The 112651-nt window shown below is 41.3% G+C and overlaps 1 protein-coding gene across 4 annotated transcripts; it reads right to left on the bottom strand.

The window, feature by feature from the left end:
* Window positions 1–40451: 40451 nt before the first annotated feature.
* On the bottom strand, window positions 40452–106532 carry Mtdh (metadherin). Of its 4 annotated transcripts, XM_045143140.1 has the most exons (13): window positions 106112–106532; window positions 87510–87611; window positions 75591–75675; window positions 74716–74892; window positions 72919–72984; window positions 71333–71569; window positions 68298–68387; window positions 65590–65688; window positions 57140–57264; window positions 51788–51895; window positions 47865–48005; window positions 44157–44313; window positions 40452–43475 (listed from the first exon to the last, which is right to left on the bottom strand). In XM_045143140.1, the coding sequence occupies exons 1-13, from the start codon at window positions 106487–106489 to the stop codon at window positions 43405–43407; spliced, it is 1836 nt and encodes a 611-aa protein (XP_044999075.1). In that variant the 5' UTR covers window positions 106490–106532; the 3' UTR covers window positions 40452–43404. The 4 variants fall into 4 exon arrangements, with proteins under 4 accessions (XP_044999075.1, XP_044999076.1, XP_004663115.1 ...); XM_045143141.1 differs by lacking the exon at window positions 65590–65688; XM_004663058.3 differs by lacking the exon at window positions 68298–68387 and having other exon boundaries at window positions 106112–106531.
* Between the last annotated feature and the right edge of the window lie 6119 nt (window positions 106533–112651).

Here is a 112651-nt window from a genome sequence, read left to right as displayed (position 1 = left end):
GTGACGTAGAACATTTTTTTAGATGCTTATATGCCATTCGTATTTCTTCCTTTGAGAACTCTCTATTTAGCTCCATAGCCCATTTTTTGATTGGCTTGTTTGATTCCTTATTATTTAACTTTTTGAGTTCTTTGTATATCCTAGATATTAATCCTCTATCAGATATATAGCTGGCGAAGATTTTTTCCCATTCTGTAGGTTGCCTCTTTGCTTTTTTCACTGTGTCCTTTGCGGTGCAAAATCTTTGTAATTTCATTAGGTCCCAGTGGTTAATCTGTGGTTTTATTGCCTGAGCAATTGGGGTTGTATTCAGAAAGTCTTTGCCAAGACCAATATGTTGAAGGGTTTCCCCTACTTTTTCCTCTAGCAGTTTCAAAGTTTCCAGTCTGATGTTAAGGTCTTTAATCCATTTGGACTTAATTCTTGTGCATGGCGAGAGAGAAGAATCTATTTTCATCCTTCTGCAGATATTTATCCAGTTTTCAAAACACCATTTGCTGAAGAGGCTGTCTCTTCTCCAATGAGTATTTTTAGCATTTTTATCGAATATCAGGTGGCTATAGCTACTTGGGCTTACATCTGGGTCCTCTATTCTGTTCCACTGATCTACATGTCTGTTTTTGTGCCAGTACCATGCTGTTTTTGTTACTATGGCTCTGTAGTATAGGTTAAAATCAGGTATGGTGATACCACCAGCCTCTTTTTTGTTGCTCAGTATTATTTTAGATATTCGAGGTTTTTTATGATTCCAAATGAATTTTTGGATTGTTTTTTCTATTTCCATGAAGAAAGCCTTTGGAATTTTGATAGGGATTGCATTAAATGTGTAGATTGCTTTTGGTAAGATTGCCATTTTCACAATATTGATTCTTCCAATCCAGGAACAAGGGATGTTTCTCCACTTTCTAGTGTCTTCTGCAATTTCTCGCTTGAGTGTTTTAAAGTTCTCATTGTATAGATTCTTTACTTCCTTGGTTAGGTTTATTCCAAGGTATTTTATTTTTTTTGATGCAATTGTGAATGGGAGTGATTCTCTCATTTTATCCTCTGTGTGTTTGTTGTTAGCATATATGAAGGCTACAGATTTCTGGGTATTTATTTTGTATCCTGCTACATTGCTGTAGGTTTTGATCAGCTCTAACAGCTTGCTAGTAGAGTCTTTAGGGTCCTTTATGTATAGAATCATGTCATCTGCAAATAGTGATAACTTGATTTCTTCCTTTCCAATTTGTATCCCTTTTATGTGTGTCTCTTGCCTTATTGCTATGGCTAAGACTTCCAAAACTATATTAAATAGAAGTGGAGACAGTGGACACCCTTGTCTTGTTCCTGATTTTAGTGGAAAAGCTTCCAGTTTTTCCCCATTTAGTAATATGTTGGCTGTAGGCTTGTCATAAATAGCCTTTATTATATTGAGATATGTTCCTTCTATTCCCAGCCTCTGTAGGACTTTTATCATGAAGGGATGTTGGATTTTGTCAAATGCTTTCTCTGCGTCTAATGAGATGATCATGTGATTTTTGTCCTTCAACCCGTTTATGTAATGTATTACAGTTATAGATTTGCGTATGTTGAACCATCCCTGCATCTCTGGGATAAAGCCTACTTGGTCAGGGTGAATGATCTTTTTGATATACTCTTGTATTCTGTTTGCCAATATTTTGTTGAGAATTTTTGCATCTATGTTCATGAGGGAGATTGGTCTGTAATTTTCTTTTTTTGTTCTATCTTTGCCTGGTTTTAGTATCAGGGTGATGCTGGCCTCATAGAAGGAGTTTGGTAGAATTCCTTCATTGTCTATTTCCTGGAAAAGCTTAAGAAGCAATGGTGTTAGCTCTTCCTTAAAAGTCTGGTAAAATTCAGCAGTGAATCCATCCGGGCCTGGGCTTTTTTTAGTTGGGAGATTATTGATAACTGTTCGGATCTCCATGTTTGTTATAGGTCTATTTAAGTGATTAATCTCATTTTGGTTTAATTTAGGTATGTCATGTAGATCAAGGAAATCATCCATTTCTTTCAGATTTTCATACTTTGTGGAGTATATGCTTTTATAGTATGTCCCTATGATTTTTTGAATTTCTCTGGCATCTGTTGTGATGTTACCTTGTTCATCTCTGATTTTATTAATTTGTGTCTCTTCTCTCTTTCTTTTGGTCAGATTTGCTAAGGGTTTATCAATCTTGTTTATCCTTTCAAAGAACCAACTCTTTGTTTCATTAATTCTTTGGATTGTTCTTTTTGTTTCTATTTCATTAATTTCTGCCCTAATCTTTATTATTTCTTCCTGTCTACTAATTTTTGGTTTGCCTTGTTCTTCTTTTTCCAAGGCTTTAAGGCGAAGCATCAGGTCGTTTACTTGCGACCTTTCTAATTTCTTAATATAGGCACTTAAGGCTATAAATTTACCTCTTAGAACTGCCTTCATTGTGTCCCAGAGATTTTGGTATGTTGTGTTCTCATTATCATTTGACTCTATCAATTTTTTGATTTCCTTTTTGATTTCTTCATTGACCCACTCATCATTTAGTAGTGTATTGTTTAGTTTCCATGATTTTGTGTATGCTCTATAGCCTTTCTTGCTACTGATTTGTAGTTTAATTCCATTGTGGTCAGATAGAATGCAAGGAATTATTTCAATTTTCCTGAATTTGTTAAGATTTGCTTTGTGTCCTAATATATGGTCTATTTTGGAGAATGTTCCATGTGCTGCTGAAAAGAATGTATATTCTGCAGCCTTTGGATGAAATGTCCTGTATATATCTGTTAGGTCCATTCCTTCTATGACCTCATTTAGTCCAGATGCCTCTCTGTTTATTCTTTCCCTGGATGACCTGTCAATTGATGAAGTGGGGTGTTAAAGTCACCTACCACCACTGTGTTTGGTGTTATCTGTGACCTTAGTTCTAATAGTGTTTGTTTGACGAATTTGGGAGTCCCCATGTTAGGTGCATATATGTTTAGGATTGTAATGTCCTCCTGTTGGAGTGTGCCCTTAATCAATATAAAGTGACCTTCCTTATCTTTCTTGACGTTGGACTAAAGTCTACCCTGTCTGATATTAGGATAGCAACCCCTACTTGTTTTCTAGGCCCATTTGCTTGAAACACCGTCTTCCAACCTTTCACCCTAAGATAATGTCTATCCTTTGTAGAAAGGTGAGTTTCTTGGAGACAACAAATTGTAGGATCCTGCTTTTTAACCCAGTCTGCAAATCTATGTCTTTTCGTTGGGGCATTGAGACCATTGATATTAAGAGATATTATTGAAAGGTGTGTATTTATGTTTGCCATTTTTTTGTGTGTGTGTGTTTCTGGTTCTACCTGTGCTCTCTTCTGTTAACTGGTATTTGAGTATAGCTTGTTTTTTTCTAGGTTCCTTATATGTGTGCTTTTCCTTTTGTTCAGCATGGAGGATTCTATCAAGTATTTTCTGTAGAGCTGGTTTTGTCTTCAAATACTCCTTTAACCTGCTTTTGTCATGGAATGTCTTTATTTCTCCATCTATTTGAATGGATAACTTTGCAGGATAAAGTAACCTTGGTTGACAGTTGTTATCTTTCAGAACTTGGAATATATCACTCCAAGCCCTTCTGGCTTTAAAAGTTTGTGTTGAATAATCTGCTGTAATCCTGATGGGCTTGCTTTTGTAGGTAACTTAATTTTTCTCTCTAACTGCTTTCAATATTTTTTCTTTGGTGTGTGTGTTTGGAAGTTTGATTATAATATGGCGAGGAGAGGTTCTTTCTGGGTTTTGTCTGGCTGGGGTTCTAAAGGCTTCCTGTATCTGTATTGGCACCTCTTTCCCAATTTGGGGGAAATTTTCCTCTATGATTTTGTTGAAGATGCCTACTATGCCTCTGGAGTGGAGTTCTTCTCCTTCTCCTATGCCCTGAATTCTTATATTGGATCTTTTCATAGTGTCCCGAATATCTTGAAATTCCCACTCATATTTTTCTATAAGTTTGTCTTTCTCTTTGTTGGACTGCATTAGGTCTGCCACCTGGTCTTCTAGCTTAGATATTCTGTCCTCTCCCTCATCCATCCTACTGGTGAGATTTTCTACAGAGTTTTTATTTCATTAACTGTGTTCTTCATTGCTAGTAATTCTGACTGGTTTTTCTTTATTATTTCTATTTCCCTATTTATGTCTTGTATTGCCTTCTTTATTTCATTAAATTGGTGTCCTGCCTTTTCTTTGATTCCTTTGATTTCCTCTTTGATTTCCTCTTTGATTTCTTCTTTGATTGTTTTCATGTGTTCTTTGACCTCTTTGAACATATTTATAATTATTCTTTTGAACTCTTTCTCAGGCATTTCCTCTAACTCTTTCTCACTGGAGGACATTTCTGATGCATTAATACTTTTAGGTGGATTTATATCGTCTTGCTTTTTAGTGTTTCTTGTGTTACAATGTATATATTTTTGCATCTTGGATTAAATTAATGCTTGGATTTTCTAGCTAGCTGTGTATTCTTAGCTGTATCAATTGATTTGATGTAATATATTTTCAGGGTAGGATCTTAAGGTATTAGGTGTGGCTCTTAAGACTCTCAGAGTATCTACAAAGATGTTCTTAGGGGTTGAGTTTCCCTGCTATAGGAGTATTCAAGCAGGCTGAGTGGAATAAAATACAGGTAGATTCTAAAATTTAACTAAACACTGTACACATTCAATCAAAAACAGCCCCGAGTATGTATGCAAGAGTAGTTATTATAATGACCAGATCCTCTATCAACAAAGAGGTCTAGATTTCTGGTCTGTTGAGGGATCCAAGTCAGCTTGTGACCAAGTGAGACCCTTCCCTGGTATAATCCCAGTTACCTTGGGTGATTTTGGTCTCAGTAAAGTTGCTGCCTGGGTCGTTGGGCTGCTGTTCTGATTTCTGGAGCTGGGCACTTGCTTTTCCTATGGGGCAAACCGAGCCGCTGCTGCTGCCTCTGCTGCTGCTGTAGCTGCCACCACCGGAGCCACCACCGCTGCTGAAGCTGCCGCTGCCGTGTCCATCGCCGCTGCTCCCCCCGAAGCCACTGCTGCGGGATCTGCCGCCGCTGCCGCTCCTGGGTCCGCTGCTGCTGGGGCCACTGGTACCGGTGCTGGAGCCGCTGATGTTGCTCCCGAACTCTGCTCCTGCTTGGGTCCCGCTGTCAGCCCAAGTTGGTGTGGCCGGGTCCCGGGCCGCTGCTGTGTTTGCTGGAGCTGGGCTCAGGCGGTGGGGGAGGGGAGGGAGCTGCGGCTGCTCTGGTTGTCTCGCTGCTCCATGTGTCCTTCTACCTCACGGTCTGCTCCTCCGTTGCTCGCTGCCGCTCTCCCCTCACGTTTCCCGAGTTGCGGAGAGCGCGGTGTGAGGGGAAAATCCTGCACCTGGCTTTTCCTGCGGCTCGAGCTGAGTCTGGCGGTTTTCTGCTGCACCGCGGCCATGGCGGTTGGCCGAGCTGCCAGAGCCAATTTTCCCGCCTGTGCGGGCTCTGGATGCTCTATAACTCTTCTTCTCCACTGCCGCTTCAATTTCCTATACTCCTCAGTTTTTAGTAAAAGTGTGTATTTTGCTGAGTTTTTTTGGGTCTTTTTCTCCCCTAGGCTGCTTTGGCGTGGTACCTACGCCGCCATCTTAACCGGAAGTTCCCCAGTTCTTTTTTTAAACAAAGTTCTCCTCAAACTGTACTTCTCTCGTCCTCTAAGTTGCTCCTGTTTGTTGTCTTTGTCTCCTTTCTACCATCTGTCCTCTATGCACAACTCTTCAGGGAGTTCAGATTGCTCCCAAGTCTGACTTCTGTATCTTGGCTTTTTTTTTTTTAATTTTTATTAACATTTTCCATGATTATAAAATATATCCCATGGTAATTCCCTCCCTCCCCACCCCCACACTTTCCCATTTGAAATTCCATTCTCCATCATATTACCTCCCCATTACAATCATTGTAATTACATATATACAATATCAACCTATTAAGCATCCTCCTCCCTTCCTTTCTCTTCCCTTTATGTCTCCTTTTTACCTTACTGGCCTCTGCTACTAAGTATTTTCATTCTCACGCAGAAGCCCAATCATCTGTAGCTAGGATCCACTTATGAGAGAGAACATGTGGCGCTTGGCTTTCTGGGCCTGGGTTACCTCACTTACTATAATACTTTCCAGGTCCATCCATTTTTCTGCAAATTTCGTAACTTCATTTTTCTTTACCGCTGAGTAGAACTCCATTGTATAAATGTGCCACATCTTCATTATCCACTCATCTGTTGAGGGACATCTAGGCTGGTTCCATTTCCCAGCTATTATAAATTGAGCAGCAATAAACATGGTTGAGCACGTACTTCTAAGGAAATGAGATGAGTCCTTTGGATATATGCCTAGGAGTGCTATAGCTGGGTCATATGGTAGATCAATCTCTAGCTGTTTTAGGAACCTCCACACTGTTTTCCACAATGGCTGGACCAGATTGCATTCCCACCAGCAGTGTAGAAGGGTTCCTTTTTTTCCACATCCCCGCCAACATTTATGATCATTTGTTTTCATGATGGTGGCCAATCTGACAGGAGTGAGATGGAATCTCAATGTAGTTTTAATCTGCATTTCCCTGATGACTAGTGACGTAGAACATTTTTTTAGATGCTTATATGCCATTCGTATTTCTTCCTTTGACAACTCTCTATTTAGCTCCATAGTCCATTTATTTATTTATTTATTTATTTATTTATTTATTTATTTATTTATTTATTTATTTATTTGAGAGTGACAGACACAGGGAGAAAGACAGATAGAGGGAGAGAGAGAGGATGGGCGCGCCAGGGCTTTCAGCCACTGCAAACAAACTCCAGACGCGTGCGCCCCCTTGGGCATCTGGCTAACGTGGGACCTGGGGAACCGAGCCTCGAACCGGGGTCCTTAGGCTTCACATAGGCAAGCGCTTAACCGCTAAGCGATTTCTCCAGCCCCATAGTCCATTTTTTGATTGGCTTGTTTGATTCCTTATTATTTAACTTTTTGAGTTCTTTGTATATCCTAGATATTAATCCTCTATCAGATATATAGCTGGCGAAGATTTTTTCCCATTCTGTAGGTTGCCTCTTTGCCTTTTTCACTGTGTCCTTTGCGGTGCAAAATCTTTGTAATTTCATTAGGTCCCAGTGGTTAATCTGTGGTTTTATTGCCTGAGCAATTGGGGTTGTATTCAGAAAGTTTTTGCCAAGACCAATATGTTGAAGGGTTTCCCCTACTTTTTCCTCTAGCAGTTTCAGAGTTTCCGGTCTGATGTTAAGGTCTTTAATCCATTTGGACTTAATTCTTGTGCATGGTGATAGAGAAGAATCTATTTTCATCCTTCTGCAGATATTTATCCAGTTTTCCCAACACCATTTGCTGCAGAGGCTGTCTCTTCTCCAATGAGTATTTTTTGGCATTTTTATCGAATATCAGGTGGCTATAGCTACTTGGGCTTACATCTGGGTCCTCTATTCTGTTCCACTGATCTACATGTCTGTTTTTGTGCCAGTACCATGCTGTTTTTGTTACTATGGCTCTGTAGTATAGGTTAAAATCAGGTATGGTGATACCACCAGCCTCTTTTTTGTTGCTCAGTATTATTTTAGATATTCGAGGTTTTTTGTGATTCCAAATGAATTTTTGGATTGTTTTTTCTATTTCCATGAAGAAAGCCTTTGGAATTTTGATAGGGATTGCATTAAATGTGTAGATTGCTTTTGGTAAGATTGCCATTTTCACAATATTGATTCTTCCAATCCAGGAACAAGGGATGTTTCTCCACTTTCTAGTGTCTTCTGCAATTTCTCGCTTGAGAGTTTTAAAGTTCTCATTGTAGAGATTCTTTACTTCCTTCGTTAGGTTTATTCCAAGGTACTTTATTTTTTTTTGATGCAATTGTGAATGGGAGTGATTCTCTCATTTCATCCTGTGTGTTTGTTGTTAGCATATATGAAGGCTACAGATTTCTGGGTATTTATTTTGTATCCTGCTACATTGCTGTAGGTTTTGATCAGCTCTAACAGCTTGCTAGTAGAGTCTTTAGGGTCCTTTATGTATAGAATCATGTCATCTGCAAATAATGATAACTTGAGCTCTTCCTTTCCAATTTGTATCCCTTTTATGTGTGTCTCTTGCCTTATTGCTATGGCTAAGACTTCCAAAACTATATTAAATAAAAATGGGGACAGTGGACACCCTTGTCTTGTTCCTGATTTTAGTGGAAAAGCTTCCAGTTTTTCCCCATTTAGTAATATGTTGGCTGTAGGCTTGTCATAAATAGCCTTTATTATATTGAGATATGTTCCTTCTATTCCCAGTCTCTGTAGGACTTTTATCATGAAGGGATGTTGGATTTTGTCAAATGCTTTCTCTGCGTCTAATGAGTTGATAATGTGATTTTTGTCCTTCAACCCGTTTATGTAATGTATTACAGTTATAGATTTGCGTATGTTGAACCATCCCTGCATCTCTGGGATAAAGCCTACTTGGTCAGGGTGAATGATCTTTTTGATATACTCTTGTATTCTGTTTGCCAATATTTTGTTGAGAATTTTTGCATCTATGTTCATGAGGGAGATTGGTCTGTAATTTTCTTTTTTTGTTCTATCTTTGCCTGGTTTTAGTATCAGGGTGATGCTGGCCTCATAGAAGGAGTTTGGTAGAATTCCTTCATTGTCTATTTCCTGGAAAAGCTTAAGAAGCAATGGTGTTAGCTCTTCCTTAAAAGTCTGGTAAAATTCAGCAGTGAATCCATCCGGGCCTGGGCTTTTTTTAGTTGGGAGATTATTGATAACTGTTCGGATCTCCATGTTTGTTATAGGTCTATTTAAGTGATTAATCTCATTTTGATTTAATTTAGGTAGGTCATATAGATCAAGGAAATCATCCATTTCTTTCAGATTTTCATACTTTGTGGAGTATATGCTTTTATAGTATGTCCCTATGATTTTTTGAATTTCTCTGGCATCTGTTGTGATGTTACCTTGTTCATCTCTGATTTTATTAATTTGTGTCTCTTCTCTCTTTCTTTTGGTCAGATTTGCTAAGGGTTTATCAATCTTGTTTATCCTTTCAAAGAACTAACTCTTTGTTTCATTAATTCTTTGGATTGTTCTTTTTGTTTCTTTCTCATTAATTTCTGCCCTAATCTGACTTCTGTATCTTGGCTTTTTTTTAAAATTTTTTTTGATTGTTTATTTTTATTTATTTGAGAGCAACAGAGAGAGACAGAGAGAAAGAGGCAGAGAGTGAGACAGTGAGAGAGAGAATGGGTGCGCCAGGGCCTCCAGCCACTGCAAATGCACTCCAGACGCGTGCGCCCCCTTGTGCATCTGGCTAACGTGGGTCCTGGGGAATCAAGCCTCGAATCGGGGTCCTTAGGCTTCACAGGCAAGCGCTTAACCGCTAAGCCATCTCTCCAGCCCTGTATCTTGGCTTTCTTATACATTTGCCCCAACTACATAGCCTGTCATATTCTCTAATTGATTTTGCAATTCCTCACACTGCTCATACATGAGTGTTAGCTGCTGTCTCAGTTACATTCACACACACACACACACATACACATGCAATTTATTTGAGAGAGAGATTGAGAGAGAGAGAGAAACAGGCAGAGAGATAGAGAGGAGAATGGGCACGCCAGGGCCACCAGCTACCGCAAAGGAACTCCAGAAGCATGTGCCCCTTGTGCATCTGGCTTACGCGGGTCCTGGAGAGTCGAACCAGGATCCTTTGGCTTTGCAGGCAAAAGACTTAACTGCTAAGCCATCTCTCCAGCCCTCAGTTACATTTGTTTTTTTTTTTTTTTTCAGCTTAAATTTTTTGTAATATTTTTATTTATTTGAGAAAGAGACAGACAAAAAGAGAGTGAGAGGCTAGAGACATGACTTAGCAGTTAAGGTATTTGCCTACAATGCCAGAGGATCCCAGTTCAACTCTCCAGAACCCACGTAAGCCAGATGCACAAGGGGGTACATGCATTTGAAGTTCATTTACAGTGACTGGAGGCCCTGGTGTGCCCATTCTCTCTCTCTCTCTACTTCTTTCTCCCTCTCGAATGAATGAATGAATGAATAAATAAAATGTATTTTAAAAAAGAGAATGAGGGCTGCAGAGGTGGCTTAGTGGTTAAGGCGCATGCTTGCGAAGCCTAAGGACCTAGGTTTGGTTCTCCAGGTCCCATGTAAACCAGATGCACATGGTGACCCATATGTCTGGAGTGCATTTGCAGTGGCTAGAGGCTCTGCTGCACCCATTTTCATTCTTTCCCTCTCTAATAAATAAATAACAAAATATTTTTTAAAAGAGAATGAATATGCCACTGCAAACAAACTACAGATGTGTATGCTACTTTGTGCATCTGGCTTTATGTGTGTGCTGGGGAATCAAACCCCTGTCATCAGGCTTTGCAAGCAAGTGCCTTTATCAGTTACATTCTTATTGCTAGGGCAAAATACCCAACGAGAAGCAGCTTATGGAAGGAAAGGATTTTTTTTTAATTTTGGTTTTTTTTTTTTTTTTTTTTTTAAAGGGGAGAGCACTAACAGTTTTGATGGGAGATCTGTCATGGTGGGGAAAACAAGGCAAGACCAGACAATTGGCATCAGATCATCATATCAGCAGGGAGAAAAGTAGAGAGGCTAAAGAGTACCACCCCCTGCCGGGCGTGGTGGTGTATGCTTTTAATCCCAGCTCTGGGGAGGCAGAGGTAGGAGGATCGCCATGAGTTCAAGGCCACCCTGAGACTCCAAAGTGAATTCCAGGTCAGCCTGGGCTAGAGTGAGACCCTACCTCGAAAAACAAAACAAAATAAATAAATAAATAAATAAAAGAGTACCACCCCAGGTTGGACTATATCACCCCACGGTACAAACCCAGTGACACACTTCCTCCAGCAAGGCTTTACCTCCTAAAGTCTCCACAAACTTTCCAAAAAGCACTGCCAACTAGAGAGCAAGTATTCAAACACATGAGTCTATAGGGGACATATTATATCCAACCCACCACAGCTACCTGTGCATGTTAGTGGAGGAACAGACAATATGAGATGTGGGAAGATGATCGATCCCCAGTTGGTTCTAGGACCACAGACTAGCCAAGCATCCATCCAACATTTGTGGGCTATTTCACACATGCCCAGTGCTTTGCTGGATGTAGACCAAAAAGAAATTTAGCTAGGTGTTGTGGCCCATACCTTTAGTCCTAGCACAGGAGGCAGGGGCAGGAGGATCACTATGAGTTAGAAGCCAGCCTGGATGTACAGAGTGAGTTCTGGATCAGCCTGGGCTATAGAGTGAGACTCTGCCTTGGAAATAAAAAACAAAACAAAAAAAAAGGGGGGGGGGAATTTACCCTTTCCTCTGAAGATCCATGTCAACCATAATTCTCGGGTTTCCTTGTAGAGGAAAACCTGCAAGGCCATGTGTCACTTGGGCAGTGAAATGTGAGTGAAGATGATGTAGACTTCTTCCAGGTCCAGCCCATAAGCATCTCCTTTTCCTCCCTTTAGAAACTCTGTCTATTGGAGCATAACAAGTACTAGATAATAGAGTTCCTGGTCCATTGGATTCTCTGATTTAAAATGCTATATTTAGGGTCTCTGGAGAAGGTTCATGTTTAAAAGCACTTGCATGCACAGCCTGCTGCCTGGATTCAATTAATTCTGCAGATGAAAAGTGGTCTATGTGGGGCTGGAGAGATTGCTCAGTGGTTTAGGTGCTTGCCTGCAAAACCTAATGACCCCAGGTTCAATTCCCCAGAACCACATAAAGCCAGATACACAGAATGCACCTGGACTTTATTTGCAGCTGCTGGAGGCCCTGGGACACTCTTGCTCTCTTTTTTTTCTCTCTCTCTCTGCCTGCAAATGAACAATTGAAAAGAAAAAGATGTGTGTGTGTGTGTGTGTGTGTGTGTGTGTGTGTGTGTGTGTGTGGTCCATGCATCTATAATCCCAACACACCCAGGAGGCCTTGAAGTTATCCTTTGATTTCATACTTATGCACAAAACCACACAAATTAATTAATTAACCAATACTTTTTGTTGTTTTTTAGTTAGGATCTCACTCTAGCCCAGGCTGATTGGGAATGCACTATGTAGTCTCAGAGTGGCCTTGGATTCTCAGAGATCCACCTGCCTCTGCATCCTGAGTGCTGAGATTAAAGGCATGTGCCACCATGACTGGCTTCATTTTTTAAATTTTATTTTTATTTATGTATTTATTAGAGAGAAATAAAGATGTACAAAGTGGTACATACATTTGGAGTTTGTTTGCAGTGGCAAGAGGTCTTGGCATGCCCTCTCTCTCTGCTTGAAAATAAGCAAATATGGCTGGAGAGATGGCTTAGCAGTTAAGGTGCTTGCCTGCAAAGCCTAAGGACCCATGTTTGACTCTCCAGATTCCATATAAGGCAGACACACAAAGGTGAGGCAAGTGCAAGGTCACACATGCCCACTGGGTGGGTGGCGCAAGCATCTTGAGTTCAATTTCAGTGGGTTAGGCCCTGGTCGCCAATTTTCTCTCTCTGTCTTTCTCTCTTACTCATTCTCTCTAAATTAAAATAAAAATAAAAAGAAGTATGTTTCAAAAACTAAGTAAATAAAAATATTTTTAAGAAATGCTATATCTGAACAAAAATGAGGCTGGTGGTATCACCATACCTGATTTTAACCTATACTACAGAGCCATAGTAACAAAAACAGCATGGTACTGGCACAAAAACAGACATGTAGATCAGTGGAACAGAATAGAGGACCCAGATGTAAGCCCAAGTAGCTATAGCCACCTGATATTCGATAAAAATTCCAAAAATACTCATTGGAGAAGAGAAAGCCTGTTCAGCAAATGGTGTTTTGAAAACTGGATATATATCTGCAGAAGGATGAAAGTAGATTCTTCTCTCTCGCCATGCACAAGAATTAAGTCCAAATGGATTAAAGACCTTAACATCAGACCGGAAACTCTGAAACTGCTAGAGGAAAAAGTAGGGGAAACCCTTCAACATATTGGTTTTGGCAAAGACTTTCTGAATACAACCCCAATTGCTCAGGCAATAAAACCACAGATTAATCACTGGGACCTAATGAAATTACAAAGATTTTGCACTGCAAAGGACACAGTGAAAAAAGCAAAGAGGCGACCTACAGAATGGGAAAAAATCTTCGCCAGCTATATATCTGATAGAGGATTAATATCTAGGATATGCAAAGAACTCAAAAAGTTAAATAATAAGGAATCAAATAAGCCAATCAAAAAATGGGCTATGGAGCTAAATAGAGAGTTGTCAAAGGAAGAAATACGAATGGCATATAAGCATCTAAAAAAATGTTCTACGTCACTAGTCATCAGGGAAATGCAGATTGAAACTACATTGAGATTCCATCTCACTCCTGTCAGATTGGCCACCATCATGAAAACAAATGATCATAAATGTTGGCCGGGATGTGGAAAAAAAGGAACCCTTCTACACTGCTGGTGGGAATGCAATCTGGTCCAGCCATTGTGGAAAACAGTGTGGAGGTTCCTAAAACAGCTAAACATTGATCTACCATATGACCCAGCTATAGCACTCCTAGGCATATATCCAAAGGACTCATCTCATTTCCTTAGAAGTACGTGCTCAACCATGTTTATTGCTGCTCAATTTACAATAGCTGGGAAATGGAACCAGCCTAGATGTCCCTCAACAGATGAGTGGATAATGAAGATGTGGTACATTTATACAATGGAGTTCTACTCAGCAGTAAAGAAAAATGAAGTTATGAAATTTGCAGAAAAATGGATGGACCTGGAAAGTATTATACTAAGTCAGGTAACCCAGGCCCAGAAAGCCAAGCGCCACATGTTCTCTCTCATAAGTGGATCCTAGCTACAGATGATTGGGCTTCTGCGTGAGAATGAAAATACTTAGTAGCAGAGGCCAGTAAGGTAAAAAGGAGACATAAAGGGTAGATAAAGGAAGGGAGGAGGATACTTAATAGGTTGATATTGTATATATGTAATTACAATGATTGTGATGGGGAGGTAATATGATGGAGAATGGAATTTCAAATGGGAATGTGTGGGGGTGGGGAGGGAGGGAATTACCATGGGATATATTTTATAATCATGGAAAATGTTAATAAAAATTAAAAAAAAAAAAAAGAAATGCTATATCTGGAAGAGATCCACTGGGCACCTGTTGCTGAGATGACCAAAACTGACTTAGCACCTTTTATACCAAGTCCTTCCAAAATACACACAGAGTTTAACCAACTGAGTGTGACTGAATAAAAAGCCCTCATCCTCCTCTCTATTACATCAGCACTCACTCACTGCATGATGTCTTCCTTTTCTAGTAACACAATTCCAAGGCAGTTTATCTCAGCTGTAGTTAATGTATTTAGTTACTTGATGGTAAACCGCCATTATTCTCATAAAACGTTTTGCTGACTAGCAACACCTCTGAAATGCCGAGACTGTAAGTCACTTTTTGTTCCTAGACTATTATTTTTCAATCATTACTCTAGTTACTTTGGATTCCAGAGAATATATAAAATTTGCAATAAAAATTATTAACTGGGCAGTTTGGCAGTTTTCCTCAAGAAGTCCAGGCAACACCAAGGGAGGGCTGGATGGAATGAGCTGAAGCTGGGACATGCCTGTGAGGCCAGCATTTAGGAAGCTATAGCAAGAGGGACAAGCAGCCAGTCTGGGGCTGGAGAGATGGCTCAGCGGCTAAGGCGCATACCTGCAAAGCCTAACAACCCTGGTTCAGTTCCCCAGTATCCTCATAGAGCCAGATGCACAAGGTGGCACATGCATCTGGAGTCATTTGCAGCTGCTAGAGGCCCTGACGTGCCCATTCTGTCTGCTTCTCTTCCTCTGCTTGCAAATAAATTTAAAAAAAAAAATTTTTTTAAAGAAGCCAGTCTAGAGGTTGAAGAGATGGGTCAGTGTTTAAAGGCACTTGATTGCAAGGCCTGAGGGATTTGACTCTCTAGTACTTACATAAAGCCAGATGCACAAAGTGGCACATGTGTCTGGAGTTCATTTGTAGTGGCAGGAGGTCCTGGTGTGCCCATACTCATTCTCCCTTTATCTGTCTCTTTATCTCTCTCAAATAAATAAAAATATAAAAAAAGGAAGCAAGTCTGGGCTAATGATATTCAGGATAGGGAGATCTGAGAGAAAGAGAAAAGAAAGGGAGAGAAGAGAGAGATCTGCTGAAGCCAAACAGAACTTCCAAGTGTTTGAAAGCTTATGTATGAAAAACTACCTTAATTAAGAGGTGTCCATTGCTGTAATGGGCCTAAAATCAGTATCAAGGCCATAGACAGGTCAAATGACATCAACCATTAAACAAAGATAATTGTAACAAGAATAATGGGTAGATACTTTTGATAAAATTGGTTTTTCTTTTTTTCGCTTTTCTGAGGTAGGGTCTCACTCTATTTCAGGCTGACTTGGAATTCACTATGTAGTCTCAGGGTGGCCTCAAATTTATGTGACCCTCCTATCTTTGCCTCCTAAGTGCTGGGGTTAGAGGCATGTGCCACCATGCCCAGCTCTTTTTAAATTTTTTTTTGTTTATTTTATTTATTTACTTAAGAGCGACAGAGAGAGAGAGAAAGAGGCAGACAGAAAGAGAATGGGTGCTCCAGGGCCTCCAGCCACTGCAAACGAACTCCAGACATGTGCACCCCCTTGTGCATCTGGCTAACGTGGGTCCTGGGGAATCAAGCCTCGAACCAGGGTCCTAAGGCTTCACAGGCAAGCATTTAACCGCTAAGCCATCTCTAACAGTCCTTTTTTTTGAGGTAGGGTCTCACTCTAGACTCTAGACTCATTCACTATGCAGTCTCAGGGTAGTCTTGAATTCATGGCAATCCTTCTACCTCTACCTCCTGAGAACTGGGATTAAAGGTGATTCCTTTCATTTAAAAAAAAATTTTATTAGCCGGGCGTGGTGGCACACACCTTTAATCCCAGCCCTTGGGAGGCAGAGATACAGGATTGCTGTGAGTTCAAGGGCACCCCGAGACTACATAGTAAATTCCAGTTCAGCCTGGGCTAAAATGAGACCTTACCTTGAAAAAACAACAACAAAATAATTTTACTTAGCCAGATGTGGCTCAGTGAGCCACATCAATTCTCCAGTCTGTGCCCCACACAGAACTGGGAGACAGGCAGGCATGGTCATGTCCTTCTTTTTACATGGGTGCTGGGAATCAAACTCAGATCTCAGGCCCTCTCAGTTCTTCATGCTTGCATGTTTATTGAGCCATTTCCCAAGCTCTTTCTTTTCTTTCTTTCTCTTTCCTTTAAGAATTTCTTAGGTTTGGGGCTGGAGGGATGGCTTAGCAGTTAAGGCAATTGCCTGCAAAGCCAAAGGACCCAGGTTCAATTCTCCAGGACCCATGTTAGCTAGATGCACAAGGGGGCGCACGCGTCTGGAGTTCATTTGCAGTGTCAGGAAGCCCTGGCGCACCCATTCTCACTCTCCCTCTGACTCTAGTAAATAAATGAAAATAAATTTAAAAAAATAAAAAAAGAATTTCTTAGGCTTTGACCATCATAACCTGTCCTCTTCCTGGAATTTGGTGGCCCTGTAGCTGCTCTGCCCTATCCTGGCATCTGCTCAGAGTTCCATAGTATGATTTTTTTTTCTTTCTTTTCTCTTGTTTTTTTTTTTTTTTTAATATGTTTATTTTCATTTATTTATTTGAGAGTGACAGAGAGAAACAGACAGAGAGGGAAAGGCAGATAGAGAGAGAGAATGGGCGCACCAAGGCTTCCAGCCACTGCAAACGAACTCCAGACGCGTGCGCCCCCTTGTGCATCTGGCTAACGTGGGACCTGGGGAACCGAGCCTTGAACCGGGGTCCTTAGGCTTCATAGGCAAGCGCTCAACTGCTAAGCTATCTCTCCAGCCCTCTTGTTTGGTTTTTCAAGGAAGGTTCTCACTCTAACCCAGGCTGGCCTGGAATTCACTATGTAGTTTTAGGGTGGCTTTGAATTCACAACGATCCTCCTACCTCTGCCTCCCAAGTGCTGGGACTAAAGGTATCTGTCACTATGCCCGGCCTGTGGTGTGATTTCTGAGGGAGGATGCTCTGTCTGAGTCAGGGAGTCATAAAAGACAGGTAGCGTTTGACTCTTATCTGGAGTACTATAGCAACCTGTCCGTGTTAGCTGGTCAGGGATTGGTGGAGGTCCTGGAATACCAGATTACCAATGCTAAAACCAAAATGGTCCCACTGCGTGCCTGCACGAACCTCTGGCCAATAAAATATCGTCGGGCTTTCTTCATTCACCACGGTCCTAATCGGAACACTTTTGTCTACCTATTAAGTTTGTCTACTGAGGGCTCCCCTTCGATGTGGCATCCTCTGGTCCGTTTTCTCTGACTCACATGGTTTGAGTTGTCAGGGATTGTATCTGCTAGGATTTGGCTATTGTAACGGAGATCTGAGGGGGGAGACTTAGTAAAATTTCTCTCCCATGCGAGATGACTGTGGAGACCTATTGGTAACTTTGCAGTCATCCGGGCTCCATTCTTTCTATGTCCTCATCTGAACATGGGCCTTCCAGCCTCTGTGTCGTCACCTTGTGGTTCCAGGCTGAGTGCTTCAGAGGTCAAGTGCACATGGCAGAGAAAGGCTGTCGGACCCCTCAAGCTGCTTGCCCCTATATTGTGGAGCAGGGTCAGGAAATGTGGCTACCAGGGCGCAGTATCTGTCCCATTGACCCTTCCTTCTCCATCCTAACTAAGCTTCATCCTTCCACCCCAGAACCACCCCTGACCCCCTCAGGCCTGTTCAGTAAGATGAGGAACTTGTTTGCTTTCTTGTGACTGACTTTAGAGGAAATGTGCTTAGTTTTCCCCCATTTTGGGGCACTTTTGCGTATAGTTCTGTCATATATAGCCTTAATTATGTTGAGGTATGTTTCTTCTATTTCTAGTTTCTTCAAGCCTTTTTTTGTGTGTGGGTTTTTGTTTTTTTTTTTTTCCGTTTTTCGAGGTAGGGTCTCACTCTAGCCCAGGCTGACCTGGAATTGACTATGGAGTCTCAGGGTGGCCTTGAACTCAGTGATCCTCCTACCTCTGCCTCCCAGTGCTGGGATTAAAGGTGTGTGCTACCATGCTCAGCTCTTCAAGCCTTTTATCTATGAAAGGATGTTGAACTTTGTCAAAGGCTTTTGTTCACGTGATTTCCATCCTTGGATGTACTTATGCTACCATATTACACTTACTGATTTGCATATCTTGAACTATTCTTGCATCCCTGGAATCAAACCAATTTGATCATAGTTTTTTTGAGGTAGTGTTTCACTCTAGCTCAGGCAGCCCTTGGAATTCACTATGTTTCAAGGTGGCCTGGAACTCATGGCAATCATCCTACCTCTACCTCCCAAATGCTGGGATTAAAGGCATGTGCCACCTTACCCAACATTTATATATACATGGAAATAACTTTTATTAATTTAGACATGTTATATATTTTATTTATTTATTTGCAAGGAGAGAGGGAGAGAGAATGGGTACACCAGGGCTTGCAGCTGTTGCAAATGAACTCCAGATTCATGAGACACTTTGTGCATCTGGCTTTATGTGTGTACTGGGCAATCAAATCCAGGCCGTTAGGCTTTGCGGAGTGCCTTAACCACTGACCCATTTCTCCAGATACATATTTTTTTTGTTTCTCAAGGTCGGGTCTTACTCTAGCTCAGGCTGACCTGGAATCCACTATGTAGTCTCAGGGTGGCCTCAAACTCAGGCAATCCTCCTACCTCTGCCTCCCGTGTGCTGAGATCAAAGGCTTGTGCCACCATGCTCTGCTTTACAAATGCTTTTTATTAAGTAGAAACTTTTTTATGGGTACATTATATATATTTATATCTATATCTATATCTATTATCTATATCTATATCTATCTATATCTATATCTATATATCTCTCTCTATATATAATTTGGCTTACAAGTATTTTGTTGAGAAATTTTGCTCCCATGTTCATACTTTTCTCTATTTATTGGGTCCTTATCCAGTTTGGGTATCAACATATTTACTTCATGAATGAGTTTGGTAGTGTTCCTTATTTTCTCTATTTTATGAACTGTTTGGTGAGCATTGGTTTAGCTCCTCTACAAAGAATTGGCAAAGCTAAGAGACTCAACAGTGGACACTACAAGCCTTATAATTGGCCAGCCAACTCAAATGAGCCAATGGGTGCAATAGCCGTAGGTCTGTCATGGTGAAAACCAACTGCCCTCCAATTGGACTAGAGGCCTGCTCCATGGAGGGAACACATCCCTGATCTGAAAACTTAAAACAGGGGTAGTCATGAGCCCTAGCGGTGTATCATCTGCTGATGTATGGATAAGTGTATATACTATGCTTATCAAACTGCCCAGTAAGCACTTCTCTTAATATTTATACCCTTAAATTAATGCTACTCTCACTTTGGGTAGAGAATCTTCTTTTTTCAGATGGCAATGACCTTGGGATGACTCAGGAGGTATCATGGTACTGGAAAGTAGTGACTGGAGTACTGAGTAACATCTCGATCACACCTTCCAAGGCTCAGGGTCTAATGTGGAAGAGGTGGCGGAAAGAATGTAAGAGCCAAAGGAAGGGTAGGACTCCTTACATGCTCCCTCCAGACATAAAATGGCCTGGATATCCATGACCTCACAGTGCCTGACACTACCTACACAAGACCATCATAATAGGAGGAAAAGATCATGACATCAAAATAAAAGAGAGACTGATTGTGATGGGGAGGGGATATGACGGAGAATCGAATTTCAAAGGGGAAAGTGTGGGAGGGGGGAAGGAGGGTATTATCATAGGTATTTTTTATAATCATGGAAAATGTTAATAAAAATTGAGAAAAAAAAAAAGAATTGGCAAAATTCAGCAGTGAAGCCAGGTATGGTAGCTCACCCCTGTAATTCCAGCACTCAGGAGGCTGAGGTAGGAGACCTGCTGTGAATACAAGGCCATCTTGCAGTATGAATTCCAGGTCAGCCTGGGCTAGAGTGAGAGCTTGTCTCAAACAAACAACCAGCAGTCAATCTATCCAGTATTGGACTTTTCTTTGCTTGAAGACCTTTTTTATTTAGTACTTCTTTAGTCTTGTTGTTTGCTTGCTATAATTCAGTTGAAATTATTTGTATTTTGTTGATTTAATTTTTTTTGTTTGTTTTTTGAGGTTTGGGCCTTGCTCTAACCTGGATTGACCTGGAATTCACTATGAAGTCTCAGGCTGTCCTCAAACTTATGATCCTCCCACCTGTCTCCTGAATGCTGGGATTAAAGGTGTGTGCCATTACGTGCTGCTGGAATATGTCTTCAAAGATTCTCTAATGATAGTTTGTAACATCCCCCTCTTTATCTCTAATTTTATTTTATTTTTTGTGCTATGTAGCCAATGATGACCCTGAACTTCTGTTCTGTTAGGAGCTATGAACCAAACCTCGGCCATGTTAATAGAGACTGCCATATAGCAAGTTAAGTTTTTACTTCCTCACCTAATACTCAACTACCAGAAACAAATACTGCCATATAACAAATTAAGTTTCTACTTCCTCACCTAATATTCAACTACCAGAAACAATGGGATCATACACCTGGCTAAACACTCCCCCATCCTGCTGGTAGCTGATGAAGAAATGAAGGCATTGTGGTTTAACCAGTAACTCTGTGATCTTTGCCCTGACCACGTCCCCTTCCCCCTACAACTCCTTGCCCTGACCACGTCCCCTTCCCCCTACAACTCTATATAAACCTACATGTAAGAATAAACTCTCGAGGCCATGACAAACACCTAGCATGGTCTCCTTCTTGTGTCTGTTTGCCTTCTTTCACCCAGGTTAGCTTCTCCTCGAGTCCTTGTTCAACTTCCTGCTAGCCGGGGCACTGTTCCTCCTTCTGAATGTAAGATTCTAGGTGTGTACTCTCACACCCACTGTACTGGTATTTTTTTTTTTTTTTTATATCTCCTGCTTTTGGGTTTGGTTTGTTCTAGTTTTTCTGAGACTTGAGGACATTATTTATTTGCTTGAGAGCTTTCTGATTTTATTTTCTCTATAAGCACTTGTGGCTTTCCTTACAATTGCCTTGCCTTAGTCTATACCAAAGATTTTGGTAAGTTATGCTTTCATTTTCATTTTTTATTTATTCATTTATTTGGTTTTGTTGAGGTAGGGTCTCACTCTAGCCCAGGCTGACTTGGAATTCACTATGTAGTCTCAAACTCACAACAGTCCTCCTAGCTGTGCCTCCCGAGTGCTGGGACTAAAGGTGTGTACTACCATGCCTGGCTTCTTTTCATTTGAACCTAGGAACTTTTTGTTTTCCTCTCTCATTTTTTTCAGTGAATCACTATTCAGGCTCCTGGTCTTTCCCAACAGTGGACCCTTCAAGCTACTCAACCAACCAGCTAGCCAAGATGGTTTCATTGGTGCAATAGTGGCAAGACTGTTATGGGGATAACCAATTACTCTCTGATCAAACTTGAGGCCATTTCTATGGGAGATAGTTCATGCCTGATACTGAAAACCTAGTCAAAAGCATATGGTTGGGGAGGTCAAAGGCCCTATGAGGGAAGCAACTAATGTCATTTGGCAAAATGGGCATGTTGATGTTGTACTCATCAAAATTTCCTTTGATTCATGTTTATGCCCATAGATTAGTCCTTCTTTCAGCTTTAATCAGAGAAACTTCTTTTTTAATATTTATTTATTTAGTTGAGACACAGAAAGAGAAAGAGAGAATGAGCATGCCAGGACCTCCAGCCACTGCAAATGAACTCTAGATGCATGAACCACCACCTTGTGCATCTGACTTACATGGGTCCTGGGGAATTGAACCTGGGTCCTTTGGCTTTGTAGGCAAGCACCTTAACTGCGAAGCCATCTCTCAAGCCCAAAACCTCTTTTTCTAGTTGGCAATCACTACTGGGGAGACTCAAGTCTCATCAAAGTCCTGAGGATAAGGAACTGTTGAGTGCTCACACTAAATGACACCTCTTTACCATGGCCTCCAAAGGCTCAAGGAACTTTGCAAAAAGGGGGTAGAAATGCTGTAAGAACCAAAGGATGGGGAGGAGTGCTGTGGAGCACTGCCTTTTGTACATGAAGTGACTATTACAGTCATAAACTCACAATTACTGTTGTTACCTGCATAATATTTAGCTCATCGACATTCTGTTATGGATGGTGATGGAGGGCAAAAAACTAGGACATCAGGGCTGGAGAGATGGCTTAGCAGTTAAGCGCTTGCCTGTGAAGCCTAAGGACCCCGGTTCGAGGCTCAGTTCCCCAGGTCCCACGTTAGCTAGATGCACAAGGGGGTGCATGCGTCTGGAGTTTGTTTGCAGAGGCTGGAAGCCCTGGCGTGCCCATTCTCTCTCCCTCTATCTGTCTTTCTCTCTGTATCTGTTGCTCTCAAATAAATAAATAAATAATTTAAAAAAAATTAGGACATCAAAGTAGAAGAAAGAGGGCTGGAGAAATGGCTCAGTGGTTAAAGGTGCTTGCTTGCTGTGGTGGTTCGAACTTATGTGTTCAAACTTATGTGTTGTGAATGCTAGGTCCCCAGCTGGAGGCAATTTGAGAATTGGAGCCTCCTGGAGGCAGTGTATTGTTGGGGGCAGGGGCAGACTTATAGGTGCTTGGCATATCCTCTTGCTGCTATTGTCTACTTGGTGTTGGCCAGGTGGTGATGTCCACCCTCTGCTCATGCCATCATTTTTCCCTGCCATCACGGAGCTTCCCCTTGGGTCTATAAAGCAAAATAAATCCTTCCCTCCCAAAAACTTCTCTTGGTCAGGTGTTTTCTGCCAGGAACGCAAAGCTAATTGCAACACTTGCAAAGTAGAAGAAGGGGTTCAGTGAAAGGGGTTTTGGGGGGACTATGTATGTGTATGAAAACTGTCAATTAAAAAGGTTTTTTTAGCTGGGCGTGGTGGCTCATGCCTTTAATCCCAGCACTTGGGAGGCAGAGGTAGGAGGATCACCGTGAGTTGGAGGCCACCTTGCCCTGAGATTACATAGAGGGAATTCCAGGTCAGCCTGGGTTAGAGGGGGACCTTACCTTGGGGAAAAAAAAAAAAAAAAGAGTTCAAGCTGTCAAACTGGCTATGGTGTCATGTGCCTTTAATCCCAGCACTCTGAAGGCAGAGGCAGGAGGATCATCATGAGTTTGAGGTCAGCCTGGAACCACAGACTGAGTTCCAGGTCAGCCTGAGGTAGAGTGAGACCCAAGTTTACACAAGTCAATTTTTAGCCTGCCATCTTACCTAGAAGTCTCTGAGCCTTTTTTTTGGGGGGGGGAGGGCTGAGGGGAGCATAGGGGTCTTTCTGTGTAGTCCAGGCTGTCCTTGAACTCTCATCTTCTTACCTCAGCCTCTACAGTGTTAGCATTACAGGTGCGCACCACCATGTTCATCCAGACACAATCTTTTTAAAAATATTATTATTTATTTATTTGAGATTAAAAGAGAGAGAGAGAAAGAGAGAGAGAGAGGGAGAATGGCCACCCCAGGGCCTCCAGCCCCTGCAAATGAACTCGACGCATACTCCACCTTGTACATCTGGTTTATGTGGTGCCAAGGTCCTTTGGCTTTTCAGGCAAACACCTTAACCACTAAGCCATCTCTCCAGCCCCCCCAGACACAATCTTTTACAAAGAACTAGGGTTAGAATAAATTCCTGGCAGAGCATCTGAACCTTGCCAGGCTCACCTTTGTTTTACCTTCAGAGGAGTTTTAATTCTGAGTGTTTTACAGTAAATATTCAATAAATCTCAACTGAGCTGCAGGTTGAAACAAGGAGGACAGAGTGGGAGGTTTTCAATGTCCTCATTACCATCTTAATTTCCTCTTTTAAAATGTCACTTGGTCATCGTTTCCTTTTAAGTTTTATAGCCCCAAAGAAATGAATAACTGAATAATAAACATTGGATGTAAGTTCTAATTCCCTTTCCGGGAATGAATCTTAGTTACACTCTCTAGCAGTCTCCTTTGAACTTTGAATTGTGTAGAAATGTATGTGGAAGAGGTGTTCAGAGGCAGCTGTGAGATGGAAGTTGAGTAAGGAAATTGAGAAGCCCCTGCCCCAAAGTTATGTCCTGTACTGCATCGACTTTTGTGCAGGTTATCTGATGTTTCTTTTTACATCTGCCCACTAGTTAACTATTTTTCTCTGTTTCTATAAAACTTGTTTATCACATATTCAAGGTCTCTAGCATTAAGTTGGGGCTCTCAGCTCTGAGAACTAACAATAATGAATAGCCCAAGATAAAGGGTATAAACTCTGAGCTATCACAGCTCAGGGTCCAGGCTTTGGGCCCATGCTGGTGTGAAAATAAACTGATTCTCTACTCAGTCTCTGGTGCCAGTACTGTGAGCCTTACTCTCCAGTATCAGCTGAGCCACAGGACGTCACATAACGTCATCTTCCCACGTTCTTAGCAATGAAGGTCTGAAGTGGCATGAAGGTCTCAGGCCACCATTGTGGTTTCTGCATAGACTCTTTAAGGACTGATTTCTCTAAGCCTGATTCCTTAGAAAATAAGTTCATTTCCAATCCATCATATCAGCCAATCCTTTCTGTTTATTTGAAGAATGGTGACAAGGGTTTTTTTTTTTTTTCTTTCTCTGCCATTCCCTCTGCTCTGTGTCACTAGGCTCCATTTGCTCTCAGATCTTCAGAAGAATTCCTCTGAGAGCGCCCTTCATTTGGTAGGGTATTGGTGTCCCAGGAATACACACTCCCTCAACCTCCCAGGTGGAAAGACAAGCCACAGAGAGCTGCTCTAAACCAATGATACTCTACTGTTACGACACTCCTTTTTTTTTTTTTTTTTTCCTTTTTGGTTTTTTGAGGTAGGGTCTTACTATGGCCCCAGGCTGACCTGGAATTAACTATGCAGTCTCAGGATGGTCTCGAACTCATGGTGATCCTCCTACCTCTGCCTCCCAAGTGCCACCATGCCCAGCTACACGCCCAGACTCTCCTCTTGTCTCTCCTCCTCAGGCTGGTTGGATGGGAACTGACAGACTAGGAGCAGGATGATGCCCTAAGGAAAGGCAGTTAGTTCTCTTTGGAAACGAGGCACTTAGCCAGGCATGGTGGTGCACGCCTTTAATCCCAGCATTTGGGAGGCAGAGGCAGGAGGATCACTGTGAGTTCAAGGCCACTTTAAGACTACATAGTGAATTATAGGTCAACCTGGGCTAGAGCGTGGCCCTTCCTTGAATCCCCCTCCACCCCCCAAAAAAGAAATGAGGCGCTTATTGCCCCTGTGTCTTCAGCCTTAGTGGTCAGTTCTAGGACAAAGGGAAGGCTTTTCCTCATCATTAGTTGTTTGTTTGTTTTTTGGTCTTTTCAAGGTAAAGTTTCCCTTAGCTCAGGCTAATTTGGAACTCACTCTGTAGTCCCAGGCTGGCCTGGAACTCACAGTGATCCTTCTGCCTCTGCCTCCTAAATGCTGGGATTAAAGATGTGTACTATGCCAACACACTCAATTTCAACATTAGATTTGACACATTAGCAGGATGCTGTGAAGTTTCCCTGGCATAATGAGTTTCAACTTCGAAGTACATCTGGGGACAACAAAAAGCAATAAGCCTGGTATGGTATTGCACTCATTTAATCTCAACACTTGGGAGGCAGAGGCTACATAGTGAGTATGAGGCCAGCCTGGGGGCTGCATGAGACCCTGTTCATACATCCCCATAGTTCAATTTAATCCCAGCACTTGGGCAGCAGAGGTAGGAGGATCACCATGAGTTCAAGGCCACCCTGAGACTACATAGTGGATTCTAGGTCAGCTTGGGCTAGAGTGAGACCCTACCTCAAAAAAAAAAAAAAAAAAAAAAAAAAAAGAAAGAAAGAAAGAAAAGAAAAGAAAAATCGACATTTGAATGAAGCCTAGTGCATTTTTTCTAATTCTGAGATTTGAAGAATTACAATACTGGTCAAATTAGAGACGAGCAAAGGTGAGCAGAGGACCAGTGCTTGGCTTGAGCAGTCAACACACCCTTCTATATACAATGCACCTAGCAACCTCTTGAGAGCCTGGAGCCCCCACTGGTAACAAAGCGCATTTTCACGCAGCTCCACACAATGAGCCGGTTTTCTCCTGCCCTTAGTGACCATTCTTCATGGTCAGTACCCATTGAAATCTGTTCTTAGATTCTGGAACTGAACATCAGGGGGCTATCCAGCCTGAACTGGTTTTGGGTCATGTGTAGTAGTAAGGCAAACTGTGTTCTCTAAGTGAACTTTCAGGGAGAAACCACTATTTACCATGTTATGCTTATTTATAAGTGGACATACATATGATTAAAATCAGATGTGCACCCCCTTTCTTTTTGCAAATAAATAAATAAAATAGTTAGGGCTAGAGAGATGGCTCAGTGGTTAAAGGTTAAAGGCACTTGCTTGGCTGGGCATGGTGGTGCATGCCTTTAATCCCAGCACTCGGGAGGCAGAGGTAGGAGTAGGAGGAGAGAGTTCGAGGCTACCCTGAGACTATGTAGTGAGTTCCAGGTCAGCCTGAGCTAGAGTGAGACCCTACCTCAGGAAAAAAAAAAAAAAAATCCAGGAAAAATTTTTTTGGATCACAAATGCTGCATTATACAGTGAACTGTTAAAGGCTGTACTATTTAGCCATTAGAATTGCTCAGAACTGATAGTTTGCACTGTTGATGTTGTCAAGGTATCTAACTTAAAACAAAACAAAACATTTTACTTCTTTGAGAGAGCGTGAAAGAGAGAATGAGGCAAATGAAGAGAACAAGTGGGCTGTCCCAGGGCCTCGAGCCACTGCAAAAAGTCCAGATGCACACACCACCTTGTGCATCTGGCTTTATGTGGGTACTCAGTAACTGAACCTGGGTCCTTAGGCTCTGCAGGCAAGTGCCTTAACTGCTAAATTATCTCTCCAGCCCTGTAGCTGACTTGTAATTCTGCAGACTTTGCCCTTATCTGTACTAAGAGGCAATGTGTTGGTTGAGGCATTGTCTTCCTAAAGACTAATGGCAGAGCGCAAAGGTGCCCAGCTCTTCCAAGGAGGCTGCTGTTAGAACTTTGGCCGGGCATGGTGGCGCACGCCTTTAATCCCAGCACTGGGGAGGCAGAGGTAGGAGGATCACCTTGAGTTCAAGGCCACCCTGAGACTCCATAGTGAATTCCAGGTCAGCCTGGGCTAAAGTGAGACCCTACCTCGAAAAAAAAAAACCAAACAAACAAAACAACAACAACAACAAAAAAAAGAACTTTGTGCTCTCTCACTTAACCAGTGACCTACTTTATTTTAATTTAATTTTTCATGTTTCTTTCCATTAAAAGGAACATTTTATTTAATGTGTAAGAACCAACCTATCCTTCTCCTCTTATCCATCTACCTGTTAGGTCTATATTTTTTCTGGGAAGCTCTTGATTATCACTTTTCTTTTTCTTAATATTTGCATACAGTATAGTAGATTTCATTATGACACTTTCATACATGTATGTTACTGTTGCAGTCCGGTTCGCATTGCTGGTAGAAATCACCCAACCAAGAGCAGCTTCTGGGAAAGAGATTTATTTTGGCTTACAGGCTCAAGGGGGGGGGGGCTCCATGATGGCAGGGGAAAACGATGGCATGAGCAGAGGGTGGACATCACCCCCTGGCCAACATAAGGTGGACCACAGCAACAGGAGGGTGTGCCAAACACTGGCGTGGGGAAACTGGCTATAAAGTCCATAAGCCTGTCCCCCAAAATACACTCCCTCCAGGAGGCATTAATTCCCAAATATCCATCAGCTGGGAACCTAGCATTCAGAACACCTAAGTTTATGGGGGGCACCTGAATCAAACCACCACATTCTGCCCCTGGCCCCCATAAACTGATATCCATACATGATGTAAAATACAATGCATTCAGTTTGACTTTAAAAGTCCCCATAGTTTTTATCAATTCCAATGATGTTCATACATCCCCATAGTTCAAGATCTTTTAACTGAGCTGTAATACCAAAAAATAACCTCAAAAAACCCATAAGGGCACAAAATAAATATTCACACTGCAAAAGATGGCATTGGGCATAGCAAAGAAATAGTCAACCAATACAAGATTTAAAACAACCAGGGCAAACATCAAACTCTGTAGCTTCAAGTCCAACAACTCTAACCAGTAACAAATCTTCAAGTCCGATAATTCTAACCAGCAACAAGTCTCTGGAGTTCCAATTCCACCCCTCCAGCTAGGCTACTCACAGTCCTGGGAAACTTCATCGGGGCCGGCAGCTCCTCGGCAGCCATCTCATGTTCCCGGCATCTCCACTGGGTCTCCACTGCAAGCCACGGTTCATCCTCATGGCCCCATGGGGTATCTATGCAAGCAACCAGCAAACCTGCTTCACACTGCCCATGGCCATTTCCAAAACACAAGACCGTGTTGCAAACTCAATGACCCTCTTTCCAGCATTTCTTATACTCCACAATACCAGGTAGGGTGCCAATTTGTTAACCCAGGGGGGAATAAAGCAAACTTTGAAGAACAGGACTCCTTGAGCACTCAAGCCTCTTCAAAAGAGTCTACATTCTTCTTGTTGCCCCAGCGCAGGTCAGCTAGCCCAGTCTCAAAGGTTGTAATCTCTCAGTTGCAGCTGAATGGGCAACAGTTCCCCCAAAGATTTTTCTTTCTGTGCCATATCCCTCTGCACACACCAGTTCATTTCTACGCAAAGCAACCCTGCACAACTTTTCAGGACACAGGCAAAACAGCAAGCTTTTCACACAAATTGCTAGCCCAGTCCAAGCAAAGCTCTTTCTCACCCTTTCATAAGCCAAACCTTACAGTCCATAGTTCTTACTGCATTTAGTTCTTGCAGCTCAGACCAGAACAGTCCATCAAGCGGTAGTTACAGCACTGCAAGGCATCTTTTAGGCCAAGGTTTCAACTCCTTCCACTTTCCTCTTGAAAATCAGCTACAAAAGGCTGAAGCCACACAGTCAGGTGTCTAGCAGCAACCCCACTCCTGGTACCACTTTACTGTTGCAGTCCGGTTCGCATTGCTGGTAGAAATCACCCAACCAAGAGCAGCTTCTGGGAAAGAGATTTATTTTGGCTTACAGGCTCAAGGGGGAGCTCCACGATGGCAGGGGAAAACGATGGCATGAACAGAGGGTGGACATCACCTCCTGGCCAACATAAGGTGGACCACAGCAACAGGAGGTGTGCTAAACACTGGCGTGGGGAAACTGGCTATAAAGCCCATAAGCCCACCCAACAATTACATACTTTGTTCATATTCACCCCTGTATTAAGGTCTTGTGTTACTCACCCCTCCTGCTAGTCCCTTTCCTCCCCCAAATAATCTCCCTTCTACCTCCATGCCATATATACATGTTTATATTTCTCCTAAATCTAGATTCCACAGATGAGCGAAAACATGCGATATTTGTCTTATTTATTGGACTTATTTTGGTTAATGTGGTTACTTCCAATTCAACTCATTTTCTTCCAAATGATATCATTTCCTTCTTTTATGATGAAATTGCACTGTGTATATATCTGACATTGTCTTTATCCATTCACCAGATGATAAACATCTAGCTGATTACTATCTTTTGTTATGTTTATTTTTCCCTTTTTTTGAGGTAGGGTTTCACTCTAGCTCAGGCTGACCTGGAATTCACTATGGAGTCTCAGGGTGGCCTCAAATTCACTGCAATCCTCCTACCTCTGCCTCCCAAGTGCTGGGATTAAAGGCCTGCGCTATCACACCCCGCTTGGTTCCATGTCTTTTACCTGTTTGGCTACAGATGCTGTCACTCTGAAGGCAGTAGCCACGCCCTCCCACATCAGCATCTTCCATGGACAAGCAAGCTCACAAGCTAAAATCCTTCCCACCCTTTCACTACTGCGAACACACCAAAAGCAGCCCAACCCCAGCTCTTGCTGCCCTGGTCCACGACTGGGGAAAAAAAAAAAAAAAAAAAAAAAAAGCAAGCCCCAGCCCCCTGTTGCCATGGGGACACCAAGACCAAGCAGGCAAACCCAGGCCTTGCTGCCTGGGCTGAGGCAACCTTGAATTATAACTTTGCTGTCTTGTCTAGTGTCTACGTGACTCCTAGCACATAGTATTAACTGAGCCTGCCTTCTCCACATGCAGAACCTTCCCCTCCCTCTGGGAAACCTGTAAAAGTCAGGTATTCCTTCCGCTCTCTAGAACCAGGTCTCTCTGGCTTCAGGACCCACCACACTCTTCCATGGTGTAATAACTGTTCCTCAATAAACCTTTCACTTAAAAGAAAACCATTTCAAGTCTCTCTATTGAACCTCCATTAAGAATCTTTTGTGAAGCCGGGTGTGGTGGTGCACGCCTTTAATCCCAGCACTTGGGAGGCAGAGGTAGGAGGATCATGGTGAGTTCAAGGCCATCCTGAGACCACATAGTGAATTCCAGGTCAGCCTGGGCTAGAATGAAACCCTACCTTGAAAAATAACAACAACAAAAATCTTTTGTTTAGGGGGCTGGAGAGATGGCTCAGTGATTAAGGCATTTGCTTGCAAAGCCAAATGACCCGGGTTTGATTCCCTAGTATCCACATAAAACCAGATGCACAAAGTGGTGCATGTATCTCGAGTTCATTTGCCCTGGCGTGTCCATTCTCTCTCTCCTTCTCTTTCTCTGGAGTGGATGCACACCTTCAATCCCAGCACTTGGGAGTTAAAAGTATGGAGAATAGGGGGCTGGAGAGATGACTTATTATATTTGGGAAGAGAATGAGAGAGAATGGTCACACCAGGGCCTCCTGCCACTGGAAATGAACTCCAGATGCATGGGCCACTTTGTGCATCAGGCTCTGTGTTGGCACTGGGAAATCAAACCCCGGTTGTAAGGCTTTGCAGACAAGTGCCTTAACTGTTGAGCCATGTCTCCAACCCCTGTATTATGTTTTCATTGGGTGTTATGGTTGTTCACGAGAAAGAGAAGTGAGGGAGGACAAAAGAGAACACAAATGTGGGGGTTGGGGAAATGAAAACAGAGATTAGAACAAGAGAAAGATACACAGGACAGAAATAAGGAGAGATACTAGGAAACACAGTGGTACATGGAAACGGAGCCTCAGACAGAAAATCAAGTAAATATCTAAAATATTGAGCCTGGGTGCGGGTAGAGATACCTGTGTGAGCATGTAAGCCCAGTGCTCAAAGCTAGGCAGGGAATGTGGCTTGGACCGGTATGCAGGCCTAACCTTGCAGTTAGGAGAGGGCTGAGGGATGAAATGCCCCGTGGTCAGTGCGCCCCCTTGTGGTGGCCTCAAGTGTCTAACGTGCCCTGTTCCTTCATAAGGACAGCCATGCAGGGCCGGGAACATGACCAAAGATTCCTTCCGAACTTCTTCTCCATCTGTTAATTTGTTTCTTTTTCTTTTTTTTCACTTTTCTTTCTTCTTCTTTTCTCTGTTTTTTCGAGGTAGGATCTCGCTGTAACCCAGGCTAACCTGGAATTCACTATGTAGTCTCAGGGTGGCCTCCAACTCTTGGTGATCCTCCTACCTCTGCCTCCCTAGTGCTGGGATTAAAGTTACGCACCACCATACTTGGCCACTCATGTCGTTTTTCTTTTTCTCTTCCTTTTCTTCCATCCTGTCCCCCTCCTCTGCTCTTCTGTATTGCCAGGGATCAGACTCAAGAGCCTTGCACATGCTAGGCAGATGCTCTACCACTGAGTTCCATCCCTACCTCATTTTAAAATATGCTTGATGACTGTATTAGTTACTTTTCAGTCACTGTGACAGAGTATCTGGCAAGAAGCAATGCTAGAGAGACAGGATTTATTTTGGCTCGGCTTCATGGTGAGGGAAACACAGTGGTGGGATTCTCCTGTGAGTGGCAGTGTGAGGCAGCTTGCTCACATCTCTGTGGCCCACCAAGAGGGAGGGAGGGCTGGGGAGATGGCTTAGTGGTTAAGGTGTTTGCCTGCAAAACCAAAGGACCCAGATTCAATTCCCCAGGACCCACATAAGGCAGATGCACAAGGTGGTGCACGCATCTGGAGTCTGCAGAGACTGAAGTCCCTGGTGTGCCTATTCTCTCTCTCAAATAAATAAATAAAAATAACTTTGAGCCAGGCATGGTGGCGCACACCTTTAATTCCAGCACTTGGGAGGCTGAGGTAGGAGGATCACCATGAGTTCAAGTCCACCCTGGGACTACATAGTGAATTCCAGGTCAGCCTGGACTAGAGTGAAACTCTACCTTAAAAAAGAAAATAATAATTTTAAAAAAATTTAAAAAAAGGAGGAAGTTGGTGGACAGAAAGAGAGGGAGAAAGAGAAAGATGGAAGGGGAGAGGAGATGCTAAACAGATAGATAAGGATTGAAATGGGGCAAGCTATACCTCTTAAAGCTAACCACTTCCCTTAGCTAAGGCCCACCATCCAAAGGTTCAACAATCTACCAAAATAGCACCATGAGCTAGTGAGTAAGTGTTCAAACACATGAATCTATAAGGGGCATTTTAAAATACTTTATTTATTTGGGGGGAGAGAGAGAGAGAGGGAGAGGGAGGGAGGGAGAGCATGCGCAGAGAAAGAGAGAGAGGAAGATTGAGAGGAGGAGAGGAAGAATTACACATCAGGGCCTCTTGCCATTGCAAATCAATACCAGATGCATGCACCACCTTGTGCATCTGGCTTTACATGGGTACTGGGATATCAAACCCAGGCCATTAAGCTTTGCAAACAATCATCGTTAACCACTGAGTCATCTCTCCAGCCCTGCGAGGGAAACTTTATATTCAAACCATAATAATGGCCAGTTAATATTGTTTATTCATGGATAACTTACTCCTATTATTTGCTGATTTTTCTCCTCTTGTGCTCTTGCCAATCATCTGTATATATCATAGGCATTAGTCTGTAATCTGTCAACTACTGCATGTGCTTAGAACTCTAAGTACTGACTTCATATATGCTACTTTGTTATACAAAAGGTTTTAATTTGTAAGTTAGCCATTGATTTTTTTTAAAAAAACTTTTTTCAAGGAAGGGTCTCACTCTAGCCCATGCTGATTGGACACTCACCCTGTAGTCTCAGGCTGGCCTGGAGCTCACAGAGATCCTCCTACATATAAAATCCATAAACTTCGTAAATTTTATACTAAAAAAAAAGAAGTGAGAGCCGGTCATGGTGGTGCATGCCTTTAATCCCAGCACTCAGGAGGCAGAGGTAGGAGGATCACTGTTAGTTCGAGGCCACCCTGAGACTACATAGTGAATTCCAGATCAGCCTGGGCTAGAGCAAGACTCTACCTCAAAAAAAAAAAAAAAAAAAAAAAAAAGTGAAAATAGATCACAAATTTAAATATAGAACATAAAGCTATAGAATAAGAAAGAGAAGCAAGTTGTTGAGATCTACCTATAGCTAAGTAAAAGGGTTTTAGATGATACCAAAGATGTGATTCATAAAAGATTGCTAAACTGGACTAAAAATTTTAAACTCTTGCTATAAAAGAGGCCCTGTTATGAAAATGAAAAAGCAGCTCCTTGCTGTGGCTCTTGCCTGTGATCTTAGCACTTGGGAGGCTGAGGAAGGAGGATTGCCATGAGTTTGAGGCCAGTTTGGGCTACAATGTGAGAACCTGTCTCAAAAAACAAAACAAAAATAAAGGAATTGATGTGAAGGCTCATGTATGTAATCATAGCACGCAGAAACTACATAAGGCAGCAGGAGTATGAGTTCAAGGCCAGGCTGAGCTATGTATCAAAGCCCTGTCTCAAAAGAAAAAAATGGCTGGAGACATCGCTTAGCAGTTCAGGTATTTGCCTGCAAAGCCTAAGGACCCAGGTTCAATTCCCCAGTACCCACATAAACCAGATGCACAAGGAGGTGCATGCATCTGGAGCTTGTTTGAAGTGGCTAGAGGCCCTGGTACATTCTCTCTATATCTGCCTCTTTCTCTCTTTCAATTGATAAGTTTGTTTTTAAAAAGAAATAAAATAAAAATAGACTGTAATCTGAGGATAAATGTAGAGACTGTAAAGAATTTGGGGTCTATGGAGATGGCTAAGTGGTTACAGGCACTTGCTTGCACACCTTGCCAGCCCAGGTTCAATTCTCCAGCCTCCCACATAAAGCCAGACAGGCATTCATTTGAGTAAAGGGACCCTGGTGTATCCCCTATACACATAAGCAAATAAATAAATAAATAAATAAAATGGCTCAATGGCTAAAGGTACTTACTTGCAAAGCCTGACAGTCTGGGTCCCATTCCTTAGTACCCACATAAACCAAACATACAAAGTGGTGCATACATATGGAGTTTGCAGTGGCAGCAGACCCTGGCATATCCAGACACTCTCTCTCCCTGTCTCCCTCTGCTTGCAAATAAATAAAAATATTTTTAAAAAGAAAGAAAATGTAAATGCTCTCTAAACCTGTCAAAGGCCAGGCATGATGGCACACGTCTTTATTCCCAGCACTCAGGAGGTTGAGGTTAGGAGGATTGATGAGTTTGAGTCCAGCCTGAGACTACATAGTGAATTTTAGGTCATCCTGGGTTAAAATAAGACCCTACCTCAAAAAACCAGATTATAAAAAAAAAGAATAAAAAGGTTAAGTCAATAAAGTTACTAATGCCAAAAAACAAATTTATTTTAATTAGGAATGCATATGTGTGTGTGTGTGTGTGCCAGGGCCTCTTGCTGCTGCAAATGAACACCAGAGGCTTATGCTACTTTGAAACTGCTTTTGCTAAAAAGCATTGACTCCTAGGCCAGGTGTGGTGGTACACACCTTTAATCCCCACACTTGTTAGGCAGAGGTAGGAGGATCACCAAGAGTTCAAGGCCACCCTGAGACTACATAGTGAGTTCTAGGTCAGCCTGGGCTAGAGCAAGACCCTACCTTGAAAATCAAGGGGTGGGGGGGAAGGACTCCTCATTTGGGCTAACAAGGTAACTAAAAATAGGGTCAAAACCTAGCTCTCTGTCTTCATTTTGTATCTGTTAGGTAGGCACTTTACTATCACCGTTCACAATATTGTGTTCCAGATCTTCAAAAGCTCTCCCTAAACCTGCAGTCATTGTGGATTCCAGGAAGAGCAGCACAGACCAACCTCCCCAGTGACAGCTATTACCTAAGACTGAGGGCCTAAAGCCTGGAGCAGAAGCAGGCTTCCCTTACAGGAATCTGATTGCTCTCTTTAAGCAGTAAGGGCTTTGGACCACCTGAAGAACCAGACCAGGACTGCTTAATTAGGTATTCCTCTTACACCCAGCCCCGGCCCCACCAATTAATTTCCTCCCCTCCCTGTTCTCACTATCCATTGTATTTTCTATATTTGTTCTTTCTCCAATGACTGTTTTTCATAATCTTTAAGGTACTTAAAAAAAAAATTATTTGAGAGAGAAAGAGGCAGAGAAAGAAAGAGACAGTGAGAGAGAATGGGCATGTCAAGGCCTCCAGCCACTGCAAACGAACTCCAGATGCATAAGGCCCCTTGTGCATCTGGCTTATGTGGGTCCTGGAGAGTTGAACTGGGATCCTTTGCAAAGGCAGGCAAAAGCCTTAACCACTAAGCCATATCTCCAGCCCTCTTCCAGGTACTTTTGAGTGGCTTTTAGTTAGAATTTCACCAAATACATACACTAACCTAAAACACATTTTCCAAATGAGATAGCTTTTCATTGCTAGAGCTTCATTTGATCTTAGGTCTTGATTCTTTGAGGCAGGGTCTTGCTCTCACCCAGGCTCACCTCAAACTCACAGCAGTCATTCTATCTCAGCTTCCAAGTGTTCATATTAAAGGCATGCAACGCCATGTCCAGGCTTTCCCTTCCTTAGAGTTATTTATTTACACAGAGAGAACGCATGAAAGAGCCAGGGCCTCCAGTCACTGCAAACAAACTCGATGCATGTGTTCCAGATCTTGGAGTTTAACCTGGCTTCACAGGCAAGTGTCTTAACTGCTAAGTCATCTCTCTAGCCCATTTCTTTTTTGATGTGGTATTGTGGTGGCTAGATTCAGGTGTTCCCCATAAACTTAGGTGTTCTGAATGCTAGGTTCCCAGCTGATGACGATTTGGGAATTAATGCCTTCTGGAGGCAGTGTATTGTTGGGGGTGGGCTTATGGGTATTATAGCCAGTTTCCACTTGCCAGTATTTGGCACTCTCCTGTTGCTACTGTCCACCTTATGTTGGCCAGATGATGTCCACCCTTTGCTCATGTCATCGTTTTCCCTGCCATTCTCGAGCTTCCCCTTGTGCTTGTAAGCCAAAATAAACCTTTTTCCCACAAGCTGCTCTTGGTCGGTTTCTACCAGCAACATAAACCTGAATGCAACAGTAAAGCTTGTACCAACCAGACAGTGTGGCTTTGACCTTTTGGAACTGATTTTCAAGAGGAATGTGGAAGGGTTTAAAACCTTGGCCTAAGAGATGCCTTGCAGTGCTGTAAATACAGCTTGATGGACTATTCTGGTCAGAGTTGAAAGACCTGAATGCAGTAAGAACTTTGGAGTGTGAGATTTGGTGGGTCAGAAAGATTTTTGCCCAAACTGAGCTAGAAGTAGTTTGTGTGAGAGGCTTGCTGTTATGCCTGTGTCCTGAGAACTTGTGCAGGGTTGCATTGTGTAGAAATGGACTGGTGTGAGCAGAAAGATATGGCACAGAATGAAATCTTTGGGCCCAAACTTCTGCTCATTCAACTGCAATTGGTTGAGGTATTACAACCATTGAGACTGGGCCAGCTGACCTGCATTGGAACCACAGGAAGAAGGTAGAATCTTTTAAAGGGGCCTGAATGCTGAAGGAGTGTCCTATTCTTCAAAGTCTGCTTTATTCCCCACTGGATTAACAAACTGGCACCCCACCTGGTATTGTGGAGTATAATGCAGGAAAGAGGTCACTGAATTTGCAACATGGTCTTGTCGTTTGGAAATGGCCATGGGCAGTGTGAGGCAGGTTTGCTGGAGGTCTGCAGGGAGACCTGATGGAGCTGTGAGGATGGCCCGTGGGTTGCAGCGGAGATGGGTGGCGGGACCACATGGTGACTGATAAGGAAAGCTCCTGTCCCCGGATGAAGTTTTCCAGGACTGTGAGTAGCCTAGCTGGAGGGGCAGAATTGGAACTTCAGATATTTGTTGTTGATTAGAGTAACAGAGAAAGAGGCAGAGAGAGCACCAGGGCTTCCAGCCACTGCAAATGAGCTCCAGACGCGTGCGCCCCCTTATGCATCTGGCTAATGTGGGTACTGGGGAATTGAGCCTCAAACCGGGGTCCTTAGGCTTCACAGGCAAGCGCTATACCACTGAACACCTCTCCAGCCCTGCCCTGGTTGTTTTAAATCTTGTATTTATTGTGTATTTCTTTGCTATGCTCAATGCCACCTTTTGCAATTTGTTTATTCCGTGCCATTACTTTTTTTTTTTTTTTTTTTTGGTATTATGGTTCGGTTAAACACCTGGGACTATGGGGATGTTTGAACATCATTGGGATTGACAAAACTATGGGGACTTTTTAAGTTGGACTGAATGCATTGTATTTTACATCATGGATAGTTATCAGTTTATGGGGTTCGGGGCAGAATGTAGTGGCTTGATTCAGGTGTTCTCCATAAACTTAGGTGTTCTAAATGCTAGGTTCTCAGCTGAGGGAGATTTGGGAATAAATGTTTCTTACAGGCAGTGTATTGTTGGGGGTGGGCTTATGGTTATTATAGCCAGTGTTTGGCACACTCTCCTGTTGCTACTGTCCACCTTATGTTGGCCAGGAGGTAATGTCCACACACATGCCATCACGGAGCTTCCCCTTGAGTCTGCAAGCCAAAATAAAACTTGTTTTTTTTTCCTCCCAAAAGCTGCTCTTGGTCAGGTGATTTCTGCCAGCAATGCGAACCTGACTGCAACACCTTTTTTATCTGTTGGTATGACCAGGACAATGGTGACTAGCTCAGACTTGGAGATGACATTTTTTGAGACAGGGACTGATTATGTAGCCTAAGACATGGTCTCAAATTCATCGTTTTCCTGTCCCAACTTTCTGAGGCGCTGAGATAAAGTTTTATGTCACCTATTTTAATCTGAATTGAGTTTTATTAAATACGTCAGTCATATACCTTCTGTTGCTTAACTTGTCAGTGGTTTCCTGCCATCGGCTCCACATGCATTCTTGGTCAGTTTCTAGTTAAACAGATGACTGACAATGGGATGCTGCTTCTCCTAGTTCCGGAGTCTAGGCAGTTTTTCTTTTCTTTTTCATTATTTTGGCCATTTTAATTTTGACTAGAGAGAGGAATAGCTGCAATCCTAGTAATCACATCTTTCTAAATTATTAATGTTTATGAGAAAGAAATCACCTGTAATCCCATTAAAAAACAAATGTTCATTTACGTGTGTATGTTGTCTGCTACTGCCACAAAGGAATGCCTGTCCGGTTTTACGTGGGTGGCTGGGGAACTGGACTTGGGCTGGCGGACTTTGCAAACAAACGCCCTTAACCGTCTCCCTAGCCCTATGTTGTCTTCATCTGTCACAAACCGCCTTTGGCGTTTACCATGTTTTTAGACCAACACATCTCCCAAGAAATGCCACTGCTCCTACTTCCAAGTTTGCCGTCCTTATAGAAATGGGCCACCGCTCACATCCAGCCATTATTCCTACATTTATTACAACTTGCATAGTAGTAGGGCAATGTTTTGAGAAGGGGTAGTGACGAGGCTGCTGTGAGCAGGCCAAGGCTTGGCACCAATAAAGACCTCTCCCAAGTTAAGCTTTTGAGAGTAGCCATTTTCATCCCTGCTACCAAAGTGAATCTCACTCCTTATGTCCTCATACAGACAGGCAAGGGTGTTTCGAGGTAGGGTCTCACTCTAGCTCAGGCAGACCTGGAATTCACTATGTAGTCTCAGGGCAGCCCCCAACTTATAGCAATCCTCCTACCTCTGCCTCCTGAGTGATGGAATTAAAGAAGGTTCAGATTCTGAACCACTGATGCTTAAGGGGCACTCTACTATTGGGCCTTAAAGTTAGGTTATGTTCATTTTGAATGAAAATAGGAACGTCATGATTATGCAATTACCTTAAGAGTTAGCAAACATCTTACAACATACACACTGATGCTGGAATTAAAATTCTGTTGTTGAAAAGTACGAAGGAGGAACAGTAGTACTTAATTTTAAAAATGTTACCTTTTGACAATTATACACATGTATAAAATATATTCTAATCACATACTTTCTCCTGTCACCCCTTCCCAGTCACAAGTCCTATCACTTCCACTCCAACTTATTCCTCCTCCTCCCACGAAACCCCTTCTGCCCAGTCGGTTTTACTCTCCCCTCCCCCCCAGGCAGGGTCTCCAGCTCAGGCGGACCTTGAATTCACTATGTAGTATCAGGGTGGCCTTGAACTCATGGTGATCCTCCTACCTCTGCCTCCTGAGTGCTGGGATTAAAGCTGTGCGCCACTATGCCTGGCTTTACTTGATCTTTTGTGTCACCCACTTAATTAGGGTTCCTTGCATTTGTATGGATATGGGGAATGCTTTTTAATTTTTAAAGATTATTTTGCACTGCAAGGTAAGTATTCAAGATAACTTGCTATCATCTGCATTTGCAGTGTGTGCCAGCAGTTACTGAATGGCAGAATCTCTTCCCCTTGAATCTAATGCACAGAAATGAAGACATTTATGATTAGTTGCTGCAAGAGCCTAAACAATTCCTGTGCAGCTGGAAGAGCTGACTACAGAAATGCTTTGAGGCAGCATATATACACTAAGTGTCAACTCTGCGTGGATGCTTGCAGTGTCCCTCTCAAGAAAAATTTTTCCCCTCAGTAATACAGACAAATTGTTTATTAGGGCCCCAATAATCCAGAATGAAGATTATTTTTTCCATCCTCTTGTAGCTGGTGGGACCAAGCAACTAAGTTTGCAAAAATAATTCTCAGATGTGACCTAAAAGAACATTCTCAGAGAAGGGTGGCTGTTCCCTTCCAGAAGCTCAGGTACTGATGGGAATTTGCAGCAGGAGCAGCTGCATGTTGGGATAGCGGAGAAGCAATGCTGTAGCACCACATATAGTAGCCTTAGACTGCTTCCCAGACTTCCATATGGAAAAGAAACAAACTTTTATCTTGCATAAAACTATTGTTTGGGGACACAGCCAACTTAGTACATGGTAATGAACGTATGTCAAATTTTAAACTCTCCTTAACCTAAAAGGTGTGTAAAAGTGATACCTTATACTTGGCAGCAGTTACATCTACTGCTAAGATGATCTGTGAATATTTCTCATGGAGAACACCATGTATCACAAGCAGTCAATTTCCGAGGGTTTAACTCCCAAGCATTTGATTCATTGGTGGCAAAGCCTGAACTCAAGGCTTTAGGGGAAAGAAAAAAATACATTAAAAACATCTGCCTTTTGACCAGAATGCAAAATGACAAAGTCCCTTCCCACAAGAGAACTGTAACAAGCAAACAAAACAAAACAAAAGTGGTTTGTTTTATTTACAATACTCAATGCATCTTACAAAGTACATATTTTTCGTTCCCTAAGCCTTTTGGAAAGTAATTCCAGTTTGTGCAATGAGTTTACAGGAAAATCCCAAGATATCCATTAGGCATCTTAAAAACTAAGTCCTAAAGTTTGAAAGGTATTTCACACTATATTAATAGAGGACTGTTTTTAATTACAAAAAACTAAATTCTGCAGTTAAATATTACCCTCTGGCATCTTTAACTCAAATGCAAACTGGATTAGTCTATGAAATAATACCATTAGATTGAGATAAATTATTCCGACCTCCCTTCCCCAATAAAACGCATGCACAAATTAAACATAGTAAATTACACTGATCACATTTTACTTCAGTGCTTTCTTTTGGACTCTCTCAACTGTTGTGTTGCCCAATTCAGGGTATAGACAGGTAGGATCCCAGCCCGGAGAAATCTGAAACCTCCTCCCTGCTCCAGAATAGAAAAGATCCAGGAGCATGTGAGACAGGCTTCTGAGCTATTTCTCCATGAGGTCCAGGACTGGCAAGGTCCAAAGGGGTCAGTTGCTTCCCTTCTAGCAGTCTAGGGATCATTAATCCATGCCACTAAACCACAGGCTTCCTTTCCTGTTCCCTGAACCAACGCTAGATTGTAGTGTCTTCCAAGTTGATTACAGAAACCACTCCTCTGTTCAGATACCAGAAACTGCTGTAACATCACATAAGATCTTATGAACAGGGAAAGAGCAATGAATACTTTAATTGTGCAAAAGAGCTTACACACCTCATGCATGGTAAAGAGAATGGGGTTAATTTTCATATAGCTGCCACCTCTTTAAAAACACAAAATGCAAAATGCATGTCCTAGCTCCTGCTGAGTCAGGGAAAGGATAGAGGTTACCTCCATTCCAGATCCACCCCAATTTAGCAATGTGCTTCTCCTCTCCTTAGAGGATGGTGCTGCTGCCACCTGGTGTAAGTGGCTGAAGAAGGAGATGCTGGACTGAGAAATAACATCTACACCCAACAGAATTCCAAGATAACTAAATGGTGAGGTAGAGTTGAGAGAGTTCAATTCAACTTTTGAGCATAGACCTTTTGGCACATTCTATTGATAATTATAGACTCCCTACCAAATTTCCCTTTGTGATGCCTTTACAAAGTGCTGACAACTTAGGAATCTTCAGATCTGTCTACGAAACACTTATGTAAAGCTCACAAGACAGTCACTTGAAGAAATTTAATCCTGGCACTTTAGCTATTATTTACCCCATTACTGAAGCAAATAAAAACAATGCTATCCATTTGCTGAATTTATTTAAACAAATCAATTTAGAAATACCATAGAATTAAACAAAACTTCTGACATGTAAACATACTGCCATGTTCCTGAAACAGATGTTAACACCTGATAAAAGTTAACAATCGCTTGTGAGGAAAGCTGTCCATTAATAAGGCCAGTCTTTAGCAAAACTAAAGCCAGTTTGTTTCTTTTAGCTTTCTTCATCTGACAATACTATTAAACCACAACCAAATAGAATCAAGACAACAATGGATGGATAGATCAGTACCATTGGTTACAGCTGTTAAACAGGTTCATTCTTGGCGCCACATGAAAACAATTAAGCCGCTTACATCAAATAAATCATGGCTTTTTTCTTTATCACAATTCACTAGGTGATGTTAATTATGGTCCTTGTCAAACACGTTTGGTAAAGGCTATTTACAGTGTACATGACCAAGCATGCACTATTTATAGTTACAAAGATACCTGCCAGTTTATTACAATAGAATTACACAGTGCCTGAAATGGTGTAACATCTCACACATCATTTAAATCAATACAGTTTCAAGCAGAAAACTTCCTTATTTGACCACAATTGCAATAATTACATGAAATTCTTATAAAAACATGAATCCCCTTCAAGAAATTGATGCATATTCTACACACTACAGGTTAAGGCAGTAAAAAAATGTATTCCTGATAACTGGAGGTCTTGACAATGTCAATTAAAGCTGTCTGACTATAGTTTTTCATTCTCCATCATATGCTCAAAGGTTGTAAGTGACTTCATTTTTAAAGTAAAACATTATTAGCAATTAAGAATTGACACTGGAAAAAAAAATCGCTAGGGAAAGGAAAAATATTAAGTTGGATTTTGCCTCAAAGTTTTAAAATCATAAACAAGAGCATCATTTGTTAGTCTGAACTTTAAATGTATAAGACAAATACATATAATTTATTACCTTTCTTAATTTAAAATATACTGTACTTTGAACAATTCAAGTAATGTAAGACTATCAAAAATAACTTCATAAGCCATGAGTATCTGTCAATTGCATTTCAATGTTTTAAGAACTTTTTAAAAACGGCAACTAAACTCTGACAGTTTAGTTAAACAAATGATGAATGACTTTTTATTTGCACTTGTGATTAATTTAATACAAACTGCTTCCAACAAATATGTAAAGATATGGCAGATATGCATCTGATCAAAGCACTTTGATTTACGCATAAAACAGATTCAAATGGTAAAGTTCATGCATAAGATGTAAGGACCTGCCTACTAACTTAATAGGCAAACCCTCTCTAATCAGAATCCATTATTCCTCAGCTGCAGATGAGATAGGGCACAATCTGTTGTAAACAGGGCACTGTTGTAAAACCAGGATAATGTTCTTAAATAAAGATCATTCTTGTTCAATTGAAAAGATTTTCCCAAGTGTCTTCCAGCACTGTAGTATATACTCTGCTGACCTCTTAATTTTATAAATTAACTTTGATTCCATTTTATGGTGGCTGTGTTCACAGTTTTGTTTTAAAAATTGGTTTAAATTTTTATAAAACTCTGTACATGTTCACAAATTATTGCATAAACAGCGTAATCTTCAAGACAGTGTTTGCAAACACATGTCCAATTCAGGAAAAAAAAATATTCACGTTTCCCGTCTGGCTTTTTTCTTCTTTTTTATTTGTTTGGGAGATTCCCAGTTAGTTTCAGACTTAGCTAAAAGAAAGATTGATGGGGAGAGAAACAGTCAGAAGGATAATAGGTTCTGTCATGTCTCACTAACATAAAAGTAGTAAGTACTAAAGACACTTAAAAATCCTCCAGTTTCATGTTCAAGTCTTTAATCTTTCCTTTCAATCCTAACAATATTAAAGGTAGTAACCGCACATATCTACTGATTTATAACCGGTATAAATGAGTATACCTACAAAACCATGCTTCCTTCTCCTCCCTGTTAACATGAAGGTAGATTACAATGCTTAGGCAAACCTAATGGCATAAATAATCCTCTTGCCTCAGCTTTCTAAACAGCAGGTGCATGCCACCGTGTCCACCTATACCGTATTTAGTTCAGCTTAACTAATTTAAGAGAAAATGGGCAAAATGGACATTCAGGTAGCTGCAGAGGGAAAAGGAGTTCGGGGGTGGGGCTGGGATGGACAATGACAAGGACAATGTGCAGTCAGCAGGGAACACGTGCATGCAAATAAAAAGGGAGAAGGGCCAATTAGGCAGGCAGGCACCAAGTCTTCTCTATTCTTGGGCAATGCTTTCTCTGCCCTCACAACTAAAGTTCATGGCATTTCCAAGGCCCTGCCATTTTTAGAAGGGCTGCGATGAGAACTTACGTGTAGGAGGCACACAAACACATAAAGGAGCTGGAATGAGGACACTTACTCTGTGAAGGAGGCACACTGTTTTGCTTGGTATTTGTCTTGGATTTATCTGTATCTTGGAGCACTGGTGGCACTTGGGAAGAGCTCTTGTCAGAATCACTTTTTGATAAGGTAACAGATGGCTCGGTAGAAACAGCAGGTGGAAGAGTCTTGGTAGGCTATTGTGGAATAAAATGATCTCAGACTGTTTTTGTATAAATTCCAACTAATATGAAATACTATAGCAATAAAGAGGCTACTTAATAGAAAGGGAATACTAAAATGACTTCCAATTAATATATCAGCAGCATTATGTCTGTACTCTGGTGACCATTACCCTCAGCATCTATGACTATGAATGTAGAAGAGATAAAAATGGATAAAATATATGTTAGAATCAACTCAAATAGGAGTAATCCCACTTTCAATGATGTTCATATATTTTTTTATTTCATTATAAATAGCACTTTAATTTTCTTATTTTAGCAATTCCATTCCCCATAAAAACTTTATGAAAGGCCAGGTGCACACCTTTAATCCCAACACTTGGGAGGCAGAGGTAGGAGGATCTCCATGAGTTCGAGGGCTCCCCGAGACCAAAATTTTTACATAGTGAATTCCAGGTCAGCCTGAGCTACAGTGAGACCCTACCTCAAAAAACAAAAACAAACAAACAAACAAAAGAACTTTATGACATACACAAAACAGTAAAATTCCTCATTTTTTTTGGGGGGGGGGGTGGTAGGTTCTTACTTTCTAAACCCAGGCTGACCTGGATGTCACTATGTAGTCTCAGGGTGGCCTCAACCTTACAGCAATCTACTTATCTCTGCCTCCTGAGCATGCCCAATGCCCTCCCCCAAAGTGCCACCACACCTGACTTTTTTTTTTTTTTTCTTCTTCAAGATAGGCTGACCTAGAATTCACTAGTAGTCTCAGGGGGTGGCCTTTACCTCTGCCTCCAAGTGCTGGGATTAAAGGCCTGTGCCACCACGTACCCCCCCCCCCCCATTAAGACCAGCTTGCAGCACAAGCTGGCTTGAAACTCATTATTGTACAACAGGTAGGCCTCAAATTTGTGCCAATCCACCTGCCTCAAGCACTCAAGTAATGACATTACAGGCATGATCCACCAAATTCAGCTTGAAAAAAGTAAAGTCCTGTAGATGTATGATCTCTTCCCCAAAGCATTGGCTTTGCTTGCCACCACAAGTCCTAATGATTTAAGTAATGAGTAACAGAGGTCTAGGATCTAGGTCTTCAGACTATCCAGTTTTGGAATAAAATTCTAATACTTAGGGTAGGGCCTAGGTTCTTGAGCCTTGCTTCTCCCTAACTGGGAGCAGATAAGAAAACTAACCTCTGAATGGTTAGGACTACCTAATGTTTAAAAATGTTTATTTGGAATGCCTTGAAGCTGAAATGAGCAGATCATGTTTTCATCGGACAGCTGTATCTATGCTCATTATTCAGACACAGAAGCAAGACTAAGCAAGGCTTCAATTGTCCTTGTTCTTCTAGGCTTTCTTTATGAGGTAGAAGACATGCGGTGAAGGGCTCAGAAGTGTTAAGTGCAGAACTGTTAGCAATCTGCCCTTTAAAAAAACTTTTTTAGGGGTTGGAGAGATGGTTTAGTGGTTAAAGCGCCTACCTACTAAGCCAAAGGACACAAGTTCAATTCCCCAGTACCCACATGAAACCAGATGCACAAGGTTGCTCACGTGCCTGGAGTTTGTTTGCAGTGGCTGGAAGCCTTGGAATGCCCATTCTCTCTCTCAAATAAATAAATATTTAAGCCGGATGTGGTGGTGCACGCCTTTAGTTCCAGCACTTGCGAGGCAGAGGTTGGAGGATCTCCATGAGTTCAAGGCCACCCTGAGACTACAGAATGAATTCCAGGTCAGCCTGAGCTAGACTGAGAGATACTACCTTAAAAAAAAATTTTTTTTTTTTTTTTTTGCTAAATATGTGTGAGGAGCTGAGACAGTCGCCATTACAAGATGGCGCTTACTTCCTGCCAAGGGGCAGGACAATCAACTCCTTACTTGGTCATGTCTTAGCGGCAGTCGTGCTTGATGCTGCGCATGTGCGTGATGTAATGCACCCTGGGCCTATCCCGTGGCCCTGGGTGGTGGGTGAACAGGTGGCAGCCAATCCGTAGGTGCCTCGTAGTGCTACACCCTATAAAAGCAGCTACACTCCCGCGCTCGGCCCCTCGCCATCAGCTTTCCTGTTAACCAAGAGGCTCTCCAATAAAGTGTGATCAAGAAGGATCTTCATTTGCTGGTCGTTCTTCTCCTGCTGGTCAGGGGGTTCGCCGCAAATATGTCAGAGGGGAATGAGAAGCAGAGGTAGACACAGAGAGAATGGGCTTGCTGGGGCCTCCAGATACTGCAAACAAACTCTAGATGCATGCACCACCTTGTGCACCTGGCTTATGTGGGTACTAGTGAATCAAACCTGGGTCCTCAGGCTTTGCAAGCAAGCATCGTAATTGGTAAGCCATCACTTCAGCCTGTATTCCTTCCTGCCCTCACAGGGATCTGAAGCTACTTTAAAAAAAAAATTTTTTTTTTTAAATTTATTTGAGAGCGACAGACACAGAGAGAAAGACAGATAGAGAGAGAGAGAATGGGCACGCCAGGGCTTCCAGCCTCTGCAAACGAACTCCAGACGCGTGCGCCCCCTTGTGCATCTGGCTAACGTGGGACCTGGGGAACCGAGCCTCGAACTGGGGTCCTTAGGCTTCACAGGCAAGCGCTTAACCGCTAAGCCATCTCTCCAGCCCCAGAAGCTACTTTTATGTTGCCTTGTTTCTTTTTTTTTTTTTTTGGTTTTTCAAGGTAGGGTCTCACTCTGGTCCAGGCTGACCTGGAATTAACTCTGTAGTCTCAGGGTGGCCTTGAACTCACGGTGATCCTCCTACCTCTGCCTCCTGGGTGCTGGGATTAAAGGCGTGCGCCACCACGTCCTTCATATGCATCAATATTTAGGAGAAAACACAGTCAAGTATCTACCTTCAATATATGGTTATGTTCCAAGACCACCAGTGGACACTTGAACCTGTGGTGGTACACTGTGTTTTGAAGAGCCCAAACCAAAGTAATGCCATGACAGACTTTAATTATACTAATAGGCCTAAGTTTCTGTTGCCCTACAGGGCCCAAATTACTGACACAGCACTTTGCAGTTACTGGGAAAAATAACCACAAACTGCTCAGTACCCAAAATAATCCTTGTAACGGGCCAATCAAAAAGGACCAAGTAAATGTTAAACATTCCTGTGGTTCTTGTGACTGTAGGTAAGTTTGCTTAAAGTTTCTCAGCTACTATGTAACCAATCAGCTTGCAACATATATGCTTTTGCTAAATGTCAAGCAATCATGTAATTGCTACATTGAAAATTCCCCTTTTCTTTGTTTAAACCTAATAAGAGCTCCTCCGAGATGCCATTAGGGACTCCTGGACAGACCCACTGTGTTGGTAAAGTCTGGAGGCAGAGCTTAAGCCAGAAATAAAGCTCTTTGCTGTTGCATAAGTGTCTGACTCTCTTGGTGGTCTTTGGGGACTCCACGATCTGGGCATAACATGCTTCTGCCTTTCATTATTCCTAAGCTTTATAACCTCAGCATACATATAATTTCTTTCCTTATTAAGTGGAGAACCTTTTACACTAAAGAAATCATTAAGGGTTCTCATTTGACCAGACACACAGACTAAAAAATATTACCTGGTTATTTTTGACAGGTACTTCAGTTGGATCACTAGTGCTTATGGTCTTCACAGGAGCTTTTTCCTGTTTTGGACGTGCTTTAGAGGTATTATTCACTGGAAGCTCTTCTCTTATGTCTTTTTCTAATTCTTCTGTGTCCTACAGAAGGAAGCACAGTAGAGGGTTAAACATACTCATTCTTTACTAATTAGAATCTATTTTGCTTGTTGTCCTGAAGATGCCCCCAAAATATAATTTCATTTAAAAAGCTGGCTCAGGGCTGTAGAGATGGCTTAGTGGTTAAGTGCTTTGCCTGTGAAGCCTAAGGACCCTGGTTCAAGGCTTGATTCCCCAGAATTCACGTAAGCCAGATGCACAAGGTGGCAATGCATCTAGAGTTTGTTTGCAGTGGCTGGAGACCCTGGAGTACCCATTCTCTATCTATCTGCCTCTTTCTGTCTGTGGCTCTTAAATAAATAAAAATAAACAAAATGGCTGGCCATGGTGGAGCACGCCTTTAATCCCAGCAGAGGTAGGAGGATCACAGAGAGTTGAGTTCAGAGTCCACCCTGAGACTACAAAGTGAATTCAGATCAGCCTGGGCTAGAGTGAGACCCTGCCTCCAAAAACAAAAAACAAACAAAAAAAAGCTGGCTCAGCTGGGTGTGGTGGTGCATGCCTTTAATTCCAGCACTAGGGAGACAGAGGTAGGATTACAGTGAGTTCAAGGCCACCCTGACTTCATAGTGAATTCCAAGTCCGCCTGGGCTAGAGGGAGAAACCTACCCCCTCCCCCCAAAACAAGGCTGGCTAAATTGGGTATGTGGGTTTATGCCTGTAATCCCAACATTTGCAAAGCTAAGGCAGGATTACTCCATATTTAAAGACAGCTTGTGCTGCATGTGACCCTGTTTCTGGTACCCTAATGGGGAATCATTCTAATTTAATAAAACAAATCAAAGAAAATATATTCTTGCCACTGAAAATGAACTTTCAATGCACGAACCACTTTAGGCTTCTGGCTTTACATGGGCACTTGGGACTTGAACCTGGGCTATCAAGCTCTACAAGAAAGCACATTTAGCCATCAAGCCATTTCTCTAGCCCCAAAGAGAATATATTCATTTATTTGATGTTTCGATTTTTCCAGGTAGGGTCTCACTCTAGCCCAGGCTGACCTGGAATTCACTATGGAGTCTTAGGGTGGACTCGAACTCATGGCAATCCTACCTCTGCCTCCCGAGTGCTGGGATCAAAGGCGTGTGCTACCACACCTGGCTTGAGAATATATTTATTAAAAACAATATTCTGTTAAATATATATTCTATTAAAGAGGAAGTACACAGTGAACTAGCTGATACTTGAAATAAGATTTTAAAAATAGGGCTGGAGAGATGGTTTAGCAGTTAAGGCATATGCCTGCAAAGCCAAAGGACCTCGGTTCAATTACCCAGAACCCACGTAAGCCAGATGCACAAGGGTGGCACATGTGAATGGGGTTTGTTTTCAGTGGCTGGAGGCTGTGGCATGCCCATTCTCTCTCTCTCAAATAAATAATAAATAAAATAAAAAAAGATTTAAAATAGTATTTTAGCAGGGTGTGGTGGCACAGGCCTTTAATCCCAGCCTGAGCATACATACTGAATTCCAGGTCAGCCTGGGCTAGAGCGAGACTCTACCTCAAAAAAAAAAAAAAAAAAAAAAAAAAAAAAGGTAGCATTTTGTCAGGCGTGATAGTGCAAACCCTTAATGCCAGCACTTGGGAGGCAGAGGTAGGAAGATCGCCATGAGTTTGAGGCAACCCTGAGACTACATAGTGAATTCCAGGTAAGCCTGAGCTACTGCATGACCCTACCTCAGAAAAAACAAACAATAAATAAAAAATAGCATTTTACTTAATGACTTCTTCAAGGACTAAGATGGTTGTATGTATATATTATGAAGCATATATAGACAGGAACTCCAATCTGATTATTTTGCAGTTTAGCCATACAATTTCAAGAATAAGTTTCTTGGTTTCTCTTGAGTCTTTTTTTTTATGTGTATATCTCTTCAGAAAATTTCTAAGATAATGTTACTGTCTTCATTCTTTAGATAACCCTAAGTTATATATATATATGCTTAGTTGTACATAATATATATATCAAGTAGCATATATCAAATAGGAGTACAATTATGAATTATACCATATTTTAACACATCTCTCACTCTAGGTCAGGTTGACGTGGAATTCACTATGCAGCTTCAGGGTAGCCTTGAACTCTCAGGGATCCTCCTAGCTCTGCCTCTCAAGTGCTGGGACTTAAGATGTGCGGCCCTCCCACCCCACTTATGATAGCAGTTTTTAACTAAAACAAAAAACAAACAAACAAAACCCACAAACATATTACATGTTTAAGATACTCATGTGAATATTCTTCAGCAACTGACTAAGATCTTATGTTTCCTTACAACATAGCTATTCCATGAAATGTGTTTACAGTGGTGAGTTTAACTTTGTAAATATGGGTGTAAAGTATAGTCAATCCTCAGTTGGTAAGACCTCTCAGTTCCCAAGTTGAATTTTAACAGTGAAGGACTCAACATGCACATATAAGCAACTAAGAAAAAAAAAAAAAAAACAATCTGGGTGTGGTGCATGCCTTTAGTTCCAGCACTAAAGAAGCTGAGACACGGGCTGGAAATGGCTTAGTGGTTAAGCACTTGCCTGTGAAGCCTAAGGATCCCGGTTCGAAGCTCTATTCCCCAGGACCCATGCCAGATGCACAAGGGGGCACACGCGTCTGGAGTTCGTTTGCAGTGGCTGGAGGTCCTGGTGTGCCCATTCTCTGCCCTCTCTCTCTCTCTCTCTCTGTTGCTCTCAAATAAATAACTTTCACATGTTCCTGAATCTCTTCACACTCAGTTCAACATTTCAGAGTATACTTATCTCAGGGCACCTAGGATTTTACCCTTGAGGCTTCTGACATCCTAGAAGACCATGTGAGGTGTCTCCCATAAGCTCATGTGTTTTGAATGCTTGAACTCCAGCTGGTAGCAATTTGGGAGGTGGAGCCTTTCTGGAGGAGGTGTGCCAGTGTTAGTTGGCTCACTACTCTCCTGTTGCTGTTTTCCACATGCCGTTAGCCAGTAAGTGATATGCAGTCTCTGCTCATGCCATTCTTATCCTGCTACTGTGAATCTTCTCCTCAAGACTATAAGCTAATATATCCTTTCCTCCCATCAGCTGCTTCTGGATGGGTATTGTACCAGCAATGTGAAGGTAGCTGTAACACCATGTTAGTTTTACATGCTCAAGAGACATCTGGCACCCTTACATTTCAATTCAACCAACATGTGCAATAAGTGGCTTATGTCTTCCAAAGCCACATTGCCCTGGGTAAAATAGTAGCCCAGAGCGACGTAGGTGTGAGATTCGAAGACATAAATTCAACAGTCAATTGACGGCAGCCTCTACCTTGGTAGAATAATTCTTAAGTATCTGGAAGTTTATGGCTGGTTGGCAACATGGACTAAGATAAATGCAAAAGAATTGGTGTTGGCTACTTTTAGAAGCAGGAGGTATATGAGAAGATGGTTCTGATGGGTGTTGCCACTGGAGAGAAAGCAGATGGAGGTGGAAATAGAAGAGATTCTGGGTCATTCCATCTAAAAAAGTGTGCTACTGTGTAATTTGTTTTCCTATGTGAGACTGTAATTCCACCTCTACTTCACCATTTAATAAGTAGTTTCAAACTATGTCTTTCTTTTTGGAGCGATAACAATTTTATTGTATGTATTAATTATTTAAAATGTCCCGTTTTTCAAATGTTTTTCAGGTCAATTTGATGTTTTGTACACTTAGGAAACATTTATCTAGACATATTCTTAGTGTTTGCACACCCTCCTGCCCCATCTTCAGCAGTAGTTACATCATGAGTGCTTACAGTTTAGGTACTTACCTGTGCAATAGAGTTTTCTTCACCTTGCTTCTTCTTTTTCTTTTTCTTCTTTTTTGATTTCCCAGATGGAAGAGCTCCCTCTCCCTTTTCTTTATCATCATCTGAAGCCTGATGTTAAAACCCAAAACACAACTGTGAGCCAAATGATTGAATTTTCCCTACTCAGAAAACTACTAAGAAATAACTTCATCTACTATATTCAATTTTTATCTTATGAAACCTAAATAAGAACTACTTGTGACTAACAAAACCCAACAAAATTATGTATTTAAAAGTAATGAAGCAGGGGCTGGAGAGATGTCTTAGTGGATAAGGTGCTTACCTGCAAAGCCAAACAACCTAGGTTCAATTCCCTAGGACCCACATAAACCAGATGCACAAGGCAGCACATGCATCTGGAGTTTGTCTGCAGTGGCTGGAGGCCCTGGCATGTCCATTCTCATTCTTTCTCTTGCTCAAAAGTAAAAAACCAAAATAAGCAATGAAGCAGCCAGGTGTGGTCATGCATACCTTTAATCCCAGCATTTGGGAGGCAGAGGTCAGAGGATTGCTGTGAGTTCAAGGCCAGCCTGAGACTACACAGTGCATTTCAGGTCAGCCTGGGCTAGAGTGAGACACTACCTTAAAAAAAAAAGAAAAAGAAAGCAGCACACAGAATTACATTCTCCATTATCTAGGATAGATGCCTTTTATTATCTTTCATTTCTCACTACCAGAAAGTGAGAGAGCTGTATAAATGTTATTTTGTTGTCATTATTTTTTCTAGGTAGGGTTTCACTCTAGCCCAGGTTGAGATGGAATTCACTATGTCGTCTCTGGGTGGCCCCAAACTCAGTGATTCTCCTACCTCTGCCTCCCGAGTGCTGGGATTAAAGGTGTGTACCATCATGCCTGGGCTCCACATGCCTTTAATCCCAGCACTCGGGAGGCAGAGGTAGGAGGATTGCTGTGAGTTTGAGGCCACCCTGACATTACATAGTAAATTCCAGGTCAGCCTGGGCTAGAGTGAAACCCTACTTAAAAAAAAAATAAAATAAAATGCCAGGTGTGGTGGCACATGCCTTTAATCCCAGCACTCGGGAGGCAGAGGTAGGAGGATTGCTGTGAGTTTGAGGCCACCCTGACATTACATAGTAAATTCCAGGTCAGCCTGGGCTAGAGTGAAACCCTACTTAAAAAAAAAATAAAATAAAATGCCAGGTGTGGTGGCACATGCCTTTAATTCCAGCACTCGGGAGGCAGAGGTAGGAGAATAACCATGAGTTCAAGGTTACTCCTTGCAAATAAGTAATATGTAAGCAAACAAACACCCCCCCAACAACAACGACAAAAACATTAAGAGCAACACCCCCCCTCCAATAATCAAAAGGCTACAAAAAGGACTGAAGAGATGGCTTAGCCATTAAGGCGCCTGCCTGCAAAGCTGAAGGACTCAGGTTTGATTCTCCAGGACCCACATGAGCTAATGCACAAGGTTGAAGATGTTCTGGAGTCTATTTGCAGTGGCTAGAGGTCCTGATGTGCCCATTTTCTCCCTCAAATAATTAATAAAAATAAAATATTGGGGCTAGAGAGATGGCTCAGCAGTTAAGGCGTTTGCCTGTGAAATCTAAGGACTTAGGTTCAACTCTCCAAGTCCCATGTAAGCCAGACACACAGTGATGCAAACTTGCAATGTTGCACAAGGGTATGTGTCTGGAGATTGTTTGCAGTGGCTGAAGGCCCTGGTGTACCCATCCTCTTACTCTCTCAAAAAAGAGGAAAAAAGCCTACATATTATGTAACTCTATTTAGGGCTGGAAAGATGGTTTAGCAGTAAGGTACTTGCCTGCGAAGCCTAACCCAGGTTCAATTCCTCAGTACCCAAGTAAACCAGATGCACAAGGTGGTGGTGCATGTGTGTGGAGTTCATTTGCAGTGGCTAGAGGCCCTGGTGTGCCTATTCTCTCTCTCTCAAATGAATAAATAGAACATTGATTTTTTTAAAAAGAGTTTTTATAGAATAACATTTTCTTTTATGTGGGTGGCTAGGGAATTGAAACCAGGCCAGCAGGCTTTGAAACCAAACGCCTTTTAACTACTGAGTCATCTCCCCAGCTCCCTAACATTCCATTCCCTTCCTTCCCTCTTTCTTTTCTTTTTCTGGCTTTTCTAGGTTGGGTTTTGCTCTAGCCCAGGCTGACCTGGAATTCACTATGGAGTCTCAGCATGGCTTTGAACTCACGGTGGTCCTCCTATCTCTGCTGGGATTAAAGGTGTGTGCCACCACGCCTGGCATTTCTTTCCCCTTCTCTCCTCCCTCTTTTCTTTTGAGAGAGCATGAGAAAGAATTGGTATGCCAGGGCCTCAGTCACTGAAATTGAACTACAGACACTGTGCCAACTAGTGGGCATATGTGACCTGGTGCTTGCATCACCTTAGTGCATCTGGCTTCCATGGGATCTGGAGAGAAATCAAACTTGAGTCCATAGGCTTTGCAGGCAAGTGCCTTAATCACTAAGCCATCTCTCCAGCCACTTTCTTTTGTTTTTGTGCAGCAGTGTCTCACTTGGGCTCAGGCCAACCTCAAAGCTCATGGTGATCCTCCTCTTCAGTGCTGGGATTAAAGGTATGGATTATTAAGTCTGGCTTTATTTAAGGTTCAGTCTTTTCAATTTTGCTCTCTACCTTACATTTTTTTTATTTAAAAAAATTTTTTTTGTTCATTTTTATTTATTTATTTGAGAGTGACAGACAGGGAGGAAGACAGAGGGAGAGAGAGAGGATGGGCACGCCAGGGCTTCCAGCCACTGCAAATGAACTCCAGACGCGTGCACCCCCTTGTGCATCTGGCTAACATGGGACCTGGGGAACCGAGCCTCAAACCGGGGTCCTTGGGCTTCACAGGCAAGTGCTTAACCGCTAAGCCATCTCTCCAGCCCTACCTTACTTTTTTGAAACAGGATTTCTCACTGAACCAAGAGTTTACTTATTTGGCTAGATTAACTGGCAAGCAAGTCTTTGGGTTCTTTCTGTTGCTGACACACTAGCGCTGGGATTATACAACATGCCTGGTATTTTTTTCTCCTCTGAGGTAGGGGTTTGCTCTAGCTTAGGCTGATCTAGAATTCACTAGTCTCAGGGTAGCCTTCAACTGACCGCAATCCTACCTCTGCCTCCTAAGTGCTGGGATTAAAGGTGTGTCTGACCATGCCTGGATTTTTACATGGTTACTGGGGATCCAAACTCAGGTCCTCATGCTGCTTGTGTAACAAGCACTTTCTCTACTGAACCATCTCTCTAACCCCTAATGTAACATTCTTTTAACTGCAGATGCATGTGCCACTTTGTACAACTGGCTTATGTGAGTCCTGGGAAATTGAACCTGGGTCATTTGGCTTTGCAAGTGAGCACCTTAACCACTAAGCCATTTCTCCAGCCTCAACCTAACATTCTTTATATGTAAATACACCCACACCCACTTTATTTATTTATGGGGGGGGGATATGAATGAATGGGTACGGCAGGGCCTCTAGCCACTGCAAACAAACTCCAGACATATGTGCTACCCTATGGGTGCATTTGGCTTATGTGGGTACTGGGGAACTGAACCTGGGTCCTTAGACTTTGTAGATAACTGCCTTAACCACTAAGCCATCTCTCCAGCCACTTTTAACATTCTTGAAATGACAAAATTAGAGAATAGATGGAGAAAGGGTAGGATTAGAAGGGGAGAAAGGGTGGCTTTCAAAGGACATCATGAGGTGATAGAGATGTTCTGTATCTTGACTGCATCAGTACTAATACGCTGACTGTGGTAGGACACTACAGCTATTCAAAATTTTACTTCTGAGGGAAACTGGGTCAAGAGTATAGGATACTGCTCTTTCTTCAAATACTGACTTATTGGGCTAGAGAGATGGCTTAGCGGTTAAGTGCTTGCCTGTGAAGCCTAAGGACCCCGGTTCGAGGCTCGGTTCCCCAAGTCCCACGTTAGCCAGATGTACAAGGGGGCGCACGCGTCTGGAGTTCGTTTGCAGAGGCTGGAAGCCCTGGCGCGCCCATTTTCTCTCTCTCCCTCTGTCTTTCTCTCTGTGTCTGTCGCTCTCAAATAAAAAAAAAAAAAATACTGACTTATTACATTCGGTTGCTTGTTTCTTTAATTTAGTCCCCCCCACCCGCAGGTAGGGTCTCACACTAGCGTAGACACTCTTATTTGTTACAGTTGCAAGTGAATCTTTATCTCAAAAGTTGCTTTTGAAAGCTGGACAGATGGTAAAGTGGCTAAAGGAGCTTGCTTGCAAAGCTGGATGGCCCAGATTTGATTTCCTAGTACCACATGAAGCCAGATACACAAAGTGGTGCATGTGTCTAGAGTTCATTTACAGTGGCAAGAAGCCATAACATGCACATTCCCTCTCTCAAGAAAGCAGAAAAACCCAAAAAGTTGCTCTTGAGGAGGAGTATCAATAAACTAGACCTTCTGTACACCAAAAAGTGCCTATGAAATCTGAGTTGCTATTAGGGTACAGAGGGGCACACACCTGTAATCCTAGCACTAGGGAGGTGTAGGTAGGAAGATTATTCAAGCAGCTTTGTTTTTTCATTTCATTTTTATTTATTTATTTTTGATACAGGACCTTGCTATATATAATATGGCCAGGCTATCCTCAAATTCTTCTTTTTTTGAAGGTAGGGTCTTACTCAATTCTGGAATTCACAATGTAGTTTTAGGCTGGCCTCAAACTCAAAGATCCTCCTATGTCTGCCTCCTGTGTTCTGGGATTAAAGGTGTGTGGCAGCATATACAGCTACCCTCAAATTCTTGATCCTCCTGAATGCTAGGACTGTAAGTGTGCACCACCCCAGCATGTTTTTTTTTTTTTTAAATTTCCTTTCTTTTCTCTCAAAAAGAAAAAAATTATTATTATTATTTTTGTGTGTGGAGAGAGGCAGAGAGAGAAAGAGAATGGGTGTACCAGGGTCTCTAACCATCTAACTCCAGATGCATGTGCCACTTTGTTCATCAAATGTGGGCACTGGGGAAATGAATCTGGGTTCTTATAGTCTGCCAGCAAGTGCCTTAACTGCTCAGCCATCTCTCCAGCCTTCTACAAAAGCCCTCTCCTGCCCCCGTAGGGTTTCATTCTAGCCCAGACTGACCTGGAATTCACTATGTATCCTCAGGGTGGCCTCAAACTCTCGGCAATCCTCTTACCTCTGCCTCCTGAGTGCTGGGAGTGTGTAAAGGCCTGTTTCTGATGTTCTTTATCGCTTCCAGAGACTCAACTGTCTCTGCCTCTGTGGCCTAGCACACTACTCCTTCAGTTTCATTCATTAACAAGTAATTACTTCTTAATCCCTTACACTTACCTTTTGATCATTAGGAACTGCTTCCTGGGACTTCAAAAGTGAAGCTCTTTCTTCATCTACCCAATTTCCCCACTCTTCTGCTGGTGCATTCCAATCAGAGCTGGGATCAGCGGAAGATAGACCATCTAAAATTTAACAGTGTGAATTAACTGTCTATCATTTCTGCTCTAAATTAAAATGCAAAAATGAAAACTTCCTTATGTTGAACTAAACTGTAGCCTTAGAGTATTCTATTATTCTTCTTTCTCCCAGGTATATTTTAAGAGCTGGGAAAAAGGAGAAACAAAATAACAACCTCTGTCCAAATTCTGCTAGGTTTATGATTAAATGAAATTTCTAGACACTCCAGAAAACATTACTGGCCATTTAATTCTATTCCTCCCATTTCCTTCATCAGTCTCTTGAATTTGCACTTGACTATGTCCATCTTTTACTTATCTAAGATTTGGTCAAATTGTTATAATTGATTTATTAGAAATTATATTCCCTGTTGGGTGAGGTAGCACATGCCTTTAATCCCAGCACTCGGGAGGAGTGGTAGGAGGATCGCTGTTGAGTCAAGAGGCCAGCCTGAGACTAGTGAATTCCAGGTCAGCCTGGGCTAGAGAGAGACCCTACCTCAAAGAGAAAATTCGACTTGTCCCAAAAAGGAGAATACATGCTTTGGCTTTACCTTGGCTAACTAAGCAGCTTTCAGAGTTAATTCTTCCCTCCTTTCTGCACACCATTCATTTTTTTTTTTTTTTCAAGGTAGGGTCTTGCTCTAGCTCAGGCTGACCTGGAATTCACTAAGTAGTCTCATGCTGGCCTCAAATTCACTAATATCCTCCTACTGCTGTCTCCTGAGTGTTGGAATTAAAGGAGTGCGCCAGGGTTGGAGAGACGGCTTAGCAGTTAAGGCACTTGCCTGCAAAGCTGAAGGGCCCAGGTTTGATTCCCCAGGACCTGATGCACAAGGTGGCACATGTGTCTGGAGTTTGTAGTGGCTGAAGGCCCTAATGCATCCATTCTCTCTCTAATGAAATAAATAAATAAATAAATGAATTCCATTCAAAAAAAAAAAAAACAACCAATAAAGGAATGCATCACCACGCCTGAAACCATTCACTCTTATGTTCCTTCTGTAACATCTACTTATAGTCAGGTTTATTTACAAAGGTCCAAGATGACAGAGGTTTGTTAGGGTTTATTTCTAAATGGTTACTAAGTTGTCCTAATATTAACTGTAAAGAAAAATCCCATAATTTCTCACTAGTTGTTCATACTGCTACTTTTACCAAATACTAAATTTTTTCATACGTACTTCAATCTCTTCCTGGAACTTCTTTTTGTTTTTTAAATATATTTTCAATTATTTATTTATTAGAGAGGGAGGGAGGGACAGAGAGGGAGGGGAAGGAGGGAATATATGAATAGGTGCTCCAGGACCTTCAGTTGCTGCAAATGAACTCCAGATGTTTGCATCACTTTGTGCATCTGGCTTATATGGGTCCAGGGAATTGAAAGTGGGTCCTTTGGTTTTGCAGATACATGTCTTAACCACTAAGCCATTCTTCTAGCCCTGGAATTTCTATTCTATTACACAGATCTATTTTAGGCCAAACATAACTCTGCCATATACTTCAGTACTGAGAAGAACAAATCTGCTGGTTTTATACTTATTAAATTTGGAATCATACTGTGCAAAATATTTTGTCTGACTTTTTCTGTGAGCATTTTCTCAGATTAAAAATGTGGGTATTGGAATGGAGGGATGTTAAACAGTTAAGGTGTTTGCCTGCAAAGCCGAAGGACTCAGGTTCAATTTCCCAGGACCCATGTTAGCCAGATGCACAAGGGGGCGCACGTGACTGGAATTTGTTTGCAGTGGCTAGAGGCCATGGTGTGTCCATTCTCTCTCTCTCTCTTCTCCCTCCCTTTTTCTCTGTCAAATAAATAAAAATTAAAATGTGCATATTGCTGAGCATGGTCCTTTAATCCCAGCACTTGGGAGGCAGAGGTAGGAGGACTGCTGTGAGTTCAAGGCTACCCTAAGACCTTCCAAGTCATCCTGGGCTAGAGCAAAACCTTACCTTGAAAGCTCCCCCCCCAAACAAAAGTAGGTATTAAGGCTAGAGAGATGCTTAGTGGTTAAGGCACTTGTCTGCAAAGCCTAAGGACCCAGGTTTGATTCCCCAGGACTCACGTAAGCCAGATGCGCAAGGTAGCGTGTGTGTCTGGGGTTCACTTGCAGTGGTTAGAGGCCCTGGTGTGCCCACTCCCTCTCAATTTGCCTCTTTCTCCCTCTCTCTCAAAAACAAATAATATAATATATATATATGTGTGTGTGTGTGTTGGTATCAGAAGCAAGGCATGGTGGTGCACACCTTTAATCCCAGCATTCAGGAGGCAGAGGTAGGAGGATTGCCCTGAGTTCAAGGCCACCCTGAGAATACATAGTGAATGCCAGATCAGCCTGGGCCAGAGAGAGACCCTACCAAAACAAACCAAGACCAGAACAAATAAATAAACAACCAACCAACCAGCCATATATTTAGAGCCAGGTGTGGTGGCACATGCCTCTAATCCCAATACTCAGGGCGCTGAGGTAGGAGGATTGCTCTAAGTTGAGGTCAGCCTGGAGCTACAGGATGAGTTCTAGGTCAGCTTGGGCAACAGTGAAACCCTGCCTTGAAAAAAGCCAAGCAAACAAAAAACAAAGAAACAAACAAACAGGATTATAGGAACCTCAGCTATCAGAATTTGAGCTAAGTAGGTCCAAGAGATACAAATGAAACAAAATGATGAGTGAAACACGCTAATAGCCTACCTATTCAGTGAGTAGAGGTATGTAAGCTTAACAATTTAGAACAGAGCATCAGATTCAATTTCGGGGGACTGTGAAAAATGAAGGAATGATAAGCCTAAAGAGAACAAAATTCAGAAAAAGTAATCATAAATAGGAAATGTATTATTAAAAAAAAAAGGAGGGCTGGAGAGATGGCTTAGTGGTTAAGCACTTGCCTGTAAAGCCTAAGGACCCCGGTTCAAGGCTCGATTCCCCAGGACCCACGTTAGCCTGATGCACAAGGGGGCGCACGCGTCTGGAGTTCGTTTGCAGTGGCTGGAGGCCCTGGCGTGCCCATTCTCTCTCTACCTATCTGCCTCTTTCTCTCTGTCTGTCTGTCACTCTCAAATACATTAAAAAAAAAAAAAAAAAAAAAGTAAATCCCAGGCTGGGGAAATAGCGTAGCAGTTAAAGCGTTTGCCTGTGTGAAGCCTAAGGACCCCAATTCAATTCCCCAGGACCCATATAAGCCAGATACACAAGGGGGTGCACACGTCTGGAGTTTGTTTTCAGTGACTGGAGGCCCTGGCAAGCCCATTCTCTCTGCCTCCCCCCCTCACTCTCAATTAAATCAATAAATAAAAAATTTTTTAAAAGGAAATCTTTTTCTAGGTTTCTGTTTTCTACCATGGCAAGTATTTGGAGTCATTGTTACATAGTATTAACATAGAAAATAAGAGCATGGGCCTTACAGTCCAACATCTTCATCTGAATGTTCCTTTACCACTTTGTGAATAGATTACATTTCTTAATACACACACACACACTTTTCCTCTTGAGGCTAGCCCAGGCTGACCTGGAATTCACTATGTAGTCTCAGCCTGGTCTTGAACTTACAGAGATCCTCCTACCTCTGCATCCCTAGTGCTGGAATTAAAGGCATGTGCCACTATGCCTGGCTAGTTTCTTAATCTTAATGGCTATGTACCATCTTCCTGAAGTGCTGATAGGACTGTGGAAGATACATGTAAAGCAGTTCTTAGCATCAACTTTAACTGATGATATTAAAGCCATTTCTAAGGTGTCATATGTACATCAATTAAAGTTACATCTTACAATCCCGAGGAAATTATTCTACATGTATCATCATCTGTTATCATCTGACATCAACTGTATGAGAGCTGGGATATAGCTCAATGTAGTAAAATTTTAGGTTTCAATCCCCAACATCAGAAATTTTTTAAAAATATCACTGAGAGATATCCCAATGAATAATGGGTAATGAGTAAGATTTACAGGGCTAATGTGCTAATAAAGTTCTTAAACATAGGTCCCTTGTAAATGATACATAGTGCTATCTTTTTCCATCTCAAAATTCTTCCACAAGTCTGCCAATATCTTTCCACTGTGCTGCACTATCTATATATTTTCTTACAAAAGGGCAAGGGATTTGTCTTTTCATTTAATATGCTCATAGAATCATGTTTTAGGCTTAAGGATCCCATTCCTCCATTGTTAAGTTTTTATTTGGGGGCTCAGCTATTCCTGCCAGAACTTTACCTCAACATTAACTTGTATTATTTAGTAAAACAAAACTATTTATTTGAAAGACATTCTACACTGTTTAAACACAGTATTAACCCCACTAGGTAGACTACTAGTTTTGCCACTAAGAGAATATCAACAGCAGCAAAAGCAGCAAGTAATTACTAGACACTGACTGTATGAGATGGTGTTGTAGGTGCTATAATACACTCCTTCCTTTACTCCTCAACAACTCTGTATGGGAAGGATAAGTATCTTCACAGAGGAGAAGACTGGGATACAGGATGATGACATAACACGTAAGGACAAAATCGAAGATTCAAACTCAGTTCAAACTTTAGTCTGTCCTAAAGCTCAGTTTTTTTTTTTTTTAAAGTATGTGTGTTGGGGTAAGCACAAAGCGCTGCATATACAACACCAGGTGCTTGGTACCACTTTGGGGGTCAGTTTTTTTTGTTTGTTTGTTTTTTGGTTTTTTGAGGTAGGGTCTCTTTCTAGCCCAGACTGCCCTGGAATTCACTATGGAGCTGGCCTTTAAATCATGACCATCTTCCTATCTCTGCCTCCTGAGTGCTAGGATTAAAAGCATGTGCCACTATGCCTGGCTAGGTCAGGTTTTATAAGTGAATGGCTGGGAAATTGAACCTGAGACCAGAAGGCTTTGAAAGCAAGTGCCTTTAGTAAGTGAGCCACATATGTCCCCAGCTTATGTCCTTAAACATCTCACTATGCTGGGGCAGTTTCATTCACTCCTGTTGCCAACAATATATAATTTTATCCTTTTGGTTTTTCGAGGTAGGATTTCACTATAGCTCAGGCAACCCTCGAACTCATGGCGATCCTCCTACCTCTGCCTCCCAAATGCTGGGATTAAAGACATGTGCCACCACGCCTGGCATTGCCAACAAATATAAAGTCCTACTTAATAACCATTTAAATATTTTCTTTCTTTCTTTGAGAGCAAGAAAGAGGCAGACACACAGGGAGAATGGGCACACCATTCTATGCTACCTAGATTCAGATTTGTTTTTGCCTCAGAACACTCTGGATCCCCAGTAGGTATGTGGTTACTCATTCTGGAAGTAACAGAACAAATATGGTAAAGAGTACTTATTCTAATCCCTAAGTAAATCTTATGCAAATGTTATATATAACATGTTATATATGACTTATAAACATTTAATATATAAATTAGATACCAAAGTGCTAAATATATATTATGATTTATATTACACACTAATGTTGGTCACTATGTAAATATAATAGCAATATACTTATACCTATAACATCAATACATTAATGATATATATGTATATTTTATATTTTATTTGAGAGAAAGGCAAAGAGAGAGAGAGATAGAGAAGGAGGGGAGAAATGGGTATGCCAGGGCCTCTAGCCACAGCAAATGAACTCCAGACACATGTGCCACCTTGTGCATCTAGCTTTATGTGGGTACTGGGGAACTAAACCTGGGTCCTATGACTTTGCTGGCAAGTGCCTTAACTGCTAAGCCATCTCTCCAGTCTCATACCCATTTTATAAACAAGTGTTTAATAATATTTGTCCCTTTATAGTCACAATAAAAGATACCTTTAGCTTAATCCCAAATACTAAACCATGCATCCTAAATTCAAGAGTAACAATTAAATTCAAGTGAGTATTAAAAATAGCCATACTAAAGCCGGGCATGGTGGCATACACCTTTAATCCCAACATTCAGGAGGCAGAGGTAGGAGGATAGTTGTGAGTTTGAGGCCACCCTGAGAATTCCAGGTCAGCCTGAGCTAGAGTGAGACCCTACTTTGAAAAAACAAAACAAAACAAAAGCCACAATAAAACACAGTGACAGAAACAAAGAAAATTCAGAAAAAAATGAATTAAATCTGAAGGTGTTTTCAATACTATTATGTACAGAATCTCTCCTTTCTTTTTATGAGGCAGGATTTCAGGTAGCCCAGGCTGGTCTTGAACTCATTAAGTAATCAAGATGACCTTGAACTTCTGATCCTCTTGGCTCTACCTCACAAGTGCTGGGATTACAGGCATGTACTACCAAAATGGCTTTAAGTATAAAACTTTACCACACATGTTTTGAAACATATTTTTATTTTAGCATCCAATTATATTTCCCATATTCAAAGAACCCTAATAGAGACTACACAAAAATGGAACTATTTTGGCCAACAGGGAAGCCTAGAGCTTTGTTTGCTGTTTTTCCTCAGTCTCAACCTATAGCAGCCCCAAGACACATTACTGCTTTCCCCAAATCACTGATTCTGCTCTGTACAGTGGTTCATTTTTCCTTAAGTGCAGAGAGACCATTATCTGTTCAACAAAACCAGCACATTCCCAACCTTTTATGTATCTTGACTTTAGGTGATACTTTACAGTATCATCTAAATATTTTTTATATTTATTTTATCATCTAAATTTATTTATAGTGCTCTAAAGCCCATCCAGTATCTCAATAAAACCTTAAAACAATTTATGAAAGTAGGTATGAATTACTTGTTCCATTTTATAACTCAAATAGTCTAGATCCCAAGGTAAGTGACAAAGCCCAAACCATACAAAATACCGTATTTTACAGCAAGGATTACACTCAGATCTACCTTTCAAACAAGTACTCTTAACTAGGCGTGGTGTTGCATTTCTCTAATTCTAGAACTCAGGGAGGCTAAGGTAGAAGATTGTGTTTGAGACCAGACTGGGCTATAAAGTGAGACTATGTCTCTAAAACAAAACAAAAGATCCCCATAACACTCATTTCCCTAATCTTCATTTCATAATGTGGTTCTCCTCAATCTACCTTTCTAATCTCATCTCTCCTCATCTGTAAGAACTATGCTTCAACCACCGTGGTATAAACTTGCCTTCCTTCTTGATTACTGTCATCATCATGGCCACACACATTGAAGAGAATGACCCATGCCACCAAGGTCTGAATACCACCTCCGTTTAACTAGCTGTATGGCTTGGCATAATTCCTCTTTGCCCCCCCCCCCCCGTTTCTTCATCTAGAAAATGTGGGGGAAAAAATAATACCTACTTAGTAGAATTCTTTTAGGTATTAAGTGAGGTAATAATATATATGAGACTGCGACTAGTCAGTATACAGTCTAGAGTTTAATATTACTGTTATTAAATTCTATATATAAGGAATTTCAATAGGTACTGAGCATACAAGAGTAGTTTCTCCTTTAGAGGATTTCAACTCTATTTGAAGAGATAAAAAATATTCTTTAAAAAAAAAAAACAGGGCAGATAATTTACTTACAGTCACAAAAAAATTTCAAACTGACACACAACATTAAAATTGTACGTTAAAAAAGGCAAAATGATAGAATGTACATACAAGATAGTGTGTAAGTGCTCAAAAGAGAGAAAAGAATGTGATATAAAAATCCAGAAAAAAGCCAGATGTGGTGGCGCACGCCTTTAATCCCAGCACCCAGGAGGCAGAGGTAGGAGATCACTGTGAGTTTGAGGCTACTCTGAGACTACATAGTGAATTCTAGGTCAGCCTGGGCTAGAATGAGACCCTACCTTGAAAAACAACAACAAAAATCCAGAAAAAAAGATTTGAAAATTTGGATTATGGGGAAAAGAAACCTCAGATACTCGTATCTTTAAAAGTAGATGGGGAAAAAAATAAATAAAAGTAGATGGTAAACTTTCTGAACATAAAAGTCTGTATCTTTTACCTTTTACTCTTCTTTTAAATGACTTGCTTTTAGACTTTCTTATGCTTCTACTGGAAAAGGGTTATGAAAGTGGTTGTCTACTAGCAGGAAAACATGTACACTTTACAAATTTAAAGCCACTCCTGTATATATATTCTAGTCCCTCTTTTATATTAAACCTGGAAGAAACAACAGTTCATTTAAAACAAAATTAAAAAGCTAGTCCTTATGGAACTATAAGAAAAACTTAAATACTACCTCAATCAACAAAATTTAATCTTAATGCTACAGGTACTCAGAAGTTAAGTTTCATGTAGTACATTTGGTATTAAATTACATTACTATGATCTTTAAAGGTGAGAAATCAGAAATAAAATCAAAACATAAGGCATGAATTCAGGGTGCTACAGAGAAAATTCTGATAAAAGTAATTGATAATTTTTAAAAGGACATACTTAACCCAGACCATTCATCATCGATATAGGGTTGATTACGGCTAACATCCCACTGATAATCAGAAGTGGTAGACTGAGAAACTGGCTCAGCAGTAGACCCTTAAATGAAAAACGAATGCAATAAAATTAAAAATGGAATTTCCTAATGGTGTTTCATAACAATAGTTCTATACTTTGCACACCGACTTTATGTTTTATTTCTCCTAAAGGGAAAAATCCAGACATTAGAAAAATAGTTAAGCTAAAAAGAAAAGTAGAATTGAGGGTAATTGATAATTAAGTATACTACTAGATCTAACTCATTGATTAGAAACATTCTTCCCCTAGTATTGAACTATTAGATTTTTGTCCTTTGTTACAAATATTAAACTAGCTATCTGGAAATTTCAGTAAGTTTAAAAGTTTCTTTTCTTTTTATTTTGAGGTAGGGTTTCACTCTAGTCCAGGCTGACCTTGAACTCATGGCAATCCTCCTACCTCTGCCTCCCGAATGCTGGGATTAAAGGCATGCGCTACCATGCCCGGCAAAAGTTTCTTTCTTTTTTTTTTTCCTGTAAAGGTAAGTAATAAAACACAAATAAAATCTTGGTTGTTGATCACTGTTAGTTCTTGATGCTTCAGGGTATGCCTATATCCTTAGACCCCGGAAAAAATTAGAAAGTGTCTAAGAATTTTCTAGCTAAAGAAAGTTTAAAGAAACAGATAGATGATTATCTAGAGGTAAGACAAAGAAAAGCCAAAAGCCAAGACAGTTTTTGGAGGCTTAGAGAGTTAGGTTCAGGTTATTTAAGAGAACTGAATACTACCTTCTAAGTTTGGTTTGTTCCCCACCCCCCAGCCTTTGGGGGACGATGAAGGAGTCACTTGGATGAGAGCAGGAGGTTCCTTTAGGAACCTGATGAAAGCAGTGGTGACCCAAAGTCTAAAACTTAACACAAAATTTTGTATATAGTTTTGGGGGTATGTAGTCCATGGATGTTAGATTACAACCCCTTGCTCTATGGCCATAAATCCATATTAGAATGCAAATGAAAGCATTCCATCAGGTGCATAGATAGCAAGATAGATAGAAACACACATGCACACAGCATATTCCACACCTCCTAAACCAGAATTTCTTTGTTATCAAGAGTCCTTAGGTGACTTTAATGTTCACTTTGGAATCAGAGTCACTGTCAGGAAAAAAATGATGAATAATGATACCTGGTTAGTATAAAAGACTGATAGTAGTCATCTCTTCCCTCCTAAGGTTCGTGCTAATAAAAAAAAACAAAAAAACAAAAACTTTTTTTTTGTTTTGTTTTGTTTTTCGAGGCAGGGTCTTTCTCTAGCCAAGGCTGACCTAGAATTTACTATATAGTCTCAGAGTGGCCTTGAACTCACGGTGATCCTCCTACCTCTGCCTAAGTGCTGGGATTAAAGGCATGTGACACCATACTGGGCTAATTTGAAATTTTCTACTTGGTTATAGATGATCATGCTAGCATTCTATGAATAAGATAACTGCCAAGTATACACTCAAAATATATTGCAATGTAAAACAAGTCATCCTATAAAACTAGCTGCTCAAAAAACAACTGTAACCCTATGTTAGCAGCCCATATTGCTTTCTCTGAAATGTATGAAGATGATAACATCTGTGCTGTACAGTCACCAAATGAAAGACATAATTAACCTGTAATTCTGGAAATGAAATGGGGGGGGGGGGCGTCCATGAGAACAGTGATCAGCAAATTACAACTTGAAGGCCAAACTCAACCACTGCATTTGTATGGCCCACTAGCCAAGAAGACTTTCACATTTTTAAATGGTTGGGGGTGGGGGAAGTCAAACAAATAGCATTTGGAAGCCAGAGTTGAGTAGCTGCAGAAAGACAGTATAGCCCTCAAAACCTAGAGCACTGTGTGGTTTTACAGAAGCTTATCGACTTCTATTCTAGGCCAGCATTCCAGACACTGTGAAGCTACATCAATAATAGTAAATGAGGTCCATGAATTCCAATGTGAATCAAGTAGTGTAAACTACAAAGTGGCTCCTACACTTAGGCAATATTTATCAAATATATGTAGCTTAATTAACATCCACTTAAGTAATTTAGAATAGTTTATTATACTAACAGTGTATCTTCTAAATCAATACTCAAAACAGTTATGCATGTGTGTGGTCAATATAATTTGAGTTTATTTATTAACTCAGAATAGAAATAGGGCTGGAAAGATGGCTTAGTGTTTAAGATACTTGCCTGTGAAGCCTAAGAAAGAACTCATATTCAAATTTCCAGGTTCTACGTAAGCAAGATGCACAGTGATACAAGCATGCCATGTTGCACACATGTCGCATGTGTCTGGAGTTCTTCTGCAGTGGCTGAAGGCCCTGGAGCACCCATTCTCTCTCTCTCCCCCAAAAAGTAGAAATAAAATGCTAAATTGGGGCTGGAGAGTTGCCTTAGTGGTTAAGATGCTTGCCTGCAAAGCCTAATGATCTAGGTTTGATTGCCTAGTACCTATGTAACGCCAAATGCAGAAAGAAGTGCATGCATCTGGAGTTCACACACTAGGGCTTAGGTGCTTCCCCTCACTTTTCTGGTACTTTATATGTTATTTATGTTGATAGTAATATTTGATGCTGATTTTTTAAAAATAACAAATGATAAAATTAATTTAAACAGAAATTTTTGGTTAACTAAATGAAAGACTGTTTTCACATACCAGAAACAGCAGAGTTAAGTGTGAGAGATGCAAAAGAAGCAGAATTCTGTTCAGAGGTATTCATTCCCCTATCCACACTAGACCAAGCAGCTGTTAAAATAAAGAACGTCACTTGGAACCTTCAATTTGAAATGAAACTTGAAAGATATGAACAAATTTAAAACTCTGGTAACAATATTTATAAAGATTACTTTAGAAACAAGAACCAATAATATAGCAATAGCTGTTCTTTACTGAATGTATCCTATGTGGGTGGGGCCTTTACACCAATCCCTTCAAATCCTTCTGGCAACTCTGCTTGGCAATTTTAGAACACTGAAGTGATTCGCTGACACCTAGAAACAACTCAGACATAACTGAAACTTTTAGTCAATTTCCAAAGCCTAGATTCTTTCCACTATACCAAACTACCTTATATATCTATCATGTTTTAAACAACTACTTTAGGCCAGGTCAAATTCATTAAGGTGGTATCTGAGATTCATTAGAACCAAACCTCACAATGCTACAAGGCTCATAATAGGTTAAGTAACTATCCTAATGTCCATAAACTCAAGAGCAGGTATGTATAAATTACTTTATGATCATTCTTCCATACCGTGCTACCTTCTCAATATCTTCAAGATACTTGAGTATAATCACATATTGCAAAATGACACCTTGATCACATATGTATGTGGTCCCATAAAATTTTATCAATAGATGCTTTAGTTTAACTATGTGCTACACACAATGGCTAAGTCACCAAGGAATGCATTTTATTACAGGTCTGACTGTATTTTAAGGAGTACATACCTCTATGGGACCCTTCACACCTGTCTTCTCTCAAGGACTTATTATAAACCTAATTTCATATAAGTCTCTTTCAAATACAAAAAATGTTCTGATGTATCTATGGAAGTCCATCCATCTAATCTGTTTAATTTTATTGGTAGCAACACTAAGTACCACTTAATCAGTGTACTAATTATGAAATTGTACATAGCTTTTAAGTTAAAATGAAAAGCTATATACAGTAACAGTTTCTAACATTACTTTATAAAACCTGACCATTTGGCTTTACAATATATACTCAAAGATACTTTATTAGTACAGAAATTCATGCTTTCTTTTCTGCTAAAAAATAAAGATATGAATTTAGGGAATGTCTCTTTCAAATCCATGCATTTCTCCACTATTTTTGGATATCACAGGGAAGGAAGAGAATAAGCTTAAGAACATTAGTAAAGGACTCACAGCTTGCTTCTAAGGATCTAAGCTTTCTAAAAAGCGATGGGATAAAGCTAACAGTAAATTTTTTTTTTGTTGTTTGTTTTTTGGTTTTTTGGTTTTTCAAGGTAGGATCTCTTCTAGCCCAGACTGACCTAGAATTCAGTACATAGTCTCAGGCTGGCCTTGAACTCATGACAATCCTCCTGCCTCTGCCTCCCAACTGCTGGGATTAAAGGCGTGCGCCACCATGCCTGGCGGAAGTCTTCTTTTTTTGACTTACAAACTAAGAAATTTCTAGTGTTCCCCATATCAAAAATACCAGCCATTCGCACAATACAAAGACTGTATGTTTAATGTATAAGAAACTATACTTTGGTTAAAATAACAGCACAAGGCCACTAGACAAATGGCAAAGAACAGAACAAATAATTGGTAAAAGAGATAGAAATGACTAAGACAGTTACTGAAAAATATCTAACTGCCCTAGTGATTTTAAAAAGTTCACAGTTTATATACTTTTTTTACTTATCAAAACAGGAAAAATTAACCCCCCCAACCTTGGTTACATATATGATAAACAGGTACTTATGCTGAAAGTATAATTAGAATGACTCTTTTACCTTGATAATATAATGGAATATTATAGATATACTTAGCTCCTCTATCACAAATTATTCCCAGCAATCTATCCTAAAGAAATAACCTCAAACATCTTAAATGCAACACATCTAAAACAGCTAAAGAAAAAAAGATGGGGAGGTAATATGATGGAGAATGGAATTTCAAAGGGGAAAGTGTGTGTGGGGGGGGGGAAGGAGGGAATTACCATGGGATTTTTTTTTATAATCATGGAAAATATTAATAAAAATTAAAAAAAAAAAGAAAAAAAACGTCAGTTTTCTAATATGGGAATAGTTAGGTAAACTATGCTATGCTTACATATTATATGATGGGGCCATTTAATAAAAATGTTTACAAAAAGCAATGATATTGGGAAGGGCAAAAGGTACATGAAAATGCATTGAAGTTAGGTAAATTCAAACTATGGAAGAGAAAAAAATATAAAAAGTTTGTTAATGGGTGGTATGACAACAGGTACCCCATTAAGTTTTCCATATTTCATTTTCTATTATATATCAACATACTTCAAAATTAAACTGCTTATAACTTAATGGCTCCCAACAAATATAAGCTTCTCAAGTACTGTTCTTTATCATTAAAATCCAGGGGAAAGCTTAGTTGTAATAGGTATTTTACAGATTATAAAATACAAATGGAGGCTATAATAAAAACTACACTTCCACTTACTAGTCTTATTTACTCAATAAAACCACTAAAATTATCCCATGTCTGCTCACTCACAGTGTATTTACCACATCATTAATACTATGCAATTATACCAGTTAGCTTCTCTGAAAAGCATATGTGATCATGCAAAAGCACTGTATTAAAAGTAAATGACAAAAATATTATTCACTTGTTTCCACTTTCAAGCAAAGGATCTGGAATAAAGTCAGATTATTATTATTTCTGTATGCAGAACCAATAGTTCTCTCTTCTGCTTCTGTATCTCTCTAATAGGGTTTCATACAGTCTAATCTAACCTCTAACTCGCTATGTAGATGATGGTGACCTTAAACTCCTGATCCTTCTGCCTCTACCTCCAAAGGGTTGGAATTATAAGCATACGGTTATAAGGACTACTATTTCTACTGGTGGCTCTCTCCTACCATTCCTGAAAAAGTCAAGATGTATTAGATTAGCAATTTTAAATAATTTAAAATTTTAAATGAACTTAAAAAAAATTTTCTAACAGTTCTTACCAATGCCAGAAAATATTGAACGATCACTCCAATTCCTTCCCCAGTCTTTTCCATTTGTATTAACATCTCCAGTGTCTTGAGTCCAAGCAGATGGCTCTGTTTTCCTCTTGCCTGCAGAAGCAGGTGGAACAGAGTTCCACTTCTCCTCACCTGCACTGATCTGTGAGGAGAGCTTTACAGACTTTTCATTCCAGCCTCCTCCATTGACAGTAAGGGTTTCATTCAATCCTGAAGAAACTTAAAGAAAAGAAAAGAAAGATTAAAAATATGTTCATGAACAATAGGGTATTTTCAAAATTTTGTGATGGCTCAGCTTATTAGTTACTCTATTTTTTATTTTCTCTTTCAATCTCCTTTAAATAGCTTTAATCTAAAGAAAGTTTTAAGTTATGGCAGTGGCACTACAGATACCTTTTAAGGTTTGTTCTTGAGACAGGTTCTCATTATTTAGGCCAAGACTGGCCTTGGCCTGTAATCCTGTCTGTGTTTCCCTAGTGCTAGCATTACAGGGGTGCACCACCACACCCAGCGAACAGATTCCCTTTTAATTAAAAAATCAGTAGGAAGTTTGAATGTAACATGCTGTTCCCAGTGACAAAATGACTAGCTCAGAGAAGTATGACGAAGTGAAAAGGAAAAACGACACAACTCCTAGTATACTCTGAATACTCACCCACTGAGGAAAAGAAGACTTCTTAGTCACATGTTTTTTCCTTAACTATTTTTGTATATTACAGCATGTATAATGACGACCATAGACTAAAACCAACTTAGAAATTTAAAAATAGACTCTATGGCATTACCCCAAGCCCCTTAAAAGCCAGGACTTCTGGGAGGGGAACTGAGACATCACATGCATGCATGTTTGTGTGTGTGCACAAATATACAAAGGTGATTGTCAACATGTAAGTACATTTTCTGAGTGTTTGTGTTTGTTTTAGCTTCTCTGATGACTCTAAATACCCTGGGCATAAAGGAAGTTGACAGTGATAAGAACAAGTCTCAAGTGAGAAGGTGCCTTTTCATTTCTGAATTTATATTTTACTACAATGCTTTTATTTTCGGGTCAGCTATACTGCTGTACCTAATTCAATCATTATCATAAGGGAGTAAATGAAATTACTTTATATTTGTGAAGCACCAAAGAATTTTAGACTATAGTCCATTGTATTGTAAGATATGATACTGTCAAGGAAGTACTTACAAATTACAAGAACTGAAGTTTTTTTCCTTAATATAAGGGTAATGTCTTGTATCCCAAATATGCTCAAATTACACAGATGTTCAACAAAGATCCTTTTGTATTGGCTTAAATAATGTATACAACAACCAAAATCGCACATGAACTACCACTCAATGTTTTTCTGTTATGAAGGAAAAACCTAGAACATACCAAAAACTGTTACAAGTGATCTTTATTTAGTCCATTTTTCAAAATCTTTGGATCATGATTATGTTAATTTAGATATTAAAATTCGTTCTTAGGCTTTTTCTTTCCTTTGGCATCATTCGTGTAAGGGAAGAGAAATGTATACAAGTTCCTATTTTGATGGGCTTCAATTTAAGTTACATGTAGTTTCTCTCACCCTGAAGTGTAGAATCTCCTTTTCCAGACTTAAAGTTGCTAACTTGAACATTTAGATGAGAATCACCTGGTTGGAATAGAAATAAAATTTATTTAATGCTAAATAGGCCACTATGCACATTAAATTAGGAGTAACATTCAAGTTAATTTTTACTTATTATTTTACTTATTAATTCAAGTGCCAGTCCTGAAACTGGAAAAAAACAAAACATTCAACATGGAACTGAATTCTCTAGTTACCATATTTTTAGTCAACTAAGGTGTCAGTAAACGACATGGAAAACTGCCTAAATGAACAGGGCTTGTTTATTCTGCAATGGCTATGAAGATTCTTTTAGGTAGGAATTGCAGAATAGGCTCTGAAATTGGATTCAACTTTTCCACCTTTCAACAACAGGAGCTGCCTTTTCAGGAATCCTAGAAGCAAACACATCGATTTAAGAATTTCTCCAGTATTTGGGACCATAACCTTGGAAATATGGCAAGAAGTGAGAATGTAAGTTTTAACACAGAAATAGCAATTCTGACACTAAAAAGGATAATGATCACAATTTATCAACACCAACCAAATCAAACTAAAATACTATTAAATAGGGTGTGCAAGCAAGGAAGGCATGCTTGTGCCAGTGATAGGGGTCACCAATGAAAATACTAAAAGCATAGGTATATGTACCAGGAAAGTAAGTAGAGCTCATTGCTGAACTATGGCAGTAACTTCTAGCAAATTACTAAGCAAAAGCGCTAAAAAGGACCAAGGCTAAGAAAGTGGTCTGCAAACAACTGAGGGGAGTGGATGGGGAAGTCATTAAAAAAAAACAAAGGAAAGTAAACCAATGCTTTGAAGCAAGTTTAATAGCATCACTTTGCAGACTGCTATCTTCAGGGTAAAATGACAGCAATTAAAAGTTCTACCAGGGCTGGGCAACACCTTTAGCCTCAGAACTGGGAGGCAGAGGTCAGCCTACTTCAGGGACCTCCCCCTCCCCCCCCCCCCCCCCCCCCGGCAAAATAAAACAGCTTCAGGTACGGTGGCACATGCCTTTAATACCAGCACTAGGGAAGCAGATGTAGGAGAATCGCTCTGAGTTCAAGGCCAGCCTGGGGCAACAGAGTGAATTCTAGGTCTGCTTAGTCTAGAGTGAGACCCTATCTAACAAAACAAAACAAAAACTAAACTAAAAAGAAAGAAAGAAAGAAAGAAAAAAAAAAACTTCCAGGAAGCCATCAATATTGAATAGTTTGGACATCTGAAATTCTTGGGAGGAAAGATATCAATTTAATCACCGTTCTGGTCAAGATCTATCAAATACCTATGGAGAAAAGAAAAACAACAACAACAACAACAACAAAAAACCCCCACCAAAACTGGGGTGGATAAGACATTCAGATAGAACCTGTAATAACCACAACATGCCTATTTTTATCTTGGAATGAGAGTACCAACATGCAGAATGGCAATAAATAATCCATTTAGTAAATGTCTTATCTACTGTAAGAAACAGAGATGCAAGAGTGAATTGGGGCAATGATTCAGTACACACGAGGAAAAGCAGCAACATCATTTTCTCATGTGACTCAAGACAGAAAGGCAAATTTTAATTTAATAAGCCATTCATTAGGCAATATGTGACAACACTGCTGATACGAAGTATACCAGAATATGGTTCACAATATTCTCATGAAGAAGGGCATATCAGCACAATTATATTAGCAGATCAAAATAGATTTTGACATATTTTGTACATCTGATTTAAAGGATTTTGACTTGATGTACCACTCTTATGTTCCATTAATATACCTTTATTCTTCTTGGAACCAACAGGAAATGATGCAGTTGTAAGTTGCTCGGTGGTAACTGTGATGGCATTTTCTATCCCAGGGATAGTTGAATCCAATGAACCAGAATCAGTCAGCACTTTATCACGTTTACGCTGTTGTCGTTTCTCTCTGTGACTAATTTTAGTTTCCCAGGCTCCTGACATAGCCCGAGAAAAAAAATGTTATTCAGTAAGGGGAAACCAAAAAAGTTGTAGTTTTGAGGTAAAAAATGGGATGGGGCAGACATGATATATAAGTTTAGATATTAAGCTGAAAACCAAGAGTGCTGATTATATTAATTTTCCTACAAATTTATTTTAATCTCATTATTTTAGGCAACAGACTTATTTATTCTAGCATTTTTTTAAAAACATAAAATTTGTTATCTATGGTTTAGAAAGTGACAGAAAGGAGTCACCTCATGTATCTTTTTATCCTGCTGGGGAGGATCAACAGCTGTGTTATCTCCAACCACTAGCAAATGAGTTTAGAAAGTGATGAAAATAAATCGCTTATTTAAGAATTTTATACACAGCCTTTCAAGGCTGGTAATATTTAAGAATAATGAGGGAAAACCCATACCACACTTTTTGGAAGCAAAGATAACACAATGGTTTTTCAATTGCTCAAAATACTGAGGTAGTCCTAGGTTTTAAGGAAACACTATTGCATTCTTAAATAATTTAGGTAACAAAAGTACTTCCTAACATTTCACAGCTCTTTATATTAAAATCTATGGCAATTAAAAAGAGCTATATACAAGATTAAGTAAAACAAATGCAGCTTTTATGTCATATACTTTGGTTAAAAGAAGGATTTAAACTTCTTCTATAGTGCTTTCCCTTACTCAAATACCTTCATCAACTTCCTTTCCATCAGGGCGTGAACTGTTTTGCACTGCTTTAGCATCTGACTTTGATTTCTTCTTATTTTTCTTTGACTGAAAGTAAAATAGAATGTTACTTATTATTTGTTATGTTTTTAAAAAAGTAGGTGTCAGTAAAATACATAATGAAATGTATGATGCTGACAACTAAAAAGTTTAATAAACTTAATTTTAGAAACTTAAGATATAAGTGGTAATAATGGGGTTACCACTTACTGAGTGGCACTGTCAGCTAATTACAATAGTTTTCATATTTATTCCTTTAAAATACTTTCAGGAAAAGGTATTACCCCATCTTAGAGATAAGAAAAACAGAAATATTAGATAGGTTCTATTGGGTTACATTAAATTAGTAAATTAAGTTGAAATGAGAAACAATCATCTATCCGCTTCAAGCCTGAGTTCTTAAACATTATGTGTCCTACCTTACAGTACATGTAAGATACCATAGTGCCATAGTATGGTGTTCTCAGAGCAATAAAATTAAAACCTATCACCTGTGTTCAGAAGGAAAATGATGCAGTGACTATTGTTCTTTGGAATGCATATAGCACGTGGCTAACAAATCCTACGTACAATAAACTAATAAATCAAATGTATAAAACAGGTAATGTTTGTCAGTGTCAAAGCTATGTGAAATAAGATTTGTATATAGTAGGTACAATACAGGACACAGACATTTTGGAGTAGCTTTCCAATTCCTTCTTGCTAATTTTATATCTCCTTTCAAAAGCTTGCCAAAAACTCTGTAAAGCTATGATTTCTATATTTAGATAAGTGCTTCCAGGAGAGAATTAACATGTTTAAAACAGTGAAGAGGAGGTGTTTTGAGATAGGGTCTCGTGTAGCCAAGGCTGGCCTCAAACTTCTTGTATAGCCAAAGGTGAGCTCGAACTACTGATTCTCCTGCATCAGATTCCCAAGAGCTAGGATCACAGGTATTACCATGCCCAGCCTTAAAAACAGTTAATTTTTTTTTTTTTTTTGTTTACTTATTCCCAAGCAGTGGGGGAAGTAGAGAGAGAGATAGAGAGAGACAGACTGACAGAACAGAACAGAGAGAATGGGCATGCCAAGACCTCTTGCTACTATAAACAAACTCCAGATGCATGCACCATTTTGTGCACCTGGCTTTATGTGGGTGTGGGTATTGGGGAATTGAAGGCAGGCCACCAGGCTTTTGCAAGCAAGCACCTTTAGCCACATAGCCATCTCTCCAGCCCAAAGCAATGTTTGATTATACTTACAATGCATTCACTCACTTATTAAAACTGGCTATTCAGGTATCTTTATCTATCTTTGAGTTTATAGCTAAGTAAGAGAGTACATTTTAATTAATTATAAGCCTTTTGTATGAATAAGTATTAAGTCCAGTTTAAGTAACCAATAAATGAAAGCTAAGTGTTTTTCCTATCAACAAACTGAAAATACAGCCAAGTCCTTTATTGACTGATTGACTGATTTTTTTGAGGTAGGATTTCATTCTAGCCTAGGCTGACCTGGAGCACACTATGTAGCCTCAGACTGGCCTCCAACTCACAGGAATCCTCCTACCTCAGCCCCGAGTGCTGGGATTAAAGGTGTATGCCACCATGCCCAGCAGGGGTTGGCGGGGGGGAACATAGATGCCAACAGAGCCTCTAGCCTCTGCAAACGACGTCTACATGCATGTGCCACTGTGTATCTGGCTTTCTGTGGGTACTAAGGGATCAAACTCCTGGTCACTGGGCTTTAGGTGCAAGGACCTTAACCACTAAGCCATCTCTTCAGATCAAGAATCTATTTTTTTTTTTTTACTCCAAAGGCCAATTTACTCATGACAAGCAGGATAATCAAAAGCACATAGCAATAGTTTAACAATAGTTAAAAATCCATTTAGCAGATTAAAGAATCTATTTTTTTTTCTTTTTTTCCGAGGTAGGGTCTCACTCTGGTCCAAGCTGACCTGGAATTAACTCTGTCATCTCAGGGTGGCCTTGAACTCATGGCAATCCTCCTACCTCTGCCTCCCGAGTGCTGGGATTAAAGGCGTGCGCCACCACACCCGGCAAGAATCTATTTTTAACAGCTGTTTACTCTCCTGTTTTGCATTTGGTTTGTGTTTCGCATGTTCTCATTGTCATTAACATGTATCATACTAAAAATACTGCTTTGTCAGATTTACCAGGCTCACCTACTATTTAAAAGCCACGGTATACCTAATAGTCAACCTTTTCAAAAACTTTATTATTTTTAATTAAAAAAATTTTGGGGGGGTTTCCAAGATAGGGTCCCACTCTAGCTCAGGCTGACCTGGAATTCACTATGTAGTCTCAAGGTGGCCCCGAACTCATGGCAATCCTCCTGCCTCTGTTTCCCAAGTGTGCCACCATGCCTGGCTCAAAAACTTTAATTTGAGAGCAAAAGAGGTGGACAGGGCTAGAGAGACGGCTTAGTGGTTGAGGCACTTGCCTGCAAAGCTGAAGGACCCAGGTTTGATTGCCCAGGATCCACATAAGCCAGATGCAGAAGGTGGCGCATGCATCTGGAATGTTTGCAGTGGCTAGAGGCCCTGATACTCCCCTTCTCTCCTTCTCTCTGTTGAATGAATAAATAAAAAATGAAAATTTAAAAAACTACTACTTAGATTTTTAGTATGAAAAAGCATAAGTTGGTTCTTTGAGATCTCAAGTGATCAATGGCCAAATCTCATCTGAAACCTGGTGACTATTTTACACTTAACAGGCTAGTCATACTTCAAGTCTTTAATACTCTCAGGCTGGCCTCAAACTCACAGTAATCCTACTACCTCTGCCTCCTGAGTGCTGAGATTAAAGGTGTGCTTTCTATTCACTCCTAAAGTAAGGCTTTTGCTTTTATATTTTGATGGGAAAAAAATTGGATATTCAGAATGTTTCTAATTTAAATGTATAAATGCTAGTACACTGATAGTTTATTCACTTGTAAAATAGATTTTTCAACAGAAACAAAGGAATATATTATTTTTAATGTTTTAAAACTCATTTGTTTTAGCATTTGGTATTTAATGTTGTCATATCATGAAAAGGTAATGAGATCCAAATGGGGTATATACATCATTAGCCATGTTTACCAAGACCTAACAATTTTTCTGTCTCCAGGTCAGCAAATTTCTTACAGAAATTAAACTAGAAAATTTCAATCTTCAACATCAATAAGTTGTTTCTATAAATTAATAAGAAAGTTCTATATTTTGGGGGTAATGTTAACAAATGGATTCCCTAGAAAGATTTGAAAGCTTATTTTATTTATATTCTTTTGTTTTTGTATGTGTATGTGTGTGGGGGGGGGGAGGTTGTGGTTGTGTGTAGTTGTGTATGCACATGTGGGCATGTGGAGTACAGAGGTCAATATTGGGTGTCATCCTTAATTACTCTCCACTTTGGTCTGGAGCTCATCAATTGAGCTACATTAGCTGGCTAGCAACCCCAAGGGATTCTCCCCACTCTCTACAGGTGTGCACCACTGTGCCTAACATTTATGTGTGTTGGGGATCCGACTCAGGTTCTCATGCTTAAGCACTTTACCAACGAAGTCATCCAACTGGCCCAAGATTTAAAGTTTTAAAACGTGCCAGCAGTGATCGCTCCTTGTAGTAATTCCCACTCATGTCTCCATGTTGTAGATGAGAAAAGGGAAATGCAAATAATCTCTAACCAACACTAAGATGACAGAATTAGTTCTGGACCTCAGGTACTCAACTCAGAATCTGGACCTCCGGGCTATTTTTCTCCCAAGGCTGTGTAGCTGAGAAAATTTTCACATCTAAAAAGACAAATGCTTTTTAAAATTTATTTATTTATTTGACAGAGAAAAAGGGAGAGGGGAAAGAGAGACAGAGGGAGGGAGGGAGAGAATAGGTGCGCCAGGGCCTCCAGCCACTGCAAACGAACTCCAGAAACATGTATGTGCCCCCCTTGTGCATCTGGCTAATGTGGGTCCTGGAGAGTCGAACCTGGGTCCTTTGGCTTTGCAGAAAAACACCTTAACTGCTAAGCCATCCCTCCAGTCTGACAAATGCCTTTTAATAACAAAACCATACAGTGGGGCTGGGAAATGACTCTGTAGATAAGGACTTGCTTTCCAACTCTGTTTAGATCCCCAAACTCCATATGGTGGACTTCTGTAATGCCAGTGTTTATGATGAGATGAGAGGCAGATAGGAAATTTTCCTGGGAGACTGAACACTAGCTAGCCTGGTAACAAACACTGATCAATGAGAAACCCTGTCTCAAACGAGGTGGAAGGAACTGACCAGAACATTGTCTCCTGACCTCCACCATGTGCTGTGGCAGATGAGTGACCACATTCATGCACATAAATGCATCAAATAAATACTTGTAAGTAAACGAAGTTATACAATGAAGTTGTTTAGAATGTTTTTTTAAGTTTTTTTTTTCAAAAATTAGCTTTATGCTACCTGTAAAAGGCAGATTAAACAGAACTTTCCCCCAAAATATCTAAGTAGATAACCATGTCATTAAAAAAAAAATCAATAGATTGAAAAGATTTTTAGCAAAAGAAAAAGTATAATCACTTAAAAAAAAACTGGTCCACTTTACATTGAAAAGTATTTTGTTATAATATAAATTAATGAATCATCTTTGTTGAATGATTACCACCTCACCCTTATTATAAATAAATTTTGTTCTGCCAATTTGCAATCTAGCTTTAATTGTATTTATTACTGTTGTTTTGTTTGCTTTTGTCTCAATTTGGAGGCAGGGTCTCACTCTAGCCCAGGCCAACCTGGAATTCACTATATATTCTCAGGCTGGCCTCAAACTCACAGCAATCCTCCTACCTCTTTCCTTCCGAGTGCTGGGATTAAAGGGGTGTGCCACTATGCCCAGCTGTTATTGTTATTTTATAGAACTAATGTAACAGTCAAGTTTTTTTTTAGCTCCTTAATCCCCAAGTTTCATTCTTTTCCAGTCAAAGCAGCTCTTCTACTAGAGGTTTTTATCCAATTTTCCCCAAAAAACTTCCCATTCTTCCCAGAATACTGCTTATGGTGTTTCATTATCTCTGCTATCCCAGGTGAGGGTGCCAAAGACCAGACACACACACATTAGAAGTAAAGGTAACTTAATATCTTCTTTTTGCATCACAATGGATCCTCTTGGGCACTACATTTCAGATACTTAAAATAGATGCTAAAGGACTAAACATTATAGTAATCTATGACTTAAAAGTATGAGGGTTGGAGAGATAGCTTAGTGGTTAAGTGTTTGCCTGTGAAGCCTAAGGACCCTGGTTCAAGGCTTGATTCCCCAGTACCCATGTAAGCCAGATGCACAAGGTGGTGCATGCATCTAGAGTTTGTTTGCAGTGGCTGGAGGCCCTGATATGCCCATTCGTTCTCTCTGCCTCTTTCTCTCTGTCTGTCACTCTCAAATAAATAAATAAAAATAAAAATTAAGGGGATGGAGGGATGGCTTAGAGGTTAAGGTATTTGCCTGCAAAGCCAAAGGATCCAGGTTCGATTACTCAGGACCCACATTAGCCAAATGCACAAGGTGGCACATGTGTCTGGAGTTCATTTGCAGTGGCTGGAGGCCCTGGTGCACTCATTCTCTCTCTCTCTCTCCCTGTCCCTCTTTCTCTCTGTCAAAAAAAAAAAAAAATTAAAAAAATTATGAGCTGGTTAATAAAGACACAGAAAGATTCATGAGTCCTAGGGGTGCAAGGTCTGTTGCTGTCTGGCTAAATGTATATACTATGCTCACCAAAATGCCCAGTAAACACTTCTCTTAATGTTCATACCCATGTATTAATGCTACTCTCACTTTTGGTTAGAGAACCTTCTCTTTTCAGATGGCAGTGACCTTGGGATGACTCAGAAAGCATCATGGTGCTGGAAAGAAGTGACAAGAGTGCTCACACCTTCCAAGGCTCAGGGTCTATTTGTGAAAGTGGTGGCGGAAAGAATGTAAGTGCCAAAGGAAGGGCAAGACTCCTTACAATGTGCTTCTCCAGACACAAAATGGCCTGGATATCCATGACCTCACAGTGCCTGACACTACCTACACAAGACCATCATAATAAGAGGAAAAGATCATGACATCAAAATAAAAGAGAGAGACTGAGAGGGGGAGGGGATATGATGGAGAATAGAGTTTCAAAGGGGAAAGTGGGGGGGAAGGAGGGCATTATCATGGGATATTGTTTACAATCATGGAAGTTGTTAATAAAAAAATATTTTTTATTAATTTATTAGAGACAGAGAGAAGGAGAGAAATAGAGAGTGAAATGGGCATGGCAGGGACTCTAGCCACTGCAAACAAACTCCAGATGCATGTGCTACCATGTACATATGGCTTATGTGGGACCTGGAGAATTTAACCTCAGTCCTTAGGCTTTGCAGGCAAACACCTTAACTGCTAAGCCATCTTCATAGCCCAACTGTAGGACTTCAAAAAATTTATTAAAAGATCTGGAGATACACTTAGGAGATATTGTCACATATGATATAAAGAGGCATACTAAAAAAGAGGAAGAGGAAGAAAAGGAGAATGGAGAAAAAGGATAAGAATAGTAGAGAATTAAAAAATGTCCAGTTCTGAATGATAGGAATTCCAGAAGAGAACATGTCAGCCATTACATCTTCAGAACAGTAGTATGAGAAGATTTTCCAAAGTAAAGGGCAGAGCATCTAGGCTGACTGCGCCCACAGACTTAGCACAATAAAGGAAACCCATCATGGTTAGTTTCTTTTCCTTCCTTTAAAAAATTTTTTTTTTCCCGAGGTAGATCTCACTCTAGCTCAAGCTGACCTGGAAGTTACTATGTAATCTCAGGGTGGCCTCAAATTCATGGTGATCCTCCTACTTCTGCCTCCTGAGTGCTGGGATTAAAGGTGTGCACCACCATACCTGGCTCCATCATGGTTAGTTTCTCCCCCCCCCCCCACTTTCTTATTGTATTGTTTTTAATTCTTATTGTATTTATTTGAAAGCAGGGAGAGAGAGATAGAGAGGAGAGAGAATGGGCATGTCAGGGCCTCCAGCCACTGTAAAGGAACTCCAGATGTCTGCGCCCCCTTGTACATCTGGCTTACGTGGGTCTTGGAGAATTGAACCTGGGTCCCTTGTCTTTGCAGGCAAGCACTTTAACTGCTAAGCCATCCCTCCACCATCATGGTTAGTTTCTTAAAAGTTGTTGCAACATGGAACCTGAGGCTGCATCAATGGACTTTTCATATTCTATTACATTAAAGTCTATATTGGTTCATAAAGTTACACAAATCTTGCAAAAATGTTTAAAATGTTAAGATACTCCATTATAGTATATATGTGTGTGTGTATATATATATGTATATGTATATATACATATATACATACATACATATTTGGTTTTGTTTTTTTGAGGTAGGGTCTGGGACTGGAGGGATGGAGCTAGCCCAGGCTGACCTGGAATTCACTATGTAGTCTCAGGTTGGCCTTGAACTCATGGTGATCCTCCTACCTCTGCCTACCGAGTGCTGGGATTAAAGTCATGAGCCACCACGCCTGGCTGGATATTCTTCATTTCTTTAAAAAAAATATTTTGAGAGAGAAAAAGAGAGAATGGCCATGCCAGGACCTCTAGCTCCTGCAAAAGAGCTCCAGATGGTGTGTCTGCCTTACATGGGTCCTGGGGAAACGAACCTGGGTCCTTTGACTTTGCAGGTGAGTACCTTAACTGCTAAGCCATCTCTCCAGTCCCCCCATCCCCAAAGACAAGGACTCATGTACCCCTTGAACTTTCTGCACAGACACACTGAGCTGGGTCTCAAACTCCTCATGACTCTTATCTTCACCTTCCAAGTGCTTGTGATTACAAGCATATGCCATTACATTTTTGTTTTTTCCGCTGTACTTGTTAATATCACAATGTCAAAAATTCTTTTGGCACTATGAAGTTATCAAGGTTATGGTATCAGATACAAGCCTTCAAATTTTGCATTTTTTACTTGGCGAGAAGTGATTTTATCATTTTCATTATCATCATACTATCCACTGTTTTTCCTTGAAGTGATAGAATCAGTTTGTTTTTCCTTGAGAAAAATGGCTATAAATACCCAAGTCTGAATGAATAACCAAGGCTATATTAACCATTTCAAGTAAAAATGTAGTAACATGAAATAAGAGTTTAGTTTACAATTCATTATGCAGTGTTTATTGGTAAGAAAATCATCAGCCTTTAGTATGCAGCATACACACATCTCATTTCACTGTACAGGTTGGTGCAAATCAAATTTTACACACTGTTTTCTGAGGGGGAGGGTATGTGTATGACACGCATGTGTTCATATGTATGTGAGTACATGTTTGTGTATTGTGGAGGGAGGTATGTGGGACACTGTGTGTGGAGGCCAGAGATCAACACTAAGGGTCTTTCTTACTCAAGATCTTTCCACCTTATTGAGACAGTCTCTCTCAATGAACCCTGAAGCTGGGCTCAAACTTGCAATCTTCTGCCTGCCTGACATTAAAGGTGTGTATAAACATCTTTTTTTTTAAGAGACAGGATCTCACTCTGTAGGCCAGAGTGGCCCTGAATTTGTGGGTACTCCTCCTACCTCTGTTTCCCATGTGTTGGGAGATTATATATGCATAAACCACCATGCTTGCTCATTTTTCAATGTCTACTACAAAGTCATAAGAGCACATCTACCCAATAAAAGTTAGATATAAAAAAAAGTGCTAGAGCTGGTTCAGCACTTAAGGCATATGGTGGTTTTGTTTCAGGTGTCCCTCATAAACTTAGGTGTGCTGGATGCTAGGTTCCCCAGCTAATGGCAATTGGAAATTAAATCCTCCTGAAGGTTGTGTATTGTTGGGGGAGGGCTTTATGGGTGTTATAGCCAGCTCCTCATTTGCTAGTGTTTGGCACATTCTCCTGTTGCTATGGTCCACCTTATGTTGGCCAGAGGGTGATGTCCACCCTCTGCTCATACCATCATTTTCCCAGCTATCATGGAGCTTCCCCCTAGAGCCTGTAAGCCAACATAAACCTCTTTTTCTCCCAAAAGCTGCTCTTGGTTGGGTGATTTTTACCAGAAATGCAACCCTCACTGCAACAAGGCACTTGTCTGCAAAGATGAAGGACCCAGGTTTGATTCCCCAGTACCCACATAAAGCCAGATGCATAAGGTGGCATATGTGCCTGGAGTTTGTTTGCAGTGGCTATAGGCCCTGGCATACCCATTCTCTCTCAAATAAAATAAAATTAAACACACACACATATACACTCAGAGTGCTGAGAAGTGGTGACTGGGGAGTGCTCAATCATCTCTATAGCACTTTCCAAAGCTCAGAGTCCACTGCAGAAAAGGTGGCAGGATAAATGTAAGAGCCAAAAGAAGGGTATAATGCACTCTTCCAGAAACAAAATGATCTGAATATTCATGACCTTGAGTGCCTGACACTACCTACACAAGACCATCATAACAGGAGGAAAAGATGATGACATCAAAAATAAAAGAAAGATTGATTGAGTGGGGGGGAGGGGAAATGATGGGAGAGTGGAGCAAGGGGAATGTGTGTGTGCATGTGGGGGGAGGAAATTATCATAGTTTACTGTCTATAATTATGGAAGGTATCAACAAAATTTTTTTTAAGTGAAATAAAGTCATTCTGAATTGATGGCTATAAACTTTAAGTTTAATTTTATATTCTGTTATAAACATCTATGTATGATTAATCAGAGATTAATGGTAGTTCATTGATTATTTTAGCTATAAACTTTTTAGATAATTTAGGGAGCAGAGGCCATATTAAATGAAAAATGTTCACTAACAGCCAAGTCTAGAAGAAGGAAATAATAGGTAGGAGACATGGACACGTATATTAGGCATATCAATTAATTACTCTGTAAACTCACAATCCTTAAATTATATGCTTAGTTGTTAAAGCAAGTCATTTAAGATTTTTAAATATATTTTATTTATTTATTTGAGAGAAAGGCAGAGAGAGAGAGAGAGTTTTGCAAGCAAACTCCACACGCATGTGCCCTCTTGTGCATCTGGCTTATGTGGGTCCTGGAGAATCGAACTGGTATCCTTTGGCTTTGCAGGCAAATGCCTTAACTGCTAAGCCATCTCTCCAGACCTCATTTAATATTTTAAAACTTTTCTGCCACAGGGAAAGTCAGACATATATTTGGTCCTTATCCATGACTATTTTTCACTTGTACCTGCTCTACCTGCAGCTGTCTTGGCTCCAGACAAATTTCACTAGGTTTTAGGGAGAACTGATTTTACCAGTTATCATACTTCAGACCACTATTTCATGGGACTGGAACTGCTATATTTCATAGAAACTGCATACCACTCTGTGGCTGTCTCCACTCTTCAAGGGGGTATACATGCACAAAAAGAAAGAGGGTTGGAATTCATGTACAAAAAGGATTTCAAGCCAGGTATGGTGACATATGTCTGTAATCATAGCACTTGGGACACAGAGGCAGGAGGATTGCCACTAGTTTGAGAGCATAGCCAGGTCTACAAATAGAGTTACAGGCTAATTAACCTGGACCACAGTGAGACCTTGTTTCAACCTCTGGCCCCCCCAAAATAATAAAAGACTTTCTCTCAAAGTAGAAGGAATCACAGTTAAGAGTTTCTTGTTTATTTTGCCATTTCCAAATAAGATTAAGTCACTTATACAAGTGGATTAGTTCTTATACCAGTATCTGAAAAATTAGTAACATCTTAGGAATTAGCAAGGAATTAGTAAAATTACTGACATCTCAGTATCATCTTGGGGTATGACAAGATTGTCTTTTTTGGTAAAACCTGATGCAAAGCTCTCATCTAAACCTTAAAAAAAAAACCAACTTATTTAGTTATTTGTAAGCAGAGACAGAAAAAATGAGGGAGAGAAAAAGAGAATGGGTATGCCAGGATCTCTTGCAACTGCAAATGAATTTGAGATGTATGTACTCCTTTGTGCATTTGGCTGTATGTGGGTACTGGGGAATTGAACCCAGGCCATCAGGCTTTGTAAGCAAGTGCCTTTAACCACTGAGCCATCACTCCAGCCCTCCAAACCTTGTAATCATGAACTGAACACCAAACATTTCTCTTGTCAAATAAAGTCAAACTGTCTAATAAGTAGCTTTTAGTCCCTGTATCCGGAAGGCAGAGGTAGGAAGATTGCCATGAGTTCGAGGCAACCATGAGACTACACAGTGAATTCCAGGTCAGCCTGGACTAGAGCGAGACCCTACCTTGAAAAACAAAACAAAACCTATACATATATATGTATACATATACATATACATATACATATATATATGACACTTAATATCAGTAGACAATTTGCTAAACGTTTGTGTATTACAAACACACTATCAACAAAGGTATCACAATTCTATTTGTGCATAATGTGTGTTTGTGTACACATACCCACACCCACACCCCCCCCCCCCACACACATGTCCAGACACTCAGCCAGAGCCTTACTCATACAAAGGATATTCAAGTCATAAGAAAGTCAATTTTGGCATAGTGAATTTTCACTAACACCACTGCAATGTTTAAAATATTTTGTGATATGTACTTCTTTTAAAAAAGTTAGAGTGTGATGGCGCATGCATTTAATCCCAGCACCTTGGAGGCAGAGGTAGGAGGATCACCATGATTTGAGGCCACCCTGAGACTACATAGTTACTTCCAGGCTAGCCTGGGCCAGAGTGAAACCCTACCTTGAAAAAAAAAAAAAAAGTTAAAATTTTAGTGTTTAATCTAGTATGGCTCATTCAAATCTCCGGAGGTTTTCTTAAATGAAAGATATATAATTTCGGGAAATAGGAAAGTGTAATTGTTATATACCACTCTCTTTATTAAGAACCTTGCATAGAACACCATCTGCCCTCCAGCTTACCTTTTCATTTTTCTTGTCTGTCTCTGGTGGCTGCTTTGCTGTTATACTTCGGGGAGTTCGAACAACTTCATCTTCAGCCACTTCAACAGTCCTTCCATTTGGCTGCACAGGTAAAAAAAGAAAGTATCATATCTAACTGGTTGGCAGATCAAACCAAAGATTTATAATCAGGAAGCAGTTTGCACTACCACCAAATTCCACCCCAACACAAACTAACAAAGTTGATTTGTACGGCTGTATCATCTAACCCTTAATAGATAACTGCTCCTGTTTTGCTTTGTTTTGTTTTTTAAATAAAATCCAGGCTGGGTGTGGTGGTGCATGTCTTTAACCCCAGGACTGTGAGGCAGAGGTAGGAGGACTGCCATGAGTTCGAGGCCACCTGGAGACTACATAGTAAATTCCAGGTCAGTCTATACTAGAGTGAGACCCTATCTCAGGAAAAAAAAAAAAAAAAAAATCCACTCTAGGGCTGGAGAGATGGCTCAGCAGTCAAGGTGTTTGCCTGCAAACCAAAGGACCCAGGTTCAGATCCCCAGGACCCATGTAAACTAGATGCACAAGGTGGCACATGTGTCAGGGGTTCATTTGTAGTGGCTGGATGCTGGAGTGCCAATTCTCTTTCTGAAAGAAAGGAAGAAAGGAAGAAAGAAAGAAAAGGAAAAAGGAAATCCTCCCTCCCTCTCTTTCTTTCTATGGGGGGGGGGGTGCAGTGGGAGAGGCAGAGATAATGGGTATGCCAGGGCCTCTAGCCACTACAAGCTCCAGAAGCATATGCTATCTCTCTTGTGCATCTGGCTTTACTTGAGTACTGGGGAAGTGAACCTGGGTCCTTAGGCTTTGCAGGCAAACACCTTAATTGCTAAGCCATCTCCCTATCCCCCAAATATTCCTATTAACAATACCTTGTGATATTCCCCAGGACCCATGTAAGATGGATACACAAGGTGGTACAGGCATCTGGAGTTTGTTTGTAGTGGTTGGAGGCACACCCATTCTCTCTTTCTGCCCCTCTCCCCCCCTCAAATAAATTAAAAAATATATATATTTTTAAAAGCAATGGAATAAGCCAGGCATGATGGTGCACGCCTTTAATACCAACACTTGGGAGGCAGAGGTAAGAGGATCGCTATGAGTGCAAAGCCACCCTGAGACTACATAGTTAACTCCAGGTCAGTCTGGACCAGAGTGAGACCTTTCTTTGTAAAAACAACCCCCCACCCCAAAAAAAGATAGAGCCAGCACCAGCGTTCATGGGTCGGCTTCCTCACTGTTAGGCTGAAGGTAACCAGCTTGTGCAACAATGCCTTCCCAGACATGACCAGCTCTAACCTGCAACTGGACACTGAATAAACCCATTCCCCTTAACCTGATTTCTGTCAAGTACTGTCCGACCCAGCAACATAACAAGTTGACATACTGTCTAAAAAGGCTACTTTGGTTTCCTAACATCCTTTTTTTTTTAAAATAAATTTATTTATTTATTTATTTGACAGCGACAGACACAGAGAGAAAGACAGATAGAGGAAGAGAGAGAGAATGGGCGCGCCAGGGCTTCCAGCCTCTGCAAACGAACTCCAGACGCGTGCGCCCCCCTGTGCATCTGGCTAACGTGGGACCTGGGGAACCGAGCCTCGAACCGGGGTCCTTAGGCTTCACAGGCAAGCGCTCAACCGCTAAGCCATCTCTCCAGCCCTGGTTTCCTAACATTCTTAAAAATGAAACACAGTATTTGAGGGATGCTTTTGGGTAGAACCAAGTCTGATCCCCAAACATAATTTGCAATCAGAATCATCCCCCCATCCCTCAAGGCAGGGTCTCACTCTAGCCCAGGCTGACCTCAAAGTCACAACAATCCTCCTACCTCTGCCTTCTGAGTGCTGGGTTAAAGGCCTGTGCCACCACATCATGCTACCTTTTTTCTTCTTAAATATTTCTAGACCTAGGGAGATGGCTCAGTGGGTAAAATGCTTGCCTTGCAAACATGAAGGTCACATGGGTTCACATTCCTGGCATCCATGTAACAGCCAGGCACGGCGATCCAGACCTAGGGCTTGTGCATGAGCTATTCTAGCCAAATTGGTGAGCTCTAGGCTCAGTGCATGACCGTATCTCAAAAGTGACTGAGGAACTTGGGTTTAGTAGCATATCTTTAATCCCAGCACTAGGGAGGCTGAAGTAGGAAGACTACCATGTGTTCAAGGCCAGCCTGAGACTATATAATGAATTCCAAGTCAGCGTAGGCTGATTCTATCTCAAAAACAGGCCGGGAATGGTGGCACACACCTTTAATCCCAGCATTCAGGAGGCAGAGGTAGGAGGATCATTGTGAGTTTGATGCCACCCTGAGACTACTTAGTGAATTCCAGGTCAGCATGAGCTAGAGTGAGACCCTACCTCAGGAAGAGGAGAGAGTGACTGAGGAAAACACCTGAACATCTACACATATACGCACATTCAAACATGCATGCATACACATATACCACAGGGTCAAAAAGCATATAAAGGGCTGGAGGGATGGCTTAATGGTTAAGACATTTGCCTGCAAAGTCAAAGGACCCACGTTTGATTCCCCAGAACCCATTTTTGCCAGATGCACAAGGGGGCGCACGCGTCTGGAGTTCATTTGCAGTGGATGGAGGCCCTGGCATGCCCATTCTCTATATCTCTCTTCCCCTTTCTCTGTCAAATAAATAAATAACAAAAGACTTAAAAAAGCATTTAAGGTGAAAAGTACACAATATACTTACAAAAATAAACAATTCTGGGGCTGGAGAGATGGCTTAGCAGTTAGGTGAAGCCTAAGGACCCCAGTTAGAGGCTCAATTCCCCAGTGCCCATGTAAGGCAGATGCACAGGTGGGGAATGAATGCATCTGAGATCATTTGCAGTGATAGGAGGCCCTGGTATGCCCATTTTCTCTCTCTCTTTCTGTCACTCTCAAATAAATAAAAACAAAACAAAACAAAAAACATTTCTGAGCTTCATTAACAAAAAGGTACTGGGGGTAGCTTAGGGATCCACACTGAAACCCAACATTTCTTTTTGCTTGTTTATTCCCCTCATATTCATCACATTCAAGTCAGTAAATCAGCACTTCTATCAAACTGCCTATGCACATTATAGTATAGCTATACTCAAGGAAAAACTATTAATGTTCTAAAATTCTATAATGTGACTTTATATGCATTTGTTAAAAATTATCAGAAAGGGCTGGAGACATGGCTTAGTGGTTAAGCGCTTGCCTGTGAATCCTAAGGACTCCGGTTCGAGGCTCGATTCCCCAGGTCCCACGTTAGCCAGATGCACATCTGGAGTTCGCTTGCAGTGGCTGGAAGCCCTGGCGCGCCCATTCTCTCTATCTATCTGCCGCTCTCTCTCTCTCTCTCTCTGTCACTGTCAAATAAATAAATAAAAATGATTCAAAAAATATTTTAAAAATGATCAGAAAAATGAAGCTGGAAGACATCACTTATATATATCCTAAGACAATTTGTAGGTTTCCCAAAGATTTGTGGCAGAAAGTCAAAACAAGAGCTGTCTTTTAGTTCATTAAATTTTTAATAAATCAAAGTTTAATTTGCTGGGTCTTAAGCAATTTGTTAAAGTCAAAAGACAGCTAAAGCCAAAGATGAGATTCCTGCTTACGATTTGGTTTTCCTTCTGTGCTGTTTTGCCACATTAATGTTGCCTCTTATCTTTCTGTATATGTGCATATCTGTGAACTGCAATGGAGTAAATCTTAGAAAGGCAGTTAGACTTGGGGATTGCTCTACATCAGAAATGTGTAACTTTCAATTCTACCCTCCAACATCACCATCTCACTTGTCTATTCTCACATACTACTTCTGTTTAATTTCTTGATATAGAATCTTGCTTTGATACCCAGAATGTGACTCCCTATGTAGCCCAGGCTGGCTCCAATTATCTTTTTACCTCTCCCTCCTGGGTGTAGGATTTACATGTATGTATCACCAGCCCTATCTCTCCTTCTCTTTTAAAAAAATTTTTAAGGTAGGTTCTCACAGCCCAGGCTGACCTGGAACTTATAGTGATACTCCTACCTCTGCTTCCCCAGTGCTGGGATTAAAGGCATGAGCCACCATACTTGGATAAAAAAATAAACTTTAAAAATAAATTATTTTTGTTGGGGCTGGAGAGAGGGCTCAGCAGTTAAGGTACTTGCCTGCAAAGTCAAACAACCTGGGTTTGATTTCCCCAATATCCATGTAAAGCAGGATGTGCAAAGTGGTGCATGCATCTGAACTTCCTTCACAGTGGCTAAAGGCCCTTGTGTATCCATATTCTTATCCATTCTCTCTCTCTCCCTGCCTCTGTGCAAATCAATAAAAGTGCCTCACAAACTGGGCATGGTGGCTCAGGACTTTAATCCCAGCACTTGGGAGGCTGAGGTAAGAGGATTGCTGTGAGTTCAAGGCCAGCCTGAGACTAATTTCAGGTTAGCTTGGGCCACAGCAAGACCCAACCTAAAAAGAAAAAAAGAACTGGGCCAGAGATGGCTCAGCAGTTAAGGCACTTGCCTGCAGAGCCTAAGGACCCAGGTCCAATTTTCCAGTACCCACATAAAGCCAGATGCAAAGTGGCACATCCATCTGGAATTAATCTGCGGTGGTTGGAGGCCCTAGTGCGCCCATCCTCCCTCCCTCGTCTTTCTCACATATATATGTATGTGTATGTATATGTGTGTGTGTGTGTGTGTGTGTGTGTGTGTGTATGTATGTGTGTGTGTATGTATGTATGTATGTATGTATGTTTATATTTTGGCCAAGCATGGTGGCTCACACATTTAATCCCAGCACACGCAGAGGTAGGAGGACTTCCATGAGTTCAAGTCCACCCTGAGACTACATACTACATAGTAAATTCTAGGTCAGCCTGGGCTAGAGTGAAACCCTTCCTCAAAACAACATCAACACAACCTCTTAAATCTAATACTGGGAGCTGGAGAGATGGCTTAGTGGTTAAGGCGCTTGCCTGCAAAATCTAAGAACTCATGTTCTACTTTCCAGGTCTCCCAAGCCAGACGAACAGTGATGGAAGTGTGCAAGGTCACACTTGTGCACAAGGGGGCGCACGTGTCTGCAGTTCGATTTTTCGATTGCAGTATCTGAAGGCCCTGACCTGATAATTCTCTCCATCCCCCCTCACATAGGAAAAAAAAAAAAAAAAAAGACCAGTCTGTTGGGCTTGCTCCAAAAACGGAAAAGAAAAAATAAAGAGTTAACACAGGAAGACAGGTGTGGTGGGACACACCTTTAATCCCAGCACTGGGAAGGGAGAGGATCACTGTGAGTTGGAGGCCACTTTGGGACTACAGAGTGAATGCCAGCTCAGCCTGGACTAGAGTGAGACTCTATCTAAAAAGAAGGAAAAACTACCCGGGCATGGTGGCACATGCCCATCCCAGCACTTAGGAGGTAGGAGGATCGCCATGAGTTTGAGGCCACCCTGAGACTACATAGTGAATTCCTGGTCAGCCGGAGATAGAGTGAAACCCTACCTCAAAAAAAAAAAAAAAAAAAAAAAGGGTAAATAAACAAATTAAAACAACTGCAAAGTAACACTTCCAGACTTCTACTCTAATGTGTCTACCCTTGTGACTGTCAATTCAGGTCACATATGAAAAGTACTGCCTTTTCTGACCATAGAGCTTTAATATACATAGAGATTTCTACATGGACCTCTCATGATAACCCAATTTTAAATTCTCTGGAGAATTTTTAATTTTTAAGTTCTCTTTAGAGTCAACTAAAATTAAATTCGTATTAGAACATAATCTATAAAGTGGTCAAAGGTATCCTTCAAATTTGTGAAAATCTACCAGTAACATATACATTTTGCTCATATGGATAAAATCAATTTCTTGGATGCACTATGTATCTATCTGCTATCATTATTTTCCAACTCCTACTCTGCAACTTTAAAATGTATAAAAGGGGCTGGAGAAATGGCTCAGTGGCTAGGCTTTGTGTGAAAAGCCTAGCAACCAAGGCTTGAGTCATCAGTACCAACATAAAGCCAGATGCATAAAGAGGCACATGCATCTGGAGTTCATTCATTCACAGTGGTGTGCCCATTCTCTCTCTCTTCCATCTCTCTCTGCTTGCAAATAAGTTTAAAAAAAAAATTAAAAATAATTTTTTAAATGTACAAAAGATCTATTTTTGCACTGGCAATCTAGCTAACACTGAGAATAGAAAGGGAGCCAGATAGTGGGTGACTTACAGTTTATTTCATGGTTTCTGATTTGCCGGGCGTGGTGGCGCACGCCTTTAATCCTAGCACTCGGGAGGCAGAGGTAGGAGGATCACCATGAGTTCAAGGCCACCTGTGACTACATAGCGAATTCCAGGTCAGCCTGGGCCAGAATGAGACCCCACTTCAAAAAAAAAAGTTTCTTCAGTTAGTCTTTGATTTACTAATTCCGTAAATTTGTTTAGAACTATGCACTGGCTGGGCGTAGTAGTAAACACCTTTAATCCCAGCAGACAGGGGCTGGAGGGATGGCTTAGCACGTAAGGCACTTGCTGTAAAGCCAAAGGACCCAGGTTCAATTTCCCAGGACCTATGTAAGCCAGATGTACAAGGTGGCACACGTCTGGAGGCCACAGAGTGCCCAGTCTCTCAGTGTGCTTCTTTCTCTCTCTCAAATAAAAAGAAACTCTGCCTCAAATGACATGGACAGGCAAGGACTGACTCAGAACTTTTCAGAACCTCCACACAGGCACTGAGGCAGGTACTTGCCATGAACATGAACACACACACATATAAAAAAAAAAAAAAAAATCCCAGCAGTCAGGAGGCAGAGACAGGAGGATCACCATGCCATGAGTTGGAGGACAGCCTGGAACTAGAGTGAGTTCCAGGTAGGCTAGAATGAGACTCTACCTTGAAAACAAACAAACAATCTCCCAAACAACAACAAACAACTAGGCATTGGCTTGGGACTGTGGGAACAAGGGCACCTAGAAATCTGCTTTCAAGGAATTTAAAGAGTCATATGCCTACGAAGCCTAAGGACCCAAGTTCAATTCTCTATGTCCCACCTAAGCCAGATACACATGTTTGTTTACTAGAGGCCCTGGCATACCCTTTTTCACTCTAATAAATAAATGAAAATAAATCTAAAAAAAGATTTAAAAAAATGTATCCTATTTTAGTTTTTTAAAGTACTTTTTTACCTCTTGCCACTGCAAACAAACTCCAGACACATGCCATTTTTGGCTTTAAGTGGGTACTGGGAAATTGAATCTGAGCAAGCTTTGTAAGCAAGTGCCTTTATTACTGAGCCCTCTTTCTCCATTCAGTTTAAAACACACTGATTCTAAATTGCAAAATAATCTGTGTCTGAGATCAGAATTTATAATGTTAACATTTGACTTCTAACAGGAGCCCTATTCTCAGTTATATAAATTTTATTTTTACCCAGGAAACATAAAGATCATTACTTTAAATTACTTGGAAACTTCTTAGATTTATATAAGGTCGTCTACCAACCATAAATAAAATGGAATATTGATATATAAAGTTTTGGACAGGTCCAAGCTGAGATAAGATCCAACATTTATAGTCACTGTGATTTTACACATGTTCCTTCACTCAATCCTTTTTTAATTTTGTTTTACTTTTTGGTTTTCTGAGGTATTGTCTCACTCTAGCTCAGGATGACTTGGAATTCACTATGTAGTCTCAGGGTGGCCTCGAACTCACGATCCTTCTATCTCTGCCTCCTGAGTGCTGGAATTAAAGGCGTGCACCACCATGTCTGGGCTCAATCCTCATTTTTTTTGTAATGATTTCAATGATTTGTAAATATCAGAAAAATGCACACCTATCTAGGGATCTTGTCAGAACACACCAAATGACAGTATATTAATATGACATAATTTACCCAATTAAAAAAAGATTTTAAATGCAGTGTGATGTCACATACTTTAATCCTTTAATCCCAGCACTTGGAAAGCATAGTAGGAGGATCGCCATGACTTCGAGGCTACCCTGAGACTACATAATTTCAGGTCAGCCTGCACCAGAGTGAGACCCTATCTCCAAAAACTAAAAATTACTTCTAAGGATTTCATACACTTGAGTAGTATATTGATCAACTGAAATTAAAGCAGAACTAAAAAAGTGTTTTGAGGGGTTTTTGTTCTTGGACTCTAAGATGAACATAACTGCTAATGGTCTTATGCTAGGCCTCCGGCAGTACAGAATGATGAAGCCTTGTCATGCAACTAAACAAATGGAGCCAAACTTCTGGAGCTTTTTAAAAGGTCATTGTAATTTCCAGCAGAAACTTCTAACTCTAGAAGTAAAAGTTAAAAGCAACGAAGTTGTAACTCAACTGGGGAAACTGGATTTGTCTCTGAATGAAATTTAATATCCTGGAACATGCCATCGAAATCAGAGAGGGAAACAACATGGAGTTCTTGGACTAGAAATTAGAATACTGATTTGCTTTTAAAACTTGTTTCCTCCACGATCCTGAGTAACTCACTTAATCTCAAGACTACTCTTCCATAAATCAGAAACATTCGTTTTTGTATGTCACCTGCAGTTTCTTCATCCAGTATTATTCTTTTAAGAAAAAAAAAAACTAGGGAGGTAATATGATGGAGAATGGAATTTCAAAGGGGAAAGTGTCAGGGGGGAGGGAGGGAATTACCATGGGATTTTTTTTTATAATCATGGAAAATGTTAATAAAAATTTAAAAATGAAAAAAAAAACAAAAAACAAAAACCATCCAGACACAAAATGGCCTGGATTCCCATGATCTCGCAGTGCCTGACACTACCTACACAAGACTATCATAATAGGAGGAAAAGATGATGGCATCAAAATAAAACACAGACTGACTTGAGGGGGTGGGGATATGACTGAGGGTGGAGTTGCAAAGGGGAAAGTTGAAGGGAGAGTTACCATGGTTTATTGTCTATAATTATGGAAGTTGCCAATAAAAACTAAGAGAATTAGCCGGGCATGGTGGCGCACGCCTTTAATCCCAGCACTTGGGAGGCAGAGGTAGGAGGATTGCCATGAGTTCAAGGCCACCCTGAGATGACAGAGTTAATTCCAGGTTAGCCTGACCAGAGTGAGACCCTACCTTGAAAAAAATCCAAAAAAAAAAAAAAACAAAACTAAGAGAATTAGAACTACAGGGACAGTGACTGGCATAATCTACCAAAAACTGAACAGAAAAGTAAATCAGTTACAAACTGGTAACTATTATGAAGGAAATATAGCAAACCTTAAGACAGAACATAGAAGGGGATGCCAATTTCAAATGGAATGACTGAGAAAGGATTTGCTGAAATGATTTAAAAATTATTTTGTTTTGCCGGGTGTGGTGGCACACGCCTTTAATCCCAGCCCTCAGGAGGCAGAGGTAGGAGGATCGCCATGAGTTCAAGGCCTCCCTGAGACTACAGAGTTAATTCCAGGTCAGCCTGGACCAGAGTGAGACCCTACCTCGAAAAAACAAAACAAACAAACAAAAAAAAAAATTTGTTTTGGTTTTGTGAGACATGCAGCCCAAAATTGCTACAGAGCCAAAGCTGGCCTTGAACTACTGATTCTCCAGCCTCTGCCTTCCATATGCTGTGATTACAAATGTGCATAACCATGTTCAACCTTCTGAGGCAATTTTTAAGGTGGGATCTGGTATGAGACTGATAGAGAATACTGAGGAAAAGTTCTAGGAGTGTTATATTTGCTCATGTAAAGTTAATGGACTACAGGAAGGGGTTTTGAAAACATCAGTATAGGTAAAAATAGCAAGTAAAAGGAAACAAACTAATTCACAACCAGCTTAAAAAAGCTGTTGGGCATAGAGGTTTTTGTTTTGAATGTAAAACTATGAAATGCTAAGTTTTAGACATACTGGTAATTTATTTAAGAAGATTCCTTACTCCTTCCAATAGCTTGGGACCATAGCAGAAGAGGTGGCAGAATGAATGTAAGACTCAAAGGATGGGGAAAAGTGCTTTGAACACTGTCTTCCAGACACAGAGTGGTCATTGCATTCATGGCCTCACAGCAGCTGTCTTTATCTGCACAAGACCTGCATAATATTAGCCTTATCAATATGTTGTCATGAATAGTGAAGGAAGGTGAGGGAGGAAGGACAAAAGAGGGTGATGTGACGGGATTATGTAATATTTTTTAGAAGTTATTTTAATTAAAAAATATATTCCTTACTAGCTGAGCATGGTGGCACATGTCTGTAATCTTAGCACAGAGGATTATAACACTGATTAACTACAGCACTGAAGCTAAGACAGGAAGATCCTGAGTTGGAAGTGAACTTGTGCTACTGAGTGAGAAAGAAAAACAACAAAACAAGACTTCTTACTAGGATACTGAGAAAACAGTCAAGGGAAGGCTATCTGCCTTCTTACCTCCCATCTTCCAAGGGCTGGGATTATAGGCCTGTGAAATTATGCCTGGCTTTCTCCAAGACTCAGTTAGCTTGAATAACTGAATGTGGACTCCAGACATGGTTTAGTGGTTAAGGTGCTTGCCTGCAAAGTCTAAGGACCCTGGTTCGATTCTTCAGTATCCACCCATGTAAGCCAGATGCATGTGGTGGCGCATGCGTCTGGAGTTGTCTGCAGTGGCCAGGGGCCCTGGTGCACCCAATCTCTCCTCTGCCTGTCTCAAATAAATAAATAAAAAAAGAAAACAGAATATATGGTAATTTACGTTCACAGAAATGGGGAAGGCTGGTCAGGAAAATAAGTTTTATTTTGGAGATAAATGTTAAACTTTCAAGCAGAGAAGACATGCATACAGTTGATTTCAGTACTCAGGGATTGTGTATGGGTGATTCCGCCTGCTCACGAAAACCAGAGCCAGGAAAACAATACCTGAGGTGCTTCTGCAGTCAACTAAGGTCATGTGCAGATCTGCAAAAAAATGAGATGCCTTACAGGCATATTTTCAACCAAGGTCAATGTAACATTTTGCCTTCTTACAGCACTTCTTATAAGCCAAGTATTCCTTTTGAGATAGATTTTGAGCCACGTATTTTGCATTTTTGTGCTTTTTTTTTTTGTTCATTATTTATTTATTTATTTGAGAGCGACAGACATAGAGAGAAAGACAGATAGAGGGAGAGAGAGAGAATGAACGCGCCAGGGCTTCCAGCCTCTGCAAACGAACTCCAGATGCGTGTGCCCCCTTGTGCATCTGGCTAACGTGGGACCTGGGGAACCGAGCCTCGAACCGGGGTCCTTAGGCTTCACAGGCAAGCGCTTAACCACTAAGCCATCTCTCCAGCCCCATTTTTGTGCTTTTTGTTAGTGATTTCACTGTTTAAAATGTCCCCCTACCACACAGCTTAAGTACTGCCCAGTGTTCCCAAGTGACTTGCAGAAGGATGTAATGTACTGTAGGAAAAAATATGCAGATTATTAAGTTTCATTAAGTTATATAAACTCTGGTACTACTGGCTATGAGTTCAATGTTAATAAATTAACTATAATAAAGTGTCTTTAAATAAAAGCACATAAGCAAGGCTATATCTTGATTGATTGGTGAAAATACTATCTGGAAACCTAAACTTTTATGTTCCCTAGGAGCTCTTGATGGCACTATTTCCTTATTTCCTGCCTCAAGTTTCTTTATTAGATTAAGGCCTTACTGGGCTGGAGAGATGGCTTAGCGGTTAAGGCACTTGCCTGTGAAGCCTAAGGACCCAGGTTTGATTTTCCAGGTCCCATGTAAGCACATGCATCTGGAATTCCTTTGTACTGGCTATAGGCCCTGGCGTGCCCAATTCTCTCTCTCTCTAATAAAGAAATAAAAATTAGATTAAGGCCTTATTCTGTAGCCCTAGCTGGCCTGATACTTACTATGTAGACCAAGCTGGTCTCAAACATGTGGCAATTCTCCTGCCTCTGCCTTCTGAGTGCTGAGATTACAGGTGTGCACTACCATGTTTGGCTTTTAGTTAGCACTTTCTAATTTAATGTTGGCAGTGTCTTCACAGAACATTAAGACTGTCAATAATGAGAAATGACTACTTATCTGCTCCACTACTGCTTATAAAGTATCTATTATGTGTGTAATGATTAGCAATGTGCCCATGCTGCCGAATGGATAATGAGCAAATGGTCGGATACTTGCTCAAGACTATTAGACCACATAAAATGGTGATATTAGGCTTTGTTTTGGGTATATTAGACTTTAAAAATATTTTTATTGCTGGGCGCGGTGGTGCACGCCTTTAATCCCAGCACTCAGGAGGCAGAGGTAGAAGAATAGCCACGAGTTCAAGGCCACCCTGAGACTACACAGTGAATTCTAGGTCAGCCTGGCCTAGACTAAAACCCTACCTCAACACCCACTCCCCAAATTCTTTATTTGTGAGAGGAAAGGAGGGAAAAGTGCTGAGGCTTCCTGCCACTGCAAATGAAATCCAAATGCATACCACCACTGATGCACCTGGCTTTTTGTGGGTACTGGGGAGTTGAACTCCAGGACAGCAGGCTTTGCAAACAAACACATTTAACCACCGAGGAATCTCCCTAGCCCCAGTATTAGACTATTTTTTGATTTAAAAAATATGGTAAATGCAAAAAAAATAAATAAATAAAGCTGGGAGTGGTGGCACACACCTTTCATCCCAGCACTTGGGAAGCAGAGGTAGAAAAACTGCCATGAGTTCAAGGCCACTCTGAGACTACCAAGTGAATTTCAGGTCAGCCTGGGGTAGATATCCTACCCCCCCAAAGAAAAAATCACAAAAAAAGGCAAATGCAGTTCAGTTCCCACTAAACATGGATTATTATGGTGGGTGCTATGAGGAACACATAACTAGCTGGGGAAGGAAGGGAGGGCTCTACAGTTGAGGCAGTGCTGCATCTGGGCTTTGAAGAATGGCTAAGTTGATAGGGAAGATAGGTGTAGTGGCATATACCTGTGATCCCAGCACAGTGGAGGCCAAGACAGGAGGAATACAAGTTCAAGCCAGTCTGGGCTACACAGCAAGACAGTCTCAGAAAACCAAACCATACCAACCAAAAACAATCCCAAGCAAACTGGCAGCTGAAAGGGCCTTTCTATGCATCTGTATGTATGTGTGTGTATCATGTGCATGCATGTATGCAGGTGTGCATGTGTGTATGGAGGCCAGAACATCATCAGGTGTTTTCTCCAATTACTACCTACTAGATTTTGGAGACAGGGTCTCTCACTGAACCTAGGACTCACCAATCAGGCTAAGCTAGCCACCAGGCCCCAGGGGATCCTCCTGTCGTGGCCTCTCCAGGACTGAGGTCATAGGAACACCACCACACTTGGCATTTTATATGAGTGCTGGGGATCTAAACTCAGGCCCTCATGCTTGTGCTGCAAGTACTTTGCAGACTGAGGCATCTCCCCAGCCCAGGAATCTTTTAAGAGGTGAAAGAAATATGAACAGACATAGATGTTTAACTAAGCATAATGACTTCTAGTTAAGCATAATTATTTCTTAAGGGTAATGGTGAGAGACAAAGCTAAGTCAGATGGGGAGCTTCAGTGCCTTATCATGGATTCAGATTTTTTTTTTTTTCGAGGTAGAGTCTCCCTCTGGTCCAGGGTGACCTGGAATTAACTCTGTCATCTCAGGGTGGCCTTGAACTCATGGCAATCCTCCTACCTCTGCCTCCCGAGGGCTGGGATTAAAGGCGTGCGCCACCACGCCCACGCCCAGCTTGGATTCAGATTTTATTCAACATGCTATGAGGAAACTTCTGAAAGATAGGAACATAAAAGTCACATGGTTAGGGTTGGGCTTCAAAAGATTCAATTGCTATGAGTGGATAGAAAAGTTGGCAACAAAGAGACTAGAAGCAGGAAAACCAGTCAGGACATTGTTAGAACAGCCTAAGCAAAAGGTAACAAAAGGCATGAAGTAGGGCAGTGCCATTAAAACTGGAAGAGAAGTAATGACTACAAAAGATACTACATACCAGAACAATTTAGTGGATGTACAAGATGAGCCTTACAAAATTATAATCAGAAAAGACAAATAGCCATCTTCCACTGTGAAACTAAAAGGGTGGCTCTTGGGGCTGGAGAGATAGCTTAGTGGTTAAGGCGCTTGACCTACGAAGCTTAAGGACTCGGATTTGATTCCTCAGTACCCATGTAAGCCAGATGCACAAGGTGGTGGCATACATCTGGAGTTCGTTTCCGATGTCTACAGGCCCTGGCATGCCCCTTCTTTCTATCTGTCTCTTTCTCTCTCTCAAATAAGTGCTAAATATGTACAAGGTTATACAGTAGCAAGAAGACTGAATAGAGTACAAACTTCAAAGCTAAATACCACCAACCACAAATAAAAACAAACTATTAGAAGCAAATTTGGAAAACAGGGGTTGCAGAATTTGTAACAATTTAAATAAAACTAATCATAATGGGGTAAAAAGATAAAAGTCAAAGTATATGCAGGCCAAATGTTCTAAAGGAACATGGAATGTCCTTTAGAAGTAGCTTATATCACTGAATCAACTTGAATGAGAAATAATGTGGCTTCATTTAGCTTATTTTTTGGGAACAGAATCTCACTATGTACCTGACACTAGCCTCAGATCCTCTTCCTGGGATTACAGGTGTCTATCACCACACCTAGAAAGAAGAATTTTTGCTTTGATTTTTTTTTTTTTTTTTAATGTAGGGTCTCACTCTAGCCCAGGCTGACCTGGAATTCACTAATGTAGTCTAGGGCCTTGAAGTTGTTTTGATTATTTTGGGACAGGGTCTTAGTATTTTGATCCAGAATGGCCTGGAACTCATTGGGTAACACAGGCTGGCCTTCAACTTCCACTAATCCTGTTTCAGCCTGCTCTGTCTCAGTCTGGGATTATAGACACACCCACCATTCCCAGCTTGGAAAAAAGATTTCATACAGGCTGGATGGCTGGCTTAGAGATTGAGGCGTTTGCCTGCAAAGTCCAAGGACCTAGGTTCAACTCCCCAGGACCCACGTTATCCAGACACACAAATGGGCACACACATCTGAGGAGTTCATTTGCAGTGGCTGGAGGCCCTGGCATGACCATTCTTTCTCTCTCTCTCTCCCCTCTTTTTCTTTGTCATGTAAACAAATAAAAATATTAAAAAAAAAGATTTCACACTATGGATCTTTTAGCCTGATTCCAGTGAGTTATTTGTAAATTAATGGACATGTATTATCAAAACAGCTTGTTATAAATGCAGACACTTAGCCAGGCGTGTTGGTGCACTCCTTGATTGCTATGAGTTTGAGACTACATGGTGAATTCCAGGTCAGCCTGAGCTGGAGCGAGACCCTACCTTGAAAAACCAAAAAAAACCCAGCTTTACTCAAAATTCAGAGCTACCCATCCCTGCCAGGCTGACAGACTGTCTTCCTCCAGCCGTTGTGGCCAGGGTTCAATACCCCAGTGCCCATGTAGAGGCAGATGTACAAAGTGATGCATGTGTATGGAATTGGTTTGTAGTGGCAGGAACCTCTGACACACCCATTTTCTCTCTGCTTCTTTCTCCTCATTTCTCAATTATATAAATAAACAAATGAAATATTTTATAAAATAAATGCTATATAAGTCATTCATACTGTATTGTTTTGGGAATAATAACAAGGAAAAAGTCTATATTTATTTAGTATAGTTGTACTTTACTTATTTATGAGAGAGAGAAAAAGAATGGGCATTCCAGGGTCTCTAGCCACTACAAACTCCAGATGAATGTACCACCATGTGAATGAATATGGCTCATGTGGGTTCTGGGGAAATCAAACCTTGGTCCTTAGGCAAGTATTTTAACTGCTAAGCCATCACTCCAGGACCCCAGCAGTACTTTTTTTAATGCTTGGATATGCATAGTAGCCAGAGGACAACCTTTTATGTCATTCCTTGGGAACATCATCCAAATTTTTTTGGAGACAGGGGTCTCTCACTGGCCTGGTGTTCATCAATTAGGCTAGAATGGCTAGCCAGAAAGTTCTAGGGATCCTCCTGTCTCCTATCTCCCTAGCTGTAGGATTACAAACCTGTACCACCGCCCTCAGAATTTTTATGTAAATACTGGGGATTGAACTGGGTCCTCATGCTTACAAGGCAAACAATGTACTAAGCTACATCTCCAGCCCCTAAAAGTAAAATTTTGATCCTTAGTTGAACCCATGACTGTAGAACCCAAAGCTAGAGAAGCTGACTCTCTATATATTTCCACAACTGAAATAAAAAGTTCCCTGGGGAGAAACTGAGCTTTTACTTTTGTATCACCATCACCGTGAGACCAGAGATTTTTTTTTTACACGGCTTTCCATGCGTAATCATGATCTTGCTTTATTCCAAGTGTAAAGCATGCAATGAATACCGAAGTTTATACTTAGTCCTATAAAGCAGTATTTTTTTCCTGAGGGTTCAAGTCTCATAATCAAATTTGAAACCAATTTTGTGAATTACAAACAGCATTAAAGAAAAACAGAACAATCTGTGTGTGTTATAATGCAAAATGTATTTCTTATTATGGGTTGCAGTCAAAAACTTGATGCCCACAATTCTGTAAATGCTATTAAGTTAACCTTATCCAATATATCTTGATCATTTGGTAAAGTTATACTTTTTCCACCTAATTAACATTCAACAATCCAGCTTATCTTCTATTTCCACTCCTCAAAGCTCTCAGAAAATTTATTCACCAATTTTCTCCTTCTTTAATTCACTGAAAAGGAGGATGGGACAATCACGAGAGCAGTTTTTTCGATCTAGCCTGTGTTCAGATGAGTCATCTAAGTGCCATGATGTGCTTCATTCAAATGGGCTCTTGGAGCACCTGTCTCTCGCCTCAAGTCCATCTGAAATTCTAAACGTCCCAAAGAGGGCTTTGAAAATTTCACAACCTGGCACAATCCACACAGGAATTAAGATTAATGTATATGGTTTGTTTCAGGATCACCTTGTTTACCCTGGAGCCAAATTTTCTATTTTCATCAGATGGTTACTTTTTGGTAACCCTTGATACTGTCTACGAAACTTTTGTTTTTTCAAGGTAGGGTTTCACTCCAGTTCAGGCTGAGCTGGAATTTACTATGTAATCTCAGGGTGGCCTCGAGTTTAAGGCAATCCTCCTATCTCTGCCTCCCAAGTGCTGGGATTAAAGGCGTGCCCGGCTTTTACAAAACTTTTAATTATATGTGTTCTAAACGGTTGTTTTCTGGTAACTTAAAGTAGCATCACACTGACAATACTGTACCCTTTTCTAGGTTTCCTAGCTTACATCTTTTGAACTAGCAGGAAAACACGAATGCTTATTCTGGGGCCTGACACAATATTCTTTTTGTACTGTTAACTAACAACAGTTGTTTAACGTGACACCCCACTTCCCACAGTAACTCTCCTAAAATCTAAAATCTCTCCAATGGAAATTAGTCTCCCACCCTCCAAATCTAACTAACACTTTGTTCACACCTCTATTAGCACCTACAGGTCTATGAACAAAATAGTTATAAATATGTCTCGTACATTAGTCTCTATGATATAACTCCTATGTACTACCTCACATTGTCTTATTAAACATACCACAGTGTGCACCTCCACGGAGTAAAACTTTGGTACTGGCTTGCTGAGCTGTACTGAAAAGGTTGAGTTTCATTTCCTTGATATACAAATAGGAGACTCGAAAAACCAAAAAAAAAAAAAAAAAAAAGTTTCTAACTTAACACATCTTTCCACATTTTCACTATGAAGCCGTTAGAAAAATACACAAAACTCTGAACAGAATACCACGGGGAACTGTCAAAAAAAGAAGGCATCAGTTAAACATGAACGCATGATAAAAAGGTAGGTAGGGGATAAGATGCCTTTTGCCATTTCCACACGTGGTCGATCGCAGTGGAGCTTCAAACCCTCTCAGCCTTCATTATTCCGCCTTGTCATCCCGTATTTCCAGAGCCTCCCACGGAGTGTGCAACGGGACCACTTTGCTGAACTTACCTTGGCTCTTTCTTACAGGACCATATACCCCCCTCCTCACCCCAAGATAGCCAGCCCCTGTTTCCAGTCTTCATTGGCCACATTCACCAGTTCAAGATTGGGCAACCATTTCCTTTTAACAGTTCCAACCGAAATGGAAGCACACGTCTAGATCCGGACTACCTTTAATCCTCCGTAAACCAGAGCTTTATAGGTCACCGAAGAATCTCCACTAGCTACGTTCTCCATGTGACTCGAGATAGCCATCTGTCTTCCACAACTTCCCAGCACCACCGTAAGGTGCCATTATCCCTTCCCCAGGCAGCCAAGCCTTGGGTAGGCCTCAAAGGAAGCTACTCAAGGAGGTTAGGGTCTCTGAAGATGGTTCGAAGTCCTGGGGTGCTTTTATTTATGCCTAACCGCGCCATCCCCCGGGACCTAACTTCCTTCCAAGAAACTGGGCTTCTCCACTGGTCCTTCTACTTCCTGAGTGTCCCCCGCACTCCCCAGGGAACCTAGGTATCCATCTATCTCCTCCTCTTCCAGGATGGCAGAGGCGCTGCCCGGCCCTCGCCGGAGCGCACCTCTACGCCCCGGGTCGTCCACGTCGGTCCCTCGGTTTCCCCCTTACTCACTTTGGGCTTCTCGGGCAGCTTCTTCCGGTTCTTTCTCTTCTGCTCGTCGCTCCTGAGGTTCTTGAGCTGGGCCGGGTCCTCGGGGGCCGGGGCCGGCGCGGCCGCCTCCTCCCGCTTGCGGGGCGGGTTCCTCCGCTTCTTACGGGCGCCGGCACAAGCCGCGGCCCAGCCGTAGCCCAGCAGGAAGAGCAGCAGCAGCCCGAGCGCGCCGCTGCCCACTAGGATCACCCAGCCCGGGTACCGCTTCGGCTCCAGCCCCAGGTCGAGGCCCAACTCCGTGCGCAGAAAGCCGAGGCCGAGCGACAGCATTTCTCGCAGGCGGGCCGAGCCTTCCTCGGCCTGCTGGGCCAGCTCGTCCTGCCAGCTCCGTGCAGCCATCTTCGCTCGCCGTCAGAGGGACTGGCGGGATGACGCCGGGGCGCACAGACGCCGCGCAAGGAGAGTCCGGCGCGGCGGCCAGGGCCCGGGGGGCCGTCTCAGGCCGAGCGCATCGCGGCCGGCCCCTCGCGCCCGAGCCGGGGATCGGCCGCCGCGGGGAGGGCTGAGAGGGAGAGAGGGAGGGAGAGAGGGAGGGAGGGGGGAACTCCCAGGTCTCCCCGAGGCAGCCTCACTCCGCCGCCGGGAGGAGAAAGGGGCGACGGGACGGAGTGTCTCCAGTGGCGGCCGCTAAGCGGCGTCTGGGCGCCAGCGCCGGGCCCCGCTCGTCCTCCCCCGGCGGAACAATGGCGGCTGCGGCCGCGAACCACGCCGCCGCGCGCCGAGCCGCGCGCCGATCACGTGGGCGCGGTGGGCGGGGCGCCGATCACGTGGGCGCGGTGGGCGGGGCGCAGATCACGTGGGCGCGGTGGGCGGGGCGCCGGTCACGTGGGGGCGCCGAGCCCCGCCCGCTCCCGTCTGCTGCGGCGCGGTCGGCGGCGGCGACGGTGTGGACGCGGCGGAACCCTGGGGGACCGGTGACTGCCGGCGCTGCGGACCGAGGCCGGGGAGGCCGAGCTGGGGGAAGCGCGCGGGGCGATGGCGCCCAGTACGGGGCAAGAGCTGGGAGACGCGGTGGTCGGGCCTAGGTCGGAATCGCGCCCATGCGGGCCGCGCGTGCTGGCGCACGCCTTTAATCCCAGCACTCGGGAGGCAGAGGTAGGAGGATCGCCGTGAGTTCGAGGCCACGCTGAGACGACATAGTGAGCTCCAGGTCAGCCTGAGCCAGAGTGAGATCCTATCTTGAAAAACAAATAAATAAACAAACAAACAAATCGCACCTGTCAGAGCAGGTGTATGGTGCTCTTTCCCTGCAGTGACGTGGAAGTGGAATCGGTCCTTATTCTCTCTGAGGCCACCGGCCAGCTAGATACTTTCAGGATGGCCTCTGTAGACGCTGAAGCCAGGTTGCTGTTTGTCTTAACTGGCAGTTGCCAGCGTTCATTCCAGTCCTTTCACTCATTCACTCTGTTATAAGGTCCCAGAATTCAAAAGTAGGGAAGCCCGTGGGCGGCACTATTTTCCTGCTAATTTGTAGCCTTAATTGGGAATAAGTAAGAGGAGGCACATTAGGTTGTATTTACTTGCAAAGAAAGCTTTCTTGCTGCGCTTTAACATTTAAAAAAAAAATTTTTTTTTTTTATTTATTTGAGAGTGACAGACACAGAGAGAAAGACAGATGGAGAGAGAGAGAATGGGCGCGCCAGGGCTTCCAGCCACTGCAAACAAACTCCAGACGCGTGCGCCCCCTTGTGCATCTGGCTAACGTGGGACCTGGGGAACCGAGCCTCGAACCGGGGTCCTTAGGCTTCACAGGCAAGCGCTTAACTGCTAAGCCATCTCTCCAGCCCCGCTTTAACATTTTAAGCGCTTGGTACATGACAAGAAGACATTCAAGTTTTGTATGCTTCAGCTTTTCTTTATTTATTACAGAGAGGAGAGACAGAATGGGTGTTCCCGGGCCTCCAGCCACTGCAAACTCCAGACTCATGAGCCACATGTATATCTGACTTATGTGGGTTCTGGGGAGTCGAACCTGGTTCCTTAGGCTTCTCAGGCAAACATCTTAGCCGCTAAGACACCCCTCCAGCCCTGCTTCAGCTTTTGTATGCTTGTGTTGATCGACTGTGGAAGGTAGCAGTGGAAGGAAACAAGTGGGCTGGGGATGTAGCTCAATAAAAGAAAGCTGGGTTTAAAGGAAAAATTAAGATAACTTTTTAGTTGTTTGTTTTTTCGAGATAGAGTCTCACTCTAGCCCAGGCTGACCTGGAATTCACTCTGCAGTCTCAGGCTGACCTTGAACTCACAGCGATCCTTCCTACCTCTGCTCCCTGAGGCTTGTGCTGGGATTGAAGGCATGCATGCACCACCACACCCGGCTCCTTTATAGTTTTTTAATTATAAAGCTGCCTGGGTACTACCTTAGGATTTAAAATTTAATTTTGCTATAAGGAAACAGTGTCTTATAATTAAATGTTAATTAGCACATAAGCAAGTGAACCAAGTACAAGCACCAAATGCAAAAAATGTATTAATGTATTTTGACCTACTTTGCAACATAGTTGTAATAAATGTGATTAATGGGCAGGGGAAGGGAGGTTTGTAAATGAAAATAAACTCCTGCTAAACTTTATACAGTCTTATAATTAAAGATTAAGTCATAGAGGCCGGAAGCTTATAAAGTATCATTAGGATATACCTGAGCTCTAAAAATTAATAAATTCCATTCATATTTCTAGGATGAGGTTTGTATTCTGGGGGTTGGAGAGATGGCTCAGCAGTTAAAGGCATGTGCCTGCAAAGCCTAAGGGACCCAGGTTTGATTTCCCAGTATCTACGTAAAGCCAGAGATGCACAAGATGTTGCATGTGTCTGGAGTTTGTTTGCAGTGACTAGGAGCCCTGGTGTGCCCATTCTTTCTTGCTCTCATTAAATAAATAAAATTTTTAAGAAAGATTTATATTCCTGTGTATATGTTTGGAACCAGGGTCATGGTTCTCCTAAAGAATTCTATTGCCCATTCTAGATTGGTACTTGTGGGCTTATGAACTCAAGTATTACAGTATTTATAGGTGGGTGTGGTAGTCCCTTTGGCAGCCCAACAACTAAATAGTATGCACTGAGATCATATTGCTTTATCGTTTTTCCTGTAACTCTCCTTAATCTTTAAAATAGAAAACAAATCTTTTCATATTTGGTAATACAGATATATACATGTAAATGTGTGTATACATTCTTTTTGGGGGTGCTGGGATTGAATCACATTAAACTATATTTCCATCCTTCTATGCATTTATATTTTAAAAATGAAAATGGAGTTGTACCCTGCTGTTTTGCATTGATTGTGCTTTTTTTTTTCTTTTTCTGAGATAGGGTCTCTCTCTAGCCCAGGCTGGCCTCGAATTCACAGGAATCCTTCTTCCTCTGCCTCCCAAGTGCTGGGCTTCATTGTGCTCAAGTGTTTGTGTCTGCTGACAGAACCACCAAGAATACAGCTATGCAGTCTCACCATCATGTTAGGTTTATTAATGGCAACACACAGAGGTTAGGTAAAACTTAAATGAAAGCAATGCTTCGAAACACTCAAAGCAGAACAAGGATGTGTGTGATGGAAAGAGTTAATTTCTTGGGAATGGCAAAGTAGGTGTAAAATGCATCTGAAACCCCTTATGAGAAGATACAGGCTAGAAATAAGCAGTGCTTTTTCTTTCTGGGAGTGACCCATTCAAGGAAAGACCACTCAGAAGTAAAAAAGGATGAAAAGCGGTGGCGCATGCCTTTGATTCCAGCACTGGGGAGGCAGAGGTAGGAGGTTCACTGTGAGTTCATGGCCAACCTGAGACTACACAATGAATTCCAGGTCAGCCCTGGTCTGAGTTAGAGTTAGACCCTGCCTTGAAAAAGCAAACAAAACAAATGAATGAACTAGTACAGAGGAGGCGGGTCAGTGGGGAAGAGTACTTGCCATAAGCTAGAGGTCTGAGACTGCCTGAGTTTGATTCTTCATGATCCGCATATAAACAGCTGGGTATGGACGTGCACTTGTGTAAGTAACCCCAGGCCTGTAGGGAACGAAGACTAGAGAATCACTGTGGATTGTGAAAACTGCAGTTGTGTACTCAGAGAAAAACTCTAAAATACACAGGAGCAATAAATAGAGGAAGGACCCAACATTCTTTGACCTGTGTGTACCTGCAAGCACATCTACCATCACAATAGCTAAACAAATTCATGTTCCCATAATCCTAGAAGCTGGCTGGAAGTCTAATATGTATCATGTATTCTCAGTTGAGCCCTATGACATTTTCAAGGGGGTAAAAATTAATGGTTCTTAAAGGGGAAAGACCTTGTTATATAAAGGTCAGGTATAACATATACGCTGTAATACAACATAGCTGTAATAATATGATTCATATGGGACATTAGGGAAAATGTCAAAAGATTGGTTGGTAATGAAAACAATAGTATAAAAATTGAGTCTTTTTGTCTGTTAGGCACCTGTTAGAGCTAGGTATGGTGGCACTTACCTATAGTCCCAGCACTCGGAAGCTGAGGCAGCAGGTTCAAATCTGGCTAGACTAGGCTATATTGTGAGATTCTGTTAAAACTATATTTAGTTCCTATTTTGAGGTTGGGTCTCACTCTAGCCCAGGCCAACCTGGACCTCACTCAGGCTGGCCTTGAACTAATGGCAATCCTACCTCAGCCTCCCAAATTCTCGGAAATCTGTCCCTCCCTCCATTTATTGCTGTGATAAAATAGCTGAAAGAAGCAGCTTAACACAGGAAGGATTTGCTTTGGCTTTCAGTCTGGGTATAGTCCATCATGGCAGAGGGGTCATGGCAAAGTTCACTGTGGCAAGAGAGCTTGACTAGGAATCCTCACATCGTGGTGGACCAGGAAGCAGGAGTCTGGAGCCCAGAATGGGGCCTGGGCTATAACCCTCCAGATCACCACCTAGCAACTCACTTGCTCTACCTAGGCACTGTCTCCTAAAGGTTCTGCAACCTCCCAACACGATGCTACCGGTTAGGGATTGTGGTAGTTTGAATAGATGCCCCCCAATAGATTCTGGAGTTTATTAAAAACTACTTGGATTTCCAGCCATCTGGCTGGAGGAGGTGTCACTGGGCGGTCCAGCCCTAGAGTGTGATGGTGGATTTGACATTCCAATCTAAAGATATGCAAAGTGCTTGAGTTCCTGAAGTGTGGTGTCTCTGTCTCTGCTTGGACCTGTAAAGCAGGCCAGCTTCTGCCATTATGGGACTTCCCCTGGATCTGTAAGCTTCAAATAAATATCCCTTCCTCCATAACTGTACCTGGTTTGGAAGCTCATCTCAGCGACCTGTAGCTTTCTACTACACAGACCAAGTGCTCAAACATGACAGATTATTCATATTTCAACTCAGGTTGTGTGTTTTTGGTTAATCAAGCTGCTTGGATTATTTATTCAGTCTTTGATTCATCACATTTTTATTAAATCTTGACTCTGTTTTTAAATCCTTGGCATCTTCAAAAATCTCAATACTGGGCTGGAGAGATGGCTTAGCAGTTAAACGCTTGCCTGTGAAGGCTAAGGACCCGGGTTCAAGGCTCGATTCCCCAGGACCAATGTTAGCCAGATGCACAAGAGGACGCACACATCTGGAGTTTGTGTGCAGTGGCTGGAAGCCCAGGCATGCCCATTCTCTCTCTCTCTCTCTCTATCACTCTCAAATAAGTAAAAATGAACAAAAAAATTAAAAAAAAAATCACAACACTAAAAGAAGCTTGATGTGGTGGTTCATGCCTTTAATCCCAGCACTCAGGGGGTAGAGGTAGGAGGATTGCCATGAGTTCGAGGCCACTCTGAGAATACAGAATGAATTCCAGGTCAACCTGGACTAGAGTGAAACCCTACCTTGAAAAACAAAACAAACAAATCCCCTAAAAACAAAAATCTCAAAACTGGCATTGGAAAGATGGCTCAACGGTTAAGGCACTTGGCCTGGGTTTGATTCTCTGATATGCATCTGGAACTCATTTGCAGTGGCAGGAGGTCCTGGTATGACCATACACACTGGTGGTTTGATTCAATTGTCCCCCATAAACTTAGGTGTTGTGAATGTGAGGTTCCCAGCTGATAGAGATTTGGGAATTAAAGCCTGTTGGAGGTGGTGTATTGTTGGGGGCGGGCTTCTGGGTGTTATAGCCAGTTTTCCTTTGCCAGTGCTTGGCACACTCTCCTGTTACGATGGCCCACCTTATGTAGGCCAGGGGGTGATGTCCACCCTCTGCTTATGTTGTTTTCCTGCCATCATGGAGCTTCCTCCCCAAGCCTGTAAGCCAAAATAAACCTCTCTTTTCCCACAAGCTGCTCTTGGTTGGGTGATTTCTACCAGCAATGCGGATTGGACTGCAACACACATACACTCTTTCTCTCCTCCCTCTTTTTTCCTTTCTTCTCCCTCTCCTTTTCTTCCTCTCACTATCATATAAAGGACAATGGAGTCCTACTTCACACAAGGAAATGTGACTATAGTAAAGAATTTGAGAGCTGAGTGTGGTGGCACATGCCTTTAATCC

This window comes from Jaculus jaculus, chromosome 2, assembly GCF_020740685.1.
Source record: "Jaculus jaculus isolate mJacJac1 chromosome 2, mJacJac1.mat.Y.cur, whole genome shotgun sequence".
Taxonomy (NCBI): Eukaryota; Metazoa; Chordata; class Mammalia; order Rodentia; family Dipodidae; genus Jaculus; species Jaculus jaculus.
This window is presented reverse-complemented; position numbering and strand designations above follow the sequence as displayed.

What these genes read in the sequence shown, in the direction of transcription:
- Mtdh (XM_045143140.1), bottom strand. Translation starts at nt 106,489, where the DNA reads ATGGCTGCACGGAGCTGGCAGGACGAGCTGGCCCAGCAGGCCGAGGAA. An exon ending in TGGTTCCAAGAAGAATAAAG is followed by an intron (nt 72,985 to 74,715) that starts GTATATTAATGG and finishes TATTCCAACCAG; the next exon opens with GTGATTCTCATCTAAATGTT. An exon ending in CAGTGTGCCTCCTTCACAGA is followed by an intron (nt 43,476 to 44,156) that starts GTAAGTGTCCTC and finishes TCTTTCTTTTAG; the next exon opens with CTAAGTCTGAAACTAACTGG.